We start from the raw sequence: 144,179 nt of genomic DNA on the forward strand, positions 1-144,179 counted from the left end.
GTATCGGTCAACTATAAATTTAATAGAAAGCACGATAATTACTAAATAAGAAAAAATTCTGAAATAGGACTAACAGATGCATTTCAGCTTTCATTTGAATAGATATAATAAAGTGCATGAAATGACAAATGTGCAAATGTATGCCATTAAGGGAAAAAGGAAAAAGTGGAAGTAAACTTGAGTATCCAATATGCCAACTGTTAATCATCACTGGGCTCCAATACCACACAGATACCGGATAAAAACCTGTAAAACCAGAAAACTAATAAAACCAGTTAAAACCACAGTAAAATTGAAGCTAAAATCCAATAAATAATCAACTTGTACACAATGTATAATACAAATTACATTTAAATACCATTTAAATAAATTCAGGATACCCAGAAAAATATTTAGAACACTTACATAATCTCATTAGCAGCAAAAATGGGTTGTACACTTAATTAGATCAATATAAACAAAAATATATTAATCAAATATAAAGATACATTATTATCAATTCAAAATATGTCTGAATCAGTAATTCTCATAAAATATAAGAGGTTTTTAAAGGAAATTGTACAAATCATCTCCTGTATTAAGACCATTGGGCATCTCAGTGTCTAACCGTATAATATCCTGACTCTCTAGTTGGCACAGTTTTTTCTCCCTGTTCCCACCTCTGATAGATTTGGGAACTGGGTCACTCACAAAATAACAGAGGGCATTAAGATTGTTTTGATGCACCAATTTGAAATGGCGGGCGTCTGGATATGAAGAATCCGAATTAACTATCGCTCGCAGGTGCTGCAATATACGGTTAAAAACAGTGAGTTATATATATATATATATTTATTTATTTATGTATTTTTATATAGCGCAGACTTTACCCGAAGGTGTCAGAGCGCTTCACAATAGGAACAGTAATGATACATGAGGAGAAAATTACAAGTTAACAAATTACAAAAGCAAACGTTAAGTTACATGAGGTAAAAGTGACAATTGTGAGCAAAAAAAATACATGAGGTAGCAAACAGTGCATTACAGGAGGAAAAAGTGAAAAGTGTGCAGGTTACCAATAAAAACAAAGTGCAATTAGAGGTATAATACTGCAATATATGCTAGACACTCAGGCACAAGAGCAAACGTTACGTAGGCAATGGTGGCACTATGCAAATCAGTCTGACCCTGGGCCTCATGGGAACAGTCCAGCCCGAACTGCCAAGCCATGTCTTCTCTGGACCGGAAACAAGCATCCTGGGACCGGTTTCGGATTCATAATCCTCATCAGCCAGGCTATCTTGCATCCAGTGGCCAAGTGAGCAAGGGACTCACGTCTGAGCATACCCTGCCAACTTAGGTCGAACAAAGCCATACAAAAGGGGATGATGGACGGAGTGTTTGAGCAAATCAAACACTCACCCCCAGTCAACTGATCTGGGTTTAATCCATCACCATTCTTCAGCTCACTCAGCCACCCCAGTTGAGACATGGCCATATGCAAATCAGTCTGACCCTGTGCCTCATGGGAACAGTTCAGCCCGAACTGCCAAGCCATGTCTTCCCTGGACCAGGAGCAAGCATCCTGGGACCAGTTTCGGATTCATAATCCTCATCAGCCAGGCTATCTTGAATCCAGTGGCCAAGTGAGCAAGGGACTCACGTCTGAGCATACCCTGCCAATTTAGGGAAAACAAGCGATACAAAAGGGGATGATGGACAGAGCTTGAATCAGAAACCCTGTATTTGATGACATAATCCTCCCAGCAACAAACCCTGACTGGTCATCATGAATCACTTCCTGGGCTAACGGGGTGAATCGCTGTGCTCAGATTTTCGTCAAGATTTTGTAGTCAGCGTTTAAAAAACTGATTGGTCTATATGAATTAACATTGTTGAGTTTCTTGCCCTTTTTCACAAAACTAACCACAATTGCTCTCTTAAACTCAGGGGGACAACTGCCCCAACCTTTACATAGTTAAACCACTTCATCAAAAAGGGGATCTGCTTGTTAGTGAATACTTTGAAAAATTCAATAGACAATCCATCTTCACCACAAACTTTTGCTCCAGCAATAGACTTTAAGACTGCTAAAATCTCTGCTGGTAGTATATCCCCTTGCACCTGATCAACTATGCTTTTTTATAGCTTTGGAAGTTCTACTCCTGCAAAATATTTGTGTAGCGCTTCCTGGCTGACCATATATTTAGTAGTATAAAGCTGTTGATAGTGTTCAACGAAAACACGAGCGTTCCCTTCCCTTTCAGTCACTATTAAACTGGCCTTAGGATCTATTACCTCCATAATAAGGGCTTATTTTTGTCGTGTCTTAGTGGACCACGCTAAAAGTTTCCAAACCATCTGACTTTCCTCATAAACCCGTTGTTGATAGGTCCGTAAACTGTCGATTTACTCCACAATAAAAAAACCCTCAATGCCTCTTTGCTTCTTCCCACTGACCCCGTTAGGGGAAATTTCGCGAACTTGAGGCATTTTCAAGCAAGCTGTAATTCTGCAATTTTTACACATCGATTTTTCGCTTGCACTGCCGAAACGGCTATCATTTGTCCATGAAATACCGCCTTGAATCCACCCCATACAGAAAAAAGTTCAGCCGACCCCTTGTTCCTTTTGAAAAATTCAAGTATCCACTCTCTAAATCCCTCGACCCATTGAAGATCTTGAAGGCGGTCCATCTGCCACCTGGACCTCCTTCTCCTCACATGCTTGATTTCTAGTTCCAGTCTAACATAGGAGTGGTCCAAGATTACAATCACGCCAATTTCTGCTTCTACGTGCGAACAGGATGTTAAAAAATAATCTATTCGTGAAGCAGTCTGAAATTGGCGAGAGAAGCAGGTATAGTCACGAATATCATGGTTAACTTTTTGAATTGAGTCAATTAGCTGAAGATCTTGTATTAAAGCCTCAAAAACTTTTTTAGTCTTTGGTTTCGGCTGTTTCTTGTTTTTGTTTGAGGGGTCTTCTCTTGGGTCTTGCATGTAGTTAAAATCCCCACCCAAGACAATCTGGCCGGGGATCCCAATAAAAAGTATATGTATTGTTGATAATACAGATGGATCGTACATAATTGGACCATAGTAGTTAATAAAATTCAGTATACTCCCATTAATTCTCATCATGACCCAAATCCACCTTCCCTGGGGATCTTGCTTTACTTGGACAAATTCCCAGGCCATATCTCTACAGAAGTAAATACCCCTCTCTTCTTTACCCCGGATGAGGCAAAAAAGGCTCTAGAAAACACCCCCTGGATGAAAAGCCTTGGTAGATTTGTTTTTAAGTGGGTTTCTTGGATGAAGAGGACATGAGGTCTTAACGTGGTGAGCTATCTTATAAGCCCGCCGTATTTTTGTCTATTCAACATACCATTAGCATTTAGCGATATAATGCAACATCTTCTGGCTGCGTTCATGTTTCCAAAATCTATAGTAAATATTGTGAATCAGACTCCTATTCCAAACATCTATATCCTGTTTGCATTTGCTCTTTTTAGTGCCCTAATTTCGTACCCCTCACCCTGAACCTGCACCTACCCTTCCCACCCCTGGCACCCTCACACCCCTTCCCCTGAAATGTGAAACACCCCACTAGCCACGCTAGCCACATTTCTGCCCACCCTGCAAACCTATAGGGTGTCATGGAACTACACCCTTGGTGACTCCGCTACCCCCAGCAATGAAGAAGCTTAATTTTCCTGTTGTACCCACAAATCATTTTCAACTGATTTTCAACTTCTAGAAGAAATTTCTTTCAATTAGCCCTGGGCTTCTTTTAAATTTGAGAAAAGATTAAACTTCCCCTTCTCAAGAACGTGTAGCTTTGATTGTTGCGATATTGGGGTCTGGGCACCCTGTGCTTCGAACAGATATAACATCTTCACAAATTCCTTTAGCCTACGCGCTGCGACAGCTGACATGTCCGAAAATATATGACATTTAAAAGATTCATTTAATGAAAATTGTCTTTGCTGTATCACCTTCGCCAAAATTATTTCCTGGACACCGAAGTCAACAAAATTCAGCAAGATTGTTTGTGATATCTTTGGGTTTGGCAGGGAGTGAGCTGGAACACGGTGTGCCCTTGTAATTGTAAGATATCCAATAAATTCTGGAAGAACCTTTTGTTTGATAAACGAATCAGCCCATTTCAAAGTTTGAGCTCCCTCAATCCCTTCAGGAACCCCCACTATTCGAAGATTTGACCTTTGAGAGTGATTCTCGAGTTCCTTGAGTTTGTTCTCCAGAAAAGTTTTATTTTTCACTGCTTCATTAGCTCTCAGAAACATGTCGCTCATCTGATCCTCTAGCAGCACAATTCTTGTTTCAGCTTCCTGCAATTTGGCTGGAAAACAAGCCACTGCCTCTTCAATTTTGGCTAGACGCAGGTGTTGAGCGGCAATTTCAAGCTCTTGTAATTTTTGCATCTCCCTAATCTCCTCCAGGATATGACTCAACATATCCTTTATATCCATCTGCTGCGTTATGCACCCTTGCGATGCGGAATTATGGCTCTTCATACCCAACTTGCGGACCCTCAATCTCTGAGCCAGTTTCACCAGGCAGCTGCCCTTGTGGCTAGGGCTGGGGCTGCGGCTGAGGCTGGAATAACGCCTGTAACTGCACCTGTTTTTGAGCCTCAACCTATTGCACTCTATTACATTCAGGTGGAGGCAACACAGACTGCGTCTGGATCTGATTCTGCTCCATACCTGCTGTTAGGACTGGAGTTGGGGCTAACTATGTCGTCTGGTTGTCCAAATGTTGTGTTACTAAACCATCTATTAAGGGAGGGTATGGAATCTTTCCAGGCATCTGTATTTGAGGTGGTGACGATGGCAAGACCTGTGATAGACCCTTTAGTAAATCTCCCTGTACTTCTTGTGATTTTGTGATAGTTCTTGGAGGAGCCGGTAGAGATGCTTTTTTAAGAAAAGTGGAAAGTCTTTAGCACCTTTAGGATCATTCTTATGCCCTCCGGCAGTTAGAGTGTCTTGCGGCTCCCCTACAGACAATGATGAAGCATCTGTGACCTTTTGTGCCTCAAATGACTCTCCTCCCAACTGTACCAGCGACAAGGGGGGAGTCTGCTCCTCTTCTGAACTTTCAAAGCTAGAGCTTAAATCAAGGCAATTTGTGCTGCAGCCCATTCTGGCTACTAGTGCTGTTGCCTAAGCCTGGGCTAAGCTGGTTTTAGCTTTTAGCCTGGCCGCAGAATCAACCTTGGCTACCGCGCTCGACTGCTTCAGATGCTTTCCCATTTCCCCTTCAGCTTTTCAGTCCTGATATTTAAATGTGGCTGAGTACCTCCCTGATCACACCAACACCAAACTTCTCCCAGATTTCAAAGTCACATACACTGCTTAGGCTGTATCTGTTAGACACACAAGTGTCAGTTCCTCCTACCTCAGCCACTTATTTCAGGATCTACACTTCTTCGCCCTCTTCAGCCAGCAGCCTGCGCCTCTACAACCTCTTCAGCCTGCAGTCTGCAGCTTACAGCCTCTCCACCATTAACATTTCTGCCAGTAGTATCTCATGCTGCCCGACTGCCAGCCCGGTAGAAACGCAAAGGCTGCGTCAAAATTAGAAATGCTGCATTTCAGCTGGACCTCACAAGGGGCCACCAATAGAAGCTCTGTACTTTCGCATGGGGGCCACCAACAGGACATCCATGCTTACAACGCCGGGACTCTGGAATGCCGACACTACATTGCTGGGGGAAGGGCAGCGTTACCTGTGGCTACCCAGAGGCGTGGTTCTCTGCAGCCATCCCCTTCAGGAGAAATGACAGCAGGCACCTTACAGTAATTCTAAAAGTGAAAAATGATCTAGATGAGTAATCATTGAAAGAAGAGTTGAAAAGAATCAGACGTCAAATATGGAAGCATGATGGATTATAACTCCATAGAGAGATTAGATATGAGAAAACTAATGAAAGATAAGTTCTTACAGGAACACCTAAAATCATGAAGCTGAAGGCAACCCATGATCTTATGCATGCAGTCAGAAAGGTAATCAAGGGCTTACAGAAAAGCCATAGGCTAAGGAAACTGAAAAAAACGTACACTCTGATTGAGGACAACGCAAATACAGTACAAAAAGAATACATGTGTTGAAACAGCATTATCTACTCTCATCATTGACATGGTTCCATCCTACTACAGCAGAGTGTGATATAACACTCAACTACATTTTAAAGTGAGCACAGTAGACTTCACATCGAATGCTGGTGAGACATCACAAGAAAATTCATAAGTAAAGACCTGTCCCTCCTTACTACCACACAGATGTATGTACAAGCTGGCAGGCATGCACATTAACAAATATCAAGTAAAACGTAAAAAAATCTACTTTTAGAATGGATCAAAGCGAGGTTACATTCATCCAAATCAATAAGAAAGGTTCAAAAACTATAGCATCAATTCAAATAACAGAACTTGTTGATGCAACAAGGAACAATTATTTAGATCTGTAGGTCATTCCCAAATGCATAAACCAATTATAACCACTGGCTATGCGTAACTCATGTATTATTGTATTTATGTAGGGGAGTGCTTCTGACAGAACCCTCTCTACGTTATGTTTCCAGACATTCTGATTTAGATGGCATTGAGGATTACCAGATGAGTAAATGGGCAAGTAAGTCTTTATACAGAAGTGATGAGTGTACACAACGACACTCATAAATACTGGTACTCTGTAAACCCTGTGCACATATCCACATTAATGTTATGCCATGCATGTAAACAATGTTATTGTAGCTTATTGTGTGGGAACCTCATACCTCTCACACCTCATGGACAGACAATAATTTGTGCAAACCATTTCAAAAACACTCCTTGCACACATCACAAAAAATGTTAAAGAGTAGTTCCTATTGGAATACAGAGTAATCCTTGCCCCACTGCATATACATGATAAACATGAAGTAAGTAGCTGTCTTCTATATAACTTTAGAGAACAATATGCAAGAACTACTTACACATTCAGGGGAAAATGGGAACATTATGTTGGGGCATTGAAGGAAGATGAATGGGTGAAAGGAATGAGGTGAGTAGTACCCACAACAGGTGACAATTGGAGGGTATTTTAGACTAGACCAATTCAAATTTCTCTATCATATGTATTACACAAGTGAGCTGTAAAACGAAATTTGCTATGCTCTGAGATAATAATTGTCTAAGAGGATGTCATCAAACTGATTCCTCCTATATGCTCAATTTGAATTTCCTTGAGTATAGTTTTGTGGGAAATTGGTTATAGAACAAATACAAAACACAGTGGATATGGAGTCTGACATACAGGTGAAAATTGTGATGCTAGGGGTCTGGAGGGATTAAAATACTCATGTACCATTTATGATCTGACAATGACGGTAGCTGGAAAAAATATCACACGAGAATGAGAGGAAATAGCACCCACCATAAGGACATGGGCCAAAAACCTGGACTGGTGCATGATTGCCGGAAGATGTGTGCAGGAGGCTTTGAAATAACCCAAGAAATGTGAGAAACTCTGGGGTTCAAGAAAGGCATTCAGCAGTCTAATGTGATGAAGCGAGGAGTGTTGTGAATGGTGGAATGAACTGAGGAGGTACAAGCTTGATTAAAGTCTATATCCCAGAAGTTGCATGACATAGGGCATGAATAGAAACAGACGTAATAAATGTATATGTGACAATTGTCCAAAGAATCAACAAAAATATGTTTCTGATATGCAAAAATTATAGCTATATAATGTAGACCAATGATTAGAAATATATTTTCTTTTTTAAAAGGGCTTTGTACAGACAATATCCTGGACATCTTGACTAAATCTTGTCTGCTCTAGATAATCCACAGGGTTTCTTCTGTCACTTCAACATTTTTCAACCCCTTTGTGGAGCCATTACTAACCGCAAGTACGTTGATGACACACAACTTTGAAGTGTAGTTGGCTAACTGCCCAATTAAAATCATATCCCACATTGATGCCATTCAAATCTGTGGATCATCAGTGTATCTGAAAATTAACTCAGTGAAGAATGAGATTCTCCCCATTAACAGTGGAACCAATACGTCCCATGAAAGGGGTGGCTCAGTGATGTGATCTTCCTCTGCTTTGTTTCATCTGCCAAAGTATTTGGTTTTCTTATTAACCCCGCTCTGTCCTCAAAGCACCACACGAAGAAACGTCACAATTAGTATAGCCTCAGTTAACATTATTCTGAAAATTGAAGAACTTCTTTGCTTCTATAAATGTCTGGTCCTCAGCCGATGCCCTCGTCTTACCACCCATCAATAAAGACAACACACAACGCACTGGCCTTCTTTGACACCACTCAAAGCAGTTCTTCCCTCATTAGACTAATCACCAGCCAAAGAAAGCTGTTTTATGGCCATAAGGAGGCACTCCACTATGGGAAACCTTATTACCTAGCATCTAAACTTAATCTAAACATAAGAGCCACCACTTGTATGGAGTTTTTTTAGTTGCAGACTTTATTTTCTCTTTCCATATACAATTTGGCTTTATGTATCATGCATTATAATGATTGCTTTTTTTCCCTGGCAGATGTTGTATTGGCATGATGCCGAGTTACACTTTGGAGGTACAAGGACTGCAATCATAAAAATATTGTCATTCTTCAAATGTGCATGTAGAGTTAGAGGTGTGCTATCCCTTGCATCCTTACTGTATTGTATCTTTTGGTAGGATCACAAATCAAATCCTTCTTCTTCAATATTAATGTGGCACGATTCTGCAAATCCTATCCAATTTTAATTTTTGAACAGGGGCATCTTAGTGCAGTGCAAAAATATACTCTTGTTGTAAATCAGTTGATGTGTGACCCAAGAAGGATTCATCAACCCTCTAATTTGTGATCATGCACAAAGACCACCTAAGGTTTATGTTGATGTGTGTTGCTTAAAAGGATATAGCATAATGTGTGCTGTTCTTACTGATGTTATTGGAGTTGTGCCACTACCTTCAAATAGTTGGTGGTCACATACACAACTACACAATATACAAACACACAATATACAAACTACGTGGTTCTATATGCTAATTGTGGATATTGTGCATGCAATAAGACTTTTCAAATCAAGCTTAGGGCAGTATTACTCAATATCTCTTGGAGATGCAAATTGCAAAATCCATCATATATACTGTGTTCAATCATATTACAGATCAATCCATAATGTTATTACAAAACATTACAATCGACAACTGTCTTGACCTAAATCGGTGGTTATTATATAGGACTCAAAAACCCAGGGGGGTGCATTGCTTGCAGCCGTGGAAAATGGCCGCTGTCTAGAAGAGCTTCTTCCCTTTCGGAGACACTTTGAACTATTGCAAGCCATCCAAGGTTGTCTGCTGCAGTGAGATGGTGGGGGTTTGACTCCTGACCCCCGTGCTGCCTTTTAGACCCCCACCGTAGCATCTTCCTCCGTGAGCTGGTCTGGACTGTGTGGTGCCCCGGCAGAGAAATGGTGGACCCGAGGTGCGGCCTGTGGTGAGTGGCGGCCCTAGAGCGTAACGGCGGTCCTGCCCGAGAGATCTGCGGCCTGCAGTAGGGCGCAGCGATCAGCGGCGGCGCAAGACCGGAGCTGGTGGGTCTGCAGCACCTTACTCTGCACGGAAGGATGGATGGTGGAGATCCGTCGGACGCCCTGAAACTGGAGGCCCCGGCTTTGTGACCTATGTGTGAGAGGGGCTGGGCAGCGGCCGACAGACCGGTGGAGGTGCCCTGCGGGGGCCCGGGGAGCAGTACAGAGGTCGAAAGTGGTGGCAGCGGTGGGCCTCTATGGGCACACTGGCCCTATTGATTCTGTAGGCGGGTGAAAAGGGCCCGGGAGCGCAGGAAATAGTGGTGGCTGGAGGCACGACTGATCGGCAGCTGCAGCGGCCTTTGGAGTGCGGCCCTCCTTAGCGTGCGCATGGAGCTTGTGGCGCTTGGACTCCCTGCAGAAGCCCAACACCATACTTATGGTGGGGGAGCTGCTTGCCTTCAAGTGGTGAACAGGAGCGCTGGCTGTTACCCATCACATGGAAGGGGTGCAGCCCGTCCATGAGACTATGTGCACGGCCTAGGCGGAGGAGGAGTGCGGAAAGTAATTTGACGACCATTGACTCAGACTGCATGCCTTTTGGAGAGAGCGATTGATTCGAACCCTACCGATTGACTGAAGGCTGAAAATTTCATTTAAACAACGAGCTAACTTCGCCTGCCGGCCTGAATTGGGTTCAGTGTCCGAGCACTCCCTGCTCTGCGCGTCTCAGATTCAGTCCTTCATTACTTCGCCATAAATGTGAGCTGCCTCCATACCTGAACGCTCTCCGAAGGCACACGCGCTCAGTCCTGTTCTGCATATACTGCAGGGTTGACTGCGAACTACACTATACCTACACTACGGCAATCTTTGTGCCCCCGTGCAGAATCTTTCCCCCAGTCCCTGTCCTGAAGAGAACCTAGAACATCCAGGTTCGAAACGCGTCGACACTACCACCCTGTGGCAACAATAAAGGGTGCCGCTAGGATATAAATTACATCACAATTTTGGACCCTAGTGTTGCAACCCCATAGAAACATCACACCACAGGCTCTTGTAGACAGGCAGGCTTGGTTTTTCAATCTCAAACCCGCTTGTCTCTTAGTTTTTTAGTTCCTAGGACTGGTGCTTGTTCTTTGTTTATGTATTTTTTTCACTGTATATAATTGCAATTCAATTGGACCATTATATATTCTAATGTTTTTGTTGGTGTGTTCAATCAAATCGGCTTAATTCACTGTTGCAATTTTGTAAATGTGTATGTTTGTAGATACTGTATATATGAACCTTTTGATCTGACAGTGGTTCTGTTTGTGCCTGTTTTTCGTAAATAGTGTGTGGAAATTATGTGAAAAAGAAAATAAATTTGTTTGGAATACAAATCCAGTGGTCACACGGTACATATTGGCTGTGTGATTGGGGAATGGTTTTGTGAATAATCCTGTCCAGCCACCTTGTTCTGTTTTTTCCTCCTTTTCCATTGACTCAGGAGGCAGGCTAGGCAACTGTGTTCAGCCTGGTTGGATCCCCTCTATATATCTGGAAGTGTGTGGGGCACTGCTGGCTGGAGCCTGATGGGACAGATGTGCGGGCGCTGGCCTGCTTAATTAACCTGTTGGTGACCACAGGGGAGACCGGACATGCGGACCACTGGTGTGAGCGGTTCGCTGGTAATGTGACATTGCTCTTGGGGGCCACTGTCCTCGTGCCCGAACTGCCAAGGTGGGTGTCAGCCATTCCTGAGGCACTCTGAGAGGCTGGAGCATTGGTATTGACGAGCACTGTGGAGAGTGTTTGCCGGTCGATTGTGACAAGGAGGCGAAGGCGTCTATACCTGGTCGCGGGGGCAGCTAGCCCCTGACTCTTGAGGTCAACCGTGGCTAGTGAAGACCAACTTGGAGTATCGGACCCCAGGAAGAGGCACTTCCCAGTGCTAAGTTCTGTCTCGTTGTTTCCTTCACTTGGCTGCAACTGTGTCCGTTAGGCTGCTCTCTGCACTCGTCTGAAGATTCGGGGCTCTGCAATCAGGGCTACAGGAGGGAAGGGTCCTAAGGCTAAAGCCCAGAAACAGCTGGCGAAATTTGCATGGACTAAAATGGGGGAAAAAGGAGTTTCAATGTGATCGGAGAGAGATGGGGCGGCGGTGGCCCCTGCACCGGGACCGGAGCTGACTCTTCATGATGTTATACCAAGAAAGGAATCAGGCCCTTTGGAAAGGACTTAGGTAGGGCCATGAGATTAAGTATTTAAAAAGCGATTTACCTAAAGTCCTATTTTTTGATTGAAAAAATCACACTATATACTTTTTGTGATTTGGGTTGTTAATATACCCATATTTTTTACTTCTTCCTTCTTTTTTGAAAGAATATCCGCTTGTTTCAGAGAATCACACATGACATTTATACTTCCATTTACAACAATCACAGTCACAAAGACAAATTTGGATCACTGAAACAATATCGATGTAAAAAATATAGAGTTACAAAAATATCGAGGTAAAAATATAGAATACCAAAATATCGACCTCCTATCTCCAAACAGGTAAGTACAAAAATATCGAATACAAATATCGATGTAAAAAATATAGTTAGTCAAAATTTCGAAAATTTAAAAAAGCTTTAAATTAATTAAAAATTAATTAAATAATAAATATAATTAACTTAAACATACTTAAACTACTTAAATAAACTTAAAATGAACAATTAATTAATATATTTAAAAAAAAATTTTGACAAATGAATTTGTTAATACATATATATATATATATAAACATATTATTAATAAAATATTTACAATATTTTTACCGTAGGATATCGGAGAGTGTAAAATTTACTATAAACACTCCATTAAATGCAACAGTAGAGAAAGCGTTGGATAGCGTAGGGGTTAAAATTACTATTTCCACTTCAGAGAGTGCAACAGTAGGGAAAACGTTGGATAGCGTAGGGGTAAAAATGACTATTCCCACTCCAGAGAGTGCAACAGTATAGAAAGCATTGGATAGCGTAGGGGTAAAAATTACTATTCCCACTCCAGAGAGTGCAACAGTAGGGAAAGTGTAGGAAAGCGTAGGGGTAAAAATTACTCTTCCCACTCGAGTGAGTGCAACAGTAGGGAAAGCGTTGGATAGCGTAGGGGAAAGAATTACTATTCCCACTCCAAAGACTGCAACAGTAGGCAAAGCGTTGGATAGCGGGAGGGTTAAAATTACTATTTCCACTCCAGAGAGTGCAACAGTAGGGAAAGCGTTGGATAGATAGGAGTAAAAATTACTATTCCCACTCCAGAGATTGCAACAGTATAGAAAGTGTTGGATAGTGTAGGGGTAAAAATTACTATTCCCACTCCAGAGAGTGCCACAGTAGGGAAAGCATTGGAAAGCGTAGCAGTAAAAATTACTATTCCCACTCCAGAAAGTGCAACAGTAGGGAAAGCGTTGGATAGCATGAGGGTTAAAATTACTATTTCCACTCCAAAGAGTGCAACAGTAGGGAAAACGTTGGATAGCGTAGGGGTAAAAAGTACTATTACCACTCCAGAGAGCGCAACAGTATAGAAAGCGTTGGATAGCGTAGGCGTAAAAATTACTATTCCCACTCCAGAGATTGCAACAGTAGGGAAAGTGTTGGATAGCGTAGGGGTAAAAATTACTATTCCCACTCCAATGAGTGCAACAGTAGGGAAAGCGTTGGATAGCGTAGGGTAAAAATTACTATTCCCACTCCAAAGAGTGCAATGGTAGGCAAAGCGTTGGATAGCGGGAGTGTTAAAATTACTATTCCCACTCCAGAGAGTGCAACAGTAGGGAAAGCATTGGATAGCGTAGGGGTAAAAATTACTATTCCTACTCCAGAGATTGCTACAGTATAGAAAGTGTTGGATAGCGTAGGGGTAACTCCAGAGAGTGCAACAGTAGGAAAAGCGTTAGATAGCGGAGGGGTAAAAATTACTATTCCCACTCCAAAGAGTACAACAGTAGGGAAAGCATTGGATAGCGTAGGGGTAAAAATTACTATTCCTACTCCAGAAAGTGCAACAGTAGGGAAAGCGTTGGATAGCGGGAGGGTTAAAATTACTATTCCCACTCCAGAGAGTGCAACTGTAGGGAAAGCGTTGGATAGCGTAGGGGTAAAAAATTACTATTCCCACTCCAGTAAGTGAAACAGTAGGGAAAGTGTTGGATAGCGTAGGGGTAAAAATTACTATTCCCACTCCAAAGAGTGCAACAGTAGGGAAAGTTTTGGATAGCGTAGGGGTGAAAATTACTATTCCCACTCCAGAAAGTGCAACAGTAGGGAAAGCTTGGATAGTGGGAGGGTTAACATTACTATTCTCACTCCAGAGAGTGCAACAGTAGGGAAAGTGTTGGATAGCGTAGGAGTAAAAATTACTATTCCCACTCCAGTGACTGCAACTTTAGGGAAAGCGTTGGATAGCGTAGAGGTAAAAATTACTATTCCTACTCCAAAGAGTGCAACAGTAGGGAAAGCGTTGGATAGCATAGGGGTACAAATTACTATTCACACTCCAATGAGTGCAACAGTAGGGAAAGCATTGGATAGCGGGAGATTTAAATTTACTATTTCCACTCCAAAGAGTGCAACAGTACGGAAAGCGTTGGGCAACGTAGGGGTAAAAATTACTATTCACACTCCAGTGCAACAGTAGAGAAAGTAAATACTTCATATATAAAAAAAAAAATATATATATATATATATATATATATATATATATATATATATATATATATATATATTAATAGTAAATACAAATTAATTAACAATAATTAACAATTTTATATAATATAATAATTAATCAATTAAAAATACCCCAAAAATATTATTACAAATAATTACCTATTAATAACCAAAAAATAAATAACAATATTTATTAATTCACAATTTAAATTATTTCCCACCCTATTCCCCTATAAACCCACAACCCACTACAGAAATAAAATAATAAAAATAATATAATTAAAAATTAAACTATTAATTAAAATGTATTACCAATTATATTTTAATTATTTACCAATTAAAAATGTATCTATCAATGAACACATCGCTACAGAAAATACATTAATACAATTTACATAATTATCAATTAATCAATTAGTTAAAATAAATTACCAATTATATTTTAATTAATTACGAATTAAAAATGTAAATATCAATTTATTCAAAATAAATACCAATAAATACATTAAAACATTTAAATAATTAAACGTAAATTACTTCCCACCCTATTCCCCTATAAACCCACAACCCACTACAGAAAATACAACAATGAAAATAACATAATTATCAATTAATCAATTAATTAAAATAATTAACAATTATATTTTAATTAATTACCAATTAATTATCAATTAACTATTAATTCTAAATAAATACCAATCAATAAATTAACATATTTAAATAAATATAATTAAATTACTTCCCACCCTATTCCCCTATAAACCCACAACCCGCTGCAGAAAATACAGTAATAAAATTAACATAATTATCAATTAATAAATTAATGAAAAACAATTAACAATTATATTTTAATTAATTACCAATTAATTATCAATTAACTATTAATTCTAAATAAATACCAATTAATAAATTAACATATATTCAATTCATTATAATTAAATTACTTCCCACCCTATTCCCCTATAAACCCATAACCCGCTACAGAATTATATTATGCAAAAATTAAATACCATAAAATTATTTAATTATAATAATTTATAAAACAAATATACACTTTTCACACATATACTAAAATAAAAAATACTATAAAAAATTAGTATTAACTTACTTACCTCAATTTCGATATTTTTGTTGTCTATATTCTGTCATTCTATATTTTTGTTGTCTATATTCTGTCATTCTATATTTTTGTTTTCTATATTCTGTCATTCTATATTTTTGGTGTCTATATTCTGTCCATTCGATGTTTTGTCCATTCTATATTTTTGATTCGATATTTATGCTAATCTATTCGATATTTTTGTAGTCTATATTCTGTTCATTCGATATTGTGTCCATTCTATATTTTAAACTCGATATTATTGTAACTCAATATTAAAAACTCAATATTTTGACTGTATACCGACAAATTTACACAGCATGAATAAATCACATAGTAACCACATAAAACATACGATATATCAGGGTTTTAAGAAAATGGATGAGAAGGTTAAGGAACTTAGGAACTCCAGAGACAGATGCTCGACTTGCAGCAAAAGCAGGCAAGAATGTCGCAACAGCAGGATGATTATGAATGTTGAGCCCGCCATAATAACGTTCGTATTTTAGGGGTTCCGGAACGGACGGAGGGGCCGGCTGCGGATCTGTACATGGAGAAGCTTATTACAAAACACCTAAAGCCCAAGACGTTGTCCAGCTACTTCTCTATAGAAAGAGCCTACAGGGTACCGAGTGGTAAGCCTAAGCCGGGCGCACCTCCGAGACCCCTGATTGCCCGGGTGTTCAACTACCGTGATAGAGACATAATACTTCAAGTCTCACAGTCCAGCCTGCCCTTGAAGATAGATAACTATGAGGTGGCGTTCTTCCCGGATTTCACGGCCAAGGTACAGGTGCAACGCAGAAGCTTTCAAGTGGTGAAGAAGGAGCTGAGAGATCGAGAGGTGAAATATGTGATGTTCTTCCCGGCACGGCTGTGAGTGGAATTGGATGGCAAGTCGTGGTTCTTTGACTCACCAGAGGCGGTCTGGGACTGGATGGAGGGCTGGAACACGGTGGGGGGCCATAGGAGGGACCACCCTAGAAGATCTAACACACAAAGAGGAGTCCGGGTGGAGGCGGCGAGCACTGGTCCCACTGCGGAGACTAGTCAGCTGGAGGAGCAGGATTGACAACTTTGGCGTTGGGTCTGAAGCATTTAGAACTGGCAGTATACGCATGTAGAGGGGCATGGGTGGTGAGGTGGGAAAAACTCACTGATGGGAGACTGTTTATGTACTCAGTGGTCTATGACATGGTGCTATTTGTTAGGTATATCGATGTGATATGACATTACTTTGTTACTGTTATTAGAGGATGGCTGCGAAATACGATAACTGTAATGTGTGTCTGCGGAAGGGGGGGTTGGTTCGCTCTGCATTTTTAGCATTTGGGGGGGTTAGAGGCACTCTCCCGTGTTTGGGGGTGAGTAGTTCTAAATCCATGGGCAGGGAGGCAGGGAGGGGGTTGGACTTGGGAGTAAGGGGTGGAGGGGGTGTTTTACAGTTTTTTGCAGTTTTCAAAGTTGTGGTGAACTCCTATGCTACAGATTGGATGGATTTCGGAACATGTGCTTCAGAGATGAGTTCCAGAATGACTATACTGTGTTGCAATGTTTTGTTTTCTTTGTTCTTATTCAATGCGACAAACTTAAACGTGATGGGGCTGCCAGTATTTGCGAGTTACTTGCAGAAGTGATTGCTGTATTATTGGCCTATTGGGCTATGAATACCACCGTACTGGGGGATGGGGGCTGAACGTGACTCAGTGCTCGCTATCTATTACTGGAATGTCAATGGGTTAGGTGATAAAATAAAGAGGGGTATCGTCTAGCAATACCAGGAGAGACAGTCCCCAGATCTTGTCCTACTGCAGAAAACCCACTTGGTCGGCAATAAAAGTAAGGCTCTTAATAGATGGGGGTATAGGCTCCTAGCACATCCTGACTATACCACCGGGTCTCGTGGCACGTTTGTCCTAGTTAGAAAAAACACACCATTGATTGTCCATAACACGTGGGCGGACCCGGGGGGACAGTTTGCGGTAGCTGAGACCCAGTTGGAGGGGAGGGCCCTGAATGTATTCTCTGTCTATCTGCTGCCTTCGTTGGGTACAGATGCCTTGATAGAACTACACCGGGTATTGACCAAACTTCCTGACGGTACTTTGCTAATGGACGGGGACTATAACATGACAATGGATAATATGGTTGATAGGTACCCGCAGAGGCAGGGGGCCAGGCCGAATGAGCTTATGGCGGAATTTACAGCAGCATTGGGACTCTCAGACGTGGGGCGGGAGCTGCAGACCGTAGACTCTAACTTTACGTATTTTTCTAGTGTGCATGGAAGTCTCTCCTAAATAGACTACTTTTTAACGTATACGGCCTGAGTGGGTAATTTTAGGAATCCCCAGACGTATCACATTTCAGATCACTCCCCAGTGGGAGTGAAGTTCACTCACGGGGAACGGCAGCTGTGTTGAACCATTGTCATCAACCTGTGGCTGTTATAAATTCCGGCTATCAAGGAGGAGCTCGGGGTGCAAACGTGGTACTTCCTGGAAGAAAGTTTAGGGTCAGTGGAATCGACGCAAACATTATGGGAGGCATATAAAGTGGTTCTGAATGGGTATGCCCTGCCGTTGAAAGTGAAGTATCTTGCTAAAAGGCGTGAGATCCTGGTGCAGTTGGAGGAGGCCCTTCGAGGGCTTGAGGCGGCTCACGTGTTAAATCCTTCGGAGGAGGCACTACATTGCTTCACATTAAAGCAGGAAGAGTATAAGAACAAATCACGTGAACACATGCTGGCTAAACAGGTAGCTACCCAAAACAGGCTCTATGAGCTTGGAGACAGGGTGGGAAAGACGCTAGCGTTGCTGGAGTGGAGGGATCAGAGTGCGCGGTGGGTGCCCCTATTGACGCTGCCTAGTGGTGAGGTTCTGCAGCACCCCAGCGATATAGCAGAGGCGTTTGTGAACTACTTCGAGAAGGTGTATTCTCCATCTATGACGTATACAGCGTCAGCTTCTGGTGGATAGTAACGTGCGGACTCTTTCGGATATGGATAGGGATACGCTAGATGCCAATATATCAAATGAGGAGATCCAAAAGGCGATTGAGCAAATTAAGTCTGGGAAGGCGATAGGGCCAAATGGTACCCAGTGGAGTTCCTTAAGGCTGCGGCCTCTCAAGTGGTCCCGCACCTGCGGGCAATGTATCAGGAAAGCTGGGAGAAGGGAGTTCTGCCGCCTGACCAGCATCTAGCCAGTATAGTTGTTATCCATAAGGTCGGAAAGCTGGTGGACGACTGTTGCTCATATAGGCCGATTTCACTAATTAACATTGAGGCAAAGGTCTTGGCAAAAGTCCTCGCCACGCGGATGAGAACCGTGATCTCCTCGCTGGTGCATCCGGATCAGTCCAACTTCATGCCTGGGAGAAACAGTGCCCTTAACATCCGCCGGCTCCATAATGTGATGGCGCGTCGGGAGTATCTGGAAGAGGATGCAGTCATATTTTCACTTGATGCATTCATGGCCTTTGATTCGATCGAATGGCCGTATCTTTTTGAGGTTCTGGTGAGAGCTGGGTTGGGCCCTAAGTTTATACGGTGGGTGAGGGTGCTGTATACTGACATCCAGGGGAAGGTTAGAGTCAACAACTATACGTCCCGAAAGTTAACCCTGCGGAGAGGCACCAGGCAGGGGTGCCCTCTGTCACCGCTGTTGTTTTCCCTTATGCTGGAGCCCTTGGCGGCCTGGATTCGTCGTGACGATATGGTACCGGGTTTTAGATGGTCAGAAGAGTGTGAAGATAGAATATCTCTATATGCCGATGACATATTGTTATATCTTGCCTCTCTGTACAAATCAATTCATGCTGTTCTTAACATTTTCACAAAGTTCGGGAAGTATTCAGGGTACGCAATTAACTAGAGTAAGTCCGTGTTGTATGTGCTGCACGGGCAGACCCCCATCTCCCTAAAGACTGTGCACTGATGGTCTCAACGGATGGATTTCAGTACCTTGGAGTCATCATCACGCCGGATCCGGCCCTCTTTTATAGCCATAATTTGGCACCCTAATTAGCCAGGCTGCGCTCGGATGTTAAACATTGGAGGACACTGCCTCTGTCGCTGGTGGGCCGCACTGCTCTTTTTAAGATGCTGGCCCTCCCGCGATTTTTGTACATTATCCAGAACTGCCCGCACAGGATTTCAGATACATATTTTGTAGCGGTGGAGGGGGAGATTCGCACATTAATATGGGATGGTAGAGCCCCACAGATTGCGCTTCAGAAATTGATGAAAGGATGGTATGATGGGGGCATTGCGCTTTACGATGTAAGGTTGTATTATTGGGTCTCACAATTGGTGGCTGTGAATAGATGGCAATACGCCCCAACGAACGACCAGGCATGTGCCCTGGAAAGGTATCAGAGGGATCTTTCGGGCTATCTCGGGTATCTGTATTCCAACACTAAGAGGCAAAGAGATGTTGGCCCCACTCTGCATACGGTACAAGTCTGGCGTAACTCTTAGCAAACTCACGTCTGGGCTGGGCAGAGGTGCTCACTAACGCAAACCCCGTTGCGGTCTTCACAGAAACTCGGCATGCTTTGCTATCACCCGGGGTTTGACAGGTAGGATGTTATTGGTATCTCAACAGTTAAAGACCTGGTGAAAAGAGGAGCGATTCTCAGATTTGAGGAGCTACAAAAGACCTACAAATTGGCCCTAGGAGAGGTTTTTCGGTATCTACAAATTCGGCATGCTTTGCAGGCGGCCTTCCCCAGTTGCGAGGACATACCGGAATCGTCACCCCTGGAGGATCGCCTGTCGGATGGGCTGTTGCAATCCAAGGCGATCTCCTTGACCTATAAAAAACTTAGTAATATTATGCCTGATTCCTTTGGAAAGCTTAAGGAGCACTGGGAGGGAGACCTTGGGCCGATTGATGAGGACGATTGACGGCAGGCGCTGATGTCGCCTAGAGAGGCTGCTATCACATTCAGGTTTAGGCTAATCCAGCTTCGTATCCTACACCCCTCCTATATGACGGGAATAACGCTAGCAAATATTGGGTCTCGACAAGATAACCTGTATTTGAAGGGTTGCCGACAGACTGCCACCTTTTATCATATGGTGTGGGACTGCCCATTAGTGCGGAAATTATGGTACAGGGCCACAACTCATGTGCAATCTGCATTGGGGAAGACGCTTAGCCAGACGCCCCGCTTGGGCCTGCTTAATGTATGAGATGATACAGACCTAACCGAGACAGAGCAACAGTTTGTGACGCTGGGCTTCATGTGAATCACGAGGGAGATAGCGAGAGGGTGGAGTGGAGTGGCGCCGCCGGCAGTGGCAGTATGGCTGAAAGAATTTGACAGATGTATGGTAGCTGAGAAGGAAGTGTTTATAGCCAGGGGGTGCCCGAAGAAGTGGGATAGGAAATGGTCAAAGTGGAATTCCTATAGGGGAGAGATATGTATATCACCTGTGGTGGAATTGAAAATGCGGAAAAGTAGAGACAGGGAAGCGACTGTTTAATGCATATGTTTTTTTTTCTTTTTCCGGCCTTTGTCCTAAGTGCGATGCTACATGTAACTTGCAGGTATTGAATGTAATTACTGCCTATTTGTCTGTCATGCAAACTATCAATAAAAATATATATATATCTTTAAAACCCAGTAAGGGGGTACCACAGAAATCCCTGTGACCGATACCTGGGTCTCAGTTTCAGCTTTTGTCTACTGAACACCAGTTAAACCCTCCAATTGCTATACCCAGGGTTGCAGTTGGGGCCCAGAAGCACTAATTATTGATGACTGTGACTTATTTTTCATCATCAGACTTTAACTAAGAACAAGAGCCTGAAAGGCAGAAAAGGAGGAAAAGGTAGGAAAACAGTAAATAAGGGCAAAAGCAGGGACGAAAAAGGACCTGCAAGAGAGAGAGGAAGCTGCGGGGAGTGTGTATTGGTGGACGAAATATGAATTCGGTGGAATCACAGCATGGTATTCTGCATCACAAGCAATGTACTTCTGAGTAAAACTTTGGTTTCTTGTCAGTGATGCATCAGGAATAGTCACACAAGGAGTGACATTGTTAATATAGCCTTAGAGCCCGCTGCATCGAGCTCTACTGGCCATTTAAGTCCTGCTCTAGCATTTAACAAGAGAGCGGTCCTTTAAGGGCTGGTAGAGCCCGCTACGGAGGGTTCTAAGGCTATTTGAACATTCCACCCCTAGGGGTCACAATGTTCTAATTTGTGTGCCTTATAGAGCCCTTCGGCTCCGGGAGGCCTTTCTTCACAGCTGTTGCTGTAAACAAACATTGGATTGCTGATGCTCCGGGCTTCCACCAGCCATTAGAAGCCCAAAGCACTCCATTCTCTTCAATATAGCGCTCAACATTCCAATGTTCTAATATATCCTTAGAGCCCGACCTAGCGGGCTCTACCTGCCATTAAAGGCCTGCTCCAGCGTTAAAGGCCTGAAGGAGCGGGCCTTTAATGGCTGGTAGAGCCAGCTAGGAGGGCTCTAAGGTTATTTGAACAGTCCGCCCCTAGAGGGCAAAATGTTCTAATTACTATAAACAAAGGAGTCTCGGAACCCGAGGGGGATTAAATCCCCTCGGACTCCGAGAGGCCTTTGTTCAAAGCAGCTGCGAACAAATACAACATTGGAATGTTGCTCTGCGGGCTACTACCGGCCTGTAGAAGCCCGGAACACTTCATTGTATTCAATGGCGTGCTCCACATTCCAATGTTCTAGTATATGTTCAAATGCAAGAAGACATTCTTAAAAGTAAGTGCACAGACAGGAACATAAATGTTAAATTTAAGGCGAGCTGTTTGCAAGCGGAATTCGTCTAGTGTAGAAGAAAGGAAGCTGCAAGTTACGCCACAAGAGTTAAATCAGAACAGTGAGGAAGCCTCGATTTAAATCAGCATCCTTATGTGTCTGCCAGTGACTGATGCTTCAGCAATCAGAGTGTTAGCGAAATGCAGAGTTTTATAATGATGTGCAAGGACTATTATACCTCATATAACAGGCCCATCTGTTCCAGTGATTTCCTTATAGAATAGATTATTTCTTCATTGCCGGTTTCTGAATGAGGTTTTTGCATTGTGGAAATGGTTGTTGAATTGTCCTGGGAAGTTCATTTTGGACTAGATGACACAAAATGCGTTTGAAACATCCACATAATCAGATGGTTTTGCTTGCTGATCTTGAACACGTAAGCTTTTCCCATCTACCACGGGCCTGCTACCACAGTGTGACAGTCTTTTGCTGACTGCAATTTATTGTGCATGTGCACAGGCCTGTGTAATCCAGAAAATAGTCTTAAAACGAAATGATACGTGTCTAACATACAGAATAATGGAATCCTTGAGAATCTACAAGTTGCTCCTGCGTGCATTACAAAGAGGTCATTATCTTCTTTTGAAAATCAGGCCTTTGGAATGTTACTTCTATGATTCACAGGTTATTGTCCTGTGAATCGCAGTACACAGAAGAAAAGAGACAGAGTTATAAATAGGCAATCTGTTAAATAGACAGTACAAGCTGAACAGCTACTATGCCAATGTGTGTGTAAAAAGGGAACCTAACAAACCAAGGTTATGAAGCCTTTTCCCGAGTCAGTGCAGCTAAAGTGATGTAAGCCAACTTTAAGACTAGATTTGGGATTTTGATTTTCTCTGGAAATTAGCCCTAGAGTAACGCAAAGTAGTGATTAGTGCTACTTTCCACCTGCTTGCTTCAAAATGGGTGGGCAAGAGTCCATGGGTGGTCATGGATGTACACATGCAACCAGCTATGGTTTTTGATGCAAACCTGTATCTATTAAAATAGTAGAGACGCCTTTTATCAAAAATGGAAGCCTCCTTATGGCATGAGAATTGTTGAAGAAAAGTTTTCTCTTCCTCAAATGTTCCGTTTTGCATGTGTGCTGTAATATACAGCACCCACAGGGACTTAGAAAACGTCTTAAGCTATGTCTTTACATAGCGCCTCATTTATGAGCTTTTACCGTAGAGCAGCGCCACAGGCCTCCCTGCTGCACTGGCCGACGGTAAAATAAAAGGGCAGGAATGCGCTGTATCTTTGAGATATGGTGCATTCCTGACCCTTTTTCCTTTGCTGCCACACAATCAGTTGTTTTGCACCAACACAAGCACCTTTGCACCATGGTGCAAGGGTGCCTGCGTTGAGGGGATGATATTTTTTGTGCAGGAAGGGAAACCTTCCTGCACAAAAACAATCACAAGAGGCTTTTTCCTTTTTCTATGTGTGCTGCAGAATGCAGCACACATAGAAAAAGGAAAACAGATATTTCCCCTCTTTGTGCCTCCCTTACGCTTCCTGTGGGGTGGCCTAAGTTTTTGACGCTGCCTCAGATTCCCGATTTCTTGTCGGTCTGGGCAGTGCCAAAATGCCATGGATGTTGCTAGGACCGCACCCAGCAGCACTTTTAGCATGCCCTTTTAATGCAGAAAACTGAGTTAAAGGGGCCAATATTGACGAGGCAGCATTAAGCCTACAAAAGTGGCTTAGTGCTGCTGTGTAAATATGGAGCAGGTTCCTGTGCCACAGAACGTCACAAAAAAGTGACGTTCCAACAGCGCAAGTGGCCTTACCGATTCGGTAAATTTACAGAATCTGTAAAATATAGGCCCTTACATCTGGAAACCCTAATACCGGTTGGTAATCGCCGAATTTGGCCGTTACCGACCGGTATTAGGGCTCCTACATCTGGCCCCTACTCTTTCTACTTCTTAATACAGACTTAACTACAGTGTTGATGTCAATTTGTAGCTTTAAGAGAGTGCTCAAGTTAAACTTTTCTCCTCAGATGCCTTCCAGCTTTTCTTCGCTGATGGGCACAGCTCATGGACTTTTATACTCCCTTCAGATTTAGCGTTGTGTTCCCCAGGAATTTTTTTTTTTTGGTTCACCTTTTGTTAGTTTCTACACATATTTGAAGAACTTTCATTGCCGTTCTGTCATTCCTCTTGAATTCTTCTTCTCTCATTGTTCTCATCGCTCTTTTCACCGCTTTCAACTCGCTCTCCGTTTTCACTCCTTATTCTTCCTCTTCTCAACCATGACTGCTTTAAATATGTCCCAGCCACCGCCATTTTTGGATGAGGCTGGTGATCCCCTGATTTCCTGGAAAAAAATGGTTTAATTTGTTTGAGTCATACTTGATGGCAATATGTGGAAATAGGTTTTCATCCTTAAGGAAGCAACACATCCTACTTCACAATTTGGGTAAATATGGAAGGGATGTGTTTGAAGATTTACCTGAGGTTGAGGATGGAGGTGCTAACATCAATATGGGGGGAGATGGGGCTGTTCAACCTGATGTCTATGAGATTACAGTTAAAAAGTTACCTGAGCAATTTGGGGACAGAATTAACATTGTCCTGGAGCGTCATAAATTCTTCTTAAGGGTCCAAGGGAAAAATGAGAAAGTAAAGAATTACATTGCTGTGTGGAGGGGTTTGGCAGCCACTTGTGATTTCGGGGTGCTCACTGAGTCTTTAATCAGGGACCAGTTGGTCAGGTGCACATGTGAAAAGAAAATCCAGGAGAGACTTTTAGCAGAAGCTCCGGATTTACAAAGAGCTATTGGCATTGCTATTAGCATTGAGCACACTAGCTACTGTATGAGTGAAATGAAGGATGTCAATGAGGTAAAACAGGTTAGTGACAATTGTGTGCATAAGGTAGTGCAAAAGGATTTAAAATCTAAATCTTCTCATCTTGAGGTGATTAAACACAACGCACAGTCTAACAAACCCAAATGCTATAGGTGCCGTAACCCTAACCATTTGGCAAATGTTATGTTATGTTATGTTATGGGCACAGCTGCTCCAGCGAAGGGGCGTCCTGGCGCTTGACAAGGTAAACAACACAACACAACTGAAAAAGCAGCAAACTAATAAAGAAACAACAAGCTAAGGGAATAAAAAGGTCTTAATGGCCCTACGAAATGAAAGAAGATCATCCAGCGCACAAATCTTTAAAGGAAGGGAGTTCCACAAAGCCGCAGCTCGCACTCGAAATGAGCGGCCGCCCGCTCGGCTAAGCTTGAACCGGGGTACCACTGCAAGTCCCTGACCCAAAGATCGTAAAGAGCGGGCAGGAACATACGGAGACGTTAAGTGTCCTGCCAGGGGTGTCACTTGCAGTATTTGTAAAAAAAAGGGGTCACTTTTCGAGAGTGTGTCATGATAACAAAAGCCCCACTCACTTGGTGGTCCAAGAATCTGAACAACCATTGCAAAGGGACATTATTTTCCAAGTGTTGAACATTGGTGATCACGATGTAAATTCCTATCCTGAATGTGAAATATTCCTGGACAGTGTTGCATATGACGTTTATGCTGATTCACGTTCACCTTACACGCTGATTAATGAAACTTCTTTCAAGCAGAATTCAGGACATAAAAACTATAATCTTTTGCCTCCCGACATTAAACCAGGTGGTTACAATTACAATCCTATTCCCCTGGTTGGCATGTTGTTGATGCAGATACATTTTAAAGATAGAACAACATTAGGAAAAGTATACATCACAGAAAAAGGGTGCAATCTGTTAGGGTGGAAGCATCAAAAAGACCTTGGGATCAAATTAGACCCAAATGCACCTGAACCAGTGTTACTTATTGAGAGGCCGACTGTTGGAATGGAAGTGTGTAAAAAATTTCCAGAGGTGTTCACTGATACATTGGGGCAGCTTAAAGGGTTCCCCCACAAAATCAAACTTAAATCAAATTCAAAGCCAGTAGTACATAAGGCTAGGTCTATCCCCATGCTGTTAAGAGAACCCCTACGACTTGAATTGAACAGATTGGAGGAAAATAGGATAATAGAGCGTATTGAAAGCTCTGAGTGGTTGGCCCCCATTATAGTAGCGGCAAAAGGGGGGGGGGGGGAAGGCATCCACCTCTGTGTTGATCTCAGGGATTTGAATGCTAATATCTGGGTGGATAGACACCCCCTCCCCAACATAAATGAAATGTTGATGGCCATTCAAGGTGCAAAGTTTTTCTCAGTCTTAGATCTGTCCTCAGCTTACCACCAGGTTGGTCTCCATCCTGAATCAAAACAACTCACGTCCTTTATGACCCCTTTTGGTGCTTACCAGTTCTCAAGATTACCTTTTGGGCTCGCATCGGCGGCCGCCGCCTTTCAGCGTATTATGCGAAACATCCTGCATGGTCTCGAGAAAGTAATCTGCTTTCAGGACGATATCTTACTCTATGGAGCAAATGAAAGTGAGCACAACAGAATCTTGGAGGGTGTACTGTCTAAACTCAGAAAAGCGGGTGTAACGACTCAGTAGGACAAATGCAAAATTGGCGTGGAGACGGTGGTGTATCTGGGGCACACAATTTCAAGTGAAGGTATCAGACCCAAGGCCAGCCTGGTAGACGCTGTCAAATTTGCACCTGCTCCCTTGAACAAAGACAAACTGAAATCCTTTTTGGGCCTGGTTGAGTATATGTCGAAATTTGTGAAGAACTTCACTGATCAAGTTCAACCTCTCAGAGAACTACTTAAACAGGGTACCAAATTAGAATGGAGCACGGAACATCAGCAAACATTTCAACGCATTAAAGAAGCTATTTTGGAAGCTCCAATCCTGCACACTTTTGATCCAAATGCTAAGACCACTCTCTCCACTGACACAAGTAATAAAGGTCTGGGGGCCTCTTTGACTCAAATGGTGAATGGAGAAGAAAAAGTGATAGCTTTCGCTTCAAGAACTTTGAAGACAGCGGAAATTAATTACTCTACAATCGAAAAATAAGCACTTGCAGGTTACTGGGCTATTCACCATTTCAAGTACTTCCTGTGGGGTATTCCATTCTGCTTGAAGACAGATCACAAACCATTGATCCCGTTATTTGCTACCAAACCCTTAGAGAACACCACCCCACGCATCTCCAAGTGGGTTTTAGGACTGCAAGGGTTCAACTATACCATTGTGCATGTCCCTGGCTCAAACAATTCCTTGGCGGATTGCCTGTCGTGTATACCACTATTGGAAAATGAACCTGAAGGAAACATAGAGGAGGAAACCATCCTAGCAATAGACATACCGGACATTAAGAAAATTGAATGGGAGAAATCTCTACAGGAAGATGATGTATGCGCAAATTGAAAGACATGATTGTGAAGGGTTGGCCAGAGAAGAAAAGTGAAATGCCAGAGGATCTTCAGGAGTTTTGGAGCGTGAAGGATGAGTTGTCCATAATTGAAGACCTGGTCTGGAGAGGGAATAAAATAATTCCCCCGACCGGAATGAGAGATCACATCATACAGATTGGACACGAAGGTCACCCCGGACGAAGCTTGACCAAAATGCAAAATTCGACAAAGCTATTGGTTCCCAAAAATGGACACTCTAATTGAAGAGCTAGTAAAAGAATGTATTGAATGTGGGGCCAGCGACAAATCCAAGAATGTCCGTAAGGCTCCTCTTATTCCAGTCACTGTACCCACAAAACCCTGGGACAAACTGGGGGTGGACATTATTGGTCCTTTGAATCATTTGAGTCCTTCTCAGAAATTTATGTTCGTGCTGATAGATTACCATTCCCACTGGATAACGACTAAGTTGGTCCCTCCCATTTCAACAGTCCATCTCATCGAGTTTCTCAAGGAGACCTTTTCAAAAGAGGGCATTCCCAGTGAGTTGATAACGGACAATGGTGTACAATTCACTTCGGATGAGATGAGAGTTGTCCTGAACAGTTTAGCCATTGTGCACATCAAATCTCCACTGTACTCCCCACAATCCAATGGGTTAGTGGAAAGGGCTAATAGAATGCTTAAGGGCACTATTCAATTGGCTATAACGACCAAAGAATCAGTTGATGACAGCCTAAGGAAAATGTTGTGGTCATTTCACATCACTCCCAATTCAGTGTCTGGAGTCTCCCCGTTTACTTCCCTTAAAGGCAGAAACCCAGGTTCTAAACTTACTCCAAACTGGTTGAATGGAGGGTCCCCTGTGTGGGTAGACAGGGACATTGTTTCAGAGAAAGTGAAAGAAAATCAAGTCAAGTATAAAAATTATTATGACACTAAATGGGGCACAATTAACAGAGAGTGGATGGTTGGAGATTGGGTGGTAGTCAAAAAACCTACTCTGTTAAAGTCCAAATCTTCTGCTTTCTCCAGACCTCTTAAAATCAGAAAGGTCCATAGTAATTCTGTTGAGCTAGGTGATGGTAATTTATGGAGCATGGACAGGTTGGCTCGTTGCACTAATGTTAATGTTTCTGAACTTCCTAGCAATGATGATGCTGGAGTTGAGTTGGGGGATTCCACTATGGAAAGAGTTGCACGTCAAGGTAGGTGTCCACCATGGTAAGCTGACTACAGTATGTAATGTTTGTATACAATTCAAATGCTTGCACCTGTTTCCACTTATGTGCACTCCATCCTCTCCAGTTTCTGCATATATTGCCTTGTTCAGCTTTCAACGCACGTTCTGGGCGGACCCCATTGCATGGTCCTCCTTGTTTTGGCCTGTGCTTTCCCTCCATGCCCACATCCTTTGTGTATGCTTGTTTTAAGCTTTCATTTTGTGATGTTTCTGGTACAGAGGGAGGTGTGTTGTAACTTGGTATGCCCCTCCTTTTCCCTCCCCCCCTTCCCTGTTGGTTCGACCTACCTTGGAATGTTGGAGTGAAGCTCGCCTTGGAATGTTGGTGAGCTTCACTCGTGTGGCTGACACAGGAGAATCCGGTACGAAATAAACTCCTCTTCACCTCACTTCGTGTGGAGTAATTCTTAACAGCTCTATTCTGCTCTCTTTCTTCAACACAGGACAAAGCAGCAACTTAAATGGCTGTGCTGCATTTCCTCTCAATACAAGTAAATCTTTCCCATACTATACTATACTATCAGACTTATAAAGGAAATAGCTACCTGAATTCGGCCTCCCAGCGCTGGATAGTACAGGCACAAAACATGGATAACAAAGTAACCAAGTTACACAAAAAGCCAAGTCTAAAGACGTTTACTCAATCTCAGCTCATCTCCAGCCATCAGTAGCTCATAGGCAAAGAATTCCATAGTTTGGAAACCAGGGACTGTATAATGCATTGTGCTTACGGGATGCAACGGACATGTGTGCCCCATTTGTGCACCCCCGTGATACAATGGTATTACAGAAGGGGCCACAGACACTTGTGCGTCCCCTTCTGTAATACTGATAGCACTGTCACACATGTAGTGTCAGCACTATCATCAGAGGGCCTCTCTTCATTTGCATGTGGCCTCGAGGGAATCACTTTGACTCTGTGCCACGCCGTATTACTGACATGGATGCAGAAGCAAGCATGCCTTTAGGAAGCCCTCCTAAAGGCAGTCCTAAGGGGACAGATAGGGGGTCCCACGCCCCCCCCCCCCGACTTCCTACTGCAGGTGGGGGATGTCCGTTTCTGCACCCACCTGAAAGGGGATCTCTCTCCCATCTTGAAAGTGCAAGTGACATGCTGCTTGTACTGTAAAACACAGAGCAGCTTTGAAGCAGCCGCTCCTTATTTCAACTGTGGGCAGATCATTCTGCATAATTTGGCACATATACCCTGTTTGCTCCCAGCACACCTTTTAAAAGATGCACCGTGGCACAAACAGAGAAAGGGCGCTGTATATTTAATACGGCCAAAGGAAAGAAAAGGATCGACCTCCACTCGTGCTTTTCAGCACATAAGGGATCACTGCAAGGTAATAAGGGCCGGATCTCAGAGATCGTATTGGGCTGTAAGGTCGTATCCGATAATGTAATTGAATGGGACTCTTTTTAATATAAGCTCGATATGTAATACATCAAACTTAAAATTAGAGGTGGGCAGAACTCCTAGGGTTTCACTCTACTGATTTCCATGGAGTTACAGAAATACTCACTGAGATTCTGCAGAATTCCGCAGACAGGCAGAAAATATGCTGCTTGCACTTCTCACACTACAATTTGGTCCCTGCAGCATGAGGAGCGCTGAAATTCAGCCCAAAAGCACCATGCGTTGCACAAGAGCACATGACCCTTCAAGTTAATTTTGCGGTCCACAACTTCTACTAGTCTACTTGAGTTGCAGCAAATCTACTTGAACGGCGGCTCTCTGACCATGACCACTTGCGAACACCGGCTAGCGTTCTTGTTAAAAAAACGCACTAGAGGGCACCAAATCTCACTCACCAGTTTGCATAAGCTGGTATGTCTGGTCCTCAACACATTCCAGGACCTGTGAAGAAAACATCATGAACAAAATAGACTCTGTCTCACTGCTAGAAGAATACTCAAGGACACATGGACTCTGGCTGAAACCGTGGGGCTGGAACTATTGTCTAAATGTCAAGTGGTTGGCTTCCTGTTACCAGCTTCAAGGGCACAAAAAGCAAAATAACTTCTGCTTTAATGAATGTCCAGCTTAAGATTGGACCCAACAGAACGTCAAGCTGGAGAGAGACCAGGCTCCATATTACAGAAAGTGTCTGCGGGCGCACTGGGTGCTTGAGCTAACTTCTTTCGTCCCGGTGCAGTTTGCTATTATAAAAGGGGTCACTAATGCTTGTGTAGGCCCTACTAATACAGACAATGGCAGTGTAGATTTTGCTTTGCCACGATAGGTTGGAGAACCTCGTTTGTGCAGGAATGTGCTCTCATGAAAATTGGGAAGCGCTTTGCCCATGTGCGTGCACAGTATTACTGAGCTCAGGCAGAGAGGCAAAGAGACCATCAGGTGGTGCACTGACTGTGTGTCACATAAAGATGGTGCTCAGTCAGTGCACCCACCCCTGAGCATGCCCCTTTAAAGAAGGGAAAAGCTATCTAAGAGACCCACCCCAGCCATCCTCTGGCTGGCGGCTGCAGTCACTTACTGCATGATCTACAGGCAGCTCTCTGTCCCCCCTCTAAAATGCAGGGCAGGGTCTGCAGTCCCAGGCTATATTTAGTGAGGGGGAGGTGGCAAAACTTGTTTTATGTGTGCATTGTTACTTCCCATCCATGCTGGCAGCAGGGCCATCAATGGTTACCGCCTGTGGGAGAGTTAACTGCGCTGGGAGAGGATGGGCCGGTTTGTGCGGTGCACCAGCCAGGTACGGCTCACCATCCAGCAGCTGATGCACCACTGGACTGATATTCTTGACTGGGAGCAGGACCTGCTCAGTGTCAAGATTCTGGGGCTCAATGAGTATCAATAATTTGTTGTGTTTGTGTTCTTCAATGCAACATTTTTATTTCCAAATAGCGTGCTGCTCATACTCAGAGTTAAGTTATTATTACTTCATGTTTGAAAATTATTATTATGTGATCCAGTTCTGGCTGGGCAGGTGCTTGGCGCTACCTAATCATACTAATTTGTGCTCACTTTGGCTGATTAATTAAGAAGCCATTGCAAACTCCTCTGTCCTTCTGTCACGGTACTGAATCAGTAATATTAGTGAGTTAGCATTCTATATGTAGCTCGTACTGTCCCAAGCTATTTCATAGTGATGTGGACTATGCATCTATGCATTGCAAAAAAAGGGAGATTGAGTTGGTCTATCAATGCGGGTTGAGAAATGAGAATAGAATCAAAGATCATTCATTGCAATGCATTAGTTACAAATGTAGGTTTTGTTAAGGAACTTTAGAATAGGAATTTTCGGATGAGTATGGACAGCTCAACAACAGTCGATAGACTCAAATCTAGCACTATAGGCGTTCTGTTTTAGATAAGTACAATGTGATTGTGTTTGCCTTTCATAATTATTTTGGGGAGAAAAATTCTACCATTAATCTATTTTTTATACCTTCTCCATATCTTACATCAGCACTCAGGGGCAAAAAGGCGGCCAGCTCAGAGGAGGGTCCGGGAAAAGCTGGGAAGGAGTCACCAACTGCCAGCGTCACCACTGAGGGCTCTGCTCAGCCTAGTAAGTCCTAATATTTAGTATCATTTCCCTATTGTTGATTTTTATGATTGTTGTGGGTTTAGGGTAGAATCTTGGGGTTTCGGAATGTTTATGCTGGGTTCCAGAACGGGAGTTGCTACCTGCAGTCTGATGTTACTGTCAAGAAATAAAGTTGCTCTGACTCCCTGTATTGACTGGGTTTTTGGTTCTATTTCTGAGTGATGGTGACTTTAGCTTGCTACCATCCTAGATCCCTATTCTTAGCTTGTTTTGGTCCTTTTCAGGCCTCTTTTCAGACCTAGAAGCATAGACTGTTTGTCTCTTGGGTCCAGACGTAACATGCAGATGGTCACTGCAGTTGCAGGAGAGCCTTGGAGGCAGCTTTCTGTTGGAAATTTCCATGAGTAGAGAGCATTCTATGTTATCGAAGTGCAGAGAGGCAGAGTGATCAGATGGTCTTTGGAGCTGAAGAGAGCGGTCAGATGAATCTTGGAATTGTAGAGTTCAGATGGTTTTTGGAGCTGAAGAAAGCAGTCAGAAGCAGTTGTGGGCAGAAGCAGTTACTTGTCAGAAGGAGTTGTGATCAGAGGGAGCTGGTCAAAATGAGATGCAGTCTGGAGAGGATGCAGTCAGAATAAGTGCTTTGCAGTTGGAGTAAGATGCTTTGGAGACAGAATGAAGTTACATCATGAGAGATCAGTTGGAGCAGGCAGTTAACAGCTGGAGTTTGGAGTGATACCTTTTGGAAGAGACTGAAGTTATATCGTGGATTAGTCTGTGGGAGCAGCTGGAGTGAGTTGGACATTGGAGCTGGAACAATCAGACAGAGTGAAGAAGCTAGTGGAGCAGATGGCTATTAGAGCGGCAGAAACTAAATCATTAGACTGAAGTTGGAAGGTGAAGACAGTTCGTGGGAGAGAGGAATCCAGTGCAGAGTGATCGGCGCAGATGTGTGTCCAAGAATGCAGGGAAGAATCTGAGATGAGCCAAGGCACAGACGAGAGAGGGACCCAGCTGACAGCTAGAACAGGACTTCATAATAATCAGATGATATCTGTCCTGTTATATTAGTGCCCATATATATATGAATCCTTTCCTTTATTTCCTAGGCTATATTCCCTACTGTATTGTTGCACTGATTAATCCCTTTTCTTTCAGCGGTGTGCAGTCCAGTTATAATTCATTATTCAGCTATATGTGGATGTGTTAGTAATAAAGCTTTCTTGTTTTCATTTTAATAAAGAGACCCGCAGATCTGTGTATTCCTTAGATGTACCTATTTCCCTTTACTTTTCAGGCTAAGTCTAGATTGCTAGTTATTGTGATGTTACAATTTGCTATTGTGTAATAAAGGGACCCCAGTTCTTAGTGAACAGCTGTGCAGGTGTTATTTCTTCATGACTAACCTTTCTTCTAGCCAGATGCTGTTATGTGGACGGATGTGTTTCCCGTCCAGGTACGTGGTAACTGATCAAGGGAGCAAGGAGCGCCTAAATCAGGGAATAATCTTTGCATATAGTAATTACATTTGGTTGTTATCTTCTAGGACAGAGCTAACCCTGCTTTTTACCCAAATGCTGACAGGAGAAGGATGTGACATTCCCTTCCCTGCAGATAATTGAGCATGGAAGATTGTGTGTAGATCAGGTCAGGAGATAACCTTTAAATGCTACAATTTGGCCATTCTCGTGTGAGAGGATTGAACTGTCTTTCTATCACATAACCTATAATATTACATTCCCAGTAGATATTAGGTATATAGAGAAACTTCCCAACAGAGAGAGAGAGAGGATACGGTGTGTATACCCATAGGATTGTGGCTTGGGAAAGAGAGAGAGCACCAGGAGGATAGGGTGTGTATACCCCCAGGATTTTGGCTTGAGAGAGAGAGAGTGCACCGGGAGGATACGGTGTGTATACCCATAGGATTGTGGCTTGAGAGAGAGAGAGAGAGCACCGGGAGGATACAGTGTGTATGCCCACAGGAATGTGGCTTGTGTGAACACTGATTGTGGTCAGTGTGTAATGGTAAGTGATCAGAACTGCCCCCTTCGCTATGAGGAGGAGGGTAGCATAGTCTGGGCCAGATTGCCGTGAGACTGTAAGGTGAGATCATAGGATGTAACATGGAATTCCTTAGTAATCAGTGAATATTCCTAGATATCCTATCAATTTAGTGGTGTTTTTTAATGATATGAGCTTGTATATTGCTAAATTCCCCATCCCCAGGAAGGTACCTAGGTACTGTGGTAAGTAGGCTCTGGGGAGGGAGATGGTTACGTTTCGGCTGGATTGGTGGTGTCTTGGTGAGCTGGTGATATCTGGTCTGAAAATCCAGTTGTTACACTCCCTTACCTGCAATCTTCCTTTAATGTGGCGTCAAGGACGGGATATCAACCCAAGCATTCAATGCATTAGCTATTTTTCCTCTGCCCACTATGCTACTTTAAAATGTTGCTTTGTTTATTTTTTATACCGTCTCCTTTTTTCTAACTCCCCTGTCTAATTTTTGTTTGATTCCTGTTATCCCTGCATTATATTATTTTCCGTATTTTATGGGATTTGTTTTGGTAGTTGGCTTTTTCCGGTTTATAGTAGTCTCTCGTTTACTTATCATCTGCTTTATTGGTAACCTATCCCTTTCTTCCTATATATCTTGTGTGTACTGTAAGACTAAGAAAAGATTTTTGGTATTCTACTGGAGTGGTGTGGTGCAGCGACCAGGGCAACTGACTTCGGAGCACAGGGTTCACCGTTTGATCCCCGGATCCGGCGGCAGCTCAGCCCAGCACCAGGTGACTCTGGGCAATAGCTCACTTAATTTCCACAACAGCCCCCAGTGCCTTGAGACCCGGAAGGGTGAGTAGTTCGTGCTTTACAAATTACAAATTTACGGTCTATTGTGAAGATGGCAGGGCCTAGTAAACTAGTATTAAAAATGTTATTTACCATTTATGTTTATTGAGAAGGCTTTCTTTTTGCTTGCTAATGGTCTAACAGTGAACGAGAGAGTGGCCATGGTCATGAACGCCTACCCCCCATATCCCACCATTGTTGTGCTGTGTAATCCATTTGTATGGTATACCAGATGTTTCCATGACAGTGCAGCATAGCTGTAAAGTATGAGGTCCTATTGCATTTTCCAACCAACACGATATGTCTTTCATTGATCAATATTCCACCCCTTCATTGTGCTTCAGTGACTCAGAGTAATTATAATCATCATAGCCATAGCTCTGCCCCTCTAGTACGAAACATTTTTTGCTAGTTTCACTGACTGACTTTGTCCAGAGCAATATGTTTTTTAGAAGATGCTACAGTGCTAACCGAACTGTAGTGATGTACTGCTGTTGAATTATTTTTGATCGAAAAAATTAAGAGGAGGTGAATCTGGGCTCCCCAAAAATGTATATTGTTTTTTTTTAGCCACATCAACCACCAGTGCCACCGGCTCAAATGGTACTGCAGGAGAAGGAGAGTCAGTTGGAGGGAGGGAAGTGGTGGCAGGCATGGGTGGTGGTAAATCACATTTCTTGCTTATTGACAATTGCTATTATACTCACTAGCAACAAGGATGTTGTCGTGATCTTGAACCCCCGCTTTACCAGCTGCAGTGGTGGTTGAGTTATGGCCTTTTCTATCTGCAACTCCACAAAAGCTCACATAATGAGCACTCAAAACGATGCCTTGAGGGAAACGGGAAGGAATGGAAGGTTAAAAGAAAGGATAGGTGAAATGGTATATTAGTGAAAGGATGCATAGGAGGGTGAAAGGGTGTGTTGTTGGCTATTGGTTTGAAGGATAGATGTGTGGGTGAAAGAATGGTTGAGAAAAAGTAAAACTTAAATCAAGGTGACTATGGGTGAATATAGAAGATTGAAAGGATGAATAATTGGAGTGCTTGGATGGATGAGCAAGGGAGCTCTTCTGGGAAGGGACATGCAGCTCACATACTTTGTTTACTTTGTTTTATGGATATCTAAGCTATAGTTCAAAAGTGGGGGTATTTATTTAAATGTTGTTCTATTACCTTGACTCACTGTATCTGTTAAGTAAGGCAGATATGTATCCCACCCATCATCATTCATCACCCTCCTCCCTGCCAATGACATTTCAACACCAATGAACAAAGTGCAGTATGGTTCAATGTTGTGAGTGCAGGGGCTCCATTACGAGTCGTGCAGTCCCTGGTGGTGTTGCAGTGGTCAGGAAGCATCAACATGCCCCCCCCCAAAACATATTCCTCTCTGCCGGTGGTGTCATGCAGGTTCCTACTCCATGAGCACTGTGGTGGGGATGAAACAAAGCCCTGTGCCTCTTCAGCATGTGTATATATACAGGAACATAACATGTGCCCCCCTGTATACATGCATCCCAATTCCTCCATGACATGGACTTAACATTGAATTATCAATCATCACTCACAATCACTCACTAACCATTGCAATAGTTGTATTTACCTTTCCAATCCAAGAACGGGTAGGTTATGTAGCAGGCACAAAATTGTATCTTTGACACAGGCATCAATTGCATATTTGGTATTGGCAATCTATATCAATGATTGTCTGGGGCAGCCTTGCTAAGTGATGCAAAAAGGATAGGCATGCGAGGGAGGCAGGCATTGTCTTGAATGTCATGAAGGAAAAGTGGAGGCTTCTTCACTGCACACTGGTTCAACTGCAATCTGGCAACATATGTGACAAAAAAATGGTAGGGAAGCATAAATCTGTCACAAACATAATGTTCCATTACCTATTTTTTGGTTTTTGCAAAGGAATATGTTTAACGAGACACAATAATAAAGTTTTATGGTTGACCTGGCATACTCAGTCCTCAAACAGAGGTGATTCACACTTGATTCTGAATACATTCTCCTCCTTCCGTTATGTATCAGGAATGGTATATTTGTATGGTATGATCATATTCAATGTCTCCATGTTTTGAGGCAAGAGACTGATCCTTCTCACTGTAACAACTGCACCAGTTGCACTAAACACTCACTCAGCAGACACACTGGCTACAGGACAAACCAGCCTGCTGAACTCAGGGCCATTGCCATATCATCCCATGCTAATACATTAATGTGTTTTGATCCACATAGACCTCTATCCAGATATTCTTGGAACATCCTCTAGATAGTCATTAGTGCTATCACTTGTGTTAGACCTGACATCATTGGCTTGATTCTCTCCTCCATTTTTTCTGTTGCCTCTACTGTTTTACGATGTTTTGCTGGTATATGCTTTGGGCGCCGTGTCACTGCTGATCAGTGCCATAGGGCAAGTGCTCCCGATGTTAAATCGATGTATCTATTGTATCCATGTTTGGCCTATTTTGGTTTACTGTCAGTCCCTAGTCTAGTGCACCAGGCGTGCCGGGGCTTGTAAATACAAATGCCGCTCGTGGGCTTGCAGCACGTGTTGTGCCACCCACAGGAGCGGCCTCGTAAAAGAATGTCTACGGGTCGGTCATTGCGAGACCCACGTGCAGTCTTGTACTGTCACGCAGGCTGCGCAGGTATACCTACTTGCCAGCCCCTCCAACCTTCCCTTGACTTCATGTTAGTCACCCCTATGGTAGGCCCACGGGCAGGGTGCATTGTACGTCTAAGGTAGGACACGCCTGACCAAGTTGGCATGTCCTGATAGTGAAGTGCCGCCATCTTCGTGCTTCACTATTGCGAGGTAGCCTGCTCTCCGTTGGATAGAATGGGCCACCGGGATTGTTAACGCTATGATCCTAGCTGGCTCGGGGAGCATGGTGCAATGTCGAGTTTGGTATCCCTGAACTCGGGGTTTAACTACGCATCCGTTGGTGTGGATGGTTTTTGGACCCTGGGTTCGAAAATAGTACTTTTAGAAAGTGTCTATTTTCTTGTCTAACCACATCTGGTTTCTGCTGGTCTTGCGTGTGTGTGACAGGAGCTGGGTGGCTCCACAGGTCTGGATGAGTCAGTATGGGATGAGTGGGACATTTACGTTGAGAGTAGGGGGAGAGTAGTTGTTGATAGCCTGCCTTGCCTGATACAATGCTGGCTCCACCTCCTGCTAAGCGACTGATGGCTCTGTGCCTGCCGTGGACGATCCTAGCCCCACCTCCTGCCAGGAGGGCGATAGCTCTGCTCCTGCCCGTATCAATGTTGGCTCCACCTCCTGCTGGGCGTCTGAGGACCCAGCCCTGCTCAATGAATAGGCCAGGTGCTACTGCCTAGCTCCACCCACCACAGACCCAGGATGTTGGGAAATCCCCGGCATGGACAAAGGGATCAAAGACGAGAAGGGGTATAAGAGAAGGACCCCTGAACTAGGAAATCAGATCACTTCTGACAAGGAACCCTGTAACCAAGGACAAGAGGCCTGCTGATCTAAGGACTGCCTACCCCTTCTGCCAGTGTGCTGTTGTTGGGGGAATCCTGCAGTGCTTCTTTATTTTTGCCAAGGAACCAGGAGAGAGGAACTGTGTGTGTACTCTCACGCTTGCTAAGAAAATCTCCAAGGACTGGAAGAGTGCCAGTCTCCTGCTGAAGTCACAGGGCTAAAGGACTTCATCTGCTAAGGTGCTATTTTGCTGGAAGTGCGAATCCAGCGCCTCTGAAAGAACCAGCAATCACGACGACCGGACGCCGGGCCCGACCGACGCCAGCAGCGACGCCAGCAGCAACGCCAGTGAGTGGGAGTACGGCTCTAGCTCCAGAGGACCTCGTGTCTGCACCGCTGCTGATCGCATCAACTGTGTGCCCACCGACGCCGTGAGCGCTGCTCACTCTGTGCAACTGCATCATCGACGACGCCTGCTGAGGCCTGCTTGACACCGAAGGCGCGACGCCGGATCGTTCGACGCCGCTGATCATCGTGTGCTTCATTTTCCAAGGTACTGTGTTGTTGGGGGTCCGTGTGACTCCGGGCTCGACGTAGCGCTCCTCGCGGTCGACGCCGAACCCTTGGATTAACTTTGCCTCCACGTCGTGTATCCCCCGTGTGGGTTACCCTGTTGCTAAGAACTGTATTGCCAAGAAGAAGATTGCTTGATACTAAAGACTTTTTATGCTGAAGAAGAAACTACCTTTGAACTATCCCTTTTTCCTTCCCCGAGTATTTATTTCGATTGTGTACCGTGTTGCCGTTATTTGGTCTTGTGCTAAGCCCTATATAAAAATACTTATTTTTATAATACTACTGTGTCGTGTCCATTTGTAGTGTATTCACTGTATTACTGTATGTGGTCATAATTGCTTAACACACAGCCTCTGAGATAAGCCTGTTCTGCTCTGCCAAGCTACCAAGGGGGTGAGCAGGGGTTATCGAAGGGTGTGATCCCCTTGCCCTGACTAGAAAAGGAGTGTCCCTATTTGTCAGAAGTGCATACCTCTGCCAACTAGAGACAGCCGGTTCTAACAACTTGCCTGACCTCTTTTGCCATTGCCCCTGCACTAGGCTTAAACGCTACCAATTGAAACCAATACAATGCAGAGGTTGGGTCCGGTACTTCTGTTGCCAGTGTTCTGTTTAACTGTGTTGATGGCCTCTGCGAGACAAGACTGCCCTCTCTGGAAATTGAAGGCTGCACCCCAGAACTGCAGTGTGGGACTCTAAGTTCTAGCCAGTCTTTTTCCAGATCTCCGGCTTGCTCAGCAATCCACCTTTTGTAATTCAAAGCATCCCCTTCATAAAATGGATTGAAAGTGGACAGAATTGTTTTGTACTGTGGATCAAGTAGTGTGACACAGATGTTCTCTTTGGACAAGATGATGTTGTCTTGCAGCCTTGCATTGGAAGCCAATTGAAAGAGGAAGCTCTCAATCAGAGCATGCACTTCTGTGTTTTTTTTCACATCTATAGGGGTAACCTTTTGGAAACCTTCTTTAGCTGGTCTTGTAACATATGCAACAACGGGATAACTTCTAACTCTTCCTTAAAATTGGCCACATCCATTACACTTTCTCTCTCTGGGACCTGAGCATTTGTTCCACTTGTTCCAGGATGCCTACTTCCTGTTGGTGTGTCTATACCTTTGAACCAATCATCAAGTTCTCTGGCAGTAAGACCAGAATGTTCTGTTGGGGTATGAAGAATTATATCTCTTCTACAGGTACAATACTTACACCAGGTATTGCATTCAAAAGAAACATGTCAGAAGTAGGCATTCCCATAGCCACCTCTGCCCTATTAGTAGTGTAGTTAACATTCAGTGGTACATTCGCATTGGGTGCGAAAAAGGGTGATGATCTTTGAGGAAATCTTCTTGTCAGGTCAAACCCTGTCTAATTTAATGTAGGGTCTGCACTGGCGACACTGATGTATGCCCCTGTATCGGAACCATAGGAGTCTGAGGAATGGATCTCATGGTCCAGCCTACTAAATTGCTAGCTATAGCATTCATTCGAGTAGAAACATCCAAAATGTGTGAACTATTTCTTGCTACCCAAGTCTTATACAGTGGAACTACAGGCCAATTTGTGACAGGAATGGTCAATGCATCTAGGACATTTAGAGCATGTGAAGTCGAAGGGGCTGCCATTCCTGAATTCCCTCCCTTTGGATTAGTATTCATATTTGCTCGTGCTGTAGGCACATCAAAAGTCTTAATCAAAGGTACACTACTCGCATCATCAGTCTGGGTATCATTGTATGGAGGTGAACGGTTTAACAGTAATTCAGTCATTAAATCCTTATTTAAGTCCCTGTCACTGTCCTCAGCTATGCTCTCTGCGTCAACTGTCTCTTTCTTCATTTTCTTATCCTTGCATTTACCGTTCCAATTTTTCTTCTTTCATTAATGCAGTATACAGTCTAGCTCCGTCAATCATGTCAGTTCTCAGGATTTCTGTTCTGCATACCATCTAGCATTCACACAAGAACGTAGGGCTTCTTGACTCTCCTTTGAAATCTCTCTCTCTTTGTCTACGATAGGCTGTTTGCTCACAAGCATTAAGTGCTTCATATTGAGTAGGTCTAGGCAATGGATTCCTTTCATACAGTGTCTCCTTAAATGCTCAATGATTCTCAAATTAAATGTCTGATAATGAGGAAATTTCAATGGCCCATCTTTCTTTGTGATCTTATGCCATTATACAAGTCAAACACATGTGAAGACCCACGCCTATTGCCATAATATAACCTGGTGAAGCTTCGGTGGTGCCTCTTTCCTTTTTCTAACAGGCACAGTCACATTTCCCTTCACTAAGTTTTGTAATGCTTTGAAGAATTCATTTCATTTTAAATCAAATAGGCAATATTCACAAATGACTTTTCATTGAAACCAGGAAATGATTTTTCCACCCACATTTTTTCACAACCCAACCCACAATGGTGCTCTATGACATATTCAACCAATACAAGCGTGGCTCTCGATCAGCCGAATTATACCAGCGTGGTACACTGTGAGGTCAATCTCACTACTCGCAACAGCTCACCATCCTTACAACTTTCACAAGCGTATTCTCTAGCAATTTATGCAAACCAATGAAAGCAATTTCAACAACTAACTTTGTAAAGAAATTAAAGATCCTTCATACACTCAACAGGCAATTCGGAACAGCACTTCAAGTGAAACCTCACCCAGGGGAAATTAACTCGGGTTGATACAGTTCTTCTCTGTGCACTGAGATCAACAATACCAACCACATAACACAATCACAAAAAGATAGGTCACTATCTTAATAATTCTGTCGACAACGTCTACCCAACAACACAGCAGACAACTACACCCAGTGTCTTCTACACTGAAACGTGACTTTCGTTTCTTATTCCAGGATCGTAGGCCATGACTGACCGGATACCCACTTCAACTTCTCTGCATTGAGCGCTACATCCACACATCAACTTAATTCATCTCTGCAGAACACCACACAGCCAAAACACAATACCACAATCAAAGCATAAGCAATTGAAACAATCAATCCTATTAATACTGACACTCCTCTGATTCTACAACTTATTTCCGAACTGTTGCAATTCCTTCAATCATTTGACTGAACCATGGGCTTTTAGAGTTATGACTGGAATTGGGCATTTTCTAAATTGGACACCCTAACTCCCTCAAGTCATTGGGGAACCATCAGACGTGCTACCAAAATTTAATACATCATTTTCTGGGACCACTGGCTTACCACTGGTCCTCCGATCGACCTTTTTTCCTGACTGAGAAATGATGGGATGCAAGCAAGCAATTGAATCATAGCAATACAAAAGATCAGAAGTATCTGATGCTCAGAAAAGAGGCACAAGTGTTGTTGTCTATGCATGGATGATTCCAAATCACCTATGGTAGAGTTCCAGCTAAAAGTATGGTTCTAAAAATCTTAGGAGTCTCAAGATCAGGAAATGTGAACTAACCAAGTGGAAAAACTAAACAGGGAAGTTGTCAGCATTTCAGAAGCTCTGTCAAGAGTCTTCTCTGGGTCGGATAATAAGTGTCAGACTTAACAACACTCAACAAAGAATCAAAAGGGTTGAAAGGGGCCTGCAAGGGACCTCTCCATAGTCTCTAGAAAGAGGGCTGAAAAGCATCTAGGTTGCACCTCTTTGTATGCATCATCAAGGGTCCATTGTTCTCATGCATTTTTCACATTGCAGACTGCAACATCAGGGAAAATTCACACACTGGACAAGGAAACAACATTTCCTTCTCACGCACAAGTTCGTTTGCAAAATTGCTGAATAGGCCTTTCAATTGACACTCTGGCTCCCTATTTTCTTTTGTCAAGGTCTTCTTCTCAGGCTCTCTCCTCTATCACAAGTACAGAAATGCATTTATTCTCGAACTAAGGGGCAGATTTACAAGCATCTTTGCCACCGGTGCGTCACTTTTTGTGATGTACAGGCGGCACATTTTACTACTCCATATTTACAAGGACAGGAAAAGCCACCCTGCGTGACTTTTCCTGTCCTTGTAAATATGTCCCCTTTCCATCAGCACTTTGCATGAATGGGGCGTTCGATGGGTGTTGCTGTGGGTGTTCCCACGCACACCCATGGAACGAGGCACATTTCCTGATTTACAAGAAATTGTAAATCTGGAAATGCGTGTGACCGCTGCGCCTCCCCAGGGGAGGCGTAGAGAGGCGCAACAAGGAGAATTGTATTAATTTCTCATCGTTTTTACCTCTTTCTATGCGTGCTGCATTCTGCAGCACACATAGAAAGAGGGAATCACCTCTAATGATTGTTTTTGTTTAGGAAGGGTTCCCTTCCTGCACATAAACAATCATTGAAAAAAATCAGTTTTTCAACTTCTATGTGTGCTAATGCAGCACACATATAAGTTGTAAAAGGGCATCTCAGATTGTTTTTGTACAGGAAGGGGACCTTTCCTCAACAAAAAACAATCTCCCCATGACACAGGCATCCTTGCACAGGTGCAAGGGTGCCTGCGCCGGTGCATGACAGCAGTATGAGCTCCAGCGCAGGGGGAAGCACAGAGATGTAACATATTGTTGTAAATATGTTGCATCCCTGAGCTTTGAAAGTAACTCAGTGTGGCGCAGCCAAATGGCTTGCGGCACGCAATGAGTCACTTTAATTGTAAATCTGCCCCTTAGAGTGCATGTGAATACATGCCAGAAATTTCACACTCCCAGAATATGGAAAACACTATTTATGCAGCACGGTGAAATACAGGACTAGTCAGGACAACCTTAACTCAATAGTGTACATTTAATATACTTGTGCACATTTTGACACACATGAATATGTTTCTAGTGCATTGGATTCACATTAGATGTAACATAGGATACATCTTTAAAATAAACATGTGTAAGTAAGGCTAGGAACTACATCTAAAAGAAATATATGAAGTATTAATGCACACATTACATAAACATTTTATTGTTTTAAGTGAAATCACATTCTACAAATATGAGGATGGTTTCTATGTAGTTCTCTAAGCAAGCCGGTTAGTCAGAAAAACTTTATTCGTTAATAAAGACAATAAATGCATACAAACAGTAGAGTAACATTTCTCTAACGATACATTTTTGCTCAAAAGACACAGATCACATAAAATAATGTAAATACAAATACAATTCATGTCATATGCAAAACCCATTTGATAAAGTTTTAGATTAATTACCGCCTTTTGATTATAAGTGCACCTACCAAGAAACATGCAATATTAAAACATATCAAAGGACTGGGCAACATTTGTAGGTAAACCAGAGCAGGTCTAATATACTCAAAGCACGTCTCTTTTAGTAAAGGCAATATGCATCATTGGTGCAGAACTTCATAATGGTTGCAAACATGATAAAGGGCATAGTGTCTTGTGGGGGGAAATTGTCACAGGAGTAAGGTCCTATTTCTTCCACATTGTGTCTTCCCTGTGAGAGTGCCAGTGACCAGTCTCGTCAATAAGAAGTGATGATGAGGTGATGTGACTATGACTAGATAAGACTCCACTGTGGGGCAGGTTTTGAAACAATATGTCACCACACAGTAGGTCTAGTAAGTTCAAATGTCTCTCTTTCTATAAATACATTCCAAAGGAAATGCTCTTTCACCCACTTCAATTCTCTCTTTGTGATGCTATTCGAGTTCTTAATAAATCAGTGCGTCCCAATTTACATAATGCAACCTTGATATATTTAAGGCCCTTTCTAGTGAGAGGCAGTCATTTATCACTGCTCGATTGAGGGCTAGAACCGGATTTGACCATATTCTTACCCGCCTTAGCAAAGGCGCAAATGATAATTGATCAACAAGGTACCCCAGACTGAACTCTTCATGTAACACATATGATGGTACAAACTGTGGGACAGCTAGCAATTGTCTGAGGAATTTATTTTCTACAATCTGTATTCCCTCATCTCCATGAAACACCAAGTATTACTTCCATACCTGGCTATTGTAATACACTTCACCTGGTAAGCCTTGAGGAGTCCCTGAGTTGGCTTTGCCCCCAGTATTTTTGTGAATTCAAAAATTGTGACTGCAACTCTCGAACAGACATTCATTTTGGACTTCCTATAGGGCCGCATGAACTGTAATCCTTAAAAAGGACCTCCAAGTATGAAAATGTGGATACCCTGGACAATTTTGTAAAACCTTCAAAGCATTTATTTTCATGTTTCCTTGTATCAACAACCATGGTTTGGGTTTTAGATAAGTTGGTACGCAGATCCAATGAAATCATTGAATGCTGCAAAGGAATTTACCAGATGTTGGAGCCCTACCGCGTTCATAGATATTAAGACAGCATCATCCATATAAAAGCGCGCAGGTATAAGCGGAGGACCAGCTCAGGGGATATGTTTACATGCTGCAAACAATGTCGGCCCAACTTGTTTATGTATTGGTGTAGGAAGCTCACTCTGTATATACTATACCAAACTAAGGTATAGTGTACACGGAGTCCAGTTAAACCCCAAAAGTAGGCAGAGGTAAAAGTAGACAGTACTTTACTCTCTATTTGTGGTAGAGGGGCCGAGTAGTAAGGCTTTATCAGAGGGTAGTGTTAAGCATTTATTGTACACACTCAGGCAAGAAATGATGGGACACACTCAAAGACCAAACTCAGACCAATTTGTTTGTATAAAAATATTGTTTAGTTGTATTTAATTTCTTAGAACCAAGCCAGGCCTGGTGCAGGTAAGTGTAACTGTACTTTGCAAGAATAATGCAGTAAAATACGTTTGTATGCATTTGAATGCAATTGGATTGGTTACAGGTAAGTCATTTGGCTGTAAAGCAGTTTGAATTACTTTTCAGTTACTTTTTAGATCACTTTGTGCATTCCATATTAGATTACTTTTTCAGTTACTTTCTCTACTTAGTGTTATATGCCTAGATATCACACTTGGATATTTCCTAGAAGAAAGGTAAGTAAACCATTTTTCGTACATTTGCAGTTTCTTAGGGTGTCCAACAAACCAACTCCACACAGACATTTTTTCACAAGAAAGCAGTTCAATGTAGTCTTTTGGGAGAAAACAATGTTATCAACTTAATTGTAAGTACTTAGGTTTTGGAGTTGGTATTCTGGGGTTAGAACCAGAGTTCCTCCAGGGTCGAGGATGCACTTGTGAAACACCGTCAGCGGCACTAGGGTGGCCGGGTGCAGAGTGCTGAGGCCAAATGCTATCCAATGGGGGATGGGGGTCTTCAGTTGGTTGCTGCTCACAGGGTTGTGGAAGCAAAGCTTCCGATGTTGGGCTCAGGGCAAAGGGGGATCCAATTTAGCACACTAGGTGCATCCACAACCGCACTGGGATGGCAAAGTGCAGGGTGCTGTTTTGGCATCGATGCCCTGTGGATTTCTTTTTTTCTTTTTTTAAACATTTTTATTAAGCATTTCCAAGAAGTTTTTCCACATTATCCTGCATATGTTTACAGCACATATCTATTACACAGGTGATTAAATACATTATTATACATTTTATGGTGAAAAAAGAATCGTCATACAGATATATACATGTTAAATAGTACCCATACTTATACAGCAAACGCAAGGAACCCAAACAAAATGCAAAAGAATCTTTCTTTCACTGACCTGGGTTTATCCTACTATTTTTCCACATCGTAATAGGTTGCCATATAGTATTACCTAATGCCTTAGCCCTCCTTCCTTTCCTTTCATAGATTGCTTTTTCTAAATTATATATAGACAGAAGACTTGCAATCCATTCCTGGAATGGGGGGGGGAGCCTTATTCAGCCAAGTTCTTGCTATGCATATGCGATAAACTGCAAGTGAAACAAAAACAAACTCTACTGGCATAACTTCTGCCGTGGAGGCCACCCCTAGTATAACTAATTCATCAGTGAGTTTAATCCTAAAGCTAAGTGTTTTATCAAAAAAATCCTCAATGGCCTTTTTCAGGGTAAACAGTTGTGGGCACTGTGAAAACATATGTATAATATCTGCTTCATTTGAATTACATCGGGGGCATGTTATACCCGACGTGCCACCCCACTGTGCTATTCTGGCCGGGGTGTGGTAAAGTGAAAATACTGTCTTAAAGTGCTGTGATTGGAGAGTCGCAGAGCATAGCACTGTTCTGCCCAAATCCAAAGATACCTGGAAAGTTTCTAACCCTGACCCCAATTTTTCGGACCATTTTTGTGAATATTTTGCCCTTTCATCTGTTTTATTTTCTTTCAGTTCCGCATAGAGTTGTCTGATCGTACACTTACTGGTTATTTCTATATATTCCATCATTTTGCAGTGTCCCAGTCCTGCCGGGCCACCTTGTTTTTGTATTAAGAAACTTCTAGTTTGAAGATATTTATAAAAGCTATTGTGTTCTAACCCGAATTTCATTTTTAAGGTCCCAAACTGTAGCATGTTCCCCTGGCTGTCCAACAGATTCCCTATTTTCACTATGCCCTTATTATACCAGTCTCTCATGGTACCATCCCTAAAGATCTCCCTCGGTAGTGAACAGTTTGTGTATAGCCGCGTATAGTTATTGAATCTACCCAAACCCAATTTTTTTGACACTCCTTGCCACACCCTGTAGGCTGCCTTCAAGGTCTTAAACCGTGTATGCTTAAAATAAGTGAAGTCTATTGTGTTTAAAAACCCATTCTCAGCCTCCTCACCCAACAATGTAATATAGACATTATTTGATCCTGCCTCGGTTTCTCTTGTATGCTCTGTACCTCCCCCGCCTATTAGCCCCCGGCAGTACTGTATTACAGCTGCCCAGTAGTAGAGCCTGAAGTCCGGCGTCCCCCAGCCACCTTTTTCTCTGCCTACCATTAGGTGTCTATAAGCTCTCCTTGTCTTTCCTTTGGCCCAGATGAATTTATTCAGAATCGCTTCTAGTTTATTAAACCATATGTTTTCAAAAAATAATGGAATAGATCTAAACAAATACAAAACTTTTGGGAATGTTACCATTTTAATTACATTAATTCGGCCCATTAAGGTCAGGTGTAAATTATTCATTCTTTCTGTGTCAGTTTTTATTTTTGCCAGTAGCGGGCTCATATTTATTTCGACTAGCCTATCTAAATCAGTTGTAATCTTGACGCCTAGGTACGTAACTTCAGTAGCTACTCTTATATCCTGAAAGATCACCCAGTTATTTTGTATAATCTGTGTTTTCCCTTTATTCAATGAATATCCTGCGATAGTGCCAAAGCGTACAGCTTCTTGTTCAATTTCTAGAATAGCCAAGCCAGGTTCCGGGGTAACCACCGCCACGTCATCTGCGTAGGCAAGTGTTTTTGTACTTGTGAGTATGTAATTTGATCGGAAGAATGTTGGAGTTCCCTTCCAATCTTCGCAAAAGAGGGTCAAGGTATAAAGCAAATAACAATGGCGAGGCCGGACAGCCCTGCCTTGTACCGCGTCTTATACGTATACCCTCAGTATACCCTCTGTTTACCCTTACTTTGGCTGTGGGCTCTAAATATAGCGCCTTTATAGCCTTTATATATCCTGCTCCTAGCCCAAACCATTCCAAAACCTTCCATAAGTACCCCCAGGAGACCCTGTCAAAGGCCTTCTCTGCATCCAAGAAGATGGCCGAGGCAGGGTCTCCTGTGGCACCTGCAGCATCCAATATGGTAACCATCTGTCTTGTGTGTTGAGTGGTCCCTTTACCAGGTATAAATCCGTGCTGTGTTGCGACTACCATCCCCTCGATTACCCTGCTTAGTCTTTGAGAGAGCCTTGGAGTAAATTTTCGCATCCGCATTCATAAGCGTTATCGGCCTATATGAACCGGGATCTAAGTGAGGTTTTTTTTTTTCAAAATAACAATAATATTTGCTCCAGCCCATGATTTTGGTACATTTTCCCCCCTCTGTGCGTGTCTTAAAATTTCCAACATATCAACCCCCAGGGTGTCCCAAAAAACTCTATAAAATTCCGCCGGGATTTGATCAGGTCCCGCAGCCTTCCCTGAAGGGAGTTTAGTTACTGCCATATGGATTTCCCCCAATGTTAAAGTAGATTCCAGTGTCTCCTTGTCCTCCACACTCAATTCCTTATGGGGAATATCCATTAGGTAGTTCTCTATCTCATCCTCCACATCTCCCAAATCTTGATCATATAGCTCAGAATAGAACTCCCTGAACACCTCCCTCACATCTTCTACCTTAGTCACAACATTTCCCCCTTTATCCTTAATTTCTTTCATTTCTCCTGCTGCCAAATCTTGTCTAATACGGACTGCTAACATGTGTCCTACCCATTCATTAAATTCGTAGCATTTCTCCTTTTTTGCTAAGTAGTTACTTGCCGCTTTATTTGCCAATTTTTCGCTAGTCTCTGCCCTCTTTAGCTCTATCTCTAATAAAATCTCCTCCAAAGGCCCTTGGTTAATAACCGCCTGGATAAGCTGTTGTTCTAGCTCTGTTAAAACCTGCAGCCTATTTGTTAATTCAAGTTTTTCTTTTTTGCTCCTGTGAAGAGTGTAGGCCAATGTTTCCCCTCTTATCCCTGATTTGAATGTATCCCAGACCACTCCTACAGAGGCCGTGCCTCTATTTACCTCCCAGAATTGTCTGATCCACATCTTCATTCTGTTAACATAATCTTCTTCTTTAAGCAGCCCTCTTTCAAAGGTCCAATTATATTCTTTATAGGTAGTATTGCAGTTCTGAGGGATAGTCAGTATCAGTGGATTGTGGTCTGAGAAAACCCTGGGCAACTTTTCTATTCTTAAGTTTGATACTAAAGAACTAGAGACTAAAAAGTAGTCTAATCTAGCAATAACTTTATGGGGTGCCGAGTAAAAGGTGCTGCCTGTTTCCGTGGGATTGTATGCTGACCAAACATCAACCAATGCATTATTACCCATTAAATTAATAATAGCTCTTCGAGTTTTCTTCTTGCGGTCTCCCTTCATCCCCCCTCCCGACCTACTCAACCCTGATAGCCCATTAATATTAAAGTCCCCACAGAAAATTACTGGCTCTGTCCATAGTGCCAACTCGACATCAAGTGATTCAAATAGCTCAGGTTCATCTTCATTAGAGCCGTATACAGACACAATTGTGTATCGTCCTCCAGCCGTCTCCCCTTCTATCATCACCCATCTCCCTTCCTCGTCCTCCTTCTTTTCCCTGACCACCATAATCCCTTTTTTTGCAACAATTACCACTCCTTTTGTTTTTACATCTTGTTGTGTGTATGCTAATACTTCATACCCTAGCTGATCAATAAGGTATTTATCCTTTCCTCTCACATGTGTCTCCTGGAGACATATAACATCCAATTTTAATAATCTACACATAGCTGCAACTTTCTGTCTTTTCCCACCATCATTTAAGCCGCAGATATTAATGGTAGCAACTCTTAACGCCATCTGAATTTATGAGTTAATCCCACAATCTTCATCCTCAACATATTTATTGTCACCTGTTTATCGCTGCATAACTTCTTAGCTTGTGCTGTGCATAACCTTACTTCTATACCACCCCTTTCCCTCCACCCCCCCTCTCCCGCCCCCCTGTCCCCCCTCCCCTTGCAGACCCCCCCTGTTACAGGCAAATAGGTCAATCATGACCTATGTGTGGCTGCACACTGCTATAGTGTCGCCTCCTTCTCCTACTCAACCTGCCTGTGTATTCCCATGTTCAATATTACTTGAAATATGGAGCCTATACTGGATCAGATTCCCTACTTCTCTTGCCTTTCTGATTCTCTGTGATTTCTGCGAGATACTCGCCTGCTTTTACTTCTGAGAAAAACATTCTGACGCGACCCCCAGTGACAACTTTCAGCTTTGAAGGATACATTAGGTATGCTTCAGAACCCTGACGTTGAAATGGAGTGATTAGCTGCCTAAGTTTCCATCTTCTTTCTACAGTCGTGTGACAGAAGTCCGGCCTCGTAAAGAATGTAATCCCATCAAATGATTTTTTTTCTCCGGTCTGGCAGACTCCATAACTTCCTGTCTGGCCAAGAAGTTTCCAAAGAAAACTAACATTGCCCTGGGAAGGGCATTCTGACTATTGTCTCTCGTTTTCTTCTGTGTCAGTGGGAATCTATGCGCTCTCTGGATTTCTAGTTCCCATTGCCAATGTGTCTCCGGATATGCGCCTTTCAGTAGTTTGATCATAAACCCTCTTGGGTCATTCCCTTCCAGTCCTTCTTCAAGGCCCAGAAATCTCAGGTTGTTCCTCCGCTGGCGATTCTCGAAATCCTCCAGCTTCCACTGTAGATCCTCAATCACCTTTCCTTGCTCCACTCTAGACGTCTGCCAGTCTGTGACTTCGTCCTCCAGCCTGCCGGTTCTTTCCTCGACCTGTACCACCCTTTCTTCCACCTCTTCATATTTTTTATTCATTTTCCTGATGCTTGCCTGTATTTTTTTAGTGTCTTGTCTAGCTCTCCTACTCTCCAGACGAGCTTCTATGTGCATTTGTTTCAGCATGGCAAACATTCCATCCAGAGTCGCTTGGGGTGGCGCTTCGGCTGTATCTTGAGAAGTATTTATAGGATGATTGTCAAGGGCATCGCCTAGCTCATGTTCCTGGTACATTTTAGAGGTACTGCCATAGTCCCATAACAATTTCCTATTCGTACTTGATGCAGCTCTATCTATGTCTCTATCTCTTCTTATCATAGTATGTCTTTTTTTCCTCTGTGTATCTTTACTTCTGTGCTCGCTAAAGTGGGACCCTTCTGATTCTGATCCTAGCGAGAGATCTGTGGTGCTATCTTCTTCCTCTGAGTGCAGCGAGGAATCTGAGCCTTCAGTCACAGAGTAAAATTTTTCCGCCTCGGGGGAGCGTATTCTCCTTGCTTTAACCCCCTTTGATGTGCGACTTTCTAAACTTTTCATGCTTCCCCAGTTGGATTGAGATAGGATATTGCTGTCCCCAGGCGTGGGCGCAAGGTTTATCTCCATCAGAGCTTCAAGCATTTGGTCATTATTATTCACATTCATTGCCTCTCCTACCTTCTTCAGCTCTGACGTTGGAACTGTGACCACAACTGTAACAGCATCAGCGTCTGGACCCCTGCCAGCCTTCTCAGCAGCCTTCTCCCTCGGTGCGGCTCTCTCATGCGGCGTGCACGCCTGGGGCTCCGGTTGCCTGGCAACCGCCGTGCTTGCGTCCTCGCGGCCGATGTGCTCAGCTTCCGTGTTTGCTTCAGCGCCTGAGACCGCGGCGCTTTCCGAGATCAGAATCGCTGGCTGAATTCTACCTGCAAAAGCCTCCGTGACTGTGGGCTGACGTAGATCTTTGCCTGGGACAGGTACATTGTTTGTGTGCTTTGTCGCTCCGCTGTCCGATTGATGGCGCCTCTGTTGTTGTTGCTGTTCTTTAGATGCCGGGGTTCCCGCTTGTGACGTTTCCTTGGGCTCAGCCTTTTCTTTAGTGGCTTTATCTGGCTTCTCTCCTTTCTTAAGCTGTACCTTTTGAGTGGTAGCACTCGTTGCAGCGGTACGTCTACTCAGCGCTGTCGATTTCGGAATTGCTCCTGTGCGCTGTGCCATCCTTTTAAATGCAGTGAAGCCTTGATTACGCGTTTTCCTCAGTTGCTCTCCAAAATAGAGTCGTAAGGCTATCAGTGCTTTTTTTAGCGCCTCAGTACCTTCATCGCTGCTGCTTATTTTCCAGAGAATCAGCATATCTTTTCATGGCCTTCCAGCCTCATACTCCATAGAGCAGGAGAAGGAGTAAGTGCGACTGCTTTCTACAACAGCTTAGCGGCCATCTTGCCTCTGGATCGCCGATGCCCTGTGGATTTCAATGGGGATTCTCCAGTTGCTGTAAACTGTAGAATCCAATTGGAATGTGGACTGTGGCACTCCGGTGTGTGTGTGTAAATGTTATCAAATTTGCTCTAGGTGGTGGGTGCCGTTTTGGTAACTCTTCTGGGCGTAAGGGTAAGTTACAACGTAACAACAAGCGTTATTTCCTGTGGGAGTAATGTCCCCAAGTCGGAACACCTTGAATCAGATTTCAATAAAGTTTCATAGAAGTCTTGTGAATTATTTTTGTCAATATGTTGATTTTATTTTGTTTAGATTTCATACTATTGCATTCATAGTACGTGATAATTTATTTCACTCCACATTATTCTGCCCAATGCATTTCGGGCAAAAGCCCTTCTTCGGGGGACTTTAATTCTGAAAGTATGAAAAATTATGCAATTTACAACAAGGCAACAAGGTCACAAGACACAGGAAAAGCAACGTGTGTATGCTATCACGAAAAAGTGAATAAAACAAAGTAAACAGTCGAAAATTCGGGTGAGACCTTCATAGATCATGCTAAATGGATTGCTTATGTTATGCAATGAAACAAGTTTTTCAAATGCCAGTGTTCGTTAATGAGATGCGTGCATCGAAGTAACTCAGCATTGCTCCAAACAGACATGCACTGAAGCTGGTGCATATTTGGGCGTATAATACGTTGGTGTTGTGTCTGTGAAACGGGCGGTTGAATAAACAGAGTGACATGCTGGAACGACTGAGATGGCTGCTTCATGCAACAGTTTATAAACATTGTGTTCGATACCGGCCCATGAATTATAATCAGAAAGTGCCCAAATGTGATGAATTCAAATGAAGTGAAAAAGAGAATAATCAGTGCATGCAGATTAGTGATATAAAAAGCTGACCTTTAGGTTTGTAGGTTCTGCAAAGTTAAGGACTTCACCAAAGTAAAGTGCGGGGTCAAAAACTGACAGGATCACCTGCCAATAAAAACAAGGTCATTACTGTGACATCCAATGTGCGGTGTGAGATGAAAGAGCGGAAAACTGCATGCTCACTTACCGTTAGTTGCTACTCAAACGCAAACGTTAGTATCCGTATTCATGCATTAGCGTTATCGCGCGATGTGGAAAATATTAAAAGAGTTCCGGTCATGTGATCATTGACAGTGAAAAAGCACTGGGATATGTGGTGGCCGCTGTCAACTAAAGAAAAGTGAAAAAAGTGAAAAGAGACTGACTTAAAATACCTGTGTTCGAAGAACCCGGCGTGCAATAAAATTGTGATCAGAAATCGTGTGACTGACAGTACGTGTATTAAAAATTATTCTAACAATGATGAATTGACATGCAATCCAAAATACTAAATAAAGTTGTATTTGGGTTCGTGTACCCTGGTGTACGTGTAGCGAACGATAATTCTAACACTAATGGAACAGGATGCTTTTGCAATATACTGTGTAGAAACACTGAAAAATGGTACTGACTAAGGTGTCAGAAGCATAAACATATAAGCAAAACTATTGTGACCTAAATAAAAAACAATTGGTTGACATTTCTATGCAATGATGGCAAATAAATGGCACAAGTAAACAAAATGTCCATATCGCTCACTGTCCTACAAATAAGGTGACATTTTGTCTATAGAAAGCAGCGGAATTCCAGACATTCATTCAGATCATATAAATATACGGAATAGCAGGATTGGTCTTGATCAAGCATTCCTTCTCTTTTCGACCAATGGTACTACCGTCAATGGCAGTGTTAATGATTTGTGTAAAGATCCTCAAAAACTCATTTGTGGGGTCTGTATCCAGTTTCATGTAGGTTTCTACATCATTGACATGTTCATTGACGTTCCTTATGTAGAAATCAGAGTCCATGATTACGAGGGCACACCTTCATCAGCTTGGCATATAGTTATTTCTTTATTCGAAGCGAGTTGTTGTAAAGCTTGTCTCTCTTTTTGCATGATGTTAGTTGCTTTAGATCTAGATTGTTTAAAATCTTGGTCCATATCATTAAGAATGACTTTTTCAAAAGCATCCAGTACTTTATGACTGACTGGTGGTAAATATTTACTTTTGTTCCTTAGTCCCATTATAATATCATGTTTCCGTTCATCAGCTTTTTCTGCTTTTTCTACTACATTCGTAAAGAAGTGTCTTAGTCGATAAAGATTGTAAAAACTTGTACACGCATATTTTTGCTTCAAGAATGTTGGAGTAGTAGGTTGTAACATACGAAGTACCTTTCTGTAAAGTCTGTATTTGAAATTCCGTGATTTGTTGCTTAGAAATATTCATGATTAAGGTTTCTGGCTTCTCGTGTTCTTGGCTACTGTGTCTGGGATGGATTTTCTTCTTATGCCTGACCCTCCGGTTTCTTCTTGTTGTCCTGTACCTCTCTTTAAAAAAGGAATGGTAGTCGATGTTTGTTGTCTCTGGATACCAGGTGTGGAGGGATCAGTGCTGCCAGACCTCGCACTTGCGGTATTCAAAGGTGCTCATTTTATATTCTGAGAGTCGTCCGATGACGTATCTTCCGAAGATCTGTCTGTGGTTGATTTCTGTTGCCGGCGATGTGCGTATATGTCAGCCCAGGTGTAGACTTCCCCATGTCTGTAATCTGCCGTATCTCTTTTTATTTATTTATTTATTTATTGAAGTTTTGTATAGCGCTAGCTGGACCCAAGGGTATCAGAGCGCTTCACTGCAAATACAGATATGCACCAAAAAGAAAATGTGGACGATAAACAAGAACAAGGAACATAAGGGGAAGTAAAAGTCTGTACAACATCAACTTGCGCGCAATACGGGACGGAGATCAAGAGCGAATCATCCGGCTCTGGGATCAAAGAGAAAGCGGTTTTTCACAGTCAAATTTGGGAATCTCGTTATGATCCAGAGCGTTCAAGGAAGAGGGCTTTGAGTAGGATTTTGAATTTTGGGAAGGAGGCGGTCATTCTTATATGAGGGGATGGAGTTTCAGATCCTGGGAGCATTACCCGCAAAAGCTTTATTTGAGGTTTTGTGTTTCTGTGATTTCAGAGGGATGGGTAGGAGCTTGTTGGAACTTCTCAGGTTCCTAGACTGACCGGTCCTTTTGCGTTTGGTGGCCAGATATTCTGATTTGCCTGTATGCCGGGCTTTGTGTGTGAGGCAAGCTGTACGGAAGCTGGCTCGTTGGTCTATAGGGAGCCACTTCAGTTCCTTGAGTGCCGGTGAGATGTTCTCATATTTCTTTGTTCTTGTGACCATTCTTGCTGCGGCGTTGAGGGTAGTAGTGAGAGGTCCCAGGTGAGATTTGGCTGTTCCAGTCAGAGCTGCAATGCCATATTCAATTCTGGAGAGCACCAGTACCTGAGTGGCCTGTTTCAGATCTTTCGGTGGGAAGAAGGGTTTAATTTTGTAGAGAAGTTTCAGGTTAAGGAACGCACTTTTGGCGGATTTTGAGATGTGTTTTTTCATGTCCATTTTGGTGTCGAGAGTAATCCCTAGGGATTTTACTGAGTCCGTTGGCGCAAGGGTATTGTTGAGGGCATTTGGGGCTTTGAGCCATTCTACTATTTGGGGGTTTTCATCTTTATTCGAGATGAGGAGCACTTCTGTTTTCTATTCATTGAGTTTGAGGTGGTTGGATGAGAGCCAATGTTGGACCTCCATGAGTGTCCCGTTCAGTCTGTGAATGTCAGAGATCAATGTGGTTTCCAGATAGAGTTGTGTGTCATCCGCGTAGATGTGGAAGGGGATATTGGAGTTCCTTAGAAGTGAGGTGAGGGGTTCCATGTAGATGTTGAAAAGTTGCGGGGAGAGTACTGACCCTTGTGGAACTCCTCTACTAATGGGGAGGGGGTCCAATTCAAAGCTGTTGATTTTTATTCTTTGTGTGCGGTTGTTGAGAAAGGAGGAATACCATTTTAGAACTGTCTTTCAATGCCCGCTCTCTCCTGGAGGACATTGAGTAGCAGGGTATGATCAACTGTGTTGAACGCAGCTGAGAGGTCTAAGTGGATGAGAAGGCTACATTGGTTGGAGTCGAGGGACATATGCAGATCATCTAGGACATTTAGGATTGCGGTTTCAGTGCTGCAGCACTTTCTGAACCATGATTAGTGTTCTCTTGGTGTTGGGTTAACTGTGACAGCACACATCTTTTGAGAATTTTAGATAAGAGAGAGAGGTTCGATACCGGTCTGAAGTTGTTCATGTCCTTTGGGTCAAGGCCATGTTTTTATTAGAAGTGGCGTAACTTGTCTTATTTTGAGGCAATCTGGAATGGAGCCCTCATCAAAGAGCTGTTAATGATCTTGCCCCAGATTGGGGCTAGAGTAAGCTTCAGGTCTTTGGTCAGTCTCAAGGGTAGCTGATCAAGGAAGTGTGACAAGGGTTTAGCGAAGGCGATTAGATTGCTTATCACTTCATCCTGGACAGGCCGGAAGGATGACCAGCAGATAGACGAGTTTACTGGGGTGTTGTGGTTAGTTGCTGGAGTCAGGGTCTCTGTGCGGGAGGATGGCTTAGAGCTGAATGATAGATCAAATTTGGCGTTTTTTTCATTGAAAAAGCTTGCAAAGTTGTCACAATGGGTTTTGGATGCCACCATGTTGGCTGTCACTGGATTGGAGGTTTGGCTCCTGATGATGTTGAAGAGTTCTTTGGGGCAGTTTTTAGCATTATCTAAAGCAGAACAGAAGAAGGATGACTTTTTGCTCTTGATATGATTATATTGATATGATTGCTCTTGATATGATTATATTGATATGATTTTCTTACTTTGCAATCATTCATTTCTTTTGTATAATTCTCCAAATGTTGATTTATGTCTTTCAGTACTTCATCCCATTCCACTTTGTTCAAGGTGGTGCTCAGTTCCTGTTTGACTTGATTTGCCTCTTTGTTTAAGTACTCTATGAGTTTAGCCAATTCTTCAAAGATCAAAAATATTAATTCCAAGGAACATTTATTTAGTATAGCGAACCACTTTTCAGTAAAACGTACATTCTTTTTACAGAGCGTTGATTTGAGGGATATCCTTAATCCACGAGGAATACGTTGAGCCTTGTGACATTTAATGAGGGTGCTTGCGTGTAAGCGTTGGTTCATGATTCATTTGGACATATACAAAAGTTGTTTGATTTTTCGCTGAGCGGATTCTGTGCTTTTACTTTGAGTGTCCTCAATGAGGTAGTAAATACGATAAATATCTTCAGTGAATAAAAAGGTTTCAGCTCGTTGATCTGTGGTGTGCGATATTTCTTCAAATTGCATGGCGGTTTTGTGGGTGCATAGTCCACAGGTGCTCAGAAGGGGTAAACTGTAGAATCCAATTGGAATGTGGACTGTCGCCCTCTGGGTGTGTGCAGACGTAATCACATTTGCTCTAGGTGGTGGGTGCCGTGTTGGTAACCCTTGTGGGTGTAAGGGTAAGTAACAACGTAACAACAATCAATATTTCCCGTGGGAGTAACGTCCCAATGTTGGCACACCTTGATTCAGATTTCAATAAAGTTGCGGACTGGTTTATGTCGGCAAAACTCAAAGAAAAACCAAAACGTGGGTGATCGAACACAAAAACAACGTAAGACTCAAAAACACTAAATCCACAGTGGCTGTACATTTTAACCAGTTTAATCACAAACCTAGCCAGCTGTGCTTTTGCATTCTAGAAAATGTGCCACTTTTGCCTGGGTGAGCCATATGGGCATTTTGTTTACTTGTGCCATTCATTTGCCTTTTGCTGATATACATCATTGCATAGAAATGTCAAGTAATCGTTTTGTACTTAGGTCACAATAGTGTTGCCTATTTGTTTATGCTTCTGACACCTTAGTCAGTACCTTTTTTCAGTGTTTCTACACAGTATATTGCAAAAGCATCCTGTTCCATTAGTGTCAGAATCAGTGTTCTCCACAAGTACACCAGGGTACACAAACCCAAATACAACTTAATTTAGTGTTTTGGATTGCATCTCAATTCATCATTGTTAGAATTTTTTTGAATACACGTACTTTCAGTCACACGATTTCTGATCACAATTTTATTGCACGCCAGGTTCTTCAAACATAGGTATTTTAAGTTAGTCTCTTTTCACTTCTTTTCACTTTTCTTCCATTGACAGAGGCCACCACATATCGCAGTGCTTTTTCACTGTCAATGATCACATGACCGGAACTCTTTTAATATTTTCCACATCACGCGATAACGCTAATGCACGATTACGGACATTAACGTTCACGTTCGAGAAGCAGCTGACGGTAACTGAGCATGCGGTTTTCCACTCTTTCATCTCACACCGCGCATTGGATGTCACGGTAATGACCTTGTTTTTATCAGCAGGTGATCCTGTCCATTTTTAATCCCGCACTTCACCTTGGTAAAGTACTGAACTTTGCGGAACCTACAAACCTTTATTAAAGGTCAGATTTTTATATCACTAACCTGCATGCATTGATTATTCTCTTTTTCACCTCATTTGAATTCATCACATTCGGGCACTTTCTGATTATAATTCACGGGCCGGTAGCGAAGCCGGTAGCGAACACAATGTTTATAAACTGTTGCATGAAGCAGCCATCACGGTAGTTCCAGCATGTCACTCTGTTTATTCAACCGCCCGTTTCACGGACACAACACCAATGTATTATACGCCCAAATGTGCATCTGCTTCAGTGCATGTCTGTTTGGAGCTATCCTGAGTTACTTTGACGCATGCAAGTCATTAATGAATACTAGCATTTGAGAAACTCGTTTAATTGCATAACACAATCAATCCATTTAGCATGATCTATGAAGGTCTCACCCGGATTTTTGACCTTTTATTTAGTTTTATTCACTTTTTCGTGATGGCATACACACGTTGTTTTTCCTGTGTTTTGTGACCTTGTTGCCTTGTTGTAAATTGCATAATTTTTCATACTTTCAGAATTAAAGTCCCCTGAAGTTGGTTTTTGCCCGAAATGCATTGGGCAGAATAATGTGGAGTGAAATAAATTATCACGTACTATGAATGCAATAGTATGAAATCTAAACAGAATAAAATCAACATATTGACAAAAATAATTCACAAGACTTCTATGAAACTTTATTGAAATCTGAATCAAGGTGTGCTGACATTGGGACGCTACTCCCATGGGAAATAACGCTTGTTGTTACGTTGTTAGATTCTCCAGTTGCAACATAGACTACAGGCTCAGGACCAAGATCTTCTGGAGGTGACCACCAGTTGGAGAGGTACGTTGCGATGCCTGAGGATGCTGGCACACCGTTGGTTGGGCCACCCAAGGCAGTGGGACCTCGGGTGCAGGGGTGTCTTTTGTCGTCAGGTTTTTCTTACCGGCACTTATCTTGGTTGGGGGGATCCTTCAGAAAGGGGCTGCAGGCGTCAGTTGGAGACTTGAGGCAGGGAAGTGATCACCAGATCCCAGGTTAGGATTAAGCATGGGCGAATTTCGCGAATTTGCGATCCGTGAAATTGCGGATTTGTGAATTTGCGATCCGCAAAATTCACAAATTTGTGCGAATTTGCGGATTCTTGGTTTTTTGCGTGTTCGCAGGGTTTTTTGCGTGTTGGCAGGGTTTTTTGCGTGTTTGCGGGGCTTTTTGCGTCTTCGCGAGCCGCTTGCATAGCGAAGTTACCCATGCAGTCGTTTATGGGAGAGGGAGAGAGAGATAGATAGATAGATAGATAGATAGATAGATAGATAGATAGATAGATAGATAGATAGATAGATAGATAGATAGATAGATAGAAATAGAGAGAAAGAGAGGGAAAGAGAGAGGGAGAGAGAGAACGAGAGAAAGAAAGAGAGGCCGGATCTCTGAAGGGCCAGATTCCTGAGTTGCCCTTCAGAACATACAGCTTTTTATTTTTAGCAAAATGCATATGAAAATTGTGCTGTAAAGGTCTCTTTTAGTTTAACCCCTCCTGACAACTCAAAATGGGTGTATTTGCCATCCTCTCCCTTCTTCCTGTTTTTTATATCTGTAAGTGCTTCCTGATGATGTTTAATTCCTTGGACAGGTGCCTCGTTGCCTACTTGTAACTATTCTCTGACCCTGCTTCAAGGGTCAGAGCAGGGTCAGAGAATAGTTGCAAGTAGGCAACGAGGCGCCAGGAAGCAATTAGCAGCAGGTGTCCAAGTCAAAGTTAATTTGTTTGTAACCCTTTTGTAAAAGGTTACAAAGAAATTAGGTTCAACTTTTGCACCTGCTGCTGTAACCCTTGCTTGGCTGAAAATTCGTCCCCGCTGATTCGCGGATTTTACCGCGATTTCGCGAGATTCGCGGATCGCAAAATCGCGGAAAATCCGCAAATTCGCCCGCGAAACGGATTTTACGCCCACCCATAGTTAGGATCACCGGAGACACTTCCTCGTGGTGTTAGACCACTCAAACTCTGGCTGTGGGCATCGAGTGCAGAGTGGTGCAGACTCGCGGATTTGGCCGAAGCCAGAGCCTGTGGATGATCAAATCCAGTGCTCACGGGAGACAAAGTCTGGTTTGGGAAGGCAGGGCTGCTAGCTTCAGGACTCATGGGGATTTTGCTGTAGTCAGTCGAGGTCAGGTTTCTTCAGTCCATCTTCTTCTCTCTTCTTGTCTGAGGAGGCAAGGTTCAGGGTTTCTTTCAAATACTGAATGTAGGTGTGTTACAGGTAGGTAGAGGTTGAGACCAATGGGTCCGTTCCTTGGGTTGGGTACATCCCCTATAATGCCACCCTCTAGTGAGAGAGGAGCATAAGCCTCACTCTGGTTAGCTGGATCCCCCCATATGCAAGATGAAGGGGAATGAAAGTTGTGCTTCACCTCGCCTCCCCCGCCTGAAGAGTGGGGTTGGCAGAGGTGGGCACACCTCTCCTTCTAACTTGGTTTTCCCGCTGATTCTCCCATCCAAGGTGGGGGTCAGAATCAGTGGGGACCAGTTGCTGGGAGCAGCACATGGCTGGGGTAGCTCCCAAAGGTGGCCCGAGGACCTTGCCCATCTTGGGGGAGGTGTATTGGCACTTCGTTCTAGGATATGCTTTGTTTTAGGACCCTGAGAGCAGCAGGCTCTCAACCCAGGGGTCCAGAAACATGTCTGGTGGTGGCAGCTGGTGAGCAGCCAGCCAACCAGGACACTGGAGATAGGTTGTTTTTCAGGGGGCTTCTCTAAGATGCCCTCCGAGTGCATTTTTCATTAAGTCCTACAATGGCATCAGTGTGGTTTTAATGTGCTGAGAAGTTTGAAACCAAACTTTCCAGTTTTTAGTAAAGCCATTATGGTGTTGTGAACGTTCGTAAGGACAAACTCCCAGCACCATATACTCTTTATTGCATTACTGCACTTACAAAATCTGAGAATTGGCTTAGACACTGTAGGGGTACAGGGCTCATACACATGTACCCTCACCACTGGTATAGAGCACCTAGCTAGAGGGGTGGCTTATATAGGCCAGAGCAGTGGGTTGGAGGCATTGCACTCAGAGATGGGTGCCATGTCGACTCTTCACTTTGTTCTGCACCAAAACACGAAGCCTGCAATGGCAGAGTGTGTATGTAAAGGTACATGGCTTCTAAGAGTGAACCAATAAGTGCTTCAGCCATAAGAGGTCTTCCCTGGTCACAGTGTCCTTGGTACCTATGGTCCCATTTAAAAGTGACTTACATGTGGCCAGAGAGTGGCCAATTGGGTTTTGCAACAGTACAGTTTTGGGAAAGAACATAGGCCCTGGGTACGTGGTTGGCAGTAACAAAGGGCACACTCAGTCAAGTACATCAACATGAGGCAAAAAGTGGGGGCAACCATACAAAAAGGGGCAGTTTCCTACAATAAGGTAAATAAACAAGCATTGGAAATGCAATAGGTCTCGCATTAGGAAAGTTTGAGCTATTGGTATTGTAAATGACACTTTTTTTATTTATGTGTTGTTTTTGAAAGTAGCAAAATTAATAGCTTTGTCAGTTACAATGTCAATAGTTTTAACTTTTGCAAATGTGATACCTATAGCATTTGTAATGCAATGTGTGTTGTATTTACGTGACTTAGATGTATTAATATTACAAATAACAATGGCTTTTAATTTTGTAAATAATTAATACCTAAATAAAAGCTATTGTAATTTATAATGGCAATAGCTTAAACGTTTGTAAATAACTTTTGTGAAGATTATGTTCAGAGTATTATATTGTGACGACAATCCAAGAACATTGCATTTGCACCTACACACACACAGAGCCACACGCATGTAGATGTGCTGGTGGTGGATCTGGGGGATATGGTGGTGGTGGATGTGGTGGTGATGGTGGATGTGGTGGTGATGGTGGTGGATGTGGGGGTGGATGTGGTGGTGTATGTGGTGGTGCTGGTGGATGTGGTGGTGGTGGTGGAGGTGGTCGATGTGGTAGTGGTGGTGGTCGATGTGGTGGTGGTGGTGGATGTGGTGGTGGTGGTGGTGGTGGAGGTGGTCGATGTGGTGGTGATGTGGTGGATGTGGTGGTGGTGGATGTGGTGGTAGTGGATGTAGTGAAAGTGGTGGTGGATGTGGTGGTGGAAGTGATGGTGGTGGGTGTGGTGGATGTGGTGGTGGTGGATGCGGTGGTGGATGAGGTGGTGGATGAGGTGGTGGATGTGGTGGTGGATGTGGTGGTGGTGGATGCAGTGATGGATGTGGTGGTGGATGTGGTGGTGGTGGTGGATGTGGTGGTGATGGTGGATGTGGTGGTGGTGGATGCGGTGGAAGTGGTGGATGTGGTGGTGGATGTGGTGGTGGATGTGGTGGTGGTGGATGTGGTGGTGGATGTGGCGGTGGTGGATTTGGTGGTGGTGGATGTGGTGGTGGATGTGGCGGTGGATGTCATGGTGGATGTGGAGGTGATGGTGGATGTGGTGGTGGATGTGGTGGTGGATGTGGTGGTGGATGTGATGGTGGATGTGGTGTTGATGGTGGATGTGGTGGTGGATGCGGTGGTGGTGGATGTGGTGATGGTGGATGCGGTGGTGGTGGTGGATGCGGTGGTGGTGGTGGTGGTGGATGGGGTGGTGGTGGTGGTGAATGCGGTGGTGGTGGATGTGGTGGTGGTGGATGTGGTGGATGTGTATGTGGTGGATGCGGTGGTGGATGTGGATGTCATGGTGGATGTGGAGGTGATGGTGGATGTGGTGGTGGTTGTGGATGTGATGGTGGATGTGGTGGTGATGGTGGATGTGGTGGTGGATGCGGTGGTGGTGGATGCGGTGGATGTGGTGATGGTGGATGCGGTGGTGGTGGTGGATGTGGTGGTGGTGGTGGATGGGGTGGTGGTGGTGGATGTGGTGGTGGATGTGGTGGTGGATGTGGTGGTGGTGGTGGATGTGGTGGTGGTGGATGCGGTGTTGGTGGAAGTGGTGGTGGATGTGGTGGTGGTGGATGTGGTGGTGGTGGTGGATGTGGCGGTGGTGGTGGATGTGACGGTGGTGGATGTGGTGGTGGATGTGGCGGTGGATGTCATGGTGGATGTGGAGGTGATGGTGGATGTGGTGGTGGATGTGGTGGTGGATGTGATGGTTGATGTGATGGTGGATGTGGTGTTGATGGTGGATGCGGTGGATGCTGTGGATGCGGTGGTGGATGTGGTGATGGTGGATGCGGTGGTGGGGGTGGATGTGGTGGTGGTGGTGGTGGTGGATGGGGTGGTGGTGGTGGATGCGGTGGTGGTGGATGTGGTGGTGGTGGATGTGGTGGATGTGGATGTGGTGGATGTGGTGGTGGATGTGGATGTCATGGTGGATGTGGAGGTGATGGTGGATGTGATGGTGGATGTGGTGGTTGTGGTGGATGTGATGGTGGATGTGGTGGTGATGGTGGATGTGATGGTGGATGCGGTGGTGGTGGATGCGTGGATGTGGTGATGGTGGATGAGGTGGTGGTGGTGGATGTGGTGGTGGTGGTGGATGGGGTGGTGGTGGTGGATGTGGTGGTGGTGTTGGATGGGGTGGTGGTGGTGGTGGATGGGGTGGTGGATGTAGTGGTGGTGGGTGTGGTGGATGTGGTGGTGGATGTGGTGGTGATAGTGGATGCAGTGGTGGTGGATTTGTTTTCTAAATGCATGCAGATCATAATCGCAGCATCCTTTTCGAACATGTTCCACATCATTCAGGGCGAGCATGTCAGTGCTTGGTTTGAGGATCATCTATCTCAAAAGATGGTGGGGCTTGTCTGGGACCATTTCACAATAAAATCAATATATTTGTTTTTGATCTTTTAAATTTCTAAATTTAATTTTAGACGAGTTTTTTCACATGTCCGATAGGATAATATTGAGTGCCTATTTCTTCTGCCTTACTTTGGGGTGGATCAAAGATCCAAAATAAGAATAACACTGAACAATTTATTTGTTGCACCCCACAAATGGCATTTTCGCCCTGCAGTTAAGTAAAAGATGCTGCTGCGAAGCTCATCCCTCCTTAGTTTATCTGCCTGGGAAGGATGATAATATAGTAGGCAGTTCCAGGTACAAACAAAACAGAGGGAGCTAACTTACTTAACTGCTGTCATTATTTCCACTGGCGAGGCTAGAATTTTAATTCCACGTTTCCGGGTTTGGAACACACCCTCTGTCCCACATTGATCATGTCTGAGTGGTTCAGTGAGTATACGTTTGCCAAAATGACTAATGGTCATCCCCAGACAGCACATGCTAGCCTGTTCTCCTGGACCCACGTGCGGGGAACCAACAGCACTGTCACATTCCTCCCCAAGATACGTCATACAATCATGGAAATGAAACTATCACAACACAAAGTGCTTTCAAACTAAACACTGAACAAACTCTCCCAACTTCAAGGCGGTCTTAGGTTACTGAAATGGAAGGGAAGGAGGGCAGCAAGTGAGAGACACGAGGGAGGTGGAAAAGGATTCAAAGAACGAGTTATCCAAGTGAAAGACAAGGGCACTGGGGTGGCGGGATATGGAGGAAGAGAAAGATGGGTTTGAAGTGACGGGAAGATGGTTGGAGTATTTAGAAGGGAGCAAAAGAAGTATGAGGGACAGAGCGAAACAAGGAGAAACACGAGAGACGGCCTGCGGCCATCAAAGTGAAAGTACGGCTGGCTGAGGGCATTGCTGTGGGGAGGGGAGATGAGAAATGCGACACGGCGGGCAGGGGAGGGGGTGGAGCGGGGAGAGCGGCATGAGGGTGTGCTGCTGGCGATTGACTGGCGATTTGATGATGTGCACGCGCATTTTAGGTCAATGCGCTTGCACATTGACCTAAAAGCGCAAGGGCACAGCATCAAATCGCCAGTCAATCGCCAGCAGCGGTAAAGCTTATTTAAGCCCCTATATATCTTTGCTCCCGCTCAATGCGCATGCGCATTGAGATAGGTCGCTCGACCTAAAAAGGGGCCAGGATGCAGCCTTGCCTCACCCCACTATAAAACTATGCATAACCAGACAGACTCCCATACTGGTTATATATAATAATCACTTGTAAGTTCAGGCATTGATTTAAGTACATCTATCTGGTTTTCTTAGTCAATAAATGTAATTCAAGGTATTAAAGGGCAGATTATGAAAGTCGAATTGTATCTATACAGTAAGTACATTATCTACCAAGCAAAGATGGTTTATTTAATCAAGACTTCAAATAATATTTCATCAGTTATGTAAAAAACACACAATATGAGTAGCCTCTAATCCTACATTTAATGCACTCTTTAATTATGATGTCAAGTGCAACACTTACATGAATTCGTTATTCGGTAAATAACACAAGAAACATCTGCTAAGTGCACTTTCATGATATACATCTGTAATGCATATGTGACGCATAGACGGTGGCCAATCCTGCGCTGTACCAAACATAAAATGATAAATGCTGCTTTACCCTTCTGTGTATTGCCATCCCCGAATCTCCATTTTGATTTTACAAGAGAGGATTATCGAAAATTAATACTTACTACAGTAGCAATACATCTTTGACAGAAAACAGCAGTAGTTATATCTACTTAGAAGATATACAATAAAATTAGCCTTTAACTTATTTGCAATTAAGTCAAATTAAATTCTCTGCCGTGAAGTGCTTTCAAGCACACAAAACCTGGATGTAAAAAAGCGTGGCCTTTACCACCATGTGATTTATCAGACGCTTGTCCTGAAGCACCTTCTCCCTTAGGCTGACTTTTTCTGCCCCGTTGGTGCATTTCTGTTGTAAGACATTTATGTTACATGTCAGTCAGGCAGCTGCACGAATTTGTTCTTTACCAAGGCATTAGAGCGACTGAAGTACAATTACACGCAGCTCTAGCAAGAGTTTATAGCCTTATTTCACACTGATTTCAAAGAGGATTAAACCAGCTCATATTTCAGTGGATTGCCTGAGTATAGTCACAAGCATTCAAGTAACATCTTATTTTTATAAAGTAATAAGATTAGCAAAACCTCAAAAAAAATTCATAACATTCCCTTAGTGCCAATGGTATTTTGGTAGATAATTTCATTTCATAGCTTTGGTTATTCTTGACATAATGAATTTATTTTCAGTTTTCATTAGAACGGGGTTTACCTCCTCTTATAGAAAGCAGAATTTCGTGCACAAATCCATTCCGATCATGTATTTTATAATGGTAATATTTTATATGTAAGGTAGCTATAAAATGGGCGTTTTTAAAGTTCTGTCTCTTTTCTGCTGTATTTGTACCTCTCAAAGAAAGAAAAATTACTGATTCAGGCGAATTTCGCCAGGAGGTCTTTATTAGAGCAAGGCCTTCACAATGGAATCTCCCATTAATTTGAAATCTATTTGCAGTTTGTTAGTTTTAAGCTCTAAGCTGGTCTTAAACCGTAGGCTTCTGTGAAAATATGGACATTTTGATCAGAGTGGGGAAGCATTAGATTTTATGGCTAGAGGCCACTTTCAGCCTCAAAAGTTAGAAGTTGCCTGGACCTCTAGGAGGTCCTTCAGTGAAATACATGCCCTTCCGAAGTGCAGCTCACTGTCCTGATCTGCACCACAGTTGACTTTTAGTCCCTCATTTCTAGAGATTTGACGTAGGGCAGCGCAGCAAGTCAGCTTGCTGCACTGCCCTTCGCCAAAATGAAAGGGCAGAAATGCACCGTAATTAGGCAAGATTTAAACTGCCAATCGACTCAGCAAAATAACCCCCTTGCCAAGCCTTAAACTCCATTTTATTGCATATAAGCCACCCCTAAGGTAGGCCCTAAGTAGCCCATAGGGCAGGGTGCAATGTAATTAAAGGTTTGGACATGTACTTTTCAGTTTTAAATGTTGTGGTTGTGCAAAACTCCTACATTTGCTTTTCACTACTTTGAGGACGACCTCTCCCATAGAATAATATTTGGTCTCCTTATTACATTTGATAAATCCTAACTTTTAATTAGGAGCGAGTAGGACGTTCAAGTTTTCTGTCGAAAGGTGGAGTTTAAGCCATAATTTAAAAAATGCCACTTTTTGAAAGTTGGTGTTTTCCTTCCCTAGTTGTTTTGCGCCTGCAACCTATTCCAGGGTCCCATAACTGGGTGTAGCAGGCAACTGGACTTTGTATATTCCTCCCAGCCTGCCACATAATAGAAGGATTGGATTTGTTTTGATTGGCCATCACTGGCAGAATGAGGGCGGAACTAGATGCAGCCCCTTTTGCAAATCAATAGTCTGTGTCCTGCATTGTCACAAATGATTTCACACCAGCTCATTGTGCCTGAAGCTAGGCTTGAACCAGGGCAGGGAGGCAAGAAATGCCAAGCACTTCAAAGGGAAATCTCTAGAAATGTATCCTACTTCAAAGAAGGCATCAGGTATAAAAAGAGGACCCTCAGACCCACTCTTCAATTCACTGTCTAGACCTGTGGAAGGACTCTCAGATAACTGCCTGCTGCGGCCTGTTGTCTACTTTAGGGGACTGCTTTTCTGCACATGAAAGGTCTGCTCTGCTATCTGAAGCCTGTCTTGAACCCTCAGAGGCCTGCCTTGCTACATGAACCCTGTTCCACTTTTTGGCCAAAAGCCAAAATCGGACGATCTGGAACGTCTGCCACTGGGGCCGCCGATACTTCCAGCGGCTGCTCTGCTGTGATATCGCCAATATCCACCCCTGGCCATAACATCTCAAGATGGCGCCGAGGTGAAACCGAGGTAGAAGTGGGTGGGCTGCGGTGAAACGGACCCACGTTATGAGGTAATAACATCAGGAGCGGGCCCCCTGCTGCCCTTTCATCTTCCCCTATTTTATATAGGAAACAGCGGTTCCAGTGGGGTAATATGATTACTTAGTGTAGTCAGTATCGCATAATAGCATTTGTGATATAAGGGTTATGGGGATGTTAGAGAGAGAAAAGGCTGCTGACACCGAAGGTTTTTTGACAATGCAATTGTATTTCAAAAACAAATAGATAGTCACAGTATGTACATTATACAAGATAGAATTTAACAGTGCAAAAGTGTCCCCAGTGTGTTATGAAGAACCAAAAAACAGAGCGACAGTTGAGTGATATTGGGTGAAAGTATTTACAAGGTTTCTAAGCAATAATTCTTTCAATGAAAGCAACCGTTCAGAATTGTAACAGGAGAGTTAAACAGAAACTCTGAAAGGTTTGTTTCCTTTGATCGTCGACGGTGTTTCAACCCAGCTGTGGATAAGGGGTCTCATCAGGACCATGGGGTGGGGGACAGCTAAGGGATAAGAACAGAATGGGTAAGGACTGGACCAATTGAAGTCCCAGGGCAACTAAGGCGGACAGCTAAATAGGAAAAGAGGTGTACCTGGATTAAACAGAGTTTAATCATGTGTAGTGTACTGTGCCAACCATGTGCGTGAAGGGAGTAAAAACTATTTACTCACAGTGAACCCAGCCGGGTTCTGGGCAGTGAACTGAGGCCAGGGGGAGAGAAAAAAGCATGGAAATGAGAAACAAGTACAAGACTTTGCACATTAGTTGTGTCGGTGGACACTGCAGATAGCAACTTACCACTGGTGGTGGTGATTAAGCAAAGAGTGGAGTCTTGTCTGGGGCACGGTCTGAGTGGCGCGGGTTGGTGCTGTGATCTTAGCGGGGAATACGATAGTTGAAGGGTCTTGAAATGAGCATAGCCCTCAATGGGGCGGATGTTGCACGTCACACAGGCATTGTCCATGGCCTAAATTGTTTGACTCAGAGTTGAATTACCTGATACCAAAGAGTACAAAAGAGTTGCAGCCTCTTTAATTCCAGTCTTCTACTGCCAAATCCTCCTTTCCTCCTTTCCCTAAAGAACATCGCAAATACATCAGGAAAGTCAGCGTTCCTTTTGTGATCAATCCTGAGGCTTAGTGAAACATGTGGCATTCAAAATGATTGAACTGTAGTCAGCTAATCTGTTAAATGTTCAGGTGGATTATCTAGTGACCCTGAAATTCAAAGTTTCCCCCTTTCATATTGTTATTCACCAGTCAAATCATCCCTGTAAGTAGCACTTAAGTTTGGTCAATCCACAACTCTAAGGATAATCCTCATGGTATTGGCTTATGTGATGGAATTTTTACATTTATAAAGCATTCAAATATATCTCTATCCTGTTGACATTTTAATCTCTGCACCTTCCGTTTTCTTTGGTTCAATCCTGTGGTCTAAAAATCTACTGCTGTCTGAGGGTTTTGGATTCATTATGAACACGGAAAAGTTTCAACTTTGCACAGCTCAATCACTACTGCTTAATGGTGCCTTTTTCTAAATAATTTAGAATCAGCTGTTCTTCTGTCAAACATATCACTCTGTACTTAATCACAGCTGAGGCATCTATTTTTATTATCACAAGATTTGGTCACAAATCCAGGGACATATGCCTTCCATGACTGTGGTCAGTCAAATGGTCCTTACAGGTCTAAAACCTCTGATAGTTCATCTGTTGAATCACTAATCTCCAGTCTCACAAAATTACAATCTTTTGACTTCTGTCCCACCAGATATTGCCCAATCTTTCACCTGTTGGTTAATTTTGGAACATCTTCAAAAAGAAATTAATCTGCTACATCGCCAATAATAATCATAGCTGATGAGAGCCGCTTGGGCTGGGGAACAAGAAATAAAGATTGAAATGTTCAAGGTAAATGGTCTCAACACTAAATAATTCCGTTTTTGAATTGGACGAACTTAGCAACTATTCTGAGAGCCCTTCAAGGATTTTCTTTGGTGATTCAAGGCCACCTGTGAGGATACACTAGACATGCACAATTTCCTTGTTGGTACATGGTTAGTTCAACTCCCAACAGCTGTGTGAACTTGCACCTGCAGCTGCAATACACAGTAGACTTAGGAACAAAGGTGTACCCTCAATTGCATTGGATAGGCCCCTAATTGACAGTGTACATTTCTCTTGAATTAGTGTGGGTGCAAAACAGGAACCCAACTGTTGGACCTGGCCCTTTTTGCAGGGTTATCCCCCAAACTTTTTGGCTTCCTCCTGTATTATTTTCTAACCTGCTTTTGTTGATTTTAGGATTCTGGACACTTAACACTTCTTTTCAGTGCTAAAGTACACATACTTTCTCCTTTAAACATTGTATGATTGGTTTACACCTGTTTGGTATATTTAATTTACCTCGAAGTCCCTTGTACAGTGGTATCCCATATACCCAGGGCCTGTAAATGGGCCTGCAAATTAAATGCTACTGGTGGGCCTGCAGCGCTGCTTGTGCTACCCACAGAAGGAGCCGTTCAAACCTGTCTCAGGGCTCTGCCACTGCAGGGCCTGTGTGGACAGGTATAGATCCATTGACTTGGCATTTAAAAGTACTTGCCAACCCTGAAACTTCCCTTTTACTACATATAGGTCACCCCTAAGGTAGGCCTTAGGTAGCCCTATGGGCAGGGTGTTGTGTTGGTCAAAGGTAGGACTTGTGCCTTTATTGTGTGGCATTTCCTGGTAGTGGCAAACACCCCATTTCATTTTTCACTACAGTGAGAGCTGCTCCTCTCATAGGTTAGCATTGGGAATTCCCCTTATATGTTTTGTTATAATCCTGAGCCAGGCCCATGTAATCAAGCAGCTTATTTCTTACATTGTCCTCACAAATAACATTTCCAGCTGTGACCTTTCTGCACACATTTGCATGAATGACAGTGGTGGATTTGTTTCTCTGAAACTAAACTTGTTTTTACATCTAGCTTCGCACAACATTATCACGATGCCCTGAACATCATGTACAAGGTCTCGTTTCGCACTACGTACCAATGTCATCGCTATCTTCATCCATGGGGCGACAGTGTTATCCATATAGCCGTAACATCACTAATGATGTCTGGTGGCTCAGTGGACTAATGAATCCATGGCAGGGGCGTGTGTTCGTCCTCATTGTCACAGGTTCAAATCCCTGTGGGTCCACTCAGCCTGTCATCCTTCTGATGTTGATAAAATGAGTACTGTTGATTGGGTAACAATAAACATCTGTTAGTCAGCGCCAAGATACCCCACTTGGGGTGAACGTGCCCTTTACAAATACGCATGGTATGTTAATGTATAGGCATATTGCAAGGCCACTTTCTATTATAAAAGATTAGCATCCTGATAGATTAGCAGAGGAGGGACTTCCACTGACACCGAAGGTCCGTGCATGCTAAGAAATCACCATGCAGCGGTCTGACATCTCGTGAGGGGTGTCCAGTTCATGACCAAGAAGAGGTCCAATCAGGTAATGTGGTTGGATTGTCCCTTGTATTGATTCTTGGCTCTACACCTACACAAACTCTAGGTACACTTAAAGTAGGGTTTGCATAGTGGGAGAACTCTAGACTACTGCCTTGTTTATATGCATGCATATATACATTGTATGTCACCATGGTAGAACTATATCTGCTATTTACGCATCACATTTATCTGTTTCTGTCTACTAAGCATTGCAGCACATGTATTTTAGGCAGGGATAACGTTGGTTCCATAAATATTATTGAAAACATCCCACTGTGTAGTCTCTGTCTATTTCCCTGAGAATAACTAAGCATGAGTGACTGGGCGAAAGGTTCTGTGCTGCTTCCACGATCCCTGAGAGGTCAGGTTTGTCATTGTTCAGTGGTTGCCAGAAAATCGAATTGTTCCCTGATAGGTTTCAGGGGGCTTACGGTGGCACTGTGAGCTAGCTGGTCTATATTCCAGTATATCCTGTGGGGGTGGCTGGAATCACTCTTGATACCAGGTCCTTAGTTTATGTTGTCCAAACAATGCCAAGTCCTACAGATTGGTAGGAACTACACAATAGTTTGTAAGTGGTCATTTCTGATCTGAAAGGAGTAGAGTTGCCATGTTTGGTATGTCTGGAATAGTGGTGATACATTTTGCTTATTGGTGAAGGTGGAGTTTTCATTACTATTGTGAAAATGCCACTTTCTCTGTGGTAATGTCTCTTTGTACTTTTGTAGACTGACTCCAATCCACGTCTAGTGCAGAGTGACAGCTAGGCTTTGTGCATACTTTCCAGACAGCCATCATGCAGGAAGGTTGGATTGTAACAGGTTCGCATCTGCTTTTATCTGCATACTGAATGGTGTTTCTGGGCTGGGAGAAAGAGAGGTGGGCGCACTTACATTTATATAGGCTGTGTCCTGACCTCAAACAAAGGGCTCATTTACCCCCTACTGATGTCTGGGCCAGGGCTGGGGTTGAATGCGGGTGTTGTGCCCTTCAGAGTTTCTTTTTTGAAGTAACCTTCGCATCAAAGATATTTTGAATATAAGTACAGGTGCTCTGACCTCATGCTTTTAGACACTATGTGAGGCGTTTAGCCAGATGCTGCTGGCTTGAAATACTGCACCAGAGGATTGCTTCGCTGCCAGGAGGAACTGCCATTTGGACTACTTGCTTTGTTGTGCTGGTCTGCTACCTACATTGCTGGGCTGCAGAAGGTACTTACAACTTGCAAATTGGCTTATGAGCTGGACTGCTGCCTGCTTGTGCCTCCAAGTGTTCTCTAAGGAGTACTGTTTAGGCTCCTTGCCTCTCCAGATTTAATGCATGGTGAACACTGTTTTATGCTTCTTGTCTTTCTACCGTGCGTGCAGAGGGGGCTTCAGTTTATACCCCTCTTTCCCTCAGCGACTAGCAGGACAAAGTAATTCCTCCCTGGTAAACCAAAGAAGTTATCTGGATTGCTGTATGGTGGGCGCCTTGAATCTTCACTTCAGTGGCCAAAGTAGGGTGTTAGGAGCACTGTATTCCTGGGGAGAGGGCAGCACATGGCGAGAGTGTAGCCCTGATCACTCCTACCAGAGTGGGCGTTGATGAGAGACTGTACGGGCACACCCCAAGTCCTCAAGGACAAAGGACTGCCTCTGGGAAAGGATACTGCCACTCCAAACTCTGCCTGCATCTGCGAGGGTCTTGCCCAGCACAACTCTCTTGTCCTCATGCAGGACGGTGCTGTAGGAGTTTCTCAAACGAAGTACATTATTCCCTGGAGTAGGAGTGTAGTTTTGCCTGTACACTCCATTGGGAATATAAGTTACCACATAATCTGTATGAGTAGCGCAGGTGCGCTGTATCTAGGTGTTGACTGCATTTATGGTAACATATGGTGATTCACCGGTATTCTCATTCAAACCAAACTGCTGCATTCTTATGGCCTGATGCTATCACACATGATGTGTTATGCCTTGCATTGTCAGGATTGCGACTGCAGGATTTGCATAATATGCACAGTGGTTGTGATTTCTGCATTTTATTCCATTATCTGTGGGATCACTAGCTCTGATGTTTTGATGCATGTCATTTTGCCCTGCCCTGTTTAGGATAACAAATGCTATATAATAGGCCTGCATAGTATGCACAGTGATGATTTTCATATGTCTGCAGCATATGAGCCGTTCTCTTACTGGACACATTGTGATGTTTTGATAATTGCCTAGTTGGCAAAGTAACCATCGGTTCATGTCATTTTGGTCTATCTTTTTGGTACAATATATACAATATTACTATATAATTGTGTGTGGAGCCTCTTTTGTAGTGTATTTATTGCGTTCCTGGTGTGTGTTTGTTGCGTAGATGATTTACACATCACCTTTGGGATAAGCCTGACTGCTCTGGCCAAGCTACCAAGCAGGAGTTATCTTTGGTGTGTAACTCCCTTACCCTGACTAAAGTTGTAGGTTATGCTTGGCTTAGGTGCATAGCCTAGCCAACCAGAAACCCCATTTTAAATACTGACCAATCACTATTACAGAAGGGGCTGTACAAGCATCTGCAGCCCCTTCTGTAAAATGGAAGCATCCAGGTTTTCAAGGTGCAAACATTGTTTGTGTTCCTGGGAAATTATGTAATGTAGGAACCCTACATCACATAGCATTTCCCTTGAAATCTATGGTCCATTTATGCCTGTCTGCAATTTCTTATTGCAAAAAAAGATTGCATTATGCTCAGCCTCTAGGGGCAGAAGTGCTTCTTATCTAATGTTTCATAGTAAATGTGAGGATGGCCTTATTTATTTATTTATTTATTTTTAATATTTGTAAAGCGCATCATTTACCCTTGGGCGTCTTGGCGCTAGAAATACCAATTATTTGTGACAGTCTACATGAGAAGGGAATAATCATTGGGTAAAAAGCCAGGTTTTTAAAAGTTTTCGGAATTGGAAAAGAGAGGAACTTTGCCTGATGTTTAGGGGTAGCGTGTTCCAGAGCTTTGGGGCGTCCCATTGATTATAGAATATACTGAGCATCTCTTATAGGATAATACATTTTAAGATTCCATAAGATTAAGGAGGGGTATCTCAAATAGTATATAAGCTCTCATAAATGAATTGATTGCAGGAGATGTTCTAAGATTTTGCACAGCCACAAAGTCACTCAAAGTGGTTAAAAATCTTGGAAGACTATATACTTTCCAGCTCAAAAGGTTTTTTGCACTGGAAAGGTACCCGTTCAAATACAGCCTTGTGCCTGTTTGTATCAAAGAGACGTGACATGGGAGTAAGTCAGGCGAATCAGCACAAGCAAGCACAGATTTGCTTCACAGCCCGATCCACTGAGGTTCACAGACCAGACTTTGTCTAAAAAATAACCCCTCCTTGAAATAGATGGTGCACTGGGAAAATGTTCTAATTTCTCCAAACATTTTACATATTGCATAAGTGTGCACTTACAGCACATTTCCAATGTGTGGAAGATTTTAGAATTTGTCGAATCATAGGTTTTTGTTTACTGGAAATGTATAGTTAAAGTTCAAGTCCGGTGCAAGACATTATGCACAAACCTGTGCACTATGGTGCAAAGGTTATGTCAGTCTATTTGAGAACCAGTGCAGAGGATAAGCAGCAGCTGGATATTTTATTAAATATATCTCGGCATTTTCCACCTTGTACAACTCAGTACAGCAACTTTGGTTGCTGTGTGCATTGTGGAAAAAAATAATAAATCTGGCACACTGTTTTACATTTCGAATTACAAGGATAGACTCAATGGTATTTTACAAAAACATACACAGCATGCCCATGGTATGGAAAAGGCATTTCCTGCTCACAAGGTCGAATGCCTTCTCGGCCTTCAATACGATTATGACCGCCCCGCACAGAGTCTATAATAACCAGGTGAATATAGTCAGCCATATACTGGGTATTTTTAAACATACTGCAACTGCGATTAAACACTGACTGATCTGTAGAGACCAGTTTGGTGCCACCAGTCCAAAACGATTATCTAATATCTTTGATATACTTTATAACCGTTATTTAATAAAGTGATTGGTCAATACGACCAAGGGTCCTTCACCAGTTTTCCCTTCTTTAGAAATATAAAACAGGCCCCTCTAAAAAAGAGTCAGGTACCCGTCACCTCCCAGATGGTAATTAAGCAGGGCAGTAAGATGACTAGAAAGAAAACACTTATTAAATTCTGGGCCCACACCATCTTTCCCTGGGTGCTTTGCCATATGCTATTTTGACTTAAAGCCTCTCTGTAACCTCTTTCCCTGTAATTGGGTTGATTAATATTGTAGAGGCCTCTTGTGTCAAATGTGACAGATTCAGATTTGGCAAAACATTTTAATTCCTGCTCCTTAGCGCTTCTGCTCCACTAGTCCTGTTCCCTCGATAAAGTGTCAAATAACATGGATGAAAACTTCATCAAATGTCGTCATCCCTATCCGTAAGCTGACCATTACATGGTTCTTTAACCTTGGTTCAGAAGCAATATGGCGGCGGATCGCTGATCTCCGTTGCGTACACAGAGCTAATGCTTCTTTTACAGCCCTTCATGGCCGTGCTTGGAGTCCCTTGATGAGGGCTCCTGTTCCCCAACTTCCTTGAATGTTCACAAGCCAGTGGGAACCGTTGGAGACTCGTCTTCTCTACCGTGTTGCCACTGTGGTGAATTCCAGTCACACGTGCGCGGACACCATTTTCTCAGCATGCCGCTCGCGTCTTTGATCTCTATTCTACCCTGCCTCATATGGTAACTGACTCCCTCTATTTTGTTGTTTTGGCCAAAATGATTTTTAAGCAGTCCTGCCCCATTTTTCTTCAACATTAGACATTTTTCCTGAATTTCAACTATATATATGGGAGCCTGCATTTTTTTCTCATGATGTCATTTTGTTTAATCCTCTAGCTGAAATACTGATTTGGCTATGGTATTCATATGTTCCTCTATAGTGTTTGTTTTTAATATATCAATACATGTACCTGATCTTATCTCCTACTAATGTAATGCCTTGACTGTCACCCTTCGATTTTTATTTGCTGTTATTATATTGTATGGAGACTTCGATCCTTTCAAAAGCTTTCTCAGCACTCAGTGCAATACGTCAAGATGGGCAGCGACCTGCATACTGCCATTCAACGATCAGCGTCTGGCACGGAGCTTAAGAGAGCTAAAAATGACCCTCCATCTCTGATTCAGTCATCTTAAAATGTTGGTTTCGATACATTTGTGGATGAAGTGTGTGGCCTTAAACCTTTCATGTGTGCAACCAATGAAACATTGCAACAAATTGGAGATCGTTGGATTATTATGGAGAGAAAGTTGCTTGATATGGAATAACTTGTTGGTAATCTTCAGGATATGGCTAGCAAAATCCCTATGCTGGAACATGAAATTCAAAAACTTAAATTGCATACCTAGGACCTTAAAAATTGAAATAGAAGGTATAATCTCTGCCTTTATGGTCTGCCTGGGAACATTGAAGGCCCTGATCTTCTGACCATTTTGAAGGAATGTTTACCTGAGCTTCTTGGCTTTCAATCTTCACCACCTCCTAATATTCAATGAGCAAATCGTTTGGGCCATCCTCAACCTCACTCTACTAGACCTAGAGGTATCATAAAGGTTTTTGGGGAATTCATCGACTTGATGCTAGTCTTGAAAGCTGCTAAGGAAAAACATTGTCTAGTATGGTCGGGACACAATATCTTCATTTCTCTGGTCATCTCCAATGTAACAAATGCTAGATGTAAAGAATTTTTGGCTCCTCAACTGAGACACCTGAACATTCGCTATGGCATTCTCCATCCCTGCCTCTGTAGAATCAGTAACACGTTCATTTGATGATCCTGTTAAACTAAAAATGATCCTACAAAATATTACAAAGCAAACTATGGATGTTAATCCTTAAAGTTCTTGAACTTTTAGTTCTGTGATGGCCTCATTCTTTTTCATTTTTTTTCTTTTTCTAAATTATATGGCTATATTATATATATTATCTTGTCTCTCTCTTCGTTGTCGTTCTTAATCTTGGTGCTGAGATGCCTTGTGCTCATTCTCCTTCTTTTTTATTTCATATCTGGATTTTTGTCCTTCATCAGCCTTTTTCACTACTCTATTACTTCTTTTTCCTTTTTTTCTTCCGTTCTTCCTTATTTTTCCTTTTATGATTCTCTTTCTTTCTATTTTCTCTTTGATTGTATGAGTGTTTACTTGTTTCTTCTTTCTATTTTATTGGTAGTTTCTTCATGTTATTTTCTTGTTGATACATGGTGTCTTTTTGTTTCCTCCATTGATTTGGCAGCTTGTCATTATTGTTCTTGTATCCTTGACTTTACCCCACAATATGTGTAATGTTGACTTGTGGAACGTTCGTGATCTGAGTCATCCTGTCAAACATCAAAAGGTACTCTCGCATTTCTCTAATTGTAATTGTCTTATTGCTTTTTTGCAAGAAACTCATTGTAAATATGTTGAATCGTTCAAGCTTCAATGTCAATGGGAGGGTCAGCTTGTCTTTCATCCAGCTGTTATTCGCAAGGGAGGTGTAGCTACTTTATATCATAAGTTGTTAAATATTCAAATTTGATCAACTGAATGTGATATGAATGGATGATGGGTATTTCCTAATGCCACCAAGTTTAAAAAACAAGTCACTTTTTTCAATATTTATGGTCCTGTCAAATCTGATCCCGACTTTGACACATTGTTAAATTAAAACTGTCCTCCATTGATCACCCAAATATCATTGTTGCTGGTGACTTCAATGATTGGTAATACCCATTTACTGACAGGAAATCTAAATGTAAATTTAATCCAGATACATCCCACAAAGCATTCCAATCTGCCATTCTTTGATGTCTGGGAAATATGTAACCCAAATGCATATGAATTTACATTTTTCTCTAATGTTCATCATACTATGTCTGGAATTGATTATATCCTAGTCTTCAAGTCCTTACTCCCCTCTATTTAATCATCAGAAATTGGTTTCCTTTATTGAAGATTTTTTTAAATTTACACAATCTATTGATACTTCCGTTCATAAAAATTGACACTTTTAAAGCTTTCTTTAGGGCCTTTACAATTGCTTACGCTGCTAAAAAGAACCTATTAAGACTTTTGAACATACTTATTTTACCTCTAAATCACCTTCTCATTTGCGGGAATTGATTAAAGGCAGATCTACCCTGAATAAACTTGGTACTGTTGATGAATGTAAATTCCTCCTTAAAATTAAGTCCTAGCATCATGGGGGTTGAAATAAAGCTGGTAGAATGTTAGCCAATTATTAAAAATGTAAATTGGAATGGAAAAATATTGGACCTATTCGTAATAAACATACAAATACTATTCTGTCCTCCGACTCTGATATTATTAATGCCTTTTAATCTTACCATGAACCATTTTATACCAAAGATACCTATCTTTCTGAAAGCAATATTCAAACCTTTTTAATGGCCTTCCTAACCCTCCTTCTATACTGGACACATTGGCTACTCTTAAAAATTATATAACTCATCATGAGGTTCTTGATGCTATAAAATCTTTAAAGAGAGCCAATGCTCCTGGTCCGGACAGTTTTTCTATTGAGCCAATCTCTTCTTTTTCTTCTTTTTGCTCTTAAACTACTTGAACTCTTTACCTCTTTTTTACTGAAAAGTAAACATGTTGGTCTTTTTTTAGATGCTCCTATTGTTAATATTCCTAAACCAGATAAGGATCATGCTCTCTGTAAAAACAATCTTTTAATCTCACTGATTAACTATGACTGTGAAATGTTTGCGAAATTTTTCGCCTCTAGGTTAGAAGATATTATCCCCTTTCTTATTAAACCTAATCAGTCTGGTTTTATTAAGGGTAGACTGGCCTCGGATATTGCTAGGACGTTCTCCCACATTCTTGCATTGGAGAAAAACTCTCCCTCCCCTCTTGCTGCCCTGGATGCTGAAAAAGCATTTGATCGTATAAATTGGCAAATCATGTTTAAAACTCTTCATTTGTTTGGTTTTGGCACTAAGTTTTTTGCCATTGTCAATTACTATATTCCTAACCATGCCCTTATGTCTTTGCTAATGGACACTTATCCCCTTATTTCAGCTCACATATAAGCACTAGACAGGGATGTTCCCTTTTTCCTCTGCTATTTCTTCTTTGTTTGGAACCCTTTCTTGAACGCATTTGTTGTAACCCCCCTATATCTGGCTTTCAACATATCTCCCTTGACATCAAGCTCTCCACTTATGGGGATGATATTTTGGTTTATATGTCTAATCCCCTTACCTCCTTTACTCCCTTTTTGCAGGAGATTGATTTATATTCTAATGTATCTGGTTATAGATTAAACTCCTCCAAGACTGAGATTTCATCATACGATCCCTCTTGCTATCAATACACGTTTCATAATACTAATTTAGCATGGTGTCCTTCCAAGATCAAATACTTGGGTATCTGGTTCTCGAGCACTATATCTCATACTCAGAATTTTAATACTCTAAAACTTCAAATTCAAAACCTATTAAAATGTACACCATTAAATTGATCATTGTACCATGTGTTCTTTTTCTACTCTCTATGCTACCCTTCAATATTCCCAATTATGACTTTACCCAAATTAACTCCATTTGTACAAAAAAAATCTGAAATAATAGATGGGCTTGTATTGCCTTAGCTAAATTCATTTGACCTGAAAATAAATGTGGTGTACATTTCCCTAATTTTAAGTTGTGGGATACTGCTTTTTTAACTCTACAAGTTTATACTTTGACTAAAGACTATCAAGACTTCCTTATACCTTGATAGATTATTTTTGAAATATTCATTACTACATGATTTTTCTTTCCATTATGTCAGTTTTATGTCTAACTGTACATTTATCTCTAAAAACCCAATTTTTAAATATTCCCAACATTTGATACATACACTATTTACCCATAGTTCTGATTTTTATCAATCTTTTCTTGCTTCTTCTATTTGGTATAACAAATGTATTACATTTTGTCATAAATCATTTTATTTAAAACATTGGAAAGAAAAGGGTATTTTGTATGTCGTCATTTAGTTTTAGTTAGGAGTCCTAACTTTACTACTACTAAACTGAGAAAAATCCAAATTTTAAGTCTTTCGGTATTCACAGAAGGCATTTAGGAGTCCTAAAGTTAGGAGACATAACTTTACAACTACTAAACTGAGAAAGATCCAGATTTTAGGACTTTCAGTATCCACAGAAGGCATTTAGGAGTCCTAAAGTTAGGACTCCTAACTTCTGTGAATACCGAAATGAGTAAGTGCCTTCCGTGAATACCAAAATGGTAGTAAGTTTAGTATTTTGTCTTAAGTTACTTCTGTCTTAAGTGGGCACTCTGTTCATCAAAATCGTGAAAGCAAATCTCAATTCTCAGCTGCAAAATAATCCATCATTAATTCATTACAATCTATTCTTTCAAATCATGATTAACACCTACTTAAATTCTATCATCAAACATCATGCCTATAAATTAATTCAACCAGTCCCAGTGTGACTTTGTATCCACTGCATTAACGAGTCCCATATTACCAATCCTTTTTTGCGTTTATTACGTCCCTTTCTTTTATGAATGGCTACCTCTAAGCTACATGTTGCCAATAACCGGGATCTCCATTGTTGGAACGTCGGGGATTTGGATCCAGCCAAGTTGAGGCTACTCACATCCTTAAGACAGCCATTGCCACAAAAATTAAGCCTTGTATGTATTTTGGCCGCTTAACGTTAGCTGTGCCCAGGATTATTTCATCCACTGAGATATCTACTCCTGCTTTTAAAATCTCTGACAAAAAACCTGATATTTCATTGACCACTTTCACTAATACATCACAGAATGCAAATATATGCACAATAGCAGCTTCAAAAAGTGCACAGCGTAGACATGTCGTTCCTTTTCCGGTCCCCCACTTAGCCATCTTGTTTGGGGTATAATATAGTGAAAAAAAGGTTTTATAGAATTGAGCCTGTCATTATGTAGACATTAAGCAAGTCTGAGATAATTTGTAGGAGTGGTATAGGGTTTCGGGCGAAACTCCTAATTTAGACTGTCATTTTGTCACGCATTTATCCATATCATCTGGATAGAGAATATTCATAGAATCATAAATTTCTCCTATAGTTATTGTAGCTTTTTTAAGCAGACTCTCAATGGTTTGAATTACTTGGAATTTTGCCCTTCCACTCCCTTTCTTCTGCAGAAAGTCTCGTACCTGTAGAAATTTAAAGAAATCCCTATAACCTAGTTTATAATCGTTCTGCAGTTTCTCAAAAGATTTCAACCCAATAGTGGAATAAAAACAGCTTAGCTGCGAGATCCCTCCCTGTATCCACCTATCCATACAGGTATCCTTAAGAATCTCAGGGAGGTCGTCATTTTTATATAATCGTGTATAGTGGGATAACCGTCCAATTCCCAGCAGTTTCAGTACGTTATTCTAGACTTTGTATATGCCCGAGAGGGTCTTGAAGCTTCTTAAAGTAGCTATCATTAGAATGTCGCCAAAGGCACCCTCTGCTGTCATCGCTCAATATAAATTCTTGCGGTGTGGAGATACTGCCATTTATTCTGTCATCCGTCCCAGTTGATATTAGTTCGATGCAATACCTCAATGTGGCAGCCCAGTAATACAATTTAAAATTAGGCAGTGCCAGTCCACCTCGATCTTTAGGTAGGGTAATAAATCCCAGTGCTCCCTCATGGTCTTTTACATCCCCATAGGAACCTGGAACACATATACTCTATAGACTTAAACAGTTGAGATGAAAATTCCAAACATATCGTTCTGAAAAAATATAACAATCTAGGTAAAAAAAGCATTTTGATCACATTGCACCTTCCCCCAATGGATAAATGCAAGTTATTTAGCCTGCTCAAATCTTTTTTGTATGTTGAATTAAGGGTTCAAGATTATTATTAACTAAGCTCTCCAATTTAGCTTCTATGCTAACACCCAAATATGTAGCTTTCTCCATTACGTGATCGTCTCTCATCTTGATTTTACAATTGAGGATAATTTGAGTTTTATCTTGGTTTAATTTATTTCCGGACACCCCTCCAAAAGTTTTAGCCTCCTCTTCTATTGCGTTTATCGCATTAATAGGATCACTAGTGACTAGGGCAATATTATCCGCATATGTCAATGTTTTTGTAGACTGATCTTGTGCCCATATTGGTCAAGTCAAGTCAAGTCAAAGGATTTATATAGCGCACTACATACCCGTAGGGTTTCAAGGCGCTTAGGAAGGGGAGGAGAATTACTTGTCAAAAATCCACGTTTTAAGTTGCTTTCTGAATGCTAGGTGGTTCTGGGTAAGGCGAAGGTAAGCGGGGAGAGAGTTCCATGTTTTAGCAGCCAGGTATGAAAAGGATCTGCCTCCCATGGTGGTCTTGTTGATGCGAGGTACAGTGGCGAGGGCTTGGCTGGAAGAACCTAGTTGGCGGGAGGGGGTGTAGAAGGACAGTCGTGAGTTGAGGCATTCTGGACCGATGTCGTAGAGTGATTTGTGTGCGTGGGTAAGCAGTCGGAAAGTGATCCTCTTATTGACTGGTAGCCAGTGGAGGTCTTTAAGGTGACCAGAGATGTGATCGTTGCGTGGGATGTCTAATATGAGTCTGGCTGAGGCGTTTTGGATTCGTTGGAGTTTCTTCTGGAGTTTTGCGGTAGTACCTGCGTAGAGGGTGTTTCCGTAGTCCAGTCGGCTCGTGACCAGAGCGTGGGTGACTATTTTCCTTGTTTCGGAGGGGATCCAGCGAAATGTTTTTCTGAGCATGCGAAGAATGTTGAAGCAGGAGGAGGATACGGCGCTGACTTGTCTGTTCATTGAGAGTGAAGAATCCAGGATGACGCCTAGGTTCCGTGCGTGGTCTGTCGGGATGGGGGCTTTTCCGAGGGCTTCCGGCCACCAGGAGTCGTCCCATGCAGAGGGGGATGTACCTAAGATGAGGACTTCTGTTTTGTCTGAGTTCAGTTTCAGGCGGCTTTGTTTCATCCATTCGGCAACTTCTTTCATTCCTTCGTGTAGGTTGGTTTTGGCGGTGCTGGGGTCATTGGTGAGGGAAAGGATCAGTTGAGTGTCATCCGCGTACGAGATGATGTTGAGGTTGTGATGGCGTGCGATGGCCGCGAGGGGGCTCATGTAAACGTTGAAGAGGGTGGGACTGAGTGAGGATCCTTGTGGTACGCCGCAGATGACTTCAGAGGCCTTGGATTTGAATGGTGGAAGGCGGACTCTCTGGGTTCTTCCGGTGAGGAACGAGGTGATCCATTCAAGTGCTTTTCCTTGGATTCCGATGTTTCTGAGGCGCTGTAGAAGGGTGCTGTGGCAGACTGTGTCGAAGGCTGCGGAGAGGTCGAGGAGGATGAGGGCGACTGTGTCTCCATTGTCCAGTAGAGTTCGAATGTCGTCTGTTGCTGCGATGAGGGCGGTCTCAGTGCTGTGTTTTGCTCGGAAGCCAGATTGTGAGGGGTCGAGGGATTTGTTGGCTTCGAGGAAGGCGGCGAGCTGGTTGTTGACAGCTTTCTCGATGACTTTGGCCGGGAATGGGAGAAGCGAGATGGGGCGGTAATTTTTGAGTTCGGTGGGGTCCGCTGTGGGTTTTTTCAGAAGGGCGGTGAGTTCAGCGTGTTTCCAGTCTTCCGGGAAGGTGGCGGAGTTGAAGGAGCAGTTGATGACGTCTCGGAGGTGCGGTGCTATGACGGAGTCTGCTTTGTTGAAGATGTGGTGCGGACATGGGTCTGTGGGGGATCCTGAGTGGATGGAATTCATCAGGCGGATGGTGTCCTCAGTGGAGATTGGGTTCCAGTTGTTAAGGGTGTTCACGGGGGGAAGATGATCAGCAAATGGTAGGGTGGGTTGGTTTCCGGGTTGGTTGTCAAAGCTGTTGTGGATGTCTGCAATCTTGTTGTGAAAAAATGAGGCTAGGGAGTCGCAGAGGGTTTGAGAGGGGGTGATGTCGTTGGAGTTGGCCGAGGGATTGGAAAATTCCTTGACGATGTTGAACAGTTCCTTGCTGTTGTGGGCGTTGTTGTCAAGTCGATCCTTGAATGCTGTTTTCTTGGCTTTTCGGATTAGTTGGTGGTGAGTGCGGGTGGCGTTTTTGAAGGCGTCCTTGGTGCTGGTGGTTGGGTCTTTTTTCCAGGCCTTTTCAAGGGAGCGGCAGAGTTTCTTGGACTTCTTGAGATCATCGTTGAACCATGAGGCCTTCTTGCTGCCAGGTTTGTTTTGACGTTTTTTCAGTGGTGCTAAGGTGTCAGCGGTGTTGGATAACCATAGGGTGAGGTTGGCGGCGGCTTCGTTAGCGTTAGAAGAGAGGGCTGGGGTGTTTTGAAGGAGCGATGCGGAGATTTGGTCCGTGGTGATTTTGTTCCAGTTCCTTTGTAGGGTAGGTTGGAGGTGGATGCTGGGTTTTGGTTTGTTGTAGGTGAAGTGAACGCAGCTGTGGTCAGTCCAGAGGAGGTCCGTAGTGTGGCTGAAGGAGACATGATTGCTGGATGTGAAGATGGGGTCGAGTGTGTGACCTGCGATGTGGGTGGGGGAAGTGACTAGTTGTTTAAGTCCAAGGTTGGCGAGGTTGTCCACGAGGGTGGCGATGTTGCGGTCGTTGATCTTTTCGAGGTGAAAGTTGAGGTCTCCCAGAAGGATGTAGTCTTTGGAGGGGAGCGCGTGTGGGGTGATGAAGTCTGTGATGTTTTCACTGAATTTTGCACGGGGTCCTGGTGGTCTGTAGAGGAGGGTGCCTCTGAGTGTGGTCTTGGGGTCGATGTGGATCTGGAAGTGAAGGTGTTCGGAGTTGGCGAGGTTGACGTCCGAGCTGGTTGATATGCGGATTGATTTCTTATGGACGATAGCGATTCCTCCTCCTGTGTGGCTGGTACGGTCTTTGCGAGTGATCTTATAGTCTTCAGGGATGGCAATGGTGATGTCTGGTGCGGAGGAAGCATTCATCCATGTTTCTGTTAGGAAGGCGACGTCTGGAGAGATGGTGTCAAGTAGGTTCCATAGGTCAATGGCGTGCCTGTGCACCGAGCGGGTGTTGAGGAGGATGCATTGTAGGTGGTTGGGGTCGGGAATCTGTGGTGTGGTCGTAGTGGAGATGTTGTCGGTGTCGCTGAATTTGCAGGAGAAGCAGGAGAAAGGTCTATGGGTTTGGCCAGGGGCGGCTTGGACGCAGTTGGGAGCGCGGCCGGGGTTAAGGGCTAGGAGAGTTGCGGCATCGTAGGTAATGCGGGGGGGCTGGGAGAGACGGGGGCCAGGGGGTCTGGCGCTGGGCGCGGTCCAGGCACGGACGGGCGTAGACGGGCTTACCTTTGGCGCACCTTCGGCGCGGATTGGGCGCGGTCGCTGCGCGTGAACGCTGCGCGCGGGAAGAACTGTCATATATGGATAGTGGGAAGGGGAGGGGCGAGGGAGGATCCGATGGGAGGCGGATGAAATGGTCAATATATACCACAAATAGAAGAGGAGAGCATGGGCTCCCCTGTCTTGTCCCTCTAGTATTGACTAACTTTTCTGAAACTGACCCGTTTACCATTACTACAGTCGAAGGTTCAATATATAACATTTGAACTACTATGATGAATTGTTCCTTGATCCCACTTCTTGACATTGCAGTCCAAAGATATTTCCAGGAGACCCTTTCAAAAGCCTTTTCGGCGTCCAGTAATATAAGTGCCATAGGGTCTCCAGAAACATTCACTAAGTCGAACAGCGAGATCACCCTTTGGACATAATCTGTTGTGCATCTCGCTGGGATGAACCCGTGTTGGTGGTCAGATACAATTTTATCAACAATCGGTGCCAATCAGCAAGCTAATAATTCAGAATAAATGTTGGAGTACCCATTTATCAAAGTGATAGGGCGATAATGATGTAAGCAAGCCTCAGCTAGGCCTACCAGTGCAAGGCGATCGCCCTTCTCTGCACAGAGTCCTCAGACCATAGGAGGAAGTTGCGTCAGAAACTGAAAAATACAAAAGCATAGTTTATTAAACCTTTAAAGGTGGTACAACAGTCCACACAACACCCTTCAGTATTGCATAGAGTAGCACACCGAACTAAAGCACATGGCCCCTTTTATACACAATGAGGGGGCTCAAAAGAAGGCGGTACAAAATACAAGAGCAAGTTTTATGTACATATAAGGGCATATTGGAAGGCACAATCGATGAGTGGGCAGAGTTAACAGTTTTCAGAAACCAGTAAACACATTCCTATCTGGAACTAATTATTAACAGCTGCAGACCCTACTGGGCATGCCTGGGCATGCTGAAAGTGGGAGATGCTAAATATAGCCTGTTGCTGGGCAGATTTTAGGCGCAGTTAACAAGGAGGTAGGACAAAGCACATGATGAGCGCATGGCAACATGTGGCAGACAAAATGGCTGCCACAAATACAAAATGGAGTCGGTTCAATTGCTATGACAATGGTCAAATACAGCATGTCTTCTGCTAATGCTTTAACTAAACGCCGTTAATTTACAACAGACGACCCTTTCAGCATTAGCTGAAGACATTCGACTTCCTAGGATAAGCTAGATACTCATCCCTTATATCAATGACCATCATCTCAGCTATCTCCTTGTTCAAATTATTCTGCATTTTGACTTCCGCAACATTTCTTTTGGTCGGTATGCAAGCAGTAATGCACATAGAACATATCATCGGACTACACTGGATACACACACAACATGTGAAGACTATTGCAATTATTATACATAGAGCAGTCAATACTTTCCAGCCCCAAGCAGAGATTAAAGTCCAGAACCATCCTGCAAAAGACCACGTACCATTCTCTGTGTGTAGGTCTGCAGCGATCTTATAGAGTTTATTGATCGCTTTATACACTGATGGTGTGTGATCTGGGATGAACACACAGCAACTACTACCTATAATGTGACATGCACCACATCTACCTGCTAACATAACATCTAGAACCATTTGGTTCTGTAAAGCAACAATTCTAGCAATTTGCAATTCTTCAGTGAAGTTTCCAACGGCTACAGCTGTTTGATCTGTAACAGCTTCTACAACTCTAGTTAATCATCACATTTTTCTACTATTTAATGCAGCACCCACAAAGAAGAACAATCCTAAATTAAAATCTACATATTGTTGCAGGCTAGTATCTGTTTGATCTACATCATCAGTATTCAAGGTCCTCTTATAACGATTTACAGTAATATTGTTGAATAGTTTAAGATCTCGATGATACAATGGAGGTGCCAGAAACACAGGAGGCAACAGAAATGACACGTAACACACACCAGACCACCCAGCTGGTAGTCGGTAATATCCTCTATTCCCACATATAAAATATGTATTATGGGAAGCTAAAAAGGTACCATTATTTAATCCATCTATATTCAAAACAGTAATACAGTCGCTAACTCCAACAGGAATATGTCCAATACTCTGTACGCATAAATCAGCTTGTGCTTGAGCGACCGAGATAACAAAGTGTTCACTTTCAATAAAGTCTCTTGTGTTTGTGAAGATGTATGGCGTTGAAATATTGTCCGGTCGGTATTCCTCCCACTCAGTTCCATTCACTAGGGGATACCATCTTTGTCTTGATGACATTCTTTATTCAACCGGAAAAGCAGTCTGCCCACGGTATGATATGATATGATATATGGAACTTATTGAGCGCACGTTCACCTACGGTTTCTTGGCGCTGGGGTGGAAGAGCTGAGAGGTAGGAGACCAGAAGAACTAGTTATATGCCAATGAAAAAAGCCAAGTTTTGAGTGACTTTCTGAAGAGAGTGTAGGAAGGGAGCAAACGGAGTGCAAGGGGAAGGGAGTTCCAGAGAAGAGGAGCCTGGGTGGAAAATCTCAGGCCCATGTTTCGTACGCCTAAAAGAGCAGGGAGTGAGAAGATTAGAGTTGGAAGAACGGAGAGCACATGGAGGAGCGTGTCGGTGTAGAAGAGGGGAAATGAACGAGGGTCCCTGAGAGGAAAGGGCTTTGTGGATCAGGCAGCCAAGTTTGAAAAGGCTACGCTGAGCAACTGGGAGCCAGTGAAGGCTCTTAAGAAGGGGTTTGGCGTGGCTAAATTTTGGGAAACCATAGATCAGCCTGGCTGCCTGATTCTGAATGAGTTGAAGGCGTTGTAATTGATATCCTGGTATACCCGCATATAGGGAGTTCGCATAGTCGATGCGAGACATTACTAATCCCAAAGTGACTTGCACAAGGGCTTCTTGAGAGAGGAGTCTGGAGATTTTGCGGATGCGACGTAGATGATAAAAACAGACAGATAAGACTGAGTTAATTTGGGCCTTCATGGTAAGATCTTTGCAGATGGTAACGCCTAAACTCTTGACAGAGTCGACGGGGGAGGAGGAAGGGCCAAGTGCAGGTGGCCAAAAAAGAGAATTCCAGGGGTTGCCCCGGGGGCCTGTAAGAACCAGCTCGGTCTTGGCGGGATTAAGTTTGAGCTGGTTCTGGTTCATCCAGGAGCTGATGAAATTCGAAACAGAGTGAACCTTATGGAGAGAAGAGGAGGAGGAGTCGATGTTAAAAATGAGCTGCAAATCATCAGCGTAATTAAAGATGATCACAGACATTTGTTGAAGCTCCCAGATGAGGGGACGAATATAAAGAAGATTAAAAAGAAGTGGTGAGAGCGAGGAGCTCTGCAGGACTCCACAGGAGAGACCTTTTCCTATTGAGGAAAAAGGTGGAAGGGAGACTGCCTGGACGCGATCCTGGAGAAAGGAAGACACCCATTTCAGTGGTTGCCCCCGGATGCCGGCGTGCTCGACACGTTTGAGTAAGATGGAATGGTCAACCATGTCGAACGCCGCCGACAAATCCAGGAGCACCAGGGCCTGAGAGATGTTCTGATCCGCCCCCTTTCTTAGCTCCTCATGAACAGCAAGAGCGATAGATTCAGTAGAATGCTGGGGCCTAAACCCAGCTTGATGGGGGCCAAGAAAGTGGGTGGATTCAATGAAGGAACTCACGCAGTTGACAACAAAGGCTTCCAGGACTTTACCCAGATAAGGAAGAAGTGAAATTGGACAGAAATTAGAAAGAATACCGGGGTCTGCTCCAGGTTTTTTAAGAATGGGTGAGACCACGGCTGTTTTGAAAGAAAGGGGAACCACCCCTGAGGAGAAAGAGTTATTTAGAATAGAAAGAGGGAGCGTGGGGATGTTGAGGTAAACCTCGTGACTAATGTGAGGGGGGCAGCTATCCTGGGGGGAGCCAGACTTGACTTTACCAAGGAGAGAGAAAAAGGGGCAACAGTGGAGTGCAGTAAGGGAGTAGCAGAGGGGATGCTGGCCTTGATCGTGAGGATTTTTTCAATAAAATAATTATTGAGGGCGTCGCAAAGAAGTTACGATGAAGGGGGTTTAGCAGTAACACGGTCAGGTTTAACCAGTTAATCCACAATAGAAAAGATAGTTTTAGACTTGCAGCTGGAAACAAGTATTTTCGTGGAGAAATATGAGGATTTCGCTCCGACTATAGCTGTTTTATAGTCTTGTAAGGCTAATGAAAGCAAAGCTTTTTTAAGGAGCAGTAATGAAGCCTCCACTTACGCTCGAGTTGGCGCAAAGCAAGCTTCTTGTTCCTCAGATTTTCTGTAAACCAGAGTTGAGCATTGTGGGGTCTTTTCGTCTTGAGGGCCTTCAAAGGTGCAAATTCGTCCCTAGCCTGGGCCAGCCAAGAGGCGAGAGATGCAGCCTGCTCATGGGGAGAGCAGTGAGGGTCAGTAAGGTTAGAAAAGGCGGGAAGGGAGGTGGTGAGGGCGGTGAAAAAAGAGGGAATGTCAACACGTTTCCACGTTCTGATCATGGTGGGAGCTTCTGCATGTGTTGTAGTGGCAGCCGCTAGTAAATAGAAAAGGAAACAGAATGGTGATCAGACCAGGCACATGGGGATACTTGGAGGTCTGATATATCCAGGTTGAGACTCCAGACCTGATCCAGTGTGTGCCCTTTAATGTGGGTAGCCACTTTGATCTGTTCAGAAAAGTTAAGCCCAGTAAGAAGATCCGTGAAGTGTTTGGAACAGGGGTTCTCAAGTGGATCGTGTGGCCAATAGTTAAAGTCTCCTAAAATGAGGAGCTTGGCATGGGTGACCACAAGCTCTGCGGTCAGGTTACTAAAAAACTGGATAAAGTTTAATGAGGGGTTGGGTGGCCGGTAGCAAAGTAGACATGTAAGAGGAAACCATTTGGAATGCAGTGTGACTGCCAAAATATCAGCCAAAGAGGTGCTAGGAATAGATAGGGATGTGAATATGTGCGGGTGAGAAATAATAGCAGCAACCCCCCCCCAATCTTCCCATCTGGCCGATTAGCCTGAAGAATATAATATTTATCAGGGAGAGCAGCCAGGATGTGTGGCATAGATTCAGACGAGAGCCATGTTTCAGACAGAAACAGGTTATCAGATCTGATGCTGTCGAGTAGATGAAAAATCTCAACCTGATGCCTGGGAAGCGAGCGGGTGTTTAGGTACCAGACGGAGAGCTTGGTGGGGGAGAGTTCAAGGCGAGTGGGGGAGGTGGGGACTAGGGGGGCATTTGGAGATCCCAGGGGGGAGGGAGGGGAGGGAGCGACCAGGGGTGCTGGCGGAACATCAGAGGGCATGGCGTAAATCCCAGTGTTACGTAGCCTATTACGAAGTTCAGTATTGATGGGTCAATTGCCGTGAAGGCCTCTGAGCTCGGCTGAGGGGTAGGACAGGGTACGATGGGCAGGGGGTATGGCCCTAGGCCCCGGCCGGCCACGGATGGGCACAGACGGGCTTGCCTTTGGCGCGCCTTCTGCGCGCCATAGGCGCGTCCGCTGCGCGATGGGAAGCACATTGCTATTTAAGGGTAGCGGCACGGCCTGATAGCGGTGCTCCGCCCCCAACTGCAGTGAAATACAGACTATCGTCCTGCGTGAGCCTGCACCCTCCACAACAATCGGGCTAGCCCCGTGGTGGACCGGGGTGCAGGCGAGAGGTGCAGGAGACTGAGGGGTGCCAATGATGAATCAAGTGCGAGTAGCAGGTCAAGTGCAAATTTAAAAATAATCGCCAAGAAGCGCGAAGTAAAACAAGTGAGGGGCTGGGTCTCGGGGGACTCACTGGGAGACTGCTGAGCCCCAATGTGCAGAGCCTTAAGCCTCGGACCAGTTTCCCCCAAACGTACCTCCAGCACACTGCCACGAAGACACTGACAGCACCTCCCTAGTTAAGGGCAGCGGCACGGCCTAATAGCGGTGCTCCGCCCCCAACTGAGGTGAAAGACAGACTATCGTCCTGCGTGAGCCTGCATCCTCCACAACAATCGGGCTAGCCCCGTGGTGGACCGGGGTGCAGGCGAGAGGCGCAGGAGACAGAGGGGTGCCAAGGATGAATCAAGTGCGATTAGCAGGTAAAGTGCAATTTTAAAAATAATCACCAGGAAGCGCGAAGTAAAACAAGTGAGGGGCTGGGTCTCAGGAGACTCACTGGGAGACTGCTGAGCACCAATGTGCCGAGCCTTAAGCCTCGGACCAGTTTCCCCCAAACGTACCTCCAGCACACTGCCACGAAGACACTGACAGCACCACCCTAGTTAAGGGCAGTGGCACGGCCTGATAGCGGTGCTCCGCCCCCAACTGAGGTGAAAGACAGACTATCGTCCTGTGTGAGCCTGCACCCTCCACAACAATCGGGCTAGCCCCGTGGTGGACCGGGGTGCAGGTGAGAGGCGCAGGAGACTGAGGGGTGCCAAGGATGAATCAAGTGCGAGTAGTAGGTAAAGTGCAATTTTAAAAATAATCGCCAGGAAGCGCGAAGTAAAACAAGTGAGGGGCTGGGTCTCAGGGGACTCACTGGGAGACTGCTGGGCACCAATGTGCCAAGCCTTAAGCCTCGGACCAGTTTCCCCCAAATGTACCTCCAGCACACTGCCACCAGTAGGTAGTCTTCCTAGTTGCAAAAAGCACGGTATACAAGGCTCGACAGAAGCCAATATGCGAAAAAGGGAGAGGTATAAACGGTGTACCTCCCTTCTTTTGATGTGCAGGCATTATCCCACAAATCCAACAGTTCGTGGCATTTGCAGCAATGTGGGTATGATGTAGCATCTGAATAAAAGTGTTATTAAGGTATGATTGTCGGTGCTTCAATTCTTGATATGGGAGCGTGAAGAAATAATGCTCCTCAGGTGTCGGTGTAGTAACAACAAACAACTCACGAGCAGGAGTTGTCTCCTCAACAGATCATGTGATTGTCGCTGCAATCACCAGAACAACAATGAACCCTACAGCACAAATAATCTTCTTCCTTTCCATTTTGACAAAAGCACAGAACAATTCTTCCTGAAACTAAAGTAGTTGTCAGAGATCTTCCCCCTGAGCAGCCGTTGATTTCTTCACCACTGGCCAAGACGGGTGTCACTACTCTAATGCAGGGCTGATCCCCCCCCTTGCCACATCGGCTCTCCGTTTCACTAACCCAGGGAATGCTCAGACAACTTTCACAAGCACTGCAGACTCCTTTCTTGGTCTCAAATTATATCTTGTTGCTCCAGGGATTGTCTGGTCAGGGAAGAACTCCTCAGATCCGTCAGGTGTCACAGCACGGCCTTTCTCTGCAGTCAGAACCTCTCGATGGTCGGTCAACACAGCAGGCTCCACCAAGGTAGGAAGTGCTCGCCGACAATGGGTGCTGTGGATCCAATTTTTCCGGTTCGTGACTCGAACTGCTGTCCTCGTGGCAAGTAGCACTTGCTCTGGTCCACGCCACCTTGGCTCCAAACTGCTCGACCTCTCGAAGACCTTGATCATCACATGGTCACCAGGTCGGAGTTCATGGCCTTCACCGGTAGATCTGTCAGGAAGTGCTACCCGAACCTGTTGATGAATAGAAACCAAGTTATCAGTTAATTGTGCCAAATAGTCATTCATTAAGACACAAGGTACATCATACACAGAACTTGGTTTAGGAATTCCCCAGATATTCATGGGCCTACCAAACAGGATCTCATAGGGGGTGAGACCTGTCCGAGAATGAGGCACTGATCTAATAGACAACAATGCCAGTTGCAACGCATCTGGCCAAGTCAGAGAAGTAGAAGCCTGTATCATGGCTAATTTCAGCTTCAGAGTAGCATTGTATCTTTCCACCAATCCTGCTGATTGTGGGTGGAACACTGCATGAAACTTCTGTTTGATCCCTAATCCTTTCAGGACATACTTGATAACATTCCCTATAAAATGAGGTCCGTTATCACTCCACAAAAGTCTACAAACAAAATAATGAGGAAAAATGTCCTTCAAAAGCACCTTTGCCGTAGTAATTGCAGTATTGTCCTTTGTAGGGTACACCTCAATCCATTTACTGAAGGCACATACCACCACCAAGACATACTTCAGATTATTGCAGCGTTCAAGCTGAATATAATCCATCTGCAAAACTTCAAAAGGTGCAGTTGGTGTAGCAAACCCTCCTGCTGGAGTTTGTGTCCCTTTTCCAGGATTGAATTGCAGACAAATCATGCAGGGATGTACTACTCTCTTAGCTGTACTAGCAATTTCTGGATGCTCCCAAACTTGCGTAAGCAATTTCACTATTGCTGAAGCTCCAACATGTGCTAGCCCATGTGCCATCTGAACCATAGGTTGTACAAAAGCTATAGGCAACTTCCATCTATCCATCTGTTTGTTAAGCCAACAACCTTCATCATCCAACTTTCCATCCTTGGACCATTGCTCCCGTTCTTTGTCAGAAGCGGTCCTCTGTATTTCTAATACTTCTTTCCTAGCATCATGCCACCGCTCAGCTTGTGACTTCACTACATACATGGAAGTAGTGTCAGGCTGCATCGCAGTCTCACGTGCCATTCGATCTTACAAAAGCATTTCCTTGTCCCACCTTATCAGTCACTTTCTTGTGCGCACTGCATTTCACTATAGCTATTTTCTTTGGATATGTTAATGCAGTCAAAAGATTATGCACTAGTTCTCCGTGCATTATCTGCATCCAGTGTGATGTCAGAAAACCTCTACCCTTCCAGAGCAGACCAAAATCATGCGCCACTCCAAAAGCATAGCAGCTATCTGTATAAATGTTCACACGCAAACCTGTACTAAGCTCACCTGCTCGTGTCAAAGCTATTAGTTCTGCTGCTTGAGCTGACTTCTGTGGTATGGGAGCTGTCTCCACTATTGTGTGAAGCGTATTAATTGCATATGCGGCTGAAGTTGTACCATCCGGTAACTTCAGACAAGACCCATCAACCCACAATTCTCCATCTACATCTGGAAGGGGCGTATCTTGCAAATCAATACTACCCTTTATCTGTTCCTCAGTCAGGAAAATACAACCATGTGTTTCTTGCGCCTCAGGCTGAGTCGCCGGAAATGGCAACAACGTGGCTGGGTTTAGTGTTGCACATCTCTTCAGTGTAATATGAGGAGCTAACAGCATCAGCTCATATCCTGTCAGACGAGCACTAGTTAAATGCTGCGTCTTTGTTTGATTCAAAAGGGCATCAACAGCATGGGGTACCAGCACCAACAGTTTATGTGATAAGACTATCCCTTCACTCTGGCGTATTGACACAGCTGTTGCTGCAACCGAGTGAAAACATCCAGGCAACGCTCGAGCAACAGGATCGAGTACTGCTGAAAAATATGCACAAGGACGTTGCTTATCGCCATGTGTCTGCACTAAAACTGACAATGCACATCCATCTCGCTTATGTGCATACAATGTAAAGGGCTTTGTATAATCTGGAGTACCTAACACTGGTGCTGAACAAAGGGCTTGTCGTAACTGTCGAAAAGCATTCTCACCTTGATCTGTCCATGGAAGGGGTATTGGAGTGTCTTTTGTCAAAAGTGCTAACAAAGGCTTAACAATGTATGAAAATCCCAATATCCATTGCCTACAAAAGGAAGTAAGACCTAAGAATGCTCGAACTTCTTTCTGTGTAGAAGGTACTGGTGAGTCTAGAACTGCCTGAATGCGATCTGATGTGATTGCACGCCCCTCCTTAGACAAAAGGTGACCTAAGTAGGTTACCTTTGGTCTACAATACTGCAATTTCTTTTTCGATACTTTGTGATGATGTGAAGCAAGGAAAGAAAGCAAGGACATAGTGCATTTTTCACAATGTTCAGGGGTATCGGCTGCCAACAAGATATCATCGATATATTGTATGAGCGCCACACCTTTGGGCAGAACAAAAGATCAAGTTCTCTCTTTAATGCTTGGCTGTAAATACTAGGACTCTCAGTATAGTCTTGAGGAACTCTACAAAATCTATACGATCGGGTATTCAAAGTGAAATCGAACAGATATCGGCTATCAGGATGAATAGGGATCGAAAAGAAGGCGTTCTTCAAGTCTATAACAGAGAACCTGGTTGCAGTAGGTGGAACTAAAGTGAGAAGTATTGTGATGTCAGAAACCACTGGGTATTGTGGCACCACTTTCTTATTCACCTCCTGTAGGTCAATTATAAATCGATAAATCCTAGTATCAGTGTCTTTCTTCAAAATTGGGAGAATCGGGCTATTACAAACATTAAATGGAACTTCTTCAACCACCCCCACTTCAATGAGATCTTGTACAATTCGTGTGAGTGCTTCCTCATCCTCCTGTGAAATTCTATATTGAGGCAAACGTGGTAACACAGCTTCCTCCTTTACACTAATATTCACCGGGGGAATAACCATCTGTCCCACATCAGTGTCTGAAGTAGCCCACAAAGTTTTAGGTAGGGAGGCTAATGCAGTATCCTCTTTAGCAATGCAAGCACTGTCCATCACTGGGTAATTATCATTCAAAATCACATGTACTCCTTCAGGGGAACATCTTATTGTAGCTCTGAAATACTTAAGCATATCAAGACCCACAATATTATCTGGTGTATTTGGGGAGAGCAAAAACGGGCATGGAGCAGCAAATTTATCAACATGAAATGCAAGTGGTTGTGATAATGGGCTAAGGGAGGGTGTTCCATCGAACCCTATCGATGTGATCGTTAAGCCAGACAGGGGAGCCCTCAGAACCAATTGCTTAGACAGAGCGCTACGAGTAGCTCCTGTATCAACCAGAAACTGATCAGTAGAACCCAAAACATGTGCTGTAACATAAGGACCCCTCTGATCTACTGGAACTTCAACTGATTCCTCAACCCATCCTACGCAATCCTATGCTTAAGCAGAATCATGTAAATAAGGCTGCACATAATCAGACATCTGGTATTGGTTGCGCCTGTCAAAAGTATTGAACCCATTTTGTACCGGCACATTAGAATAAAACCTAGCACGATCGTTCGTGCTGCCCCTAGGACCTGAATATCCTGTGCAATTTCCCATTGGTCCTCTACCACGGACATAGCGTTATGTCCGCAACAATGGACACTCATCATCCCAATGGCCAAATTTCCTACAATACGCGCATTGATCAACAGCCAAATTTGAACGAGTGTAAGAAGAGCCAAAAATTCCTTGTCCGCCTCTATCATTACCTCTAGGAGGTGGACCATAAATCTGAGATAACATAACCTTTATTTTTAATTCCCTAGACTTTTTATCCTCACTACCCTTCGCTTCTAATTCCTGACGCTCATAATATTGAGCCATCGCCAGGAGGGATGCCGGATAAGAGGTAGTCCAAGAGCTTTCACTAGCTATTAAACGGCTAGCCACTCCTGGTAATCAATCAATCAATCAGTGACACTTATAAAGCGCGCTACATACCCGTAGGGTCTCAAGGCGCTGGGGGGGGAGGGGGAGGTGCCGCTACTGCTCGAACAGCCAGGTCTTCAGCTTCTTCCTGAAGGAGAGGTGGTCTTGGGTCAGGCGCAGGTCGGTCGGGAGGGAGTTCCAGGTCTTGGCGGCCAGGTAGGAGAAGGACCTTCCTCCTGTAGTCGCTCTTCGGATGCGGGGGACGGCGGCGAGGGCGTGGTTGGCTGATCGGAGGTGGCGTTTGGGAGCGTAGAAGTTGACTCGGCTGTTGAGGTAGCTCGGGCCTTGGTCGTGTAGGGCTTTGTGTGCGTGGGTGAGGAGGCGGAAGGTGATTCTTTTGTTGACGGGGAGCCAGTGAAGGTCTCTCAGATGTCCGGAGATGTGGCTGGTTCGTGGGATGTCGAGGATGAGTCTGGCGGAGGCGTTCTGGATCCGCTGGAGTCTCTTCTGGAGCTTGGCGGTGGTACCGGCGTAGAGGGCGTTGCCGTAGTCCAGTCGGCTGGTGACGAGGGCCTGGGTGACGGTCTTCCTGGTCTCGGTGGGGATCCACCAGAAGATCTTCCGTAGCATGCGTAGGATGTTGAAGCACGCCGAGGAGACGTTGTTGACTTGCCTGGTCATGGAGAGGGAGGGGTCCAGGATGAAGCCCAGGTTGCGTGCATGGTCTGTCGGTTTGGGTGCGGTGCCCAGGGCGGGAGGCCACCAGGAGTCGTCCCAGGCAGAGGGTGAGGAGCCCAGGATGAGGACCTCCGTCTTGTCCGAGTTCAGTTTCAGGCGGCTGGTCGTCATCCACTCGGCTACCTCTTTCATCCCTTCGTGCAGGTTGGCTCTGGCAGCGGCGGGGTCGTTGGTCAGGGAGAGGATCAGCTGGGTCAGGTAATAGATTCGTAACATATTTATCTACAAACAAATGTCGTCCCGTATCTTCCGTTAGCGACTGACCACTAAAATCATGAAAGGCTTCCTCAAAAAGCGTAAAGAAATATGAAACCGATTCATCTGCCTTTTGTTTACATGATGCTAAAATAGTCCAAACAATCTTTTTAGGGGGAATAATCGTTTTTAACTTAGTATTGCAACAGGAAGGTCTAAAATCAACTGACATGACTTTTTCGCTGGTTCCCTATCCTCATCTTCCATCTCTATCTCCTTCCATAATGCCCCATACGCTGCGTGATCATCAACTTTACGCACGGATCTCCACATATCAGGTGGTAATATTAGCCCGAATATTAGCCCGAAAAGAAATAGATATCAGCTAATGTCATGGTACAAGAATTTATGGATTTTTCCGCGGGTCAGGCAATGCAGCTTTAAGTGCCATACATCTGCCCTATTCCAGGGAGTGTACAGCCAATTATAAATAAAATAACCTTTAGCATCTACAGAGGACTTATCATCACTTGTACCCGCTCCCTTAGAAGGAACATATAAAGGCGCAGCCTCTCGCATAGGCTTTGCATGCACTATTGCGGTCTTATCTGTTCCAAAGATAGATGATTGTTTCCCGCCGAGCGAATCCGTCCGTGCATCTGCATCAGATTTCCGTTTCTCCTCTCGCATACGAAGCGCCTCTGTTCGTAGTTTGAACAACCGTCTTATCGTATCAGCCACCTGGGGGAGAGTAAAAAGTCAATTACGTATTTGCTTACAATCGGTTGCTACATCATCAGGTTCTAAAACACCAGGGGCCTCATTTATGAAAAGTGACGCATCGCTGCATGAAAACAGCGATGCGTCACTTTTCACTGCGCACTCCTTGCGACATTCCTGATGCGTCATATTTAATGTATGACGCATCATGTCGCAAGGAGTTACAGATACGTCAGTATTTCTGACGTATCTGTAAGCGCAAAAGTGACGCATTGCTGGAGTGTGTCACAAAAGTGACGCAACTCCAGCAATGCGTCCTTTCACATGGGGCAAGCCCCATGTGAAAGGGCTTGCGTCAGTCTTACGCCTGCTGTGAGGCAGGCGCAAGATTTTGACGCAACAGCGTCCTAAAAGTGACGCAGTGAAATCTCATAGATTTCACTGCATCACTATTACGAGGCTTTTTGCGGGGGAACGCCCCCTCTGCATACATTATACCTGACGCAGGTATAATGTGGCGCAGGGGTTTAAAAAGTGACGCATCTACCTAGATGCGTCACTTTTTAAATATGGCGCAACAAGGCGCATTTTTTACACCGCTGGTGCGTCACAAAAAGTGACGCAACGGCGGCGCAAAACTGACGCAAGGCCTTCATAAATAAGGCCCCAGAGACTTTCCGAAACATGTCAACAACTTCTTCAGCAAAGTGCTCAGTAAAATATAATCGCTCTCTGTCCTGCCACCCCTGTAAACTATCTAAGATGTTAGAAACAGTTACAGAGTCACAAAGTGCTTGACGAGCAGTCTTTCTAAGTTCTGCCGCACGTTCGACCGACAGCATAGAGCGAGTGTCTGGTTTTGTTCGATCTGCCCTGGAATCGTCATCTTCGTCTGATGGAGCGGACGGAACGGCATACGGAGGCGGAGGACGATCTAGCAATGAGAAATCATCTTGTGATTTATTAAGGACAGGATAAAGAGGTTGCCGAACAGCATATTGGCCAGATATCTGTAATCTGCGCTCCTTCTCCTGTCTCTCTTCCAATTCTTTCACTTCTTTCTTCCTTAATTCTTGCGCTTTTTCATACACATTCTTCCGTTGCTCTTTTTCAATCAGCGCTTGCTCACGTTTCTCACGCTTACATACTTCTTTCACCCACATTCGCACACATTCAAACATGTCTTGTCTGGATTTCCTCTCAAACATACACTGTTCCACATACTAAATCTTTCACATATCAAATGACCCATACATTGGCCAACGTAACTCAGGATCTTTTCGCGTGTATTTCCTCCATAATGTGCTGTACATTATAGAAGAAAAACCATATTTTATGTACATCTCTCTATTAGGCGTCCCCTCTGGGGGAGCCGGCTGCGATTCCTCAAGTCTTAACCAGTTATTTCCACAAAAGCAGCACATCCTACGAAGTGCGCTAAAAACAGGCATGCCAAACATAGTGCAAAATATGCAGTTTTATAATCAAAGTAGCACTTAAAGTATCTGTAATACGTTATGCCGTTCAAATCAAAATCACAATTTTAGAGAAAAATCTCCTCATTACCTGCCTATATGTGTTGCAACGCATATATTTCACTTTGACATACACATCATGACTAGTCATACCAAACCAAAATTGCTACAGCAAAGTATCCTAAAACTGCCTTGCTAATCCCAGGCTACCAAAACCCACAGCAAGTACCATACAACAGTTCTTACCAATCACAGGGCGTCCAGATTCCAACTGCCAAGTTCTAAATTCGACCAAACGGCCACTGCACGGCAAGCCAACAGAAGAGATCTCAGTCGAGGACCGGCACCACCTGGATGGTCAGATCGGAAAGAAAGGAACAACGCCTTGGATGCCAAGACTCAGGTCTCTTCTGGCAGTGATCACGTCTGCGGCGAGATTCCAATCCTTCATCACAACCACTCCTTCGGGCACCCGAGTCGGCGATGAGCCCCACGGTGGGAGCCAATTGATATAAGCAAGCCTCAGCTAGGCCTACCAGTGCAAGGGGTTCGCCCTTCTCTGCACAGAGTCCTCAGACCATAGGAAGAAGTTGGCACAGAAACTGGAAAACACAAAAGCATAGTTTATTAAACCTTTAAAGGTGGTACTACAGTCCACACAACACCCTTCAGTATTGCATAGAGTAGCACACCGAAATAAAGCACATGGCCCCTTTTATACACAATGAGGGGGCTCAAAAGAAGGCAGTACAAAATACAAGAGCAAGTTTTAAGTTCATATAAGGGCATATTGGAAGGCACAATCGACGAGTGGGCGGAGTTAACAGTTTTCGGAAACTAGTAAACACATTCCTATCTGGAACTAATTAGTAACAGCTGCAGACCCTACTGGGCATGCCTGGGCATGCTGTAAGTGGGGGATGCTAAATATAGCCTGTTGCTGGGCAGATTTCAGGCACAGTTAACAAGGAGGTAGGACAAAGCACATGATGAGCACATGGCAACATGTGGCAGACAAAATGGCTGCCACAAATACAAAATGGAGTCAGTTCAATTGCTACGACAATGTTAAAATACTGTCTTCTGCTAATGCTTAACTAATCGGCGTTGATTTACAACAATAAGACCCGAGTTCTGTGGGGTCTTTGTTAGGAAAACCACGATCTTAGCTAAAGACCATGATCCCGGAGGTCGCCCCCCTGAAAGATATGAACAGATAGATCATGCATTATCTTTTTTATTTGTGAGGAAAATTTTACATAAAACTCCCATCCATACCAGAGCTTTGCCTGGAAATAAGCTATTCATAGAGAGAATGTCCTCCCACTGCGGTATACTATCCAAACTATCTTAGTCCTCAACCTCTAGCCTTAATGGTAAATTTTGATCTAAATATTCCTCAATTTTTTCCTGTTGAAGCTCTGAATCCTCATATAATTTTTGTTAGAACCATTGACACGCAGCTCTTATTGCATTAGGTTTGGTCTTATGCCCATGTTTCGGAACTTTAATTTCCCTTATTAGATTGGCTGAACTTTGTTCTCGGGTACATATCGCTAACTGGTGTCCGACCTGTTCACTTAGTTTGTATATACTTTCTCTATGCATTGTTGCCTAAACTATGGCTTTTTCCATTAGGATATCGATGATAAGACTTTTAGCAGTTGCTACCCGGCTTAGTTCACTTTCAGTTTCCTGTCCTTCCTGAGCAGCCTTTATCAATCCTCCCTCAGCTATACCCGGATTTCGCTGCAGTATGATCATTTTTTGTTTGGCCTCCTTATTAAAGTTTAATGAAAATTGTAGCGTCTCCACTATGATGGCATCCCAGAGCATATCTATTGATGCACTACCTATATTATCCTCCAAAAACCCGGGTATCCATTTCCTCATATGATGACAGTATTCCTTATTGACCAACAGTGCTCTTTCGAACATTCATGTTTTCACAATGGGGTTCGTTGCTCCACATTCTACATTTAAAACGGATTGTGGTCAGACACCACTCTTGGAAATTTTTCTATTGTACAGTTAGATCCTAAAGTGCGAGAGTCAAAGATATAATCCAGTCTCGCATGCATATAGTGTGAATTGGAGTAGTAGGTAAATCCAGGATCCCCCGGATGCCCTGTTTGCCAACAATCGATCAATCCATGAGTTTGACAAAGATTTTCAAGAGCCTGAAATACTTTTGGCTTCCTGCCCCGATATTTAAATCCAGGATCCAATGACCAGTCACACAGGATATTTAAATTATAATCACCACACACTATCAGCGGAAGAAGGCAGTGAGCAAGTTCATTAGAAATAAAATCCAGTACATCTGGGTCATCGCTAACATCACCATATATTGTACATAAGGTCAATTTTTTATCATTATTGTAATGCCATTCAGTAATTGCCCACCGCTCATACTTGTCGGATGAAGATCAAATAATTTGCATCGCACCCCCTTTCACCAGAATGGCCATCCCCCCTAGTCCTCACCCCTTGTGTTGTAGCAGTGATCAGCCTATAAACAAGTGCGTTGACTAAATACTGTTGTAACCCCTCGATATGCATTTCTTGCATACATATGATATTGGTCCCTGTAATCTGTAATCCAACAGATACTCTGTCTTTTCTTTGTATCATTGAGGCCACATATGTTAACAGTCATGATTTTCAAACTAGCCATATTGATTTTTGTCCATCCCATCCGTCCCTATCGGAGAAAATATCCCCTTCTCGGGCCCCCTTCCAGTTGAGCGACTTTTTCCACTGTTTTTTACTTCTATATCCAATTGGTCCCTCCAGTTTGCACCTTTTGTATTCACCATGTGTCTGAGATTCCCCCCTTCCCCCCCTCATATCCTCCCACCCCCACCCCCACCATGATCTAGGCAGTCAGGCTCAATTCTGAGCCTGTGTGAAAGCGTCTGAACCATCCTCACCCACTCTCCACCCCCTCACTTCCCCTCATCTATATGCGTGTTCCTAGCCATTCTAATCATAGCTCACCGTTTTATGAAACACTACCTTATCCACACCAAGAGGAAGAAAAAGAGCAATGACAGAAAAACAGTCATAACCTAAACAGAAACACCTAGTTTTTACTCTCGGAAGTCCCGGGTTTCCCTGCTATGATTTCCTTCAATGTTCTTTCAGCTTGTATTTCCCAAGTGCAATGTATTTCCCAAGTGAAATGATGAGTTTGGCCTTGGGAAATTACTTTTAGCTTAGCAAGGTTCTGTAGAAAGACCATTGCTCCTGTTTTTTTTAAATGGTGCAATCAGTTGCCTGAGTCTCCATCTTCTCTCCACTGTGGCATGTGCAAAGTCAGGTTTTACGAAAAATAAAAAATTATCCCAATTCCTTCTCTTATTGGGTCTCGCCAAATCATAGACAGCCTGTCGAAGCAAAATATTTCCGAAGTAGATTAATATTACCCTTGGAAATGACTGACCATTCTGGGGCGCTTTGATATTGTTAGAGGGAATCTGTGCACATGTTAGATTTCTTTATCCCAATCCCATTGTGCTAGTTCTGGTAGAGAGTTTCTCAACAAATTTATAGTGAATTTCCGGATATCATTGCCTTCACTGTTCTCCGAAATTCCTAGCAGCAGTAGGTTTTTACGGCTTTGACGATTTTCTGCCTCTTCTAACTTCCACATCACATCTTTCAATGAAATCTCTCGAGAGGCCACCTCTGTTTTTAGAACATTCACCGTGGTTTCTAAGGCTTCTGTCTGGTTTTCCACCGTGCTTAGTCTTTCTGCGTTCAATTTTTTTGAGGCTACTTGGGCTTGACGATTTTTACTTTTAACCTCATCCTGAAATGATCTAAGGGATAGTAGGATCAAAGATAATGACGGTTCGGCTGATTGCTCAGAGTTTTTCTGTCCTGCTGTGTCCTCTTGTAGCTTCTTAGACATCCTCTCCATACCGTGCACTCCAGTAAGGAGAAATGGCTGAGTATCAGGATAGTCCCACCCAACTCTCCCTCCTCCTCTCCCCCACCATAAGCCAAATGGGACTTGTGATTCCACTCCTAAAGCATCTCTCATATATAAGTTTTTATCATCTCCATGTCCTAGTAGACTTAAATCCTCTTGAATTGTTATGGGAACAAGACCTTTTTTATGTTTCTCTCTGTTCAGCAGAAGGATGAATTATGGCACAAAGTTTTCACTAATTCCAAAGCTGCCAATATTACTCAATCCTTGATTTTGTGTATAATAAACCTGTTAGCACTCCTATCTTTATTATTAAAATGTATCCTTCTGCTTCACCATTATGCTGGTCCTATCTCTCTTCCAGCGGTACTTTACTTCATCTTTTATACTTCTGTCCTAGTACAATTTAAAAAAAAAATATTTTTCTTGGTAGTATGACAGATTATTTTCAGAATCTTTCTAAAAAAACTATGCAATTTGACCTTTTCATTGAACTTGCTTTTAAGGTTATACTTACTTGTTGGAAAGATAATTCTAAAATATGTTTGTTAACATGGTGGAATCTTACTTGTGGTGAACATAGAATATCTACTTTTCGGCATCTTCATTATCTCAGAAGATTTATTCTGATTTACTCTGGTTACCTTTCACTACTTTTCTGTCTTCTCGCTCATTTTTATCCTAATTCCTACATGTCTTTCTCTTATATTTCTTCTCTTTTCCTTTCTCTACCTTTTCTTTATTTCTCTCTTTCCCTTTTTCTTTGACCCTTTTCTTCTTTTCCCTTCCTACGCTGTTTTTCTATAAAATCAAAAAACGGAATAATAGATAAACATGTACCCTCTTTGTTTTCTTATTTTTCACTATTAGATTGTATCTTATAGTTTTTTTTAATCTCAATGGTATTGTTTCTTAATTAGTTTCTAAGCTATGTAATATATTTCATAGTTTTTGTTATTTTTTGATGAATCTAATGTTTTTATTCTTCTTCTCAATCCTGATAGAAAAAGTGTTTTTTTTTAAAAATGGGTCTTTAACGTGCAGAGTCAGCTTACTATTTCTTTTCTCTTTAGCCTGCTATGCCAAAAACTGACCTACGCTCTCCACTTCTTGGTGCACCAAGCCAAGCACCAATCACAGCCCTCATTGGATCTTTTCAGGAAGGCGCTAAAAACCTGGTGCTTCATTAAAGCCTATCAGTAAGTCTCTGTCCACCTGGTGTTTTCAGCTTTATATTGAGATAGGCGCCTTGACGCCCACTGGGCTAAGTTGCACAGTTATAAATTCTGCTTCATTCATTCATTCATTCATTCATTTATTCATTCATTCACCTGATGCTAAAAGGTCTGATTTTTTACCAGCACTTTTTGGAGAGAAAAAACTTTGAACTTCTCCCTTGCCTCAAGCCACTTAACTCGTAAAGCAATGTTGAAACTATCAGATGCGGTAAGTATGGCCAATGTCTGATTGAGACAAGATTATTTCCTTTTTAACTTTAAACACTACTCTGGACTAAAAAAAAAAATGGTACATTTAAATGTGTCCTGGATCACTGATGGGTTTGCTGGGGTGTCATTTGTTAGAAAGAAAAGATGGGTATTGTGATTAACCTGACCCACCCTCTAACAGCAGAATCTTAAACATCGTCAATCTTGGCTGCGCCCCCTACAGTCAAATACTACAGCTGAGTGATCATCCAGGCTGCTGACATAGTGTAATATGTCTATTATGGCCAGGGAGCATGATGCCAAAAACAAGTTGATTCTTGAGGCCGAATGGAAGCTTCTAGAGTAACAAGTGATAGATTTCAACCCCACATTTTTAGAACGCAAGATGTCTCATATACCTAACTGCATACACAAGTTACCTAAGGCTCTCTCAGTTTGTCTTTTATGCTGGATTTGTGTTACATTAGTGTAATCCAAAGCTGGGTCTAGCAAAAAATGTAAATCCCCACCCAGGATATCCGCCCCAGTGAAGGGACACAGGGACTATGTCAAATTCAGGAATTGACTAGAATCATCTTAAACTGGGTCATAATAATTTCCTACTTTGGATTCCCAATCCAACTCAAGAGTTCGACCCAGGTCCAATGCCAGTGAGCAAGAGACCAATTGATGATTAATAATAAGCAGGCAGGGAGAGTGAGGTTGGAATCAGGAATGAGGCAGGGTTGACCTCTCTCACCATAGCTATTCACCCTGTTCATTAAACCCCCTGCACAGTCCCTGCATCAGAATATTTTGATTTTAAGACCCATTTCAGAGACACCTGTAATAAAACTGTATGCAGACAATGCAGCACTGTATTTAACACATACAGTGGATAATATAAATAGGGTATATCAAACAATTAAGACCTTTACAGGTGTAGGAGGCTTTAAGGTAAATGAGTCTAAGACTGAATGCTTACTTGTTACCAATCCAGTAGAAAGCCTCCTACCCATTTTCAGTACGAATTACAAGTCAGGCCCTATGAGATATTTGGGCATATATTTTCAGAAAAACAAGAGGATTTTTTTCCAGGACAACTACTACCCAGTCTTAAAGAGAGTGGACAACTCACTACAATCTTGGAGGCTTCTTCCATTGTCAATCATCGGCAAAATATCCTTAGTTAAAATGATGATATTCCCCTTCCTTTTTTCCCTATTGTTATATAATTAGGGAACTGTTTTTTCACTAAGTTGAATCAGTCAGTTTGCAGGGAATCAAAAGCACCCCAAAGTCAAAATGGGTACTCTGCTATTGCTGAAGAATAAAGGTGGGCTTGGACTCCCAGACATTCAGCGTTATTATCTAGCATCCCTGGCAATACAGATACTCGGTCTGTAAGTAGGTTCCTCCAGTTTTGACAATTCGATTCTCCTCTGAATACTGACCGTCTTAAAATTCACTGACCCTTCATGGTATATGAAAGTCCCTAAACTCTAGAAGAAAGTCAGATGTAAAGCAGTAGCACAATAGATGTTATGCAAGAAGAGGATTTTTTCAGCCCAAGAAATTCCTAATATCAATGCTGAGACTCTGATACGGCTATTGCAGGTCTCTGTGGTTAGGACCGATGAAGGAGACTGTAGGCAAATGGGCTGACTTAGGTTTAACCAAGCTGGGGGGACCTTTTTGATGGCCTGCTGTTCAAATCTTCACAGATGCTGTTTTTGGACAGAACTCTTCACAGTCAGCATTTCTTCTTGTACGCCTAAATAAGAGAAATTTTAAGTGACATCAACCGGGTAGATATAGAGTCATCTAAAGGAATATGGAGCTAACCTTTCAATTAGATTTTGGTATCAGATCTTAACCCCAGATACCGCGCAGTTAAAAGAAGGTGTAAGGAGAAAATGGATGTAACACATGGGGATTGATATTGATGATCAACAATAGGAGAGGTATTTAATGTGTGATTCACCTGCCTCAAAGGCACATATTTTCAGTGCATTGCCATGCTTTATATAACACCCTATGTTTTGAACAAAATCTTTCCATCAATAACTGAAAGGTGCCCAATATGCAATGCTGATTGGGATTGGTTTTCTATGCTTTAGGTCTGTTATGTACTGTAACTTTATTGGGTTAGGGTATTTAATGCGGTTAGTTTGTACATTCAAGGGAATCTTTATCCATCGGGTGTGTGCGTGTGAGGGGCCTAAAAAAGTGCAATAGTGAGCGTGAGTGTATTCTAAAAAAAGTCAGTAGAGTCCATTAAAAATTATTTTAATAGTCTGGCTCACTGCTTTATTAAAAGGAAATTAAGGGGTATTAAGGAGTGATGGGCAATGTGATCAATCCTTATTCAACCCTTAGTGTGAGTTTGGTCGACATGTTTCTTGCCATAAGGGCAATTCATCAGGACCTTCGGTGCTCATATAATTGCTTAGAATCCTCTTAAGTGAGAGGACTCGAATATACGACCTGTACAGTGTCGCACAATGACTGTTTCCTTTTATGGACCTCCTGGGAACCGTTAATCCCGTTTGTAGGTCCCACAAGCTGTCCAGGTGGGGCCAGCAACAAGTGAGGAGTTCCTCAAGAGTCGCTGGTAGCAGGCATCTAGGCACCTACCCCTCCCACGTCAATGCCAATAGCAGGACAGCCGGTACAGTGTATAAGGATTGATCACATTGCCCATCACTCCTTAATACCCCTTAATTTCCTTTTAATAAAGCAGTGAGCCAGACTATTAAAATAATTTTTAATGGACTCTACTGACTTTTTTTAGAATACACTCACGCTCACTATTGCACTTTTTTAGGCCCCTCACACGCACACACCCGTTGGCTCGGAATAAAAGAACTCCGCCAAAGTGCAGCCCCCCATGCTGCCCGACGGGCATTGCACCGCCAGCCTGCCGTAGGAGCAGGATACCAATGATGACGCTGGACGGCCATCGGATGGGATGACAGTAGTCGTCCAACCGGTAACCTGTGTGAGGTATCCTCAAATTCCGAAAAGGGTTCACATCATGCACTTCCCTTGTCACACCTAGTGAGAGATAAGCTAGCTTGAGCCAATTCATTGGCTCCCACTGGGGAACTCTGTACAACCTCTTTGCTTACTACTTCTCAGGACGAGTACATTGGACCCCATTAAAAATCGTCCACTTTTATTCCCCTTGTTTGATACCAATCTTTATCCATCACCAAGAGTGGCCTTGTGGTCACAGAAGACCATTATCTTTTACAAACCTTGATTGTCGTGAACTTTATATTTACAGCAAACACTATTTGCATGGTCATTGTTTACCACTTATTGGAAGTCCATGGTAGAGCCCAATTTTGATTGGTACAACATCTACAAAGGAAGCTGGAGAGATTGGGCCAATATAGTGTAGGTGAAGTAAAGAGGAACAGGAGATCTAGAGGAAAAAGGTTGCAATAGGGGGCCGCAATTAGGGTAAGACTAGCCGGTCCGAGGGGGTCTACAGAGGGGTCCTATTTAAGTTTAAGTGAGCACTGTCACTTTAGGAGGATTGGTAGGAGATATTTATGTATTTAATTTTTTGATGATTTTTTACATGGCTCGCCTTTGAATGAATTTGATCTGATTTGACCTGTTTTCCGTAATACGGTTTGTTATTGATGCTGAGTATCACCTTTCCTAACAAAAAATATGTTAAAAGAATGTACACACTGGATGGAAAATATTGTATTTATTGTGTCAATCAAAATTGAAAAAAAGTTAGCAAGTTCTCCGTTATGTGACTAACTCCATTGGATTATTGTTGGAGGTGATTCCAAAAATGGGCTAGTCAGTAGCCCAATTTTTTAAGATCATTTTTCTGAGCAGAAAACAGCATGTTCAGATCACATCATGTAACTATTTTTTTAACATATTGGTCATTTTATTAGAAATTGATGATTTCCCACCATTCCTAAAAATAATCAAATGATTCAGAAAAGGGGGTGGTGATGAACAGAGTGTCTGAATTAAGCAGACCACTCTTACCCAGTCCAAAGATCAGGGCTTGATCCATCACCGTTTTTTAGCTCACTGCACCATCCCAGCTCAGAACTTGGCTATATGCAAATTAGTCTGACCCTGGCCCAGTGCATCATGGGAACAGGGCAGACCAAACTACCAAGCCAATTCTTATACTGGGAAGGAAACAAGCTACCGGGGACCGGTTTCTGGCATTTCAGCCGTCTTCGGCCCGGCTTGCTTGAATCCTGATGGTGCAATGAGCAAGGGACTCACATCTGAGTATACCCTTCCACGCTTATGGTGGACAAAAATGATTCAGAAAAGGGGGTGGTGATGAACAGAGTGTCTGAATTAAGCAGACCACTCTTACCCAGTCCAAAGATCAGGGCTTGATCCATCACCGTTTTTTAGCTCACTGCACCATCCCAGCTCAGAACTTGGCTATATGCAAATTAGTCTGACCCTGGCCCAGTGCATCATGGCAACAGGGCAGACCAAACTACCAAGCCAATTCTTATACTGGGAAGGAAACAAGCTACCGGGGACCGGTTTCTGGCATTTCAGCCGTCTTCGGCCCGGCTTGCTTGAATCCTGATGGTGCAATGAGCAAGGGACTCACATCTGAGTATACCCTTCCACGCTTATGGTGGACAAAAATTATTCAGAAAAGGGGGTGGTGATGAACAGAGTGTCTGAATTAAGCAGACCACTCTTACCCAGTCCAAAGATCAGGGCATGATCCATCACCGTTTTTTAGCTCACTGCACCATCCCAGCTCAGAACTTGGCTATATGCAAATTAGTCTGACCCTGGCCCAGTGCATCATGGGAACAGGGCAGACCAAACTACCAAGCCAATTCTTATACTGGGAAGGAAACAAGCTACCGGGGACCGGTTTCTGGCATTTCAGCCGTCTTCGGCCCGGCTTGCTTGAATCCTGATGGTGCAATGAGCAAGCGACTCACATCTGAGTATACCCTTCCACGCTTATGGTGGACAAAAATGATTCAGAAAAGGGGGTGGTGATGAACAGAGTGTCTGAATTAAGCAGACCACTCTTACCCAGTCCAAAGATCAGGGCTTGATCCATCACCGTTTTTTAGCTCACTGCACCATCCCAGCTCAGAACTTGGCTATATGCAAATTAGTCTGACCCTGGCCCAGTGCATCATGGGAACAGGGCAGACCAAACTACCAAGCCAATTCTTATACTGGGAAGGAAACAAGCTACCGGGGACCGGTTTCTGGCATTTCAGCCGTCTTCGGCCCGGCTTGCTTGAATCCTGATGGTGCAATGAGCAAGGGACTCACATCTGAGTATACCCTTCCACGCTTATGGTGGACAAAAATGATTCAGAAAAGGGGGTGGTGATGAACAGAGTGTCTGAATTAAGCAGACCACTCTTACCCAGTCCAAAGATCAGGGCTTGATCCATCACCGTTTTTTAGCTCACTGCACCATCCCAGCTCAGAACTTGGCTATATGCAAATTAGTCTGACCCTGGCCCAGTGCATCATGGGAACAGGGCAGACCAAACTACCAAGCCAATTCTTATACTGGGAAGGAAACAAGCTACCGGGGACCCGTTTCTGGCATTTCAGCCGTCTTCGGCCCGGCTTGCTTGAATCCTGATGGTGCAATGAGCAAGGGACTCACATCTGAGTATACCCTTCCACGCTTATGGTGGACAAAAATGATTCAGAAAAGGGGGTGGTGATGAACAGATCTTTCTCGATACATCTCTTCAGTTTCTTTTCTCTACTACTGCTCTATCGCCGATCTTCACGATGAGAAATATGAGATAATATAATCGAGATAGAGTTTATAAGATAAACGGCTGAGAAAGGGACACTATAACTCTGAATGTTTTACAACAAATGCTACATAAGATTGTTTCAGTGTTTGTAATATATGAGCGATGTAAGCATTATATAGTATATAGGATCCATTGTGCTAGCCTACTTTGTACATAAAATGGAAATGCATCATGTAATTATATAAAAAATAATTGACCCTTAACTACCAAAAGGTTGTTAAAACAACATACTTTTATTCAACCTCGTAATATATGTTTAGACAGCATATATATATCAGTCATTTATAAATACTTATATGTGTATTCTATATGTTTTTATCTCTTTTTGTATAGGTTTATGTTGTATACCAGTATTTATGTAAAATACGAATGACGGTCACCTGACGAAGGCCTCAGGCCGAAACTCGTTGTGTTCCATTCTACCGCATTTGCCATCTTCATAAATTTCTTTCACCGACTGAATATATCGTATAACACTTTTGTTTTTATGTGTAAAATGTCCAGTTCTTTGTTAATATGAGTATTGTATGTCACTTATTGTCATTGTTATGAATTTTATATGTCTTTTTATGAATTAATTGACACACTTTAAAAAAAAATATAGACTCTTTTCTAATATCGAAAAAAATATAAAAAGTAAATAAATAGAATGAAAAATAAAACAATCAAATATTTTTGATATACTACTGTCTAAGTGAATCATTATTGTCTATGTAGATAATATTTGAAATGAGGTTGAAATAAGGGCGACAATACTATCACTGGTTTGCTAGATACTAACTTTCTCAACTTGTGTTTATATATTCCCTACGATCAGCAAACTTACTAGTATGTAGGGGTCCCCATTCTTTTCAAACCAAGTGTACCTAGTGCATGTAAGTTAAATGCCACTTGTCTACTGAAGCTGATTTTGCATCACTACTAAGGTTGAAATGCAAAATATGCCTGACGGTGCAGGTTTAAACTGCAAGTTTGACATGTCAAAATAACGCTTTTGACAGGCCTAAACCCTCCTTTTAATTACTAATAAGCTACCCGTAAGTTATCCTTAGGTACCCATAATGAACCAAACCATTCAACGTGTGCATAGACTAGGTCAGTGTTTCCTCCTAAAAAAAAAAGACTAAGTCTTCTACTTCACCTGCCAAATCTTGAGGAGTGATTATTTTATTTTGGGAATTCACAGGTCTTTTGAATGTCTAAAATGCGGCTAAATCCAAAAAAGCAGCTTATATGGTCACACAAGAAGATTTTTAATTTGCAGAAAGAAAGACTTCGTCCCATGCATGGTTTATTTCATCCTTCCCTCTTCAAAGTCACCTTTCAAAATTAAACTACTTAGTTCAAAGATGCATCACATTCATTAACTCTCATACAGCAGATACAAAGGATATAGCAGATCCCTCACCACTCTAATTTTTTCCTAAAGATTATTGCCATGTTTCTAACTTTTATTTGATTATTTTTCTTTTTAAAAGGATATCTCTTCTCGGATGGTGCTTATTTGTTTATCCTCTTCTATTTTCCAGGTATTCAAGAACCCTTTTCCTATTATTCTCGTACTGTTATATTATGTTCAGGTGTGGTGCGTTGTCCCTGTTGTTTGTGCCATCTACGCCTGTGTTGTCACCACCCTTCTATCCTTCTTGCCACACCGTAAGGTACGTGTATTCAGTCATCACTCCCTGACATGTACTGTCCACTATTGACTGTTTTTCTATTCTTCCCTTTTTCCCTCTTTCCTTTCTTTTCCTCTCCTTCTTCCCTTATGACTCTTTTCCCTTCATTGACTATTCTCCTTTACTGCTTTCTTTCTCGTTTTGTAATTTACATTGTGTTATTACTGTAGACCGTATAGGCACATGTATTTTTGTTATTTAATCAATCAATCAATCATATCATTTGTATAGCGCGCTACTCACCCGGAAGGGTCTCAAGGCGCTTGGGGGAAGGGGGCCGCTACTGCTCGAACAGCCAGGTCTTGAGTTGTCTCCTGAAGGCGAGGTGGTCCTGGGTCAGCCGGAGGTGGATGGGGAGGGAGTTCCATGTTTTGGCCGCCAGGTAGGAGAAGGATCTGCCTCCGGCGGTGGCTCTTCGGATGCATGGTACGGTGGCGAGGGCGAGGCTAGCGGATCGTAGTTGGCGGGTGGGCGTGTGGAAGGTCAGGCGGTCGTTGAGGTACTTGGGGCCCAGGTTGTGGAGAGACTTGTGTGCGTGGGTGAGGAGCCTGAACGTGATCCTCTTGTTGACAGGGAGCCAGTGCAGGTTCCTCAGGTGGCCGGAGATGTGGCTGCGTCAAGGGATGTCTAGGATGAGTCGGGCGGAGGCGTTCTGGATACGTTGTAGTTTTTCCTGTAGCTTGGCTGTGGTTCCGGCGTAGAGGGTGTTTCCGTAGTCCAGCCGGCTGGTGACGAGGGCCTGGGTGACCGTCTTCCTGGTTTCGATCGGGATCCATCGGAAGATCTTGCGGAGCATGCAGAGGGTTTGAAAGCATGAAGAGGAGACGGCGTTGACTTGTCTGGTCATGGAGAGGGAGGAGTCCAGGATGAAGCCCAGGTTGCGTGCGTGGTCTGTCGGCTTGGGGGCGGTGCCCAGGGCAGGGGGCCACCAGGAGTCGTCCCAGGCGGAGGATGATGGTCCAAGGATGAGGACTTCCGTCTTGTCTGAGTTCAGTTTCAAGCGGCTGTTCTTCATCCACTCGGCGACGTCTTTCATCTCTTCGTGGAGGCTGGTTCTGGCAGTGTGGGGTCTCTGGTGAGGGAGAGGATCAGCTGGGTGTCGTCGGCGTAGGAGATGATGTTGAGGTTGTGTCGGCGTGCGATGGCTGCGAGGGGTCTCATGTAGACGTTGAAGAGGGTGGGGCTGAGTGATGATCCTTGCGGGACGCCGCAGATGACTTCGGTGGCCTCGGAACGAAACGGGGGGTGGTGGACTCTCTGTGTTATTCCAGCTAGGAACGAGATGATCCACTTCAGTGCCTTCTCTTGGATGCCGGTGTTGCTGAGGCGCTGGACTAGGGTGCGGTGGCAGACAGTGTCGAACGCGGCGGAGAGGTCCAGGAGGATGAGTGCCGCTGTTTCCCCGTTGTCGAGAAGGGCTCGGATGTCGTCGGTGGCTGCGATGAGGGCGGTCTCGGTGCTGTGGTTGGCTCTGAAACCGGACTGCGAGGGGTTGAGGGATCCATTCGTCTTGAGGAAGGCGACCAGCTGTCTGTTGGCGATCTTCTCGATGACTTTGGCAGGAAAAGGGAGGAGCGAGATGGGGCGGAAGTTCTTGAGGTCGGTGGGGTCCGCTGTTGGTTTCTTCAGTAGGGCGCTGAGCTCGGCATGCTTCCAGCTCTCCGGGAAGGTGGCGGTGTCGAAGGAGGTGTTGATGACGTCTCGGAGTTGGGGTGCGATGGTGGAGTCGGCCTTGTTGAAGATGTGGTGGGGGCAGGGGTCAGTTGGAGATCCGGAGTGGATGGTGTTCATCGTGCGGGCTGTGTCTTCGGTGGTCACTGCGGTCCAGGTGCGGAGGGTGGCAGTGGGGTGCGTTGGTTCGACGGTTGGGTGCGAGGATGGTGTGCCGAAGCTGTTGTGGATGTCGGCAATCTTGCGGTCGAAGAACGAGTCGAGGGAGTCGCAGAGATCTTGTGAAGGGGTGATGTCATTGTTGCCGGTTCTGGGGTTGGAGAAGTCCTTGACGATGCTGAAGAGTTCCTTGCTGTCGTGGGTGTTGTTGTCCAGTCGATCCTTCAGTGATTTCTTCTTGGTGGCGCGGATGAGCTGGTGGTGCTTGCGGGTCACGTGTTTGAGGGCGGTCATGTTGTCAGTGGTCCGGTCGAGAAGCCAGGCTTTCTCGAGGGTGCGGCAGGTCTTCTTGGAGTCCTTGAGTTCATCAGTGAACCAGGGGGCCTTCTTGCTGCTGAGTTTGCTGGGGGGGTTCTTCAGTGGTGCGAGGTCGTCGGCGCAGGTGGTCAGCCATTGCGTGAAGTTGCAGGCTGCTTCGTTGGGGTCCGGTGTGCTGGCAGGTGGGTTCTGGCTGAAGGAGGCGGTGAGCTGGTCGGCGGTGATCTTGCTCCAGCTCCTGTGAGGAACCTGTTGCGGGTGGTGGTGGGTGGTGGTTTTTCTGAAGCTGAAGTGGACGCAGCTGTGTTCGGTCCAGTAACATTCAGAGTTATTTATCTGAAAAGGTTATTTAACCCTATAAAAAGACAGAGAGTTTTATCTCATTTAGCTAAATATGATCCAGACTTAGACCTTCTTCAGGAAACCCACCTCACAGATTTGGAGGCCTTAAATCCTAAACACAGTTGGATGGATTTAGCTTTTGTATCACCAACGTCTAAAAAGAAAAATGTAGTAATTATCTTATATCATAAAAAACTAAAATGTACAACTGTTACACATGAGACAGATGCTGAAGGTAGATTGCTTGAGGTTAAGTTATTTATTCCTTATATTGTTTGACTGTATTTAATTTTTATGGTCCTGTACAACAGGGTTTTTCGTTTTGACCGAACGTCTCTAAGAAATGTCTCCAATAGAACAAGGATTTTTTCATTATAGGAGGAGACTGTAATCAAATTATAGATCTTTTTAGTGACCAACAATCTCAAATTAGATATATCCCCAATAAAACTGACAAAAAATTCCACTCCACTATTTCACAACACCTAATAGATTCACAGAGACTCTGTAATTCTTCTGCAAGCAAGTTCTCTTTTTATTCCGTGCCCCACTGATCCCTCACTCAATAATATTATATTTTTTATCAGCAAGCCATTATCCCAAAACCTTATTGCTTCTACAGTTGAGCCTACTGTAATCTCTGATGATGCTTCAGTTATTACAGACCTAGATTAACTCCCATCAAATCCCAAATCCAAAGGATTGAAGTTTAACAATTCTCGGTAACTCGATCCAACTTTTTTTCTCCTCTCTTACTTCTTTCGTAGATGAGTTTTTATTATTCGTGCTGACTCTGATACATCTCCTCCCTTTTTATAGGATACTTTTAAAGCTGTAGCTCGAGGTCATATCATTGCCTTTGTTTAAAAAAAGAAGAGACACTTTGTAGGGTATCATAAAGCATTACTCTCTGCTATAAAATGCTTAGAGCATCAATTCTATTCCTTTACCTCTAGAATTGAGTTACAGGAGATTATTCAAGCTAAATTTTATTTTGATAAAATAACTATGGATAATACTTTACCCGTCTTACTTTGTTGCAGTGAACGCTACTACAGCGGACATAATAAAGTAGGAAAGCTTCTTGCTAATTTTATAAAGGTACCAAAACAGTGCACTTATATCGAATCTATTGAATCATCCATCGGGAAATCGGTATATACAGACCATAACATCTTGGAGGAATTTGCAAACCCTTCTCCCATTGATGATTATTTGAAAGACAACATGGCTCCTAATCACAGGACTCTTGATTTTGCCTCTCTGGAGTCAGACATATCTCTGTCTGAAATTCCCAAAGCACTCTCTTAAACAAGGCAAAACCCGAGGGACCGGATTGTTTTACAGTGGAGTTTTATTTGCACTTTTCTTATTTATTGCTTCCCAAACTTTTGCAACTTTTAAAATTTTTCTATACTAATGATATAGCTGTGGGCACCTTTTCAAGTGGCAACCGTTTGCCTTATTCACAAGGGAGGTCGTGATCCCACACAGTGCAAAAAATTATCGACCTATCTCTCTTTAAATGTAGATTATGAAATATTTGCCAAATTACTGGCTCTGCGACTTGAACCATTTTTGCCAAAACACATATGTAAGGAGCAATTCAGGTTTTGCACGATGCAGCCTCCTCCTCAGCATTAGTGGCCTCAGGTAGCGAAGCGGCTCCTGTGAAGCGGGTGCCGCGAACAGTTAAATAGGTTCCTTCTGAGCGTGTCAGATGGGGGCAATCCTCGTCAAAGCAGAGCCCACTGGGACATGCAGTCCCTCACGATGCAGCGTCCTCCTTAGCGTTAGTGGCCTCAGGTAGTGAAGCAGCTCTAATCAGTTACTCTGTAATGTAGAAATGATGTAACGTGTAATACAACAGTCCGGTACTCCATTCTGCAGAAATGGAATACTACGTAGTACACTCAAGCCCCGATCACCGGGCCTTAGGCGGTCTCTCTGCCTCTCCCTCTGACTTGCAGTCAACCTCTCACAGTTGCCCCCAACACAGTACAATGTAATCCCAAAGTGCAGCTTCGCACCCCGACCCCTGTTCCGCCACTCCCTTGGCAATACGGGCAGCGACACGAGCTGAAGCAGAGGCTTGCGCTGCCAACACGATAGAGAGGCTGTGAGCGTCTCCCTCTGAGCCCGCGCCTCACCCCAGGAGTCGACACACGTTACCGGGGGGGCACAAACTCACTCTCCTCTCTTTGTCCTGCAGCTGGGCCTACAATGCAGCTTTGTTAAATGGCAACGGCGGCTCAGGCCGGCAACTCAGCTCCTCCAGGACAGCCGCTTCAGTTACGAAGTTTTCAGGCTGACACAAAGCACATGCACACAGCATCGCTGAGTCTTCCTTCACTCTGGGTGCACGATCACCTGGCACTCCACACACAGGTCTCAGACTGCACGAAGATCACGTGCACAGCATCGCTGAGGCTCACTTTACTCCGGTGCACACAATAACAAGGCAAATCCTCAAAAAGGTCTCACGGTGCATAACGCATCCGCACACAGCAGTGTTGAGACTCACAAGGATTCTGGTGCACACGATAACAAGGCAAATCTCACGGTGCACTACGCACACAGCATTGATGAGACTCACTTGGATTCCAGTGCACATGATAACAAGGCAAATCCTCACAAAGATCTCACGGTGCACAACGTACCCGCACACAGCGTCGATGAGACTCACTTGGATTCCAGTGCACACTATCACTGGCAATCCTCACAAAGGGGTTCTGGCTGCACAAAGAACACACACATTGCGTCGCTGATCCTTGCTTGGACTCCAGATGCCCCTGACCACAGGCCGATCTTCCTGAAGGTCTCAGGCTACACAAAGCACACGCACACAGCGTCACTGAGACTCACTTGGTCTCCAGGCGCCTACGATCACAGGGCAGTTCTTACGAAGGTCTCAGGCTGCAACAAGCACGCACACACAGTGCCTCTGAGACTCTCCTGGAACCTTTTGTGATCCTGTGTTTCCAAACAGGGAGCCAGCTTACCGCAGGCCCTTGGGGATGAGTTACTTCAAGAAACAGCACACAGCAAAGTCCTTCAAGCAGGGGGGCACAGCACACAGCAAATTCCCTTTAGCCTTTCCTTGGTTGAAACATCAAACTGCAGGCCAGACCCAGATCATGCAGCAAGGGTCAGTCCCATCCTTCAGTCTATTCACTTGTTTCTTCCTTGGCAAACTTCCTCGTGACAACGAAGTAGCTCCAGTCTTGTTAACATTTGAACAAGCCATTCTCCAAAGTTCAGGGGTTTCAGCTCTCATAGATATACCCCTCAATGGCTTTGAAGTTTTTGTTTTTCAGGGGGCACTGACCCCTGTTCAAACTAGTTCTGGGTTCCTCCCTGCCAGTGACACCTTTCTTCCTTTGATTAGTGGGGGTCTGGATTTTAAATCATTCAGCAGGAGATGAACCAATTGTTTTATAGCAGCAACCCAGGCCTCGTCACCTCTAGGGGCTTATCCTCCCCCTACACTTCAAATGCAGGTCAGCCGCTTGCTGTCTCGCCTCCTCCCCTATGTCAAGACATTCCCCAGATCCTATCGCTTTCAAATCCACACAGTCAATCCACAGCCAGGCAGAGACACACAGAAATGTTAGAGCACAAAAACTCAGCCACTTCTTAAAAGAGTGGCTTCTGTACACACAATGCAAAAACCACCTTCATAAAAAGATGTGTTATTACATTGTGAGTTCAGGCAAACTAAACTTCACCTTTCCATCTTAAGCCTTTGGGCTGGTAAACATATTACACAGCCTTCCCATTCCATACTATGGGCAAGATGGCCTTTCAACAGTGAAACATGAAATGGAGATTATTTCACTGTCAGGACATGACACACACCTTAGTACATGTCCTACCATTCACATGCACTGCACCCTGTCCAGGGGGTACCCTTGACCTACCATAGGGGTGTCTGATGTGCATAGAAAGGGAAGGGTAAGGTTTAGCAAGTGATTGCACCTGACAGAACAACAAGGCAGTTTAACAAACTGCGCTCAGGCCCTGCAATTGCAGACCTGAGTTTCCTTTTTAAGGCTTCTTATGTGGGTGGCACAAATAGTGCTGCAGTCCCACAAGTAGCATTTGCATTACCAACCCTGGCACACATAGTGCCCTTTACTAGGGACTTTACTAGTAAGGCAAACATACCAATCATGGACAACCAATTACCGTTATACTGTACTAGCAGCCAGTCCCGACGTTGTCCGGGTATGAATTGCTGCCGGCCAGTGGTATATTGTTTTGTAGGATTTCGTTTTGATAGCATTTCTTATCTGTGACAAGCCTGTGAAACGCTCCGATTCACAGTGCACTGCTGATGCACTTAAGAGTGCGCGTTCAGTAGTGTGTGAACTCGAGTTTCCCTACTTTATTTTTCAATGCAATATTATATAGCGCTAACTCGACAACATGGCATGAGCACAATTTACATTACAGAAGAACACATTCATTTGTGGTAGGCACGGGGAGACAAAGCGATTTGCCTGGAATCACAGAATGTTGAGCTGATGCAGAGATTCGAACGTAGCTCCCCAGCTCTAAAGTTCGCAATTCTAGAACTTATGATGGGAGGTGTGTCTAAAAGTGTATGTCGGTGCTGGCCATCAATGAGAGAGACCTGTGCATTTTTCAAAAGGGTGGTGAAAAAATATGAGTATGTTGCTGGAGATGTGGGCCGCCATGCCACCAATGTACTTACCGGGGGAGGGTAAACACCCATTATTCCGCAACTTTCTTTCCGCATACCATCACTCTGCATACTTTCATTACGAAAGTACTATGACTCAGCAATGTCATTAGAACGCATGGCCTTACATTTGATATGCTTTTATCATGCATACATTTACAACGAAATTCATTGTAAATGCATGAATGGTAAAAGCATGTTTTTTTAAAAATGTTTGGATAAGGTAAGTATGGGTATAGGGGTATATGTTTTGGGGTACTGAGGTATATGTTTTTGGGTGTTTGGGTATTTTAAGGGTTCAGATATAGTTTTGGGTTATGGGTACAGGGGTAGTTTTAGGGTTTAGGGATAGGTATGGGTTATGGGGTACAGGGGTATTTTTAGGGTTCAGGGCTAGGTTTTGGTCTGGGGGTATAGGGGTATTTTTAGGGTTCAGGGCTAGGTTTGGGTTTTGGGGTATAGGTGTATTTTAAGGGTTCAGGGCTAGGTTTGGGTTTTGGGGTACAGGGGTGATTTAAGGGTTCAGGGCTAGGTTTGGGTTTTGAGGTACAGGGGTATTTTTAGGGTTCAGGGGTAGGTTTGGGTTTTGGGGTACAGGGGTATTTTAGGGTTCAGGGGTAAGTTTGGATTTTGATGTACAGGGGTATTTATAGGGTTCAGGGCTAGGTTTGGGTTTTGGGGTACAGGGGTACTATTTTTAGGGTTTAGGGATAGGTTTGAGTTTTGGGGTACAGGGTATATTTATAGAGTTAAGATGGGTTAGTGCTTAAGGGTGTTGGGGTATTTTAAGGAGTAAGGGTGGGTTATGATTATGGGGTACAGGGGTATTTAAAGGGAGCAGGGTGGGATTAGCACACGATATGAGACATGGCATGAGGGGCAGAACGTGCTCACACGCCCCCAGTGTTTGTCATGCCCCCAGCACACGCCCACAGCACAACGCAGACACGCCCACAAGGGACTACTTTACTGGCACAGTTATTTTACCTTTTAAATGTATATGGTGGGCGTCTGCATAGCCTACGTCCTTCTGCTGCAACTGCCCTTTCCAACGCTGTATTGGGTGTTGTGATTGGTGCTGTGGTTCCTGAGATTACCCGCCTCAAAGGTTTGGGCTCTCTCTTTATTATATTAGTATGGATAAAGGGAACATTTACACTTTGACACTATTTAGCAGTGGCAACGTGACCAAAGCATTTAAGTTGGCAACACCATGTCAGGAAAAAGGTTTGGGAGTAAAGCAAAAGGTTTAGGGACCAAAAAGGGCCAAGTCCTACATCAGGGAAGTAGAACTTGTCCTCAAACTCTGGTGGTCCACCCAGAAGTAGGTCATCTAATACACTACTTCCAAAACCTAAGTCGCCGTCATCATCTTCCAGTTACAGTGTAATCCGGTGGTAAAAAAGTGCTGATTCATTTTGATCATGGTTAACCTCTCCATGTTTTGGGGCAAGAGACTGGTCCTTCTCACTCTCAGAACGGCACCAGCAGCACTGAAAACATGCTCAGAAGAGACACTTGTGATAGGGCAAACCAGCCTGCTGAGCACTGGCCATTGCTGCTTTTTCCCATACCAATACAGCAATGGGGTTTGATCAATGTAGACCTCTGTTGGGTCATCCAGATAGGCCTGGACCATCCGCTAAATACTCAGGGGTGCTCCCTTTTGCTCGTTCTCTTTTGCCTTAGCCTGAGCACTGGATCTAACAAGCCCTTGCTGTGGAAACCATTCATGTGCCAATGTTGGTGTGGTATATGGCGGTAGGGTCATTCTCGACATTGCTAAGTTAGCATGAGCTCTACTGCCATGATGCTGCTTTTCCACACATTGCTACATGACTTTTTTTTGCAAGACTCTGTTTATGCCTTTCACATGAGAACTGTCTGCTTTCCGCATTCTCTGCTTGTTCCTGGAGTTTAGTCTGAACACGATGTGCAAGGTCTATAAACATGCCCCTTGTTATTCTGTACTGGTCAGTCCCTAGAACATAGACAAAACATGCTAGACGCAGCTGTACTGCTGGAAACTCGTGCTTTGATATTACGGGGATGCATGTTGTTCACACACACTTGGAGAGAGACTTTCCTTGGGGAAGAGCTATGCTGTTCCTATGATGTAAACCTTCCATCTAGGATCTAAAGTATGGAGTCTGCTGACAAAACAGAGAGTTCTTCCTTTATATAATGAACCTCAACCTTCCAAGGGGAGGGTGGTTAGGCCTTATAGTCCTTTTCCACTGTCTGTATATAATGAAATCCCCCTTTAGATTCGATGGTATTGTAACAATGCTAACTGTTTTAGGTTTATGCATGTTGCTGCTGGTAGTGACTCTATGCTGCATTATAGAGCACAATAGTTAAAATAAGCATTTTGAACTATACAGTGACTCTGACAATCCTTATTGTGGACAAGAATGAGTGAGTGACCAAAAGGGTATGTCTTGCTACCGCAATTTCTGAGAGAGTGTGGAGTGTTGTGTTCTGGGTTGTCTAATCATTTGTAGCTCTGCGATTATGTAGGAGAACAAATGAGACACTATAGCTAGTAGGTTTTGGGATTTTGGGTACTAAGGTGTTAGGAAGGTACAACCCCTATACACTGAGGTCCTGTTTTCCTGTGCATAGTTCTGTGTATGTGCAGAATCCCCTCAACAGGGGGGGCTGATGCTCCTGTTCTTGTTGTTGTTTATGGTTTTGGCTTGGTGAGCCCACTACCCTGCCCTCAGACTCTGAGGTTGAACTTGACGCCAGCTGCCCTGCAGTACTTGTTGTGGCCTGAAGTAGCGGGCCTATAATTCCCAGCCGTTCTTTTTCTAAGCGACTGGCTTCCACAGCTATCCAAGTTTTGTAGTTGGCAACATCCCCTTCTGAAAAAGAAATCAATGTGTTCAGGTCTGGTTTGTACCATGGATCCAAAATTGTTGCACAAATGTAATGCTAGCATGACGCAATGCCTCCTTGCACCCTTGTGTTTTCATATAAGCGAAGGGTTAAGCTCTCCACCAACTCATATGCTTCTTTTTTTCCTCTACACCTGCGTACATTACAAACACCCTCTTCAGCTTTTCCTGTAGCATTTGCAACAATGGGATAGCTTGGCCCATAGTACAATATTCCTTGCTGACTTCAAGTGTGAAGAACTCAAAAGGAAGTAGCATCCCTGTCAGGCATTTAACTAGCCCCACTGGTCCATCTCAATGATCATGCCTTTCACAGTAGCATCCCCTCTTTGCATGACATATTCATTGATTGGTCTGTATTGCTTAAACAGATGTTCAAGCATGTAATAAGTTGAGTTCCTACGTGTTGGCACCTCCTAGATGAGTGCTTTAACTGGCATTTTATGCTCACATCGAATGATCCTCAGCTGCTTCCAGCTTTACAAGAATGGCTGAAATGTGTACAGATTCTTCTGCAGGTGCTCAGTAAGTTGCTGGCTCTGTCTTCTTTTTTTCAGAAAGTCTTGGACAATGATGTTAATGCAGTGGGCAAAACACAGGACCCTGAAATATCCACCATCGGAAATGGCCTTAACTATATTACTGCCATTGTCCGTGGCAACAAAACCAATGGTAAGCCCTCTTGGTCACAGCCATTCAAAGATCTTGCTGTTAAAGTCTTCCAAAATGTGTGCAGCAGTATGAGATGTCTCCATGGTGAACATGTCTACAGTTGCATGTTTCGAGTGGCATTAAAAATCACAACACCTGCTGCAGATATCTTTTCTCTAACCCCCACAAAAGGATCCATTGTGCAGGTTATCAGGGGCTTGGCAACTGGTCCACATGTCTTTTGTCAGGTGGATAGTGTGAACAGCTCTCTGCTGCAAAGTTTGTCCAAGCAATAGCAGCACGTTGTGATGTAATGCTGCAACAGCAACTCTGGCGAAATAGGACAGGCCGGGAACCTGCCATTTTGGACAGATGGCTGTCACAAGTTCAAGAAAAGCCACCCATGCCACAAAAGAAAAGGGGAGGAGGTCCAGCGCTCACATTTTAGCTAGCTTCGCATTTTACAAACGTGCCATTGGGTGGTTGCGTTAATACTGCCCCTCTGACCTAAACATGCTGAGAATGGTAGCCTGGATTTGTTTCTTTTCTGGTGCCACTGATGCAGGTGATATCTTGATGCCAGAGGTTTTTTGTTGTGGTACTCTCTTGCCTGGGACCCCTTGGTGTCTCAGCCTGACTCTTAGTCTTGTGGCACTGCGATGTTGCTGATGAGGATGTGGGTGGAACCACTGCACTGCTGGGGAGAGGGCTACTTGGTGTACCAGAGAAAATGTCTCCCTCTTGTTCACCTTCCACCTTGATTGGTTCTCCAACTTCTTCCTCCCCACCAACAACAATGGGTTCAGTTTGTTGGCGGCTAAGGTGCACCTCCCACTGCATCAAGTGGTGTTTTTTCAGATGGGTTGTTTTGGCATATGGTACCATAGTTTGTAGCAAGCTTCTCCCGACTAACACCTTGTCCACAAATGGAGCATATAGCAATGTTCAACTCCTTCCTGCTAACCGAAAAGAATTCCCAAACTGGGGAGGTCAACTGGATGAACTGAGAGGTGGGTGTGAGGTTTGACTCTCTGCAGTACCTCCTTCTACTGAGGTGGTTGTGGTGAATGTAGGTCGCTGCTGGTGAAATATGGAAGCTGGAGGTAGTGTTGGTGGTATCATCCGAGTTGGTGGTATCTGAGCCGCGTCACTCACAGCAATTGGGGATGGGGTAATGGTGGACTCCAATTGGGCGGAAATATTGTCCATGATGATTGACGCGCCATCATCCTCCTCTTCTACATCTACCTCCATAACTGTAAGGCTTTCTGGAACCTTCCTTTTCCCTAGCCTTGTCTCATGGTCGTGGGCGTGTCTCTAACTCAGACTTAGGCGGGATCCAAGTGGTGTCTAGATCATCAGAAGGGGGCTTGGAGAAGAAGACAATGGATCTTCTGAAAGAGTGGCTTGCTCTTCGTCTTCCTCTGCAAGCAGCTCGATCTCCTGAACTTCCCCTATTTCGGGAGTAACAACTACTACTGGGGGAGGTGGATGTGGCTGTTGTTACCCACTTATCTGAGTTTCCTGCATTTATTGGGTACTACTTTGCGATAAAGATAAGTCAATTTCCACATCACTGCTCGTCGGCGTTGGACTCGTGATTACACTGGCTGCCTCTGCAACAGACATGGGCTTGGGCCTAGGTTGGTGGGGTGGGTCCACTGATGTGGGGTGCTGCTATCAGCTTGCTCCCTGGTCACCACTGCGGCAGGTGCAATTTTTGTTTTCCCAAAAAAGGTATTGGGCGACATACTGGTCTTAGTAAGTGGCAGTGCCTTCTTCTCACTGGCAACATTCTTGGCACTGGACTTGGTACCTTTATTTGGGGCCATCTTCAAGATATTTTCAGCATGCAGTGGCACAAGTTGAAGAGATGTCTGTGGGCACACGTCACATGACGATGTGCGCAGCAGAAATTCGGTCTGACAGCACACTGGGTGATGACATCTCCTCCTCGTTTGTACACCTATAAACAAGAAGCAAGTAGAACATCAGTTAAACATGGCATTCATTGTTGTGGTTCAATTACTACTAGTACAAACTACAAACAAACACATAAAATATATAACTTAGTGTGTGGTCACACCTGTTAGCGTTATTAATATAATTAATTTTATTACCTCAGTTTAAAAAAAAAAATGACAATACAGTGTAGACATTTGTGAGACTTTTACAAAACCAAAGGGCTTTCATGGTTAGTGTACTAGTGTACACTATACAATACACTGAGGAAGGATAGGAAAGAAAAAGAACAACAAAAATACAAACATAACAGACCCGGTTTGGCATTGTGCATCACATGGGATTCAGCATTCAGGGAGCTGCAGCTGACAATGGATAGAAGCAATAAGCCAAGAAGAACAAAGGAAAGACATGCAGGCCTAATGCAGAAGCACACTGGCTGCCTTCTCAAAATGGCTGCCAGCCACATAGCCAGGCCACAACAACAAGAAAGGGAAGACACTGCAAGCCTATGGCAAAAGCACACTGGCTGCTTTCACAAAATGGGCATCTAGTATAATGTGGTACCCAGTGCCCCCCAGAACCTGGGTGTACAAGAATGCGGAGAATGTTGGTTCTGTCGGGTACAGTAGTGATTCTTGGTTTACTGAATAATAGTAAATAGAAAACAATACTCAGACCTTACAGTAACAATTAATAAAAAAGAAGATTCATTCAATTTTCTGGTGTGTTTTTGTCCTGTTTTCTCTTTTATTTTTATTAATTATTACTGAAAGGTCTGAGTATTGTTTTCTATTTACTATTATTCAGTAAACCAAGAATCACTTCTTCACAAAATGGGCGCCAGCCACATGGCCAGGCAGGCCACCCACAACAAGAAGCAATAAGTCAAGAGGAACAAAGGAAAGAAGACATGCAGGCCTACGGCAAAAGCACTACCACCACCACAAAATAGCCACGAGCCACATGGACAGTCACTCACAACAACAGCAAGCAGGAGGCCTGGAAAACATTTAACCAAATCAGGCCTATATGGACACAGACTTTACAAAAGGGCACCTGGCCACATGGGGAGGCTCAGCCAAGGCACATGCTGGCCCTCTATTACAAACATACTCACACACTGGCCAGACAAAGGAGGCATGCTAAACAACACAGCTTTAATACAACAAGGCCAAAAACATAAATTCACAGGGCTAAAAAAGGTTTGCAAGTTACACAACAACCACTCACTTCCAACAAAGGCATTTAATTGACACACATGAAAAAAAGTGAAATACCCACATAAACACATTTTGCATTTTAATCTAATGCCTTCCATGCCCAAAATTATGTTTAAATTCAACAGACACCATAGGAACAGTTGTTTCATGCACCTATGAGTTGCTCTGGGCCTATTGGTTGGAAAACCCATTGGCAAACTAGGCCACATAGTGAATCAATTCAAATCAATAATATTGTAAATTTATTAGAAAATGTAGTGAACTGTGCTACATGTTTTGCTGGATAAAAGTCATAAAACATAAAAGAAGAAAATAATTCATGCAAAACAACAACCAGCAAGACGGTATGGCCACCACAAAGAAGGTTTGCAGGCCTAATGCAAAAGCACACTGACTGCCCCTACACAAAGTGGCCACCACTCAGCCACATGGCCAGGTCACAACAACAAGAAAGGGAAGACAGACAATGCAGCCCTAAGGCAAAAGCACACTGACTGTCTTCACAAAATGGCCACCAGAAACATGGCCAGGCATGCCACAATAACAATAAAGTAAAGACAGACAATGCAGTCCTATGGCAAAAGCACACTGGCTGCCTTCATAAAATGGCCACCAGCCACATGGCCCAGTAGGCCACCCACAACAAGAAGCAATAAGCCAAGAGGAACAAAGGAAAGAAGATAATGCAGGTATGTGGCAAAAGCACTACTACCATCACAAAATGGCCACTAGCCACATGGTCAGTTACTCATAACAACACAACAGCAAGCAGGAGGCCCAGAAAACAATGAACTCAAGCAGGCCTATATGGACACAGTCTTTACAAAATGACCCCTGGCCACACGGGAAGGCTCAGGTAAGACAAATGCTGGCCCACTAATACAAACATGCTCACAAACTGACCAGACGAAGGAGGAATGTTAAACAACACAGTTTTAATACAACAATGCCAAAAACAAAAATCCACAGGGGTAAAAAAGGTTTGCAAGTTACACAACAACCGCACACATCCAACAAAGGCATTTATTTAACACACATGAAAAAAGTGAAATACCCCAAAAAACATATTTTGCATTTCACTCCAATGCCATCCATACCCTAAATTATGTTTAATTTTAACAGACACAACAGAAACATTTTTTTCATGCACCCTGAAAGGCCTATTGGCAGACTACTGACCTAGTGAATCAAATAGATGAATAAATAAAATTGATTTCAAGTTGTAGAAAATGTAGTGAACTGTGCAACATGTTTCCTTTATAAAAGATGAAAAATTACTTACAAAGAAACAATTGGGCCCCTACTGAAACTACAGACCACCCAACGCAATACATTTTAAAAAAACAATGAAAAGTACACCAAAATGTAGGTGCAAGGCCCCAATCAAACAAACAACACCAAATTTTCTTACTCACTTGTGAAATCTCAAATTCAAAAGTTCTCAAATACAATGATATATGATGCAGCAGACACAAAGAGGGATCCTTCAAGCTCCAAATCCAAATGCAAAGTGGACAGGAGATGGACAAAGCACTGGGAGGAGCCAGCTGGACATGTAGAGGAAGTTGGAGACTCTGGGGCACGTCCTTCCTCTTAAAAAAACATAAAAAAAGAAAAGGACTCCTTGCACAAAATAATACAGCCAAATGTGAATCTGAGGAGTTTTTTTAATCCAAGTCATCATTTCAAGAAGGTTTTGATGCTGCTCGAGAGAGATTCTTCTCCAAATTGCAAATTATGCACGTTTGGGATCGCAATCTTTACAAATCTTCAGCCGGAAGTCCGATGGCACGCCCGAATGATGTGTTTGTGATTGCACACTCTTACAGGACCGTGCGGCCAGCTACCAAATCTTGTGGCACATACGAACGAATGGGAAATGTCGTCGGCGATCGCAGGCACCCGGTAAGTTGCTCCCGCGCGCTAAAACGCATTTTGGGCATGCGAACACAAAAAAAACTTTGGCTCTGGTGCGGAGCATTGAGTTATCTGTAACTGCATTCTATGCAGAACGCGTAATTGCCAAACATCCGCAAACTCAGTGAGCGGAGCTGAGTTTTACGCTCGGGGTTACCTGTCACAGTAAAAATAGCTGTTAAAGCCTTGTCACTGTAGGGGGATGGTATTATTTATTTTCTACATGTCTGGCTTTTAAATACCATGCGCTCTAGTTTGTGGGCTTGATGGCCTACATAGAAGTGACTTATTCATAAGGGAGATGTATACCTGTCACAGTGGGTAATTTTGAAAGGTCCTACTGCAGGTTTTACAGGGCAGCAGTCAGGACTAAATAGTATGCCTGAATCCATGATTTTCTTTGTTATATTAGTGGATGGCACAATAAGTGCTGCGGTCCACAGGTGACTTTAACTTTTCATGTCATTGATGTATTTGTGCACCAAATATTATAGCTCTATAGAAACATTACGATTGCCATCCAGTAGTTAAACAATTTTGTCAAACTTTAGGGGTCCGAGCTTGTGCACTTGGACCTTTTTAGTAGTTTTCCAGTGTCATAGTGACACAACCAGCAATTAACGTCAGCAAGAAATGGGGGTGACCATGCTCAAAGGGACATCTTTTCACACAGTCCCTTCCTAGGTAATAAAGGCTAATAGCCAATAAAGGCAAGGAGTAACACCCATTCACTTGGCAGTTCTTCTTGTTTAAAGCAGAAAGGATGTGGAAAAGCTCACTGTGGTAGCAGGATTAGTTTCAGCCTTGTATCTTAATGTTAAGTCCATTCCACTACCTTTGCAAGTTGGATGACCTCAACATTTGTGGCCTCACTTCTGAGGTCTTTTTCCACTCAAGTTTTTCAGAGTGCGGACCTTCAACCTCAGGTTGCAGACAGCCTCCTTCTGCTATCTCAGTGTCAGTACCCTGAGAGTGAGCATATGCCTGGCAGTCCAAAACATCTAAGATGTACACACAGTCCCCCTCAAGGGTGAAATACCCTGCCTGTTTCTTGTGTCTGTCTGACCGCGTCCCCTGTCACTCTGACATTGCAGACAGCACCTCCAGGTCAGATGTGTCCTTATCATAGCCAGACTTGTTGACTTCTGTCATAACAGGCAATCCCTGGCACTCTGGCCTACCCAGTATGGAAGCTATTCACCTCCTAACCCCTTCCTCTTCTCCAGGGCCTCTGTAACCCACGCTTAGGGAGAGTAACCTCGGAAACCTGTGATTTTGAGATGTCCTGGGGGCTATCCTTCCCGACTCTTTTCTCACCTGTGAGAGGTTAATTCCAAGGTTACTGTCTATGGGCATTTGAGGAATGACAATTAACCATCTCTGGGCAAGTACTCCCTCCCATTTTAAGGAAAGTGGGGCCACAGGGAAGACAGACAGATGTGTCTGACACTGCAGCACTGTCCTAGCAGATGCTGGTCTGGGGAAACCCGCCTTTCCATGGAGTGGCTGGCACAGACATCTTGCAGAAAAGTGACATGGACCCCACTCACTGTTACCCTGTGGAAGTACTTTCTAGGCCACTCTGGGATCACCAACTTATCTTGTTTGTCTACCTTCCAGCTAAGAGCTTTTAGGCCCTCCTCTGGGTAGTCCTCCCCCAAAGCTACACTAGTCACCTCTATGGGTTGCCCATTAGTGCCAACTTTTCTCTTGGGGCATAAGGACTCTCCATTGCAAAATAGATTTTGGGTACCAAAGTTATTCACTGCTGCTATTTATAACACTTTGTTGTGCTTTGCATTGCACAAGGGCAAACTTTCAGTAAATTTGTGACACATCTTTTAATGGTAATCCCAAAAAATCGGTCATTAGTTAGGAAGTGTAGGAAATTGGGATTTTAGTTTCATGAATGTATAGAGTCTCAAAGCACAAATGCCCACTAGCGGATATCTGGTCAAGCTAGACCGGGATTAAGTCCCAAGTTTAGGTTGAGTGCAATGGAACGTGGACCAGATACATGGATCAGCTTAGTCCTGCCAAAAAAGTTACCTTCTCAAAAATCCAGTTTGTAGTGGAGGAGGCTGCAAGGAGAGCATTGAGAGTGATCGTCGCTGCACATGAGGAGCCAGTCTGCCATCATGGATGGTGTCACTGCAGTGCGAAGATCATGTCGGGCATCATGGATGATCTTTTCATGTTGGTGGTCACAGCAATGCTGTTGTTGTTGTAGTGCAGAGTTCAGATCTCGTGTTGCTGGTCTTCGATGGCGTCACTGTATCGTTAAGAGTCGGGTTCACCTGAGTTTCTCATTAACGGCTGTTGCGGGCAGAAAGATCTCAGTGCCAACAGGCCAGTTTGCAGTTGTAAACAGTCCAATACTTCATGATGTTTGAGTTTATTCATATGAGGAGCTTAATTGATTCCAGTCAAGGTTCAAGGACCTCGTGAGGTACTTCCTGTGGATTAGGAACTCACAAAGGCCAACTGCCAACCTATTCTCAGTTATGTGGCCCAGGGCATAGGTTGTAGGCACCAAATGGTTAAGACAAGAACATGCAAAGTTTCTAAAAGTGCCATGTTTATAATTGTGACTTAAACTTCAACTTTATCTGTAAAGAGGGTTTTAAATTACAACTCTTTTGAGACCTAGCATGACATTTCATCCTGTTCCCGATCAAAGGTTAGCACTTAATAAATGTAACAAGGTAACCCAATGTTATCCAATGAGAAAGCTAGGTCTCAAAATAGTGAAAAGACAGATTTAGCAGTTTTTCACACCCAGGACATGTAAAGCTTAAAGGTACATGTCCAGCTTTTTAAATAAAAAGCACCCTGTCCCCTGGGCTGTTTAAGGCCTACCCTAATGTTAGTATATATGTTTTAAAAAGGGAGGTATGGGCCTGGCAAAAGGTTTACTTTGCCAGCTCGAATAGGTAGTTTAAAACTGCGCAAAGGCAGCAAAGGCAGTCCTGAGACATGTTTTAAAGGGATACTTAAGTGGATGGCACAATGAGTTCTGCAGACCAACTAGTAGCATTTAATTTATAGGCCCTAGGTATAAGAGCACAGTGGTAAAGCACACAAAGTCCTAATGCTAACAAAAACAAATTTCAGAAAACAGAAGGTGAGAAGGCAAACATGTGAGGGCCAAGGCAAACAGGAAGGATGTGAGTCTGACCCAAGTAATAAGTCAAAATATTCCATAGAATCAAACACACAGTTTCACTACATTTAACCTGAGCACAATCCATTGGAGCTATGGTGCAGAGCACACAAGAATAAATTAACTATCTGTGTCAAGTAATTAGCAACACTAAAACAGTCAAAAAGTCAAACCACTGCAAAACAAAAATCCCACACCAAATTTCTAAAAATTATGAAAAATGTATTAAGTAAAATGACACTGAGATGACTAAAATCCAACAATGAGGACCGGAATAAGAATTTTTAAAACTTTAAGGCAAAATGTGCTAAGAAAATTTACATTTCCAATCAGAAATCACTGTTTACGGCTGACCAGGACCTTTCTCAGTTTGAATAAACCAAGCGGGTAACCAGGGTCAAAGTTTGGGGCTTCTGATTTAGTTTTTTTTAACAGAAGTGGAAATCCTCCAGCGGTACGAGATTAAAGGTTATATTTAATAAAGTCCCTTCAAAAATGGATTACTGATAAACGTGGTCCTGCTAAAGCTGTTTGTTTTGGGAGAAAAAGCTCACAGCAGGAACATTCAACTTTCGTGACTGCAGAAGTTCTGTTGTGGGGATTTCTTCATATCAACTTGGGGCCTGATTAAAGGTTTAGCAGACAGGATAGGCTGTAGAACGGAGCTCCCTGTCTGTCAAACTCTCAGTCTGACTGCCCTATTTAAAGTCAGGCAGACCACCGGGTTTACGCTGAAGGAGGAAAGTTTTCTATGCCAGTGCAAATGTTTCTCCAGCAGACTGAGGAAGTATGGGGCATCGGAGATAAGCCATCCATTCGGTCTAGGTGAAACTCTAACTCCCTCTACAGCAAGGCAGAGCTCAGATACTGCGTCATCATCGTTAACTTCCCCTCTTACACCAACATCTTCATCAGCTGCAGCATCAGTTTTAGCTAGTTGATTTAAATTGGTTTTATCGAGGTTTGAGCATACTGTAGCCTTTAATGGAGTCAATTCAATTGTAGAGCTTTTATTGGAGATAATTGTAGGCTTTTTCATGAATAATTCAGGTATTGTGGGCTCTTTAGAAACTCCATTTGTTTGTGAATTGCGGTTTTCTGGGTCTGCTGTTGTGATAGTGTTTGCAGCATTTGCAGAATTCGCAGCATTTGTGGAGTTGGCTAGATTAGAGGTATTTTTTTTTGTTACTCTGCCTTTGGGAGCCATGTTAAATGGATAACAATATATCCCATACAATGTACCAAGAAAACAAGAATAGGAAGAATAGGAGGAATCTTTTCCAGTCACTTAAATCACCTCTGAGAGTTCGATACTTTCTGGTTTTGCTGGCTTTCAATTTAATTTAATTTTAATTTTATTTGCTTATAGAGCACTGACTAGACCCCCGAAGGGGTATCTCCGCGCTATAACTGCAGATGGGGGTAGGAGTAACAATGTATTCAGGGATAAAGTAGCATTAGTAGCTGGGAAACAAATAGGTTTTTAGATTTTTTCTGAACATCAAATGGTTGGTGATTGACCTTAGTTCAAGCGGTAGTGAATTCCATAGTATGGGTCCAGTGTAGGCCAGAGCACGGCCACCTTGTCTGGTTTTCTTGGTTCTAGTTGTTTTAAGAAGTTGCTGGTTACTGGAACGCAAAGAGCGTCCTGGAATGTAAGGCTGAAAGATGTCAGTGAAATACTTAGGGCCTATCCCCATTAGGCTCTTGTGTATGGTGCAAAGAGTCTTGAACTGAGCTCGTTTCTTCACTGGGAGCCAGTGAAGCTGAGACAGTAGGGGGCAAGATGGTGTCCTGGGAGGAGCATTCACGACAATTCTTGCGGCAGTATTTTGAATGACCTGCAATTTCTTGAGTTGCTCCTCGTTGGCTCCTTGGAGCAATCCATTGCAGTAGTCAACCCTACTGATAACCAGCGCCTGCACCAGAGTTTTTCTGTGGTGATCCGGAAGATAGGGGAAGACACGTCTTAGCATCCCTATAGCCCGGAAACAGGTGCCGACTACTTGATTAACGTGGTCCTTGAAGGTAAGTTGTTGGTCAAATAATACTCCCAAGTTTCTGATCTTACTCTTGGGGGTAGGGACAGGGCCCAGTTCTTGAGGCCACCAGTCTGATGACCAGTGTGTCATCGCCTGACCGAACAACATAACTTCGGTTTTCCCGACATTACACTGCAGACAGTTTGATGACATCCAGTCTGCAATGGCTCTCATGCCATCTGCAAATGATCTTTTAACTGCAGGCGTAAGATTTTTAAAGGGAAAAAGGAGTTGGGTGTCGTCAGCGTACGACACGGGGGTGAACCCGAAAGATCTCGCTAGGTTGGCAAGGGGGGCCACATATATGTTTAAAAGTGTGGGGCTCAGACATGAGCCCTGTGGCACCCCCTTATTGAGCTCCCTGTGGATGGATGTGTGGGCGCCCAGCCTAACCTCTTGAGAACGCCCGGACAGAAAGCTCTCCAACCATGTCAAAGCCTCTCCCCCTATTCCCACCTCCTTTAGGCGATGGAGAAGCACCTTGTGTGACACCGTATCGAAAGCGGCGGAAAGGTCCAACAGCACCAGAAGCATAGAGCAGCCATCATCCAGTGCCATTTTGATGTTGTTGGTCACTGTTTGAAGTGCTGATTCTGTGCTGTGGTTCGGCCTGAACCCAGATTGAGAGTGGTCCAGGCCTTCCGTCGCTTCCAGATGTTGGGAAAGATAGGTGTTCACGTGCTTCTCCGTGATCTTGCCCGGGTAGGGTAGGAGAGAGATGGGACGTAGGTTGGATAGGTCTGTCCAGGGGGATGATGCCTTTTTCCTTATCGGGTTCACCACTGCCTTTTTCCAATCTGCCGGGACCTGGCCTGTCCTAAGGGAGATGTTGACCATTTCAAGTATGTGGGGACCTAATAGAGGAATCAAAGGGCCTACCATTTTGGCTGGGACAAGGTCATTGGGGGATCCCGTTTTAATATGGTTACAGAGAAAAAGAAGCTCTGTATACGTAACGGGAGGGAAGGACATCAGAGAGGGTTTATTGTCTGTAGTAGTAATCGTAGTGGAACAGAGATTAGTTTTATTTTTATTGATATTGTTGGCAGCTACTATTTTTTCATATATGATGTTGATTTTATTCTCAAAAAACAACGAGACTTTGTCGCACAAGTCCTGCGAAAAGTCGTCTGAGCTTTCACAGGCCGTGAATGTAGCAGATTCAAAGAAAAAAAAAAAGATTGATCTCCACTCACCAAAGGTGTCTTTATTTGAGCGTACAGCAGGAAGAAGAAAACTGCTACAGTTGCCAGCTGCAAGCGATTTGAAAAAACAGCCGTTTGTTCGAGCACCGCTAATAACGCCTTTAGTCGCGTCCTTGAACTACACAATGTGACCAAAGCACCGGCTGTGTTCTTCGAGACGAATTTGCACCAATGTAGCACACCGCCAGCACAGACGCCCAAGCTGCGTCTTCCACACGCCTCCAGCAGCTCACTTCGCCTTGCCTCACAGCCGACTCCAATTTGCAATAAGTCACAGCTGGAGCGCCGCGGTTGAAGCGCCGCGGACGCTCAGAATCACCAGGGCCCCCGCCAACCAACGGGGAAAAAAGTCAGCTCGGTCCTGCAACTCGGACCAACGGCTCCGATATCGCGTAAGAGCAAACGGAGAACAAATCGATCTTTTCTCCTAGATCGCTTGGCAAAGACTCCGGCACTCAGCTCATCTCAGCTCACAGATGGTGGGCAGCAAACACCACGCTCACGCCAGGCTGGGTCAGATCCCCGGAGAGAACTCGAGCAGCTCCTCACACGGTTGCAGTAGCGGCCGCCATCTTGCTTGATGCAGAATCTGTAGAGTCTGGGGGCCAATTCTTTTCAATGTCTGATTTATCTGTTGCATCAGAAGGTGATCTGGAGGAGGAGCTCCTAAATGAGGAACACTCTCAGGTAAAAGACTGGGCGGAGGAGTGTAATCAAATCACAGAGGAAGACATGCTTGGCCCTGACTTTCTAACTAATGAAGGAGCTTCAAATACAGTCCGCAAGGTCATAGAGGAAAAATCTAAGGAGAATTTAACAGCAATGAATCAACCTCAATGGGATGGGGCCGGTGTAAATAATGAATTCGATCGTGAAAATTCTGAGACTCCTGAGTTATTAGAGGAAACTGAGGAGATCACCTTAAAGTCCATATATAAGTTACAGACCTCAATGTATCGTATCATTCTAAATCACAGAGAAGAAACCAAGGCAGAGGGTCTTCGGACTCAGGGAGCAGTACGTAAACTTCAAAATGTTGTTCGACGTTTGGCCAAGTCTAGTACGGACACTAACTTGAGAGTGCAAGAGACTGAAACACGTATATCGGCGGTAGAGGATGAGTTAACGTTACAAAAGAACTCAATTAAAGACTTGGACAGTACTAGGCAAGATGTGGACTGGAAGTTAACGGATTTAGAGAATCGTGCTCGACGCAACAATCTGCGTATCTTGGGAGTTGGGGAAAAATCAGAAGGGAAAGACACTCGACGTTTTTTAATAGACTTGTTTTCGGATGCTTTTCAGGATCTCACTGGATGGGACTGGGATAAGGAAATTATAAGAGCCCATCGGTTCCCATTTAATCAAAAAACAGACCAGGAAGGGAGGAACAAACATCCAAGGGCTATTCTCATCTGCGTGCAGAACTATCTTCTCGGCGAAATTCTTTATGATTTGGCAAGACCTTCTAAACCTAGAAAAGGTTTGGGGCACGAATTCTTTGTTAGATCAGATTTTTGTGCTGCAAGTGTTCAACAACGTTGGAGACTAAAACAGCTTATGGCACCAATGCAAGCTAAAGGGGGTCAAACCTTCTTACTTAACCCTGCTAAACTCAAAGTCGTGCATAAAGGAAGAACCTTATTTTTTGTATCGGAGATAAAAGCGCAACAATACTTAGAGACTATGTAATAAGTGTTATAGGAACAAGATTATGTTCAACATTGCAGTTAGTTTGAATAGGCTGACTCCCTTAGCAATATGCTTTGATACTTAACTGTTCTCCTTTCTCTTTATTTTGCTGTTTATTCTAGTCCCAGATTCATCCTATTTTCTTTTGCTATTTTTGTCAGGAGGGTCAGACCCGGGTGGAACTCACAGCTGATACTCACATTCCATCAATGAGAGCAATAGCCCTTACGCTTCTGGTGGGGGGGTGGTGGGGGAAGGGAGGGGTGGGGGAGAACAAAGGGGTGGGTGGGTGGGAAGAAGCTCTTCTTTTGGGGTTCAAGGTCATACAGCTGGAAGATGTATTTGTTTTTTGCTTAAGATTCATTTTTGCTAGATATCTAATTTCGGCAGTTGTTGCTCATATGTTTGTGTTTAGTCAAGTTCATTTAAAAAGGCTTTATAATGGCTAAATTATCGATATATTCTATCAATGTATGTGGTTTGAATGATAAAAGAAAAATAGGTATAATGGCCCACATGTTATTAACTATGCGGGTGGATATAGTTTGCATTCAAGAGACCCATATTGCCTGGTCTAATAGAGGGACCCTAAGAGATCTTGGGTTGGAAGTGGTAGGGTGCTCTCGTCAGGGTTCCACAACACGAGGGGTCGCAATACTCAAGAGGCGTGGAATGGGGGAAGTTAAAAGAGTTAAAGAGGATTTATCTGGACGGTGGGTGATTGCTGAACTTAAAGTTGGAGGATTGGCAGTTACTATATGTTCCTTGTATGGATCTATATTGGATGACCCTGGTGCACTTGATTTTCTAAGTGTAGAGCTGGCACAATGGTCACCCAATATTATTTTTTGTGGAGATTTTAATCTACATTTGGAAGAAACATTTGATATTCATAGCAGGATTCCATACAAGGGTAGGAAGAAGAAGGTATTTACAGTACTTAAAGGGATCATCGAAGAGTACAGACTAACTGATGTAGGATATGAGAAAAGAGGAGGTATGTTTGGACACACTTTTTTTTCTGCACCTCACCAAAGTTTTTTTAGATTAGATTATTTTTTTGTATATAAGGGATTATATAATGATTTAGCACAAGTAGAATATGAGGTCCTTCCAAAAGTTATCTCAGACCATAATCCTTTAATACTCAAGTTTGCACTGAATATCGTTAATACTACCCGCTCATGGTCTTTTGACCGTAATCTACTGTATGACCCAGCTTATGTTGATCGTATGAATGTTTGGATTCCGGAATTCTTTCTTAATAATAAAGGCACTGCATCACCAGAAATAGTTTGGGATGCTTTCAAATGCGGGGTTCGGGGTGAAACACTTAGTTATTCATTAAGCAAACAAAAAGAAACCCGACCCCAGGTAACTTCTGAACTTAAAAATCTTAGATCTTTAGAGATTCAACTTATGCAGTCATATAAGCGAGGATTACCTACGGAAACCATTATAAAGAAGCTAGCAGCCCTAAAAAATACGATTTACCAACGTTTTGCTACGAAATTTGCACAACAAGTCTCTGTATTCAGGACAGAGTTATATGAAGTTGGAGAAAACTCGGGCAAAATATTGGCAAAGAGGGCAAGACAGAAAGCAGCTTTTGCTAGTATTAACAAAATAGATAACCATTTAGGGTTGACAGTTAGCAAAATGGAAGATATTCTGAGAGTCTTTAGTGATTTCTATTCCAAACTGTATACGGATGATGATCGTCCTGATTGTTTAGATCAGATTAATCAGTTTGTTGATCCAGTATTGAATACTATTCTATCTACTGAAGAGAAGGAGAAACTGGATCTACCATTCACCTGAGAGGAGATCGAACTCTCCCTAATGTCCCTAGCCTCAGGCAAAGCTGCAGGACCTGATGCCATTCCGTTAGAATTTTATAAACTATTTAGGAATGCATTAAAAGTAGAATTATTGGATTTATGTTTAAATGCACAGCAAGGTAACTCCCCTCAATCATGGCACGATTCTATTATTACGGTGTTTCTTAAAAAAGGTAAACCTCCGTTATTACCCTCATCTTTTCGCCCTATTTCACTCATAAACTCTGATAGCAAATTTTTTTCTAAAATCTTAGCGGCTAGACTCTCTAATATTATTTCCCCTTTAGTCTCTAAATATCAACATGGGTTTATCCCAGCTAGAGACACCGCCGATCACATTCGACGTGTGATCTCTTTTCTGGATTGGTCCCAAGCAACTCGGTCTAATATTGGACTAGTATTTTTAGATGCTGAAAAAGCTTTTGACCGGGTTGCTTGGGACTATCTTTGGGAAATTCTGCTCAGGAAGGGATTAGGTCAGGGGATCATTAAAGCTTTGAAAACTCTGTATATTACCCCCAAAGCATATATTCGAATTAACGGACAATTATCTTCACCTTTATTAATCTTTAGAGGTACCCGTCAGGGATGTCCCTGCTCTCCTTTACTTTTTGCTTTTTATATTGATCCCTTAATCAATCGTTTTTTTTCTGAAGCCAATATTAAACCCATACATTTAGCTAATATTAACTACCAAGTCCTTCCCTATGCCGATGATATCGTGATTACTACTGCAGATGTCCAAACAGCCTTACCTATTATCGACCAGATTGCTAAACAGTTCGGGTTCTTCTCGGGTTCTAAACTTAATTTGGAAAAGACTCAAGTTTTGTGTTCAGGAGAAAACCCACCAGCAAACATCCCTACCACTTCAGAAGTCACATATTTAGGAATTAAAATTTCGCTACCTATAGAAAAAATACCAGAGCGCAACTTAAACCCTATTATCACCCAAATCAACACTTCATTACAGCGTCTTGATCATTTAAGGTTGTCCCTCTTTGGCCGGACCAACATCTTAAAAATGCTGGTTTTACCGAAGGTCTTATACCTATTTCGCACAATTCCTCTGGATTTCCAATTACATTCCTTCCAAAACTTAGAAAGAACCACATTTCGCTTTCTTTGGGGCTATAAACGTCACAGAAAAGCTGCTAAAAAAATGATTCTTAGCAAGGAATGCGGCGGATGGGATGTACCGTATTTTCTTTTTTATTACTTTTCTGCTGTTTTACAATACATCGGCCCCTTAATTTTGGGTGAAAGAATTGAACTTGTAGAATGTCAGACTCCATCAATTTACCAAATGATCTTGGGCGAGAAAGTTAAGGGTAGCTTTTTGAGAATAGTAGAACCCAGCTATCACAAAAAAACCAAATATAAGACATTGAAATCAGCTTTTGGAGTCTGGCAGAAAATTCGAAAACATATTAAATTAGCGAAATTAAACTTTTACACTCCTCTTATATCAATGGAGCTATTTCCAGAAATGTTTTATGATTTAATTATGTATAGGTGGCAGTAGAAAGGAATAAAGCACCTGGGTGATTTATTTTGGAATGGGCAAATGATTTTGTTTCAGGATTTAATGACCAACTTTTCTTTGGGAAGAAATGATTTTTTTTAAATACCTACAACTTCGTAGCTTCCTACAGGGCCATCCCGCAATTCCACCAGTTAAAAATCCTTTACTAGAGCTTTTACAAAGAAAACCTCGGATAGGTGCTTTATATTCAAGCCTAATGCAGGAATACGGGGATGATTTAGGCCAATGTCAGATTAAATGGGCGAATAGTCTAGGTATAGTAGATGTCGATATTTTATTGTCAATTAGAATGGCTGCAGAATGTCTCATAACTGGGATGATGAAATCCCAACATTTCATGTGTATCCATAATCTTTATTATACTCCTAGAAGAGTAGTTAAATGGAGCACGTCGGTAGGCACGAATTGCAGCCGATGTGGATTGTATGAAGCCGATGAATTGCATATGTTCTTTCTTTGTCCTAAATTATCATTGCTGTTTCAACAAATTGAAACTTTTTTGTCTATTATTTTGAAATGCAATATAAAGTTAACTAATGAATTAGTATTGCTTGGTATACATCACACTACTACTCGGCCCAGACCAATTTCTTATTTTCTTTTTCTATGCATGGCTGCAATTAGATCCTGTATTACCAAAGAATGGATAAGTCAAGATCCCCCCTCGTTCTTCATGTGGAGGGAAAAAGTACTATTTATGTTTAATATGGAATCTGCTATCTATAAGCTCAAGGGGTTTAAAAAAAGAATCATGGGAGAAAAAATCTGGTCACCAATTGCCGAGTGGATTTAATTTCTATGTATCCTATATTCGTTCTTCCATTTTGTACTCTGTTAAAAATGTATTATATAATTTGTTCTTCTTTTTTGAAGACCCTCTGTTCTTTTTTTGTGTTTATTAATATGCTTTGCTGTATTTCCTTGCAATAAAACAATAAAACTTAAAAAAAAAAAGGAGGTAAGCCATCCAACCCTGTTCCCTATTTAGAGTGGGTGGTCAGATTATATTTTTTTCTGTCTGTCACTACCAGGAACATCCTTGATGTAAGGGACAGTAAAAATAAAAAAATGACCACCAAATCAAAAGTCTGATGGTGTTGGAGTCCGTAGTTTTTACTTTTACTTTTCCTCGCTTTGGGAGTTCGTTTCTAAAAAAGTAAAAAAACAACTTGTAAAAGCGTGGGTCATATTCACAAGGGGTTATCGCCACCAGAATGTCACTTTTGTGATGTTTTGATGGAGATAACCCTTTGCTTTAATTAGAAGGCAGCATTAAGCCACTTAATGTGGCTTAACGCTGCCTTGTAAATAATGCCCCTATTCACGTAGCACTTAGCGTGAAAGGGACATGTAATGGGTGTACCCTGTGGGCGTTCCACTGCAACACCCATTGCTTTTTGACAATACCCCCTATTTACAAGGCTGGTGTAAATATGGGGCAGTCCAAAAATAAATGCTGGTTCTGCGTTGGGTTTTGGATAAGGCAGGAAGAATGGTGCTCAAGCTGGTTCCCGGTAGAGTATGGTATACAAGAGAATTGTTACGGTGCTACCAAGTCAAGGGAAAAAAAAACGAACAACCCCTAGAAGTGTGTGGGTGCGGACCCACTCTGAAAATTGAAACCAAGTCCCGGGCACATGTTCAGAATAACGTTAATACGTTCAGAGTGACAACACACAGTTATGGTACTTCCTGTGAAAAATAATAGGGGTCGACACCAGTAGGTTCTTTTTGTTGATTTTATATATAGGTCTTGGAATAGGTAAAATAAGAAAACCAGCCGAAACATGTTTCGTCACCTGAGAATTACCCCAAGACTCTCAAGGGCTGCATGGAAAAGAATAGTAATGAGCGATATCGCTGGACTGGTGATAATTCCAACCCGGTCTTAAAACGGGTTTCGTAAGGAGAGATATGGTAGAAAAGAGCATCAAGGTGATTTGATGGGGAGGACAAGTAAGTCACTACCCCTGCACATTCTGGATCAAGAAGCAGTAAGGAGACAGGTATGTCCATCTTACAAGTAGTCCTGTGTTAGCATGAGAGTAGGTGCAGGATCCGTCTCGCTTTGCGGTTGCGGAACGTATTACTCTGAAACGTTATTCTGAACACGTCCCCGGGACTTGGTTTCAGTCCAAAAATAAGACTAGAGAAAACCTGGTCTTTAACAGGCGCAATTCTTGCTGTTTCTATATGTGTTGCATTCTGCAGCACACATTAAAAAGCAAATCGTCAATAGTATTGTTCATGTGCAGGAAGGTGTCCTTTCCTGCCTATAAACAATCATTAATTAATGACGAGTTGCATCTTCAATATGTGCTGCATTCTGCAGCACATAAAGAAGTTAAACATCGACATTAGAGATTGTTTATGTGCAGGACTGGACACCTTCCTGCACACGAACAATCATTCTCTGCAACACAGGCACCCTAGCACTATGGTGCAAGGCAGCCTGCATTGGCTCTAGGCAGCTACATTTAGCGCCAGTGCTAGGTAAAATGCAGGGGTGCACTGTATTGTAGAAATGGTGCATCCCTGCTTTTTCAGAATGTCTGAGCATGGCGTTCCAAATTGTGGCATAACACCGTGCTCCACCATTCTGTTGTAAATATGCCCCTTGATGTTAGCCTCTGTTGACAATGACGCACACACACCAAACATTTAAATAGCTTTGTATGAACCACTGTGATAGCAGTTATACTAACCCACAGAGCTTACCGCAGGGCTGATGGTCACAGTAGGGCATGGTGGCAGACATAAAG

The sequence above is a fragment of the Lissotriton vulgaris genome, chromosome 9 (assembly GCF_964263255.1).
Source record: "Lissotriton vulgaris chromosome 9, aLisVul1.2, whole genome shotgun sequence".
NCBI classification, from domain to species: domain Eukaryota; kingdom Metazoa; phylum Chordata; class Amphibia; order Caudata; family Salamandridae; genus Lissotriton; species Lissotriton vulgaris.